Below are 144,179 nucleotides of genomic sequence, written 5' to 3'. Positions count from 1 at the left end.
AGCAAAGTACTTCGAAGAGCAGATGAACGGAACGGACAATGTCTTGAAAGGAGGATATAAGACGAACATCAACAAAAGCAAAACGAGGGTAATGGAATGTAGACGAATTGAATCAAGTGCCGCCGAGAGAATTAGATTTGGAAATGAGACACAGTATTAGATGAGTTTTGCTATTTGGGCAGAGAAGTAAGTGACGATGTTTGAAGTAGAGAGGATATAAAATGGCAAGGAAAGCGTTTCTGAAGAAGAGTAATTTGTTAACATCGAGTGTAGATTTAAGTGTCAGTAAGCCTTTTCTGAAAGTATTTGTATGGAGTATTGCCATATATGGATGTGAAACATAGACGATGAACACTAGACAAGAAGAGAATAGAAGCTTTTGAAACGTGCTGCTACAGAAGAGTGCTGAAGATTAGATGGTTAGGTCACGTAACTAATGAGGAGGTACTGTGGGCAAAATAAAGTTGTGCCACAGCCTGACTAGAAGAAAGGACCACTACTTTAGTACTGGTGAGAAGTGTTGGGGATCCAAATCGTAGACGGAGATTGAGATGGGTGCGAGTTATTCGGGGATGCGGAGGCTTGCACTGGATACATTAGCACGGAGAGCTGCATCAGACGAATCTTCGGATTGAAGACCATAAGAAAAAATATTCATGAAATGGCGTGCAAATTCGCTTACCATGTACTTAAATAATGTTTGTTGTAAGTACATCCGATGTTTGTCATAGAGTGAACAAAAACCTTAACTCACAGTGTCGCCAACTCTCAAATACATAATTTCCCTCCACTGGTTCACGACCAATCTAGACAAATAAATCTTTGAATAATATTCCCATATGTCTTTCGACAAGATAACACACAACTTTTTTTTTTTGGAAGTTTCGTTTCTATTCATCCCATTTCAGTGAGTGTTAGCTGGATTGTTTGATTCTCCATTCAAATGTCAAACAAAAACGTAAAAAAACTTTGTTTTCAACAAGCGCTTTGACTAGGTAACAGCGTATAACACACAGAAGAGTGTGGATTTAAGGTACGTAAATTTGATGAAACAGATTAAAATTTAACGTAGCCGCCGTGCACTAAAAACAAAGCTAGTTGCGAAAATATTATTACGCACAATACTGTAGATGACGAAATTTGTTGGCACTGTCACTTATTTGACCATAAAACAGAGCAGAGTCAATCTCGTTAATGGATGGTGTTTCAAGTGGAAATTGCGAATGTTTAGAGACAGAACGTCAGGCATGTTATTGAGCAAAGATGATGTGTCAATAATGACAGCAGCTGTTACAACGTCCCATTACACCTCATGTCGGCAGTACAGTTACAGCACTCTGTGAATTGGATTTTTTTTTTTTTTTTTTTTTTTACTTTGGTCTTTGGCTGTCACTGTTTGGTACGTAAATGCCGGGTGATTGCCGGTCGGTGTGGCCGTGCGGTTAAAGGCGCTACAGTCTGGAACCGCGTGACCACTACGGTCGCAGGTTCGAATCCTGCCTCGGGCATGGATGTGTGTGATGTCCTTAGGTTAGTTAGGGTTAATTAATTCTAAGTTCTAGGCGACTGATGACCTCAGATGTTAAGTCGCGTAGTGCTCAGAGCCATTTGACCATTTTGAGCCATTAAATTAAAGAAACGCTGTTCGCAGAGGTCCAATGTGGGCTGTGATTATCGTATAGCGCCTAAATTCGTAGATATTGTAAGGCCCTACTGCGAAACCGATTAATGATAGAAAAATAACTAGTTCCAATTTTGACCACCGGGTGAAAATGAGGCGCTGTGAATGCAAGAAAGACATATAGCGGTGTTTTCACATTTAATGAAATTGGAACGGCATGTAGACAGATAACGTCAAACGACAGAGAGGGGCGAGCAAATGAGGAAAGCATAATGTTTTTATTATTATTAACAACCGCTTACACGAATTGTTCGGTATGAGCAACGGAGACGTCGGCGAGATGCTGCATACGTCGAACGACGTGACCAACAGTTGCTCGCAGCAGATCCCGTGGAATCTGAGCAACGTGTTTCTGTATACTAGGCTTCATATCAGGTAGAGATCGAGTATGTCCTTGGAAAACTCATCCTTTAGACATCTCCATAGCCGTAAGTCACAGATTCCGATGAGGTGATCTTGCAGGCCATCCTTCTGGAGATAACACGTCCGTGGAAGGTTGCATTAAGCTGAACTTTCACTGGGAGAACGACATGTGGTGTTGGCCCATCTTACATGAAAACTGTGGTTTCCACACAGTTTCACTCTTCCGATGCAGGAATCACCTTCTCTACAACGAGGTCTCGATAGCGTTCACACATAACAAGCCCTCTGGGTTTTCTCTTCAAAGAAGAATGGATCCAGAGTACACGTGCTTGTGAACCCACAATCACACACGACGAGTGCAATGACTCTTCATGCACAACACGCGGCTTAACAGTACCCCAAATTGGGTAGTTGTGTGGATTCCCTGCTGTCTATAGCAAAAGACGTGCTTCGTCACATCATAGTATATTGCCCAGCCACACGTCGTCAATTTCTATCCGTGCCAGAAACTGAAGCGCAAATTCAGAATGCCTTGGACCATGTTGCTGCACCATCTGGATCTTGTACGCGTTCCAGTGTAAAACAGATCGCAAAACTTCCCGTACAGTTGAGCAGGGGATGGACAATTCTCGTGACACTGCCCGTGCACTAGCCGCGGTATGGGCTGCATAGTCAAACGGCTCTGAGGTCATCAGTCCCCTAGAACTTGGGTGTAAGTAGTTCTAACTAACATAAGGACATCACACACATCCATGCCTGAGGCCGGATTTGAACCTGCGACCGTAGCAGTCGCGCGGATCCGGACTGAAGCGCCTAGAACCGCTCGGCCACCGTTGCCGGCTCCACGCATGGATCTGACGTGCATTTGTGCAACGGTCGTTCAATACGTAACGCAACACATTTTTTTCTGAAAGGTTGTTTTATTCAGGACTCCAATATACCAGATTATTCCCCACTATTTTGGCCAACAAAATCTATTTTTCAACAGTATCTCCGTTCGAAGCGACGGCTTGAATGCCCGAATGGCAGCACCCTACTGGTCGACGCCGGAGCCAACGTCTCGCTGCATCAATAACTTCCCCATCATCCACGTACTGCTTCCAGCGAAGCAAATTTTTCATTGGGACAAAGAGATGGAAGCTGGAAGGTGCGAGATGCAGGCTATAGGGTGGATCAGGATAAACAGTCCAATGAAGTTTTGTGGGCCCCTCTTGGATGCACAGACTTGTGTGAGGCCTTGCGTTATCATGGAGACAGAGAAGTTCGTTTGCATTTCTGTGGCGACGAACACGCTAAAGTCGTTTCCTGAGAGTGGTACAATACACTTCAGAGTTGATCATCGTGCCACGATGGAGGACATCAAACAGAGCAACCCCCTCAGAGTCCCAGAAGACAGTCGCCAGCACTTTACCGGCTGAGATTGCAGCCTGAAGCGTTTACTTCGGAGGAAAGGTGGTGCGACACCTCTACACGGATTGCCGTTTTGTTTCCGGTAGGAATTGATAAGCCGGCCGCTGTGGCCGAGCGGTTCTAGGCGCTTCAGTCCAGAACCGCGCTGCTGCTACGGTCGCAGGTTCGTATCCTGCCTCAGGCATGGATGTGTGTGATGTCCTTAGGTTTAAGTAGTTCTAACCAACCTAAGTCTAGGGGACTGGTGACCTCAGATGTTAGGTCCTATAGTGCTTAGAACCATTTTTTCGGAAGTGTGTTTATTACCTGCGATGTTTTTCGAGAAAAAATTGTCACGATCAGCCTCATATCGCGCAAGCAATTCCGCACAGATGGTCCTCCGTTGCTCTTTATGGTCGTTTGTTCGGTGGTGAGAAACGCAGATGGCACACACCGTTGAGCACCCTATCTGGAGGACGAATGGGTCAGAACTACCAACAGAGACGTCCAATCGAGCAGTGAGGTGGTTCGTTGTGATCCGTCGGTCACCTCGAACGAGACTGTCCGCATGTTCCAACATTGCAGGAATCACAGCCGAGTGCGAGAGGTCGGATAGGTCGTTGCGATGATAACGAACGCCTCGCCCAACGACTCAACGTGCTGTTGTTCACTGCCAGGTGTCCGTAGACATCCTCCAAGCGCCTACGAATACCTGCGATGCTCTGGTTTTGCGCCAAAAGAATCTCAGTGACAGCTCTCTGCTTGCAACGCACCGCCATTACAGATGCAATTTTTAAGGCTACCTGCAGTGCCGCCACCTATCGGAACTTCATGAAACTATAACGTCTGAAGCGGGAATTTTCCACAACAACTTCGCATTTTTTATACGATACTGTCTGAGGAAAGAAGTGTGTTACATTAATTATTGAACGCCCCTTGGACCATCTCCGAATGTCCTTCAATCACCATTTACTTCGTCTTCCACAAAACCTTTTCCTTTGTATTTTCCCTTCATTGATGAGTTGTAATAACTACTATCTCTTGCCTACTTGTAATGTGCCCTAGATATTAAATATTCCTTTGCTTTATAGTGACCAATAGTTCTTTTTGCTCTTTCATCCAATGGAAGACTCCTTCGACTCAAGTTTTCAACAGCCAAGGTAAGGGGCAGTGATACAGATACATTTCAAAAGCATTAAATTTTTTCTCTAGACATTGGCCAAGGGTCCAAGATTCGCATCCATAGAGAGATGTGGAGAACACGTGGCAGCGAATCGTTCTCATTCTCAGTTGTTAACCAAGATCCGACCTTACGAATAGTTTTTTCATACTAACGAACAATCTATCTTGCTCTATTCTAGATCTGATCCCTTTCTTATAGTCACATTGCTCATATATCATAGTGCCCAAATTCTTCTAGGAGGAAACACCGAACAACTAATTTACATTTGTTGACGAGATCGCCTGTATTCTTCTCAGAGAGGACTACCGTATTTTACGGACTATAAGACGCATATTTTTATTCGAAAAACTGCCTCCAAAATTCAGGTGCGTCTTATACTCGAAATGAATATAAAAATGTCCAGTGTTTGATTTAAAATTCCCACCAGTCTTAAAAATGGCCACATATTCGATGCCACGGGAAACCTGGCAACATTAGACAGAACTCCTGTGACATTAGATGTGTCGAGTAACAGAAATTTTGCCATGAAAGGTATTAAAACAAGTGGACATGAAAAAAATTAACTTCATTGTTGTCCATGCGGTACTAAACTTAATCCAATGACCACTTTCAAGCCCAAAACAATGCCAAAACTTTCTCAAATACTGCCAGGTGTTGATGCTGTTCACGTACATGACAATGGTTGGATGGACGAGGCTGGTATGAAATTGTGGACTGACTGAGTGTGTGAGAGAAGAGTGGTCTTCTTGTGCTAGATCAGTTTAGAAGTCATTTGAAAAACTTTGAGACACGGAAACACGGTGTTTGCTGTTCTTGCGGGAGGACTTACTTCACAACTGCAATCTCTTGATGTCTCGACAACTAAACCATTAAAAAGCGGGTAGGAGAGAAGGATAGAACAAATGGATGATGGATGAAACCTAACATGAATTCAGGCCGAAGGTAGCTTTAAAACGGCCTACATTAAATCAAGTATGTCGGTGCATAAAACAGTCGTGGTCTAGAGTGACAGGAGGCATCACTGTTAAATCTTTTAGAAGTGCGGCGTAAGTTATGCTCTCGATGGCAGTTGAAAACGATTTCATATATGGTCAGGACGACAACGACGACGACGACGATGAAGAAGTAAGTTCAGATGACTATTTTCAGGGATTTTAAAGGTCAGTTCGGTTTTATAAACCAAATCTTTTATTTTGTCCAGATTTGCAATCTAATAATAAAAATTGTAAAAATGTTCTTTTCTTAAAATTGCTTAAATATTAAGGTGTGTCTTATAGTCCGCAGGGTACAACTAGAAAGTGTTGTTAAACAGGCCAAACTGGTCCCTGCAGTGGACATTGTCTATTACGTACTTCATTTGTACAGCCATAGTGTTCGTAGTTGCTTTACAATTCTTGAGGGTATTTTTCATCTGTTGTTGCAACTACAGAAATGTGTGATTTTCTTTCAGACGCGTTTCGCTTTGTTAAGGTGAAGCATCATCACTGTTGATGATTTTCGTTTGATTTCTCGCTTACATCTCGAAATGCCATCTGCTAGCAAATTATCGTTTATCTGTGTTAGATAGTTTTGGTCTAATATTTAGTTGTTGTGCAGCACTACGAATTTTTTTATGTTTTCACAACACATTTTTATGCACACCACCCACTGTATTCTGTTTGTTTTTGTACTGTGAAGTACAAAAACAAACTGAATACAATGGTATGCATAAAATTTTGTTGTGAAAACATAAGAAATGCATAGTGCTGCAGAACAACTAAATATTACACCAAACTTATCAGTAACTAACTTAGAATAAGGACGATGTGCTAGTAGACGGCTTGTTGATGCTTTACCTCAATAAAGCGAAACGCGTCGGTTGAAAAAAAATCACGCATTTATGTAGTTCCAATGACGGAACAAAATCACCCCCACGAATTTTCTATTATGTGTTGATGCGGAGGTAGATCATTTGCGACGACAAGCGCCGTCTGCGAACCTAATATTGTTAATTATTTTTTCGTTTATAATTATGTATGACAATGAGAAATGCATGCTTGGACATAAATAAGGATGCCAGCCAAGCATGCCGATTGCGCTGTTGTATTTGCACAGGTGCCGTACGTGGTCGATGTCCCCAATTCGTTGCAAGTGTTAGCCGTGGTCACAACAGTGCATTATGACGTAGCTGACTGAATTCGAACGATGGCAAACTGTTGGTGCGTGCTTTTGTAACCATGCCAACGGAAATGCCTGGCAGAGGGTTCATCGAATTACCTTCACAATAATTCTCTATAATTCCAGTCCTAAACAGCGCGCGGAAGGAACGAACACCCGTATCTGTCCGTGCGAGCTCTGATTTCCCTCATTCTATTATATTGATCGTTTCTCCCTGCGTACGTCGGCGTCAACAAAATATTTTCGCTTTCGGAGGAGAAAGTTGGTGAATGAAATTTCGTGAGAACATCCCGCCGCAACCAGGAACGCCTTTATTGTAATTTTTTGTTTTTTTTTTGTTTTGGTTTTTTAGGGCGCAAAACTGCTATGGTCATTAGCGCCTGGTCTGTGACTTAGGAAGCAGTAAAAAAACGAAAACGGAAACCAGCAGCAATGGGAACGAAAGTCATAAAATTGGAGAAACTAAAAGCAGAAGGAAGGCTTAAAAATTCACTACAGAAGGGGGTTGGTTGTCCCAAAAAAAAAAAAAAACTTCAAATGACTGACGTCATTTCACTGGCACGAATGAACTCTAGAACGCGATCGGCCGATCGCGTGTCATCTGCTAAAATTGACGATATATCAGGCAACAGCTGTAGACGGGCGCGTAACGGAGTAAAATAGGGGCACTCAATTAAAAGGTGTCTTACCGTCCACAACTGAGAGCAGTGGGGACAGAGTGGGGGAGGATCGCCGCTTAAAAGATGTCGATGGCTAAAAAGACAGTGCCCTATCCGGAGTCTAGTTAAAATTACCTCCTCCCGACGACGCGTTCGGGAGGAAGAGGTCCAAGCACAAGGAAGAGTTTTTACGTCCCGCAATTTATTTTGGGGAAGTGTCGACCAGTGCGCATGCCATAAATGAACAACACGACGACATAAAACGCTCCGTAGATCGGCGACGGGAATCGATGGAATAGCTGGCCGAAGAAGAGAGACTGCAGCCTTGGCTGCAATATCGGCCGCCTCATTTCCGCAGATACCAACGTGTCCCGGGAGCCAGAGGAACGCCACCGAGACGCCCCCCAGGTGGAGCAAGCGCAGACAGTCCTGAATCCGGTGGACCAGAGGGTGCACAGGGTAAAGAGCTTGGAGACTGAGGAGAGAGCTGAGAGAATCGGAGCAGATAACGTACTGTATCCGCTGATGGCAGCGGATGTAGTGGACAGCCTGGAGAACAGCGTAAAGCTCCGCAGTATAGACCGAACACTGGTCGGGAAGCCGAAAGTGATTTGGGGTGTCGCCAACAATATAGGCACTCCCTACACCTAACGATGTTTTCGAGCCGTCGGTGTAAATAAATGTGGCGTCCGTCATTTGTGCACATAGAGCAGCAAATGCCCGATGATAAACAAATGAAGGGGTACCATCCTTGGGAAATCGACAAAGGTCACGGAGCAGGCAGATCCGGGGACGGAGCCAAGGCGGTGCTGTACCCCAAGTTGTCAAGAAGGTTTTAAGAAAGCGGAAGGAAAGAGAATGGAGCAGTTGACGGAAGCGGACTCCCGGTGGTAGTAGGGAGGAGGGGCGGCCTGCATACCCTACATCAAAGGAGGCGTCGAAAAATATGTCATGGGCTGGATTAGCAGGCATGGAAGACAGATGGCTGGCATAACGACTCAGAAGGACTGCTCGCCGATTGGACAGCGGAGGTTCAGCAGTCTCAGCATAAAGGCTTTCCACAGGGCTGGTGTAAAAAGCTCCAGACACTAAACGTAATCCACGGTGGTGGATAGAGTCGAGACGCCGAAGAATAGACGGCCGAGCAGAGGAGTAGACTATGCTTCCATAGTCCAATTTCGAGCGCACTAAGGCGCGATAGAGGCGGAGAAGGACCACTCGGTCCGCTCCCCACGAGATACCATTCAGGACACGGAGGGTGTTGAGGGATCGCAGACAGCGAGCCGAAAGATACGAAATGTGGGAGGACCAGCATAGTTTTCCGTCAAACATAAGACCCAAGAATTTAGCGACGTCTGAAAACGGAAGGTTGACAGGTCCTAGATGTAAGGAGGGTGGAAGAAACTCCTTAAGTCGCCAAAAATTAACACAAACTGTCTTACTGGGAGAAAAACGGAAGCCGGTTTCGATGCTCCAAGAGTGGAGGCGATCGAGACATCCTTGAAGACGTCGTTCAAGAAGGCTGGTCCGTTGAGAGCTGTAGTAGATCGCAAAATCGTCCACAAAGAGGGAGCCCGAGACATCAGGAAGGAGACAATCCATAACTGGATTTATGGCAATGGCAAACAGTACAACACTCAGCACGGAGCCCTGGGGTACCCCGTTTTCTTGGGAGAAAGTACGGGAGAGAGTAGTGTTCACCCGCACTCTAAATGTGCGCTCTGCCATAAATTCGCGAAGAAAAGGGGCAGCCGACCTCGAAAGCCCCAGGAGAACAGTGTGTGGAAGATGGCTGTCCTCCAACAGGTATCGTATGCTCTCTCCAGATCAAAAAATATTGCTACTGTTTGGCGTTTCCGGAGAAAATTGTTCATGAAATAAGTGGAGAGAGCAACAAGATGGTCAACTGCAGAACGATGCTTTCGGAATCCGCATTGGGCAGGTGTTAATAGACTGCGGGATCCCAGCCACCACGCTAAACGGTAAATCACCATACGCTCCAAAACCTTACAGACACTACTCGTGAGAGAAATGGGGCGATAGCTAGAGGGGAGATGTTTGTCCTTTCCAGGTTTCGGAATAGGAACGACGACAGCTTCCCGCCATCGTCGGGGAAAAGTACTGTCGGTCCAAATTCGATTATAAAGGCGAAGGAGGTAACGCAGACTATGGGTTGATAAATTCAGCAACATTTGGACGTGGATACCATCCGGTCCTGGGGCGGAGGAGCGAGAAGAAGAGAGTGCATGTTGGAGTTCCCGCATGGAGAAAACAGTATTGTTGCTTTCGCGATTTTGAGAGGAGAAAGCAAGAGGTCGCACTTCCGCTGCATGTTTCTTCGGGAGAAACGCTGGCGGGTAATTGGAAAAGCTCGAAATCTCAGCAAAGTGCTGACCCAATGAGTTAGAAATTGCGACGGGGTCCACTAATGTATCATGCGCGACAGTGAGCCCTGAGACCGGGGAGAAACTAGGTGCGCCTGAGAACCGTCGAAGCCGACTCCAAACTTCCGAGGAGGGAGTGAAGGTGTTAAATGACCTAATAAAAAATTTCCAGCTTGCCTTCTTGCTATTGCGGATGACACGACGGCGTCGCGCTCGAAACTGCTTATAGCGGATACAGTTGGCCAAAGTAGGATGGTGGCGGAAAACGCGGAGAGCACGTCGCCGCTCACGTATTGCGTCGCGGCATGGCTCGTTCCACCAAGGAACTGGGGGGCGCCGGGGCAATTCGGAGGTGTGTGGTATTGAACGTTCCGCAGCTGTAAGAATAACGTCGGTAACGTATGTGACCTCATCGTCAACGCTGGGAAAGTGACGGTCATCGAATGTCGCTAGAGACGAAAAAAGTGTCCAGTCGGCCTGGGCAAACTTCCAGCGTCTCGGACGCATATATGGCAGTTGAGGCTGTAGTCTAAGGACACATGGAAAGTGGTCACTCGAGTGTGTATCATCAAGGGCGAACCATTCGAAGCGCCGAGCCAGCGGAACAGTACCGACCGCAAGGTCCAAATGAGATAAATTTGTCGTGGAGGCAGACAAAAATGTAGGGACCCCAGTGTTGAGGTAAACGAGATCCGCTTGGTGAAAGACGTCTAGCAATAGTGAGCCACGTGGACAAGGATCTGGAGATCCCCAAAGCGGGTGGTGGGCATTGAAGTCCCCAACCAGCAAATAGGGGGGTGGAAGCTGACCAAGAAGATGAAGGAGATCAGCTCGTGCCATTGGTGTGGACGATGGAATGTATACAGTACAAATAGAGAACGTGTATCCAGAAAGGGATAGAGGGCGACAGCTTGGAAGGAAGTGTTTAAGTGGATTGGGTGATAATGGAGAGTATCATGGAGAAGAATCATGAGTCCTCCATGGGCTGGAGTGCCTTCAACAGAGGGGAGATCATATCAGACAGACTGAAAATGAGGGAGAACAAAGCGGTCATGGGGACGCAGCTTTGTTTCCTGAAGACAGAAGATGACCGGCGAGTAGGAGCGTAAGAGGATCGACAATTCATCACGATTGGCTCGAATGCCGCGGATATTCCAGTGGATAATGGACATAGGGTGAACAGAAAATGGAGGAATGTGACCAAGATTGCTGTCAACTCAACGACTGCTCAGAGCTTGCGACAGACAGCATGGAATGGCATTCAGCCGAAGGCAGAAGATCCTGATCCATAGGTTGTTCAGGAGCAGCTCCCGCCACCAGCGATCGGCCGCCAGCAGTGCGCCTCGGCGACACGGAAGATGGCCGAGGGCGATTTCCGCCAGGTGGTGCTGTAGATGGGACACGCCTTGGCGGAGAAGGAGATGAACTGGGTTTCTTTGTAGCCTTCTTGGAAGTATGATGTTTAGATGGAGGAGGAACCGATGGTTGTGAAGTTGGGGTACGTAAAAAATCTTCACGAGTATGCTCTTTTTTTGAAGTCTTGGTGTCTGACTTTTGGGCTCGAGATTTAGTAGAACCCGACGAAGGGTGAGCCAGAGAGTGGGCAGGCGAAAGTGGTGAGGTTGAACGGGCGATCTTTAAGCTGGCCGATCTGACGACCGTGGCACTAAAGGTGAGGTCGCAAGTCTGCGTGGCCACCTCCTTTGTTGGCCGAGGAGAAGCAAGGACAGTGCTGTATTTTCCTGTCGGAGGCACGGTGGGCTGTCGACTGGCGAATAATTTTCGGGCAGCAAAGGTCGACACCTTTTCTTTCACTCTGATTTCCTGGATGAGCTTTTCGTCCTTAAAAACAGGGCAATCTCGAGAGGAAGCAGCGTGGTCACCCATACAGTTGATGCAGCGAGGGGATGGAGGTGGACAAGCACCCTCATGGGCATCCTTGCCACACGTAACACATTTGGCCGGATTGGAACAGGACTGGCTGGTGTGATTGAACCGCTGACACCGATAACAACGCGTAGGGTTTGGGACGTAAGGGCGAACGGAAATTATCTCATAGCCTGCTTTGATTTTCGATGGGAGTTGAACGTTGTCAAATGTCAAGAAGACAGTGCGGGTTGGAATGGTGTTCGTGTCAACCCTTTTCATAACTCTATGAACAGCCGTTACGCCCTGGTCAGACAGGTAGTGCTGAATTTCTTCGTCAGACAATCCATCGAGGGAGCGTGTATAAACGACTCCACGCGAGGAATTTAAAGTGCGGTGCGCTTCAACCCGGACAGGGAAGGTGAAGTACGCAGCAATTTTTGTGCCTGGAGGGCACTGACTGTTTCTAACAACAAGGTGCCATTCCGTAATCTGGAACAAGACTTTACAGGACCTTCAATTGTGTCGACACCTTTCTGAATAATGAAAGGGTTGACCGTGGAGAAGTCGTGACCTTCGTCAGACCGAGAAACAACAAGGAACTGTGGCAACGATGGAAGAACCGTCTGTGGCTGAGACTCAGTATACTTACGCTTGTGAGCAGACATAGTGGAAGGTGAGGAAACCATTGCGGAAGAATCCCCCATGATTACCGGCGTCTCCGATGGCGCGCTCCTTCCTTGTTGGGGCCCTCTCTGAGGGCACTCCCGCCTTAGGTGATTATTCACACCTCAGGTCACACCTCCCGACAAACGGATGGAGGGACCAATCGGCACTTTCGGAAGGTATCAGCTCGGGTAATCACCCCTCCCTGGGCCTGGCCGTTACCAGGGGGTACGTACGTGTCCTACCTGTCTACCCGGGGCGGGGAATTACGCGTTACCCCGTCACCGGCTACACGCAAAAAGGCGTGGGTCGGCCTTCAGACACGCACAGGGAGGAAGAAAGAGAAAGGGAAAGGAAAGAAGAGAGGTCTCAAACGCCGCAGTGGAGAAAAGGGTAAAGAGAAGAGGTAAGGAAAAGAGAAGGACAAAGGAAGGAAGAAGACATACAAGCAAAGAAGGCGAAGAATGCGTCACATTTACCATCGTCCGTCTCCGGACGTAGGCACAAACCGTACTCCCAGATGGGGCGAAAGGGAAGCAAAGAGCCAGAGGTGAGGGGAGGAGGGGCGAAGATGGGGAATGGGGAAGGATGCGGAAAGGGAAGGTATGCAGCCCGGAAACTAAGGAAGGCCACATTAGCTCGGGGTCCCGTGCTCGCTACGCACGTATCCACAAAAGAGTTGTGGACCCCCTGGGGGGGCCATTATTGTAATGACGTCCGCCCTAAGTTCCGTACTCCATTAATCCTGTCCGGTAAGGATTCCAAACCGCGCAGCAGTATTCCAAAAGAGGGCGGACAAGCATACTGTAGGCAGTCTCTCTACTACACCTGTTGCATCTTCTAAGTTTTGTGCCAATAAAACGCAGTCTTTGGTTTGCCTTCCCCACAACATTTTCTATGTGTTCTTTTCAATTTAATTGGTTCGTAATTGTATTTCCTAGGTATTTTGTTGAATTTTAGGCCTTTAGATTTGATTGATTTATCGAGTAACCCAAGTTTAACGGATTCCGTTTGGCACTCATGTGCTTGACCTCACACTTTTCATTATTTGCCAATTTTCGCACCACACAGATAATTTTTCTAAATCGTTTCCCAATTTTTTTGTTTTTCTGAAGATTTTGCTAGGTAATAAATGACAGCATGAGTGCAAACAAGCTAAGACGTCTGCTCAGATTGTCTCCTAAATCGTTTATGTGGAAAAGGTACAGCCGAGGGCCTAGAACACTTACCTTGGGGAACGCCAGAAATCACTTCTGTTTGATCGATGATTTTCCGTCAGTTACTATGAGCTGTGACGTCTCTGACAGTACATCGCGAATCCAGTTGCTTAACAAACGATATTCCATAAACACGCAATTTCACTACAAGCCGCTTGTGACATATGGCGTCAAAAGCCTACTTGGAAATCTAGAACTACGGAATCAGTTTGAAATACCTTACAATAGTGCTCAGCACTTGGTGTGGTTGAAGAGCTGGTTGTGTTTCATAAGAAAAATGTCTAAATCCGTGTTGACAATGTGCCAATCGACCCTTTTCTGGGAGGTAATTCATGTTGTTCAAACACAATACACATTCCAAAATGCTGCTGCATATCGACGTTAATACAAGGACCTGTAATTTAGTGCACTACTCCTACTGCCTTTCTTTAGTATTGATCTGACCTGTGCAACTTTCCAGTCTTTGAGTACAGACATTACATCGAGAGAGTGGTTGTATGTGATCGATAAGTATGGAACTATTATATTAGCATACTCTGAAAGGAACGTGAGTGGAACACAATTTGCTTCGCTCAACCGAGGATATCTGATGTTAAGTTACTTACATAGGCATCTGTTCTCGATTCGAACACTGGAGTATTTACTTCGTCTTATTTGGTGAACGAATTTGGGAAGGCTGTGTTTAGTAACCCTACTTTAACAGCACTGTCACAGATTGTATTTCCATTGATAGTGCGCAGAGAAGGCACTGATTCTGTCTTACAGCTAGCATAGTTTACATACGAGGAGAAACTCTTTGGCTTTTCTGAGAGGTTTCGAGACGAAGTTTCATTATGGGAACTATTGTAAGCATCTCGCATAATGACGATAAATAAGAGGACTATAGCCACGAAATCCACTGCAGAACTGAATGTCGCACTTGCGAACACTATCAGCATCAAAACAACACGAAGGGCGGTCCAGAAACAATGAATAACAGGGCGGGATGGAATTCCAAAACCACTTACCCATGAAGCGCAAAAGGAAATCGTGGCACATAGGTTCAAATGGGTCTGAGCACTATGCGACTTCTGAGGCCATGAGTCGCCTAGAACTTAGAACTAATTAAACCTAACTAACCTAAGGACATCACACACATCCATGCCCGAGGCAGGATTCGAACCTGCGACCGTAGCGGTCGCGCGGTTCCAGACTGTAGCGCCTAGAACCGATGGGACATTCCGACCGGCTAGGCACATAGATCATAAAAGCTGAACTATGAAGTAACGGGGAAAAAGTCCTCGGGTCGAATGAATCTCGTTTACACTGTTCCCAACCTCCGGCCTACTTTACGTCCTAAGAGTGAAACATGGAGGGGTTCAGTGACGATTTGGGGTGCAGTAGGTCGCGTTTCTGCTAAAGCTCATACACACATCAAAAAAACTTTTGCATCACCTCATGTACCAGAACTCCTGAAGATAGACGTCGACTGCGGATATTGTATCAGAGACACAGTCTCTCTGATTGTTCAGAGATGTCACTAAACCCGCCCAAAGATGTAAACAGCCACGCATGAGCAGCGTCTAGTAGAAGGATGGGGTCCGACAGCCGATCAGTTCCAGTCATTCCACCAGGAAGGAGGTACACGGCTAGAGTTGTCTGTAGTTCAACCGTTTCTAGACGGTCAATACTCTGATAGCAAAGCCACCGTGTTCAATAATGCTTTTCATGCAGCCTCAGGACGTCGTGTTACGACTCAAATTGTGCGCAATAGGCTGCACGATGCGCCACTTCACTCCCGACGCCCATCTTTGCAAACACGACATTGTAAGTGTGTACGGGTTGTACGCTGCTGTGCGGTACTTAACACGCGCTCGCCAGCTGACAGTTTGCTCGGTCAGTACACGTGTGTCCAGCTGCAGTGCGACGCAGGAAGTCAGCCTCTGGCCGCAGCGCGCCGAACTAACTAGCGCCAGCTCGGGCGCGAATGTGTCTCTTTCCTTAGATCACAGTGGAGCCTTTCGATACGACCATAATTAGGGTGTCAGACACAGTGATAATGGGTGCGCGTAGCGAGCGTGTTTTATAATCAGCCTTTGTTTAAACTTACTTCTCGTGTTCGCGTATTTGCCGTACCTCGAGGACCCACAGCTTACAAATATTTCGTCTAATTATTATCCGGGGCAACAACACCCTTATAGAAGTGGAGTCAGGAGTGGGATAATTATGGAAAAATCCACAGTCCTGAAGAGGTGCAGCACAACGTGAACTTAGAGCAGCAGCACGAACATTTTCCGACTACGCGGGGACACCCAACGCTGGAATTCAGGTTGCTCTATTACAGTTTGGCTAGAATACCAAAGGCAGTGACGGATTTTTATTTTACATTTGATTGACTCACTGGCGTTAAATTACAAGAAAAGTCACAATCCAGTCAGAGTAGCGTTGTCGATTTACAACCTGTTATTAATGAACTGCAAGAAGAGATTCGGCAGTTAAAAGCAGAAAGAAGCGAGTGTAACATTGCGAAAGACTTGTCAAACGATAGTTCGTGCAGTACAGGTACAACTACAGTAAAGAATTTTTCATTATTGCCGTTAGTACCAGTGTTAGTGGGAAACCCGAAAATGATGTGAAGGTATTTCTTCGTAAACTTGAAGGTGCCGCCCTGTTAGGATCGTGGTCAGATTCCGATAAGCTAGTGGTTGTCAAATTAAGAATTCGAGGAGCAGCACAAGATTTATTTAGCGCGGAGTGTACTTGCGAGAAAACAGAAGATTACAATGAGTTTAGAACGGTTGTTGTTCAGAGATTTAAACGTAAAAACGCGATAAGATTTTACAGAGAGCAGCTTCACAGTTTCCGAATGCGACGAGACGAATCTGTCGAGCAGTTTGCCGACAGAATTCGAAACATCATCGCTCAAACATACGAGTTACTAGATAATGAAAATGAACATCGCATTCAGTTGTTGGAGGCCGGCCAGAGAGCACTCACTCAAGCTAAACAGGTCTCTGCTGCCAAGTCATTACCACTTGTCATCGATGAAGGGTGAAAAACAAAGGAAAGAGTATTCACTTTCTTTTGCCTGATGGCGGATTTAGGGAGTGGGGATGTATGACACAAGCGCATTCTAACGCAACTTTGGTAAAAATAAACGTACGTTTATACCGTAACAGCGTTGCTTACGTTGATTAGGACTCTATAATCATACTGATATACTAAAAAGGACAACCAAATCAGCATCCACTGCAACGTGGATAGTAGCACGAGAAGATTTGTTTCTACTTTTTAGACATTACTGCAGACTCTAGAAAATTCGAAGGTCAGGGGACCGTTACAATCGAGTTTGCACAATTCGAAGTTCAAAGGATCTAAGAAAAAGTTCGAATAATTAATTCTATTTAACTCGACTTTATTCTAGATGAAATCAGCAAAAATCGAAATAAAATTTTGATTTCGTTTTACTATTGCATTACCAGTTTTCTTACATGTTATTTGCTTTTGTATTTGAAACGGAAGGCACACACAAATGTTCGAAAATACATAAATTCAGCTTCATTCATTTTTCAATGCTGAACAAACTGTCACGAATGGCCACATTTTGTGAACTAAATTTCTCATAAACGACCTTATGTCTTTGGAGTTAGCGTGTCACTCCTTATTTGTATCTGAGACTTCGCTTCTACATCTACATCTACGTCCATACTCCGCAAGCCACCCGACGGTGTGTGGCGGAGGGTACCTTCAGTACCTCTATCGGTTCTCCCTTCTATTCCAGTCTCGTATTGTTCGTGGAAAGAAGGACTGTCGGTATGCCTCTGTGTGGGCTCTAATCTCTCTGGTTTTATCCTCATGGTCTCTTCGCGAGATATACGTAGGAGGGAGCAATATACTGCTTGACTCTTCGGTGAAGGTATGTTCTCGAAACTTCAATAAAAGCCCGTACCGAGCTACTGAGCGTCTCTCCTGCAGAGTCTTCCACTGGAGTTTATCTATCATCTCCGTAACGCTTTCGCGATTACTAAATGATCCTGTAACGAAGCGCGCTGCTCTCCGTTGGATCTTCTCTATCTCTTCTATCAACCCTATCTGCTATATAGATCCCACACTGCTGAGCAGTATTCAAGCAGTGGGCGAACAAGCGTACTGTAACCTACTTCCTTTGTTTTCGGATTGCATTTCCTTAGGATTCTTCCAATGAATCTCAGTCTGGCATCTGCTTTACCGACGATCAACATTATATGATCATTCCATTTTAAATCACTCCTAATGCGTACTCCCAGATAATTTATGGTATTAACTGCTTCCAGTTGCTGACCTGCTATTTTGTAGCTAAATGATAAAGGATCTATCTTTCTGTGTATTCGCAGCACTTTACACTTGTCTACATTGAGATTCAATTGCCATTCCTTGCACCATGCGTCAATTCGCTGCAGATCCTCCTGCATTTCAATACAATTTTCCATTGTTACAACCTCTCGGTACACCACAGCATCATCTGCAAAAAGCCTCAGTGAACTTCCGATGTCATCCACCAGGTCATTTATGTATATTGTGAATAGCAACGGTCCTATGACACTCCCCTGCGGCACACCTGAAATCACTCTTACTTCGGAAGACTTCTCTCCATTGAGAATAACATGCTGCGTCCTGTTATCTAGGAACTCCTCAATCCAATCACACAATTGGTCTGATAATCCATATGCTCTTACTTTGTTCATTAAACGACTGTGGGGAACTGTATCGAACGCCTTGCGGAAGTCAAGAAACACGGCATCTACCTGTGAACCCGTGTCTATGGCCCTCTGAGTCTCGTGGACGAATAGCGCGAGCTGGGTTTCACATGACCGTCTTTTTCGAAACCCATGCTGATTCCTACAGAGTAGATTTCTAGTCTCCAGAAAAGTCATTATACTCTAACACAATACGTGTTCCAAAATTCTGCAACTGATCGACGTTAGAGATATAGGTCTATAGTTCTGCACATCTGTTCGACGTCCCTTCTTGAAAACGGGGATGACCTGTGCCCTTTTCCAATCCTTTGGAACGCTACGCTCTTCTAGAGACCTACGGTACACCGCTGCAAGAAGGGGGGCAAGTTCCTTCGCGTACTCTGTGTAAAATTGAACTGGTATGCCATCAGGTCCAGAGGCCTTTCCTCTTTTGAGCGATTTTAATTGTTTCTCTATCCCTCTGTCGTCTATTTCGATATCTACCATTTTGTCATCTGTGCGACAATCTAGAGAAGGAACTACAGTGCAATCTTCCTCTGTGAAACAACTTTGGAAAAAGACATTTAGTATTTCTGCCTTTAGTCTGTCATCCTCTGTTTCAGTACCATTTTGGTCACAGAGTGTCTGGACATTTTGTTTTGATCCACCTACCGCTTTGACATAAGACCAAAATTTCTTAGGATTTTCTGCCAAGTCAGTACATAGAACTTTACTTTCGAATTCATTGAACGCCTCTCGCATAGCCCTCCTCACACTACATTTCGCTTCGTGTAATTTTTGTTTGTCTGCAAGGCTTTGGCTATGTTTATGTTTGCTGTGAAGTTCCCTTTGCTTCCGCAGCAGTTTTCTAACTCGGTTGTTGTACCACGGTGGCTCTTTCCCATCTCTTACGATCTTGCTTGGCACATACTCATCTAACGCATAATGTACGACGGTTTTGAACTTTGTCCACTGATCCTCAACACTATCTGTACTTGAGACAAAACTTTTGTGTTGAGCCAACAGGTACTCTGAAATCTGCTTTTTGTCACTTTTTCTAAACAGAAAAATCTTCCTACCCTTTTTAATATTTGTATTTACGGCTGAAATCATCGATGCTGTAATCGCTTTATGATCGCTGATTCCCTGTTCTGCGTTAACTTTTTGAAATAGTTCGGGTCTGTTTGTCACCAGAAGGTCTAATATGTTATCCCCACGAGTCGGTTCTCTGTTTAACTGCTCAAGGTAGTTTTCAGATAAAGCACTTAAAAAAAAATTTCACAGGATTCTTTGTCCCTGCCACCCGTTATGAACGTTTGAGTCTCCCAGTCTATGTCTGGCAAATTAAAATCTCCACCCAGAACTATAACATGGTGGGGAAATCTACTCGAAATATTTTCCAAATTATCCTTCAGGTGCTCAGCCACAACAGCTGTTGAGCCAGGGGGCCTATAGAGACATCCAATTACCATGTCTGAGCCTTCTTTAACCGTGACCTTCACCCAAATCATTTCACATTTCGGATCTCCGTCAATTTCCCCCTCACAGACTAAGCGTTAATGATTTAGCGTTCCGTTAAGCTATAACCTCCGACAAATACCCTTTGTACCCTGTATTGAGTAAGGCAATTCCATAAGCTTGCAGCAAGAGGCAGGGACTCGCCTCGCCCGCTCTGCTTGCTCCCGCCTTTTGATGCTTATCAGCAACATTATCTTTCCGCTCGATGATCGTTTGCAACATGGATGGTGGAATCCCGAAACAATTCGTTACCTGCTACTTCTCGTTGCATTCCACAGCGTCGAAACTCGTTTCTGTTTTACGAAAGTAGAAAACTTCCTGGAAGTTATTCTGACGTGAAAACGTCTACTTTCTCCTTGGTCGAAGTTTCTTGTGTGACAAAGTGGCATCAGATTTGAGTCACTAATAACTACGAGACCGACAGTGCGCAAACAAAGGTCAAGTCCACGCCGTCTGTACGTGGTTGTCGCTTATTGGCTGTGTTGTCATCCTACCAGTGTAGGCATATGCGCGTCATTGTTACAAACCATCTTTGTGTAAAGTTATAAACTGGTGTAGCTGTAAGCTAGGATACTGATTTGGGTGTCGTTGCGATGAACAGCTTAGGGAGCGCCGGAATAGAAAATAAAAATATTCGCCGGAATATAACCGAAAATCTATATTGAGTTTAAACCTATGGCACAAAGGAGGAGTTCGTCTCACAGGAGTTGTAAATATGCTCTAAATTACAGAAAACGCGAGAAAAGCCCTCCCAGAAGCCCAAAAAGTGCAGCGCTGAGAGAAGGCGACAGCTCCCGTAGAGACGGAAAAAAAAGAAGAAACGGCGCAACGCGATAACGTACTCAAAGGCTATATCGTACACCGGCCACTGGAAGTCCTAAATTGTCAGTAACCGTGTGACCACTGTATTACAGATATTGATAATTAAATTACATATTAATATGAAACACATGTTACGATTTTATCCCGATGTTTTGACGAAAAATCTACGGCGCAGACCTGAACTGCACACACAGGCATTTATTAGCAACTGATTAATACGCTGTGGTATTTCGTGCATTGTTAAAAACAGATGCCTGTCACAAGGTGCTCAATCACGGTATAATTACCTGAACAACTGATGAAACAAATAGAATTATCCGGTGTAATCTAGGCGTTGACTTGTAATTGTAGAATGTCTGCGGGTCGTTCTGCTATGACAGTCGCCTCGATTAGTGAAGAAGTTTCTTCGGTTTTCTCGAGGCATTTGGGAACAGGTTGAAGCAAACGATTAACAAGTGTCGACGGCATACAGTCGCAGAGGCTGATTTCGAATGTCTTTCATAACTGTAAAGCCACTACAGCCACGCAATAAAACTTCAGCTGGGTAAGGGGGACAGCTAGCAGTCGGAGGTAAACACTTCCCCCTCACAGCGATCTGATGTCGCCGGCCAGAGTCCGATGTAAACACAGCCGACAACAGGCAGTGCTGTACTGTGACACGACAACCAGATCGAGTTCAGAGCAGGAAACGGTCGGGGTCCCCGGTGGTCTAGTGGTAACGGCGTCTGGAACGTTCCAGCGCCTCATAGCCCCAGCCGGGCCGGGGTTCTATCCCCGGCCGGCGCTGGAATTTTCAGACTTCCGAGCACTAGCCTCCACCTCTGCCCTGGCATGTGGCGCATGCCGGGCACCCCCGTGGGGTCCGTGCTTCGGATCCCACGTGGAGCTCACTCCCACACTACAAACTAAACCTGATTATGCTGCTGCAAACACTTATTTTAAATTTTAGTACGCACACTTTCTTCACCAGACCAGATCTACATATATTTTCAGGGTACTTTCTACATAATATATCTCACTGTTAAAAGAAACTGCATAGTTTCATGAACTTTGTAGGATTACAACAATGAAATAAAATCCTTACTAAAAAACAAACTAATACGTTTTATTTTCGTTTTTGTGCTAAATGCTGCTAAGATAAATACCAAAACAGCTTCTGTTTTTCTTGTAGTTAACAATCAGTAATTAGAAAAATAAGTTTGACTGTAATACTGATACATATTTACTTAGCACATTCTCAGTGCTGAACCAGGATAAATTATTTCTATGTCAAAAGAAATGGAAAACATTATATCAAGACCATCGCACAATCGGACAGCGGAAAAAAAATCCAGGTGTCTCACTCTGCCTTTTCTTTTTAGTATCCTGATTGATTATATGATAATAAATAAATTCTGTAACAGAAATCGTTTCGTAACAGTTCACACTCAATGCCTTTTATAAATGTATATTGTCACTAATTGTATTTTCAAAACAAACACAGACTTTATTTTCTTCAAATTATTCAAGTGTCAAAGTGAGATTATGATAGGACACAGGTCACTAATGAGATAAACTCTTTCTTTGCATGAAAGAGGATAATTCTCCTGGTTTTATGTGAGCTGAATGCTAAAATAAACCGATGACATTTAACATTTAAAAAATGAATTTCTTGACGATTTTACTGACAGGTCTACACGTTTCATATAATATTTCTGGTGGTAGTTACATGACAACCACTCAGGCTCAGCTTTATATGAAAGTTTCTTGCAGGTCAGAAAAGAAATTATATTACTACCTCTACAGATTCAGTTGGTCTATTATTGTCGTACTATTGTATCATTGACGTTGAATTGCAAGAGAGAGACTGCTACAATGGCTGTTTTCTTTTGCTAATAAATTCCGTGCCATATCTCCATTCCAAATGCTAAAAGGCGTGGATAAAACTTTTAGCAATACTATTTTCCTATTCATCACATCGCTTCTAGGTGTCGCTACTAGTCGCTCACACAGTCAGTCGTCTATAGAGCAGGGCTTCGCTACCAGAGGGCTGTACCGGAACTCGCGGCGACTCACTCTGCCGGGATTTGCTGCTTCACTCCTGAACGTCTACGCCAGCTGAAATAACCGCTAAATCCTCGCACTAAACGAGAGACGTAATAGCACCAAAACCAAACAAGGCAAATCGTGGTCAGTGCGAATACTGCCAAACCACCACTATGATAACTCCTAGCTGAAAATACTGATACAAACTATTTACAGAGGAATGGAGCACCTTACAGAAGCTGACCTAGAGGAAAATCAATTTGGAGGGAACAGATCCCATATTTATAACATCTTTATATACAGAAAAATCTTTTGACAATGTTGACCAGAATATGCAGTTTGAATTTAAGATGCTACCAGGAAAAAAAAATACAGCGAGCGAAACATTGCTTAGAACTCCACCAGAAATGAGACAGCAGCTGTACAAGTTGAAGGAAATAAAAGAAAATAAGTATGTGAGAAGTGAGTGAGACAGCGTTCTAGTCCATTCCCTGATGCTATTCATTCTATATACAGGGTGTTCATAAGTCACGCTCCACACTTCTCGGGGCTGTACAGGGGACTTAACTGATCAAGTTTTACATAGGAATCTACTTCTGAAAACGTCATCTAGCGACGCTAGAGAGCGTCAAAGTTATAGGCACCGGCGCCTACAAAAATAGAGGGATCCCACGAAGATGTTACAAACTTTCTAAGATGATGCAGATGTATAAATGTATAAATTTGAGATTATGTCCTTGTACCGGAAAACTATAACAGAAAACCTTTCTGTTATCTCTGACAGTATGTACCGTTATCGTTGTGGATAAGATGTAGGACAGGAAACTTTCAGAGGCGGTGGTATGGAACGAAAGAAGAAAACAATGTGCAGTACACATAGGCTCTAAAATGCATACATCATGAACCATGAGCACTTGTTCATCTTCGCTAGCGTGAAACCCATCTCCACTATTGAACAAGTGCTTATAGCTCCAGAAGCATGCAGTTTAGAGTCCATGTTTACTGCACATTTTTTCTTGTTTTGGTCTATACTGCCATCACTGAAAGTTGGAGGGGGTGCGTGGAGGTGCTTACGTAGAATGTCCACCACTCTGACATGGCTCGTGCGTCACTCACGTGTCTGTCAGTATTAGAGCAACATTGCGGAGCGCCCTATTGCCGAATACACCGACATGATCCTTCCGAATGGCGAAGCTCGTCGCCTTTATCAATCTCGTTCTCCGCAGCGTCCGACTTCATGGCATACGCTTTTCTGCGCAACGACTTTGAGAAAATGGTGCGTTCACCGTCTGCAGGGGTGACTGTAGTGCTTCAAAGAGACGCAGCGCACCTGACTTGGAGAAGGCCGTATTGTAAAGAACAGTGTTTCTGAAAACTTATTAAGTTTCCTTTTAATGAGTGGAATTGTGGAACTACTGATGTACTCGGTCACACCTAATAACTTACGTGTACAAGTGGTCGCGTTACCAACATGTTTTCAAATGGCTGTGGCGAGGAAACAGTGCGTTACAGGAGATGGGTTCCAATTCAGAATACGAGTATTATGTACTCAGTCCGCCTCTACACTAGAAGTCTGTAACGGGGGTTTAGGAACATCCTGCATGTTTGCGGTATATTGTACAGTTGTTGTCCCGCCATAATTGAAATTTGCGAATACATTTCATAATTTCTGAGAGCTCATCAGGCGCGACTACGGTGTCCGCAGTATAAAACCCAGGGGGCGTCTTGGCTACGGCGGCTCTGACGCCCACGAGAACAACTGTAGGTAGAGAGCGCAACACAGCTACTTTGATGGACAATTTCCTCTAATGCTGCCAGATGTCTCTACTTTTAGAGGTATCTTGACCCGCCCCGCACCAGCCTTAAGCGGAAAGCCTAATGTCCCAACTTCTGGCCACTGCTAACATTCTGAAATACACTGTCCAATCAAAAGTATCCAGACACCTAGTAGTGGACTTCAATATGCGGTATGCCCACCTTTTGTCTTTACGAGGGGTTATACTCTGCTGGGAACGCTTTCAGTGTCGACGATATTTTACGCACCACACATGGTGAGAGTTTCATCTGTGTGTACGTACCAGACAATACACTGGCCAGCTAGATCGCCGCCTCTCTCCCCAATTTTGGAGCAATATGGGCAGCTACTTGCAACCAGGTCGGGATTTTGACGATGTAACGAATCAATTGAACTGAATATGGTACGACATCCGTCAGAAGGACATCCACCAACTTTATCAATCAAGATCAAGCCGAATAGCTGCTTGCTTAAGGGCCAGAGGTGGACGAACGCGTTAAGACTTTCTCCTGAATGAATCACCCAATTTTCATGCAATTGTTATCATTTGTTTGCCTCTACACGTACATCACATCTACCGATTTCCTTCACACTGGGGTAATTTCTTGGTGGTACGGTTTAGAGTGTAAATATACAGGGTGTATCAAAAAGAATCAACCGATTTAAAAAAAAAAAGTAACTATTATGTTATTCGACATATGTGCGTGAATAGCGTACTGCTGGAAAGAGCAAACCCTCGGGCTTTACATGCTTACCGCTTGGCAGCTGAACTGTTCGGCCATTTCAGTCCTAGTAAAAATGGTGTCGCGACGACAGAAAGCGTTTTGTGTTCTTTATTATGCGCAGTGTGGGCAGTAACAAGTGTTCGGCGTGACTTTCGTACAAGGTACGGTGCGGATCCTCCTACAGCACAGAGCATAAGACGATGGCATCAACGATTAAGAGAAACAGAATGTTTGCGGGAAGGCGAATCGCCGGGCCGTCCCCGAGTGCCTGACACAGGCGTCGAACGCAACCGCCACAGTTTCACGAGGAGTCCGCAGATATCCGTTCGCCGTGCAGCTCGACAGCTCAGCACGCACCCGATGTCCGTCTGGCGTCTCTGCGTCGACGTTTATGCATCAAATAATATTAAATTCAGCTACTGCGAGCTTTTCGTGAGGGCGATAACATCGTGTGAAGTTCCATAATTTCACTCTCGGCAAGGTGGAGGATGGCTGTTTTCTCCCACAGTTAGTGTTTAGTGACGAGGCAACATTCCATTTATACGGAAAGGTGAACTGTCATAATGTGACAATATGAGGTACGGGACAACCACACCAAGTTGTACAACATAAAATAGACTCTCCTAAATTTAATGTGTTTTTTGCAGTTTAACGGGAAAAGGGGTATGATTCATTTTTCTTTGCCAGAAACACTGTTATACGAAGCATATATCTCGATATGCTTGAAAACTTTCTTTTCCTACAGTTTGATTCGAACGACTTCATTTACCAATGGGATGGGCCACCGCGACAGTGGCATCTGGAAGTGCGGGAATTTCTAAATCAAACGATTACTGAACGATTGATCGGTCACACTGGACTAATTGACTCGGCCGTAGATTACTGGCCTCCAAGGTCACCGTACCCGACCACATGTGATTACATATGTATGGTTTTGTAAGAGACTCTTTATGTACCTACGTTACCAACAGCAACAAATGAACTGAGACATCGGATAACAGCACCTGTGGAAACTGTAACTCAAGACATGCTTGCTGCAGTGTTGCTACAATCTGAACACCGCATTGACACATTCCGTGCATCTCAGGGATGCATATTGAACACCAATGAAACGAATGAAAAACTTTTTCAGTTTCCGTTCATCAAAAAACAAAATTCACTGTATATGTTTCTTAGTTTCAGAAATACAGACGGCCCAGATCGGGTGATTGTTTCTGATACACACGGTATAGATAATGCACTTCAAAACCTCCCAATAATTAGCCCACTACCAAGATGGGAGATAACAAGTACTCACACATGCGTCTTTGCATGTGTTGGATAAAAAGTAGTAGCACAATGCCGCAACATGAAGGATGTGAGTCATTTGGTACGCACGCATTCTGTTGCTGATAGATGGTGGGCTGAAGTAGTAAAGTCAGCGGCATAGGTCGTGTTTGAGTCAGTTGCGGTGTGTACTAGCTCAAAGTTGGAGAGGCTAGCTCAAGTGCCTTAATAGTATGTTTGGAAAATACGAAAAACGTGCTTGGGTCAAGACTGAAAGGGCAGGCACGTGGTCGGAGCGCGCAACTATCTTTCCTTCCGGCGCTGCATTCCACCAACTTTCACGACAATGCACGACGCCAAACGACGAGTCCTGTGCAGGAGCCCCGCGCATGTGGCAGCGGCACATACTGGAACATCCACCGTATTCATCCGGTAGAGTCCCCCCCAATTACGACCTGATCGCCCAAATGAACGAAGTATTTCGTGGCACGCGTTACAGCAAATGATAAGACAGCCTATGGCGGTCCTAGCGAGACATAATCACAGATGGATGCACTGACAGTGTATGACATTTTTCATGTGGGTGTGGAAAGCGATCGAGACGCGATACGGAAATGTAATAAAGTGAATTTTAGTCAATGAAGTTTGGCATGAATTACAACCGAACTGCCACTACTTTTCATCCACCACATGTATATTACCATACCCGTTTATTTTTAGTCATAAAAATTTATCGGTAGTCTTGTATGAAATGTTTTCACAATTTTGGTTTGTTTTCTAGATGTATAGCAATTCTTTACGAAAGATGGAAGAGTTTGATTTTGACTTAGAGCATTAATGTCCGATTTCCACTTACAGTACTGCCCTGGCTGCACATTATCTGGATTAGAAATTGATGCCCTTAGCATGAATTTACTTTGGCTTGCACCACAGCACATTTACTTGACGTAAAATACGACGAAATACTACGCCAATACCGTTCGATTACCATATCGTAACTGTTGGAGCTGGTGGTCTACCGTCACAGCGCGTGGCTGCAAATCGAGAATCGCGGGATTGAATCCCAATTGAACCAATAAATTTTTCAGTCTGCGTTTAATCCAGCCTTCACCTCTCAATGATATGAGGAGTCGGTAGAAACAACACGTGGTGCGGATTCCACGTTAAACTGCCGATTCCGTTTCCCCGGTTGGACAACTGGTGTACGTTAATGATAAGCAAGTCGCCAAAGTGCCGTCCAATTGAAAGACTTAAAGGAGGGACACTGAAATACGCGAAATTTGTTAGTATTATTACACTGTCGAAACGCAGTAATGTGACCACGTGTTAAAATCCCGAATAAACGCCTTTTGCAGCATGAGATGTACAGGAATAGAGTCAATGAGGTAATGACAGTGATAAGAAGCCATTCCGACTGCAGTACTTGCCCAGCTGCGATAGAATTTTATCGATTGAAGATCCGTGGCACAAACTACTCGATCGAGGTGGCCCCTCAGATTCTCGATTGGGTTTAAAGCCGGGAAATTTGGCTGTCAGGGCAGTACGGCAAATTCATCCTAGAGTTTTCAGAACCACGCACATACACTGCGAGCTATGTTACACGTGCATCTAAAGGTGGATATGGTCCCCAAGGATAGGTACGTACTACGGTTGATCCATTGTGCGTTTCTGAATGACGAGATCACTCAGGGAATGCCGCGAAAACATTGCCCACACCATAACGCTCCCTCAGGGTTGCAGGGCGTTAGCTTTCAGACGTTACACGCCAATGGAAATCTGTCCGATGGAACATAAAATGTGATTAATATGGAGAGGCCACCTGTAGCAATCAGTGGACTGTCAGTTGTGGTACCGGCATGCAAATGCAAGCTTTCAACGCCAATGAAGAGCAGTCAGCATGGGTGCAGGGACCGGGTGCCTACTGCGGAAGCTCAAACGTTGTCGAGGAAACATTGGTGGTAGCCCTTGGTTCGTCTGGGCGGTCAGCTGCACAGAAGTTGCACGTCTATCCGCCAGCACACATATCTGCAACTATCGTTCACCTGTGTCGCCTACTGACCGAAGTGCAACACAGTTGCCTCGGAGCCGGATTAGAATACCGAGATTTTGCCACGCATGGTTTACTTTACATACAGTGGCATGTGAAAAGATTACAGATTTTGCCGTTTCGGAAATACTTCCGCCATTGGGAAGAAAGCCAACGATTATGCCCTGTTGGACGTCACATAAATCGCCCCTTTTACGCATTATGACAACGACTTCACTGTTTGCAGCCTCCCACCACGCCCCCCCCCCCCCCCAATTCATCACCTACTAATGCTATCACCTGGCGTCTATGAGTTATTACACGTTAACCTCAAAAATAGGAGTTGGTCACATTAATGTGACTGGACATATTATTATTATTACTGAAACTTCCTGGCAGATTAGAACTGGGTGCCGGACCGAGACTCGAACTCGGGACCTTTGCTTTTCCCGGGCAAGTGCTCTAAAAAATTAGCTACCCAAGCAGGACTCACGCCCTGTCCTCACAGCTTTGCCAGTACCTCGTCTCCTACCTTCCAAACTTTACAGAAGCTCTCCTGCGAACCTATTATTATTATTATCTTTGACTTTTTTTTCTCAGACTTAAGTCTGGTTAAAAATGGAACGTGACGCGGACCTCGGTCAAGCGTGACTTCCTTGTAACTGTATGGTATATGTTATATTGCATTTAGGAACTTTCGGGTAATTGAACATGTATCAATAATTACAGATTTTTGTAGTTGTATATATATGTTTGGATGTAGCTGTATTGCATTGATGTACTGGTGAATATTGTGAGGTATGACTCCTGTAGTTGATAGTATAATTGGGATAATGTCAACTTTATCCTGATGCCACATGTCCTTGACTTCCTCAGCCAGTTGGATGTATTTTTCAATTTTTTCTCCTGTTTTCTTCTGTATATTTGTTGTGTTGGGTATGGATATTTCAATTACTTTTGTTAATTTCTTCTTTTTATTGGTGAGTATGATGTCAGGTTTGTTATGTGGTGTTGTTTTATCTGTTATAATCGTTCTGTTCCAGTATAATTTGTATTCATCATTCTCCAGTACATTTTGTGGTGTGTACTTGTATGTGGGAACGTGTTGTTTTATTAGTTTATGTTTTATGGCAAGTTGTTGATGTATTATTTTTGCTACATTGTCATGTCTTCTGGGGTATTCTGTATTTGCTAGTATTGTACATCCGCTTGTGATGTGATCTACTGTTTCTATTTGTTGTTTGCAAAGTCTGCATTTATCTGTTGTGGTATTGGGATCTTTAATAATATGCTTGCTGTAATATCTGGTGTTTATTGTTTGATCCTGTATTGCGATCATGAATCCTTCCGTCTCACTGTATATATTGCCGTTTCTTAGCCATGTGTTGGATGTGTCTTGATCTATGTGTGGCTGTGTTAGATGATACGGGTGCTTGCCGTGTAGTGTTTTCTTTTTCCAATTTACTTTCTTTGTATCTGTTGATGTTATGTGATCTAAAGGGTTGTAGAAGTGGTTATGAAATTGCAATGGTGTAGCTGATGTATTTATATGAGTGATTGCTTTGTGTATTTTGCTAGTTTCTGCTCGTTCTAGAAAGAATTTTCTTAAATTGTCTACCTGTCCATAATGTAGGTTTTTTATATCTATAAATCCCCATCCACCTTCCTTTCTGCTTAATGTGAATCTTTCTGTTGCTGAATGTATGTGATGTATTCTATATTTGTGGCATTGTGATCGTGTAAGTGTGTTGAGTGCTTCTAGGTCTGTGTCACTCCATTTCACTACTCCAAATGAGTAGGTCAATACTGGTATAGCATAAGTATTTATAGCTTTTGTCTTGTTTCTTGCTGTCAATTTTGTTTTCAGTATTTTTGTTAGTCTTTGTCTATATTTTTCTTTTAGTTCTTCTTTAATATTTGTATTATCTATTCCTATTTTTTGTCTGTATCCTAGGTATTTATAGGCATCTGTTTTTTCCATCGCTTCTATGCAGTCGCTGTGGTTATCCAATATGTAACCCTTCTTGTTTAGTGTGTTTGCCCTTGACTATGCTATTTTTCTTACATTTGTCTGTTCCAAAAGCCATATTTATATCATTGCTGAATACTTCTGTTATCTTTAGTAATTGGTTGAGTTGTTGATTTGTTGCTGCCAGTAGTTTTAGATCATCCATGTATAGCAAATGTGTGATTTTGTGTGGGTATGTTCCAGTAATATTGTATCCATAATTTGTATTATTTAGCATGTTGGATAGTGGGTTCAGAGCAAGACAGAACCAGAAAGGACTTAATGAGTCTCCTTGGTATATTCCACGCTTAATCTGTATTGGCTGTGATGTGATGTTATCTGAATTTGTTTGGATATTAAGTGTGGTTTTCCAGTTTTTCATTACTGTGTTTAGAAACTGTATCAGTTTAGGATCTACTTTGTATATTTCCAAAATCTGCAGTAACCATGAGTGGGGTACACTATCAAAGGCTTTTTGGTAATCAATGTATGCGTAGTGTAGGGACCTTTGTTTAGTTTTAGCTTGATATGTCACCTCTGTATCTATTATCAGTTGCTCTTTACATCCTCGTGCTCCTTTGCAGCAGCCTTTTTGTTCTTCATTTATAATTTTGTTCTGTGTTGTATGTGTCATTAATTTCTGTGTGATGACTGAAGTTAATATTTTGTATATTGTTGGTAGGCATGTTATGGGGCGATATTTAGCTGGGTTTGCTGTGTCTGCTTGATCTTTAGGTTTCAGATAGGTTATTCCATGTGCAAGTGTATCAGGGAATGTGTATGGGTCTGCAATGTAACTGTTAAATAATTTAGTTAGATGTGAATGTGTTGAGGTGAACTTTTTTAGCCAGTACTTTGCTATTTTATCATTTCCAGGGGCTTTCCAATTGTGTGTAGAATTAATTGCTCGGGTGACTTCATGTTGCAAAATTATCACTGCAGGCATCTGTGGAATCATCTTGTAAGTGTCTGTTTCTGCTTGTATCCACCGTGCATGCCTGTTATGTTGTATCGGGTTTGACCATATGCTGCTCCAGAAGTGTTCCATGTCTGTTATGTTTGGTGGATTGTCTATTTTAATGTGTGTGTTATCCATTGTTTGGTAAAATCTCTTTTGGTTTGTGTTGAATGTTTGGTTTTGTTTCCTTCTATTTTCACTTTTTTTGTATCTTCTAAGTCGTTTGGCCAATGCTTGCAATTTCTGCTTTTATTCATCTAATTGCTCTATTGCTTCTTGTTGTGAGATTTTACCTAACCTTTTTCGTTTTTTGTCTGATATTTCATTTCTTATAAATTGTGTTAGCTGTCCGATGTCTTTTCTCAGTTTTTCTATTCTGATCTGTAACCTGTGTTGCCATGCTGGTTTCGTGCGTTTCTTCTGTGTGTTGGTTTGTTCTGATCTCTGCCTTGTGTGTATATTTAGTGTAGTGAGTGCTCCTATATAAACCAGTAGTTGTAACTCTTCCATAGTTGTGTTTTCATTTACACTCCTGGAAATTGAAATAAGAACACCGTGAATTCATTGTCCCAGGAAGGGGAAACTTTATTGACACATTCCTGGGGTCAGATACATCACATGATCACACTGACAGAACCACAGGCACATAGACACAGGCAACAGAGCATGCACAATGTCGGCACTAGTACAGTGTATATCCACCTTTCGCAGCAATGCAGGCTGCTATTCTCCCATGGAGACGATCGTAGAGACGCTGGATGTAGTCCTGTGGAATGGCTTGCCATGCCATTTCCACCTGGCGCCTCAGTTGGACCAGCGTTCGTGCTGGACGTGCAGACCGCGTGAGACGACGCTTCATCCAGTCCCAAACATGCTCAATGGGGGACAGATCCGGAGATCTTGCTGGCCAGGGTAGTTGACTTACACCTTCTAGAGCACGTTGGGTGCCACGGGATACATGCGGACGTGCATTGTCCTGTTGGAACAGCAAGTTCCCTTGCCGGTCTAGGAATGGTAGAACGATGGGTTCGATGACGGTTTGGATGTACCGTGCACTATTCAGTGTCCCCTCGACGATCACCAGTGGTGTACGGCCAGTGTAGGAGATCGCTCCCCACACCATGATGCCGGGTGTTGGCCCTGTGTGCCTCGGTCGTATGCAGTCCTGATTGTGGCGCTCACCTGCACGGCGCCAAACACGCATACGACCATCATTGGCACCAAGGCAGAAGCGACTCTCATCGCTGAAGACGACACGTCTCCATTCGTCCCTCCAATCACGCCTGTCGCGACACCACTGGAGGCGGGCTGCACGATGTTGGGGCGTGAGCGGAAGACGGCCTAACGGTGTGCGGGACCGTAGCCCAGCTTCATGGAGACGGTTGCGAATGGTCCTCGCCGATACCCCAGGAGCAACAGTGTCCCTAATTTGCTGGGAAGCGGCGGTGCGGTCCCCTACGGCACTGCGTAGGATCCTACGGTCTTGGCGTGCATCCGTGCATCGCTGCGGTCCGGTCCCAGGTCGACGGGCACGTGCACCTTCCGCCGACCACTGTCGACAACATCGATGTACTGTGGAGACCTCACGCCCCACGTGTTGAGTAATTCGGCGGTACGTCCACCCGGCCTCCCGCATGCCCACTATACGCCCTCGCTCAAAGTCCGTCAACTGCACATACGGTTCACGTCCACGCTGTCGCGGCATGCTACCAGTGTTAAAGACTGCGATGGAGCTCCGTATGCCATGGCAAACTGGCTGACAATGACGGCGGCGGTGCACAAATGCTGCGCAGCTACCGCCATTCGACGGCCAACACCGCGGTTCCTGGTGTGTCCGCTGTGCCGTGCGTGTGATCATTGCTTGTACAGCCCTCTCGCAGTGTCCGGAGCAAGTATGGTGGGTCTGACACACCGGTGTCAATGTGTTCTTTTTTCCATTTCCAGGAGTGTATTATGTTGTGTATGATTGTGTTGATAGTTTTTATTGTTGTTTCGACTTGTGGGTTATTTGGCGGTCTATGCAAGAATGGTCTAATGTCTGTATTTGTGTCTTTGTATTCTATATATGTCAGCTGAAATTTCTCTTCTATATCTAACACGTGTCTCTGTTCGTGTTCTATTTGTGCTTGTTCTGGTGGCTGTCTTAAGATTTCGTTTTCCTCTGATTGTTTAATTGATGTGTGTTGTTCTTTGATTGTTTGCTCTGGGATGTTTGAGTCCATTACTGTGTTTTCTTCCTCTTCTGATTGCACATTATTTTGTTCCAGTATTTGTTGTACTTGTTGTTTGATGTTTTCTAATTCTGACTGGGGTATCCTGTTATTTTTTATTACTACACGGATCTGATCAGCTAGTCGTTGTTCTGTTAAAAATTTTAATTCCGAGTATCTGGTAATAAATGTTGTGTATACTTGTGATCTGTATCCAGTTGTGTTGGTTCCTAGGTTTGTTGCTTGGTAATAACAGAACATGAGGTGTCGATTAACTTCATCTGACCATCTCATCCTCTGTCTTTGTTTTCCTTCTAGGGTGGTTGCAGGAAGCATATCCTGCAAAACACCTCTATTCGGATTTGAATCCTTTTCCAGTTGGCTAGCAGTGTCGTTACCATTGTGGGCGGGCATAGGGTTCAAGCGTCGTCCCCGACCATGACTGCACTTGTCCGAGGCTTCTTTAGTTCTGTCCTGAACCAGGTAATCACACTAAAAGGGGGGTTAGCCCTATTAGTGGTTTGTTCTTTTCGTCGCCTTTTACGACTAGCAGAACATACCGGAGGCCTATTCTTATTCTTATTATTATTATTATTATTTCTTTGTTGTTCTGTTGGCTAAAAGTGTGTGTAGCGTTGCCAAGTTACTTGCTACAGTAAAATTTTCTTTGCCGTTGCTAGAGTCGTCTTTCAAGTTTGCAGGGGCCACCGCTATTTGGCGCTATTGGACTGCGACATTACTGTTCTTTCAAAATGTGCCGTTTGTTACTCTTAAAACTAACAAGGAGAGCTCCCCAGCGGTGGGATCGACTTTTTGAAACCAAATAAGCGGTAGTGTAACTCAAGATTCCCCGTATCAGACCCTGCATCCAGGTGGGCCTCCGTTTGCAAGTAACTGACGGAAAAGATTTCGGAATTTGGCGTGATGCTACATAGCGTTAAGGAAGTCGTATTCCATAGTCTGGTTACGTGTCATAATGGTTAGGATAGAAGCTTAACCATGCCTGGTCAGGTGCAATAATTTCTTTTATTGTTAAATCTTTATCGAAATGACTTCGATGCCTATTTTTACTCAATTTATTGGTTTAAATGAAATTTCTTTCGTTCTATTCCTTTGTCACATCGTTTTAAGCACCGTATGAACTTTTCCATTTGTTCAATTTTTCTTTGTATCATTCTTCTTCCAATCGGAATTTTTGTGAATGTGTATTTTATTATACCTATCTGTTTGACTATTCAATTATTTCAAAACTCCGATGTATTAATTAGAAAACAAAAGACGAAATAATCTACTTACAGGGAAAAAAATGACCGGTATATTTGAAACGTCAATAAAAACTAAACGACCAGCGATAGAAATACACCTTTTGTTGCAATATGCTTGGGACAACAGTACATTTTCAGGCAGACAAACTTTCGAAATTACAGTAGTTACAATTTTCAACAACAGATGGCGCTGCGGTCTGGGAAACTCTATAGTACGATATTTTCCACATATCCACCATGCATAGCAATAATATGGCGTAGTCTCTGAATGAAATTACCCGAAACCTTTGACAACGTGTCTGGCGGAATGGCTTCACATGCAGATGAGATGTACCGCTTCAGCTGTTCAATTGTTTCTGGATTCTGGCGGTACACCTGGTCTTTCAAGTGTCCCCACAGAAAGAAGTCACAGGGGTTCATGTCTGGCGAATAGGGAGGCCAATCCACGCCGCCTCCTGTGTGTTTCGGATAGCCCAAAGCAATCATACGACCATCGAAATATTCATTCAGGAAATTAAGACGTCAGCCGTGCGATGTGGCAGGGCACCATCTTGCATAAACCACGAGGTGTTCGCAGTGTCGTCTAAGGCAGTTGGTACCGCCACAAATTCACGAAGAATGTCCAGATAGCGTGATGCAGTAATCGTTTCGGATCTGAAAAATGGGCCAATGATTCCTTTGGAAGAAATGGCGGCCCAGACCAGTACTTTTTGAGGATGCAGGGACGATGGGACTGCAACATGGGGCTTTTCGGTTCCCCATATGCGCCAGTTCTGTTTATTGACGAAGCCGTCCAGGTAAAAATAAGCTTCGTCAGTAAACCAAATGCTGCCCACATGCATATCGCCGTCATCAATCCTGTGCACTATATCGTTAGAGAATGTCTCTCGTGCAGCAATGGTAGCGGCGCTGAGGGGTTGCCGCGTTTGAATTTTGTATGGATAGAGGTGTAAACTCTGGCGCATGAGACGATACGTGGACGTTGGCGTCATTTGGACCGCAGTTGCAACACGGCGAACGGAAACCCGAGGCCGCTGTTGGATCACCTGCTGCACTAGCTGCGCGTTGCCCTCTGTGGTTGCCGTACGGGGTCGCCCTACCTTTCCAGCACGTTCATCCGTCACATTCCCAGTCCGTTGAAATTTTTCAAACAGATCCTTTATTGTATCGCTTTTCGGTCCTTTGGTTACATTAAACCTCCGTTGAAAACTTCGTCTTGTTGCAACAACACTGTGTTCTAGGCGGTGGAATTCCAACACCAGAAAAATCCTCTGTTCTAAGGAATAAACCATGTTGTCTACAGCACACTTACACGTTGTGAACAGCACACGCTTGCAGCAGAAAGACGACATACAGAATGGCGCACCCACAGACTGCGTTGTCTTCTATATCTTTCACATCACTTGCAGCGCCATCTGTTGCTGAAAATTGTAACTACTGTAATTTCGAAAGTTTGTCCGCCTGAAAATGTACTGTTGTCCAAAGCATATTGCAACAAACTGTGTATTTCTATCGCTGCTCGTTTAGATTTTGTTGCCGTTTCAAATATACCGGTCATTTTTTAAACACCTTGTATATTGACTGTGCATTAGTGTGTTAAAAATGTATTTTTCATTACATGACGTGCCTTTTTTTGCATGGTAATCGACATACAAATATTTAAAACAGAACCTAAATTCTTGCTGCACTATGGAAATAATAGTGTAGATGAATTTAAATGAGAGAAGGTTTTATAAGTAAAATAAAATTCAAGCAAAGTGAGAAGTCGATATAACGAACACAATAACGTAGACCAAAATACAGGGTCATAAAAACAGGAGAAATTAAATCGGAATTGATACATGAAGATAATTAAAAGTTCACGAACAAATATTTCCAGTGGAGAAGGGATGATAAGAAGAAAAATTAGACCAAATGAAGAAGTTCATATCACTATTGAATCACGTGACCGAGAAGTGGAAATAAAAAATAATAATATTTACATCAATTGAATGAAAATGATTATCAATGTCACTTCGCTAAAGACCTAAAATAGATTTCTTTCTCTGGAGAGATTCATGCATGTGAAGCCAGTATCCTTTCCATTACCCTCACAACCAACTTATGTCATTCGGCTTTCTTCATGCTATAGAGTCTCACACAAAATTCCGAATTAATTTTCTGGTCAGTTCCTTGCAAACGTCGACCCACCAGGATGAATGGCTGCAGTGTGTGATACTTGGGTGCTTAACTTACATAACCGTATAGATGGTTTCAAAAAGTCGATCCTACCGCTGGAGAAATCTCCTTGTAAGACATAACGAAAGATGGCCGCCGTTTCATTATATCTACTGATGTGGTGGTGGACACACATTTAATAGTGTAGCCATAGTAACATAAACGGTCTGAAACCTGCACGATCTAAGCAACGAAGAACGACCTCGTACTTAGTCCAAAGGAAAATCTCGAGAATTACTAGAAAACTTATAGCCAATGCAGTCATTTAGTCCGCGGTGACTGCTGAGAACCAACAGACCAGTCATCAGGATTCGCACTCGACTACTTTGACGTGACACGTTCGGTGTCCTACTCTATGGAGATGAGTCATGGACTGTATTAGGCATTTGAAATGCGATCGTATCGAAAAATATTAAGGATACTATCGACAGATATGGTCAAAAATACGGCGTTACGAAGACGCAGAAATTCTCAACAGCATCCAGAGAGCAAAACTCGATTGTTCTGGTAGCGCAATTCCGCAACAATAAATAAAACCTGTTGAAAATAATAATTCAAGGAAACATTAATGGCCGGCCCGTGTGGACGAGCGGTTCTAGGCGCTTCAGTTTGGAACCGCGCGACCGCTACGGTCGCAGGTTCGAATCCTGCCTCGGGCATGGATGTGTGTGATGTCCTTAGGTTAGTTAGGTTTAAGTAGTTCTAAGTTCTAGGGGACTGATGACGTCAGATTTTAAGTCCCATTGTGCTCAGAGCCATTTGAAATATTTTTTTGAAAGATTAATGGCATACGTGATCCACGACGCACAGGATTATCCTGGCTAAATAACTCAAACCAGCAGTTTGGGTTCAGCACTGAATCTATGTTCTGAAAGACCATGGACGGACAACAGGTCATGCTACCGATCAGCAGTGTTATTGGAGGACCAGGCACTTAGAGAGGAAGAATGACAATACAGACAATGCTTAAAAATTACATTAATGCTCACCATTAAATCTAATACTCCTCCACTCATATAATCGCGCTAGCTACAAATAAAATTAATCTGCAACTGCGATATAGTTAAAATTTTTTTAACCTAGTGCTGTTAACAGCATTCATGTCAACACTTATTTTGATCAATGTACGTATTTTCTCAGACTTCCACTGTACGAGGACGTACTGAAAAGTAATGTCGACAGATGTTTTATGTGAAAACTCTCAACGCTTTTTAAATAAAACAAACTTCATTAACATTCTACATCTGTATTCTTAACGTCTATAAATTTATTTCTCAACACACTCACTCTGGAAACCAGCACAATTTCCCCAACTAGATACTATTTTGTTGATACCGTCACAGTATATTGTTTGACTGTGTTAACAGAGCCACAACCTTACCTCTGCTAGCACCGCTTGAAACAATTGAAGTGCTCGAAGGTTTTCTTAGTTTTGCACAAAGACGAAAATCGAGACTGTGTGTAGGATGATCGACGGCAGTGAACCAAGGACGTCGGATTGCTGCAGATGCCGCAGCGCTCGTGTGTAGTTTGGCACTGCCGTGCTTAAGGAGATTGTGCTCCACATGCGGACGAAGTCTTCGAATCGTGCTTTTAGTTTTGTGAGCTCTTTCTCACCCACAAACATAGTCACGTCACACACCGCTATGTTACGCAAAATCGGAGCCCTCTAGCAGCAGAGGGCAGCAGATATCCATAGTAAAGATGTAGAATGTTACTGACTTTATCAAATAAAACAGACCGAGTCATTATCTTCTCAGCACGCCGTCGTGTTATGCGCACAAAAATAAAAAGAAATTGTTTCCGAGCAAAGTATGCTATATTTTTAAGTGAAGATCTTTGTAATGTACATCTGTAGTAAACGTTATGCTGTTGATTTATGGTGACAATTCGTATTTATATTTACAATGAAAAGAGATTGACCAGTGGGCAACAGACAACTAAAACGCAAGTTGCCAGATGGATATTAACTGCAATACCGCCCACGCTGCCACGGTAAGTAGGAGGTTTTGTTTCCGATACATGTCGCCGTGTAACTGCCGCTCGTGGCGATACATTAAAGAGTTCTCTTTCTTCTTGTCAGAGAGCCAGTACCCAGATTCACTCTAAAGAAAAAAAGACGCGAATTCTGTGCGCCACATTTGAAGATGATCCTGAAACGGCTCCAAAACTAGTTAACTCGAATTTAAAAAATTCAAAAAGTGAGTTGCTGCAGTTTTCCACATTTATGTTCAGTACACATTCACAGGCACTTTAACAGTGGTTCCCATCCTTTCTTAGACCATTGCTCCTGAGTGCAATCAGACATTTGCCAGTACCCCCTGCCCTACCCCCCTTGCTGCCGTCTGTGGCCTTCCCTCCCCCGCCCCCACATTATCATAAACTTTGGCACATAAATAAACTGTAGAGTGAACAATTTTTCTAGGAGCACTTTTATTTTTTAAATCATGAGAGGTGGAGGGTATATAGTTAGTTTGTTTGTGTGTGTGTGTGTGTGTGTGTGTGTGTGTCTGCGCGTGCGATGGGAGTGAGAGAGGGGGGTGGGGGGGGGCGATATTAGACTGAATGACGAAGGAATTCGTAATGCATTTCAAGTGCTACCCGCAACTACTTCTCAGATAAGAAATCTAACTATCCAAAATATGGATAAACACTTGTTAAAGAACGCTCCTCTTGCTCAACCTCTCTACAGTACGGCACTTGCTTGACCTGCACATTGCAACCCCAATTAAAATCAACCGAGCAAAAATGTGTGCACCTACTGTTCATAAATCACTTGATTGTTGCGCTCCTTACTTCTGAATTAGAAGACTTCAGGCTTTTAAATCTTGGTATCCGAACACAACATGTGAAGCTATTATCATTTACATTACACCTCACAACCAAATAATGCCACTCAGCTTTCTTAATGCTACCGAGTGTCACACAAAATTCAGAATTTCTTTTCTCGTCAGTTACTCGCGAACGTGGACCCACCATTATGAGTGGCTGCAGTGTCTTAACCTACATAACCGTACAGATGGTTTCAGACGAAGTGTTACTTGCAGAGGAGTAGGACAACGAGGTATCGGCCTGGCAACTGAGTTGGAGTTTGGCCGAAGCAACTTCAGGCACGAAGGAGATAATGATGTGTCCCTCAGAGAATAATTTTGCCTGGGCTGTAAGCGGTGCACAGAGCGTTACAGCGTTACAGCTCAGCGTTTACAGAGTTGCCAATAACATCTCACAGCGGGAATATTATTATTAAGCCCAGTTTCCACAGCAGCGAATGGAAGCGAACGCAACCGTACGAACATTTGCAGACCACTTTCCAGTATTCACTACCTTTCGTCTACGAGGTCTGTTCAAAAAATTCTGGAACTTCTCTACGCTAACCTCCACTTACTTGTATATGATCTCCCCCACGACTGATACACCGCTCCCAACACCGTTTCCACTTCCGGGAGCAGAATTGGTTGGCCTTTCGCTGGACCGCGCGTCTATCGTTACAAATCTTCGTCCTCTCAACTTGGTTTTCAACTTTGGAAATAAAAAAAAATGTCTGCAAGGGCCAGCTGACCTGACAAGCTTTTTTATTTTTTGATCGTTGAGAATATGTCCCTACCCATTGTGAAGTCTGAACCTTGTTCTCAACATCATAAGTGCAGACCCACGTCCCATCACCAGTTGTAATTTTCTTAAGGAACATCTCGTTCTTACTTGGGTGATCCTAAAGCTCTTCTCAGATTGCGAGGCGGAGGTCTTTCTGCTCTTGACTCATGAGCCGTGACACGAACTTGGCGGCAACAAGATACGTTCCAAGATGCTGTATTAGGATTTTACGATCCAACTGCAATGTTACATTCTTCTGCAATCTCTCGGACAGTCAGTCTTCGTTCAGCACGCACAGTTTCGTTGACGTTCCTGACACAAGCGTTGCTGGCAGAAGTCGAAGGACGTCCTGCACGTGGATCGTCTTCCGTCCGGCCGTTTTTAAAACGTGTGAACCATCCGTAACACCGAGTGCAGCTTAAGCACTCATCACCATAGGCTTCCTGCATCATTTGGTGTGTGTCTGTAAAGGTGTTCTTGAGTTTAGCTTTTAAGTTCCTATGGGGTCAAACTGCTGAGGTCATCAGTCCCTAGGCTTGCACCACTTACACACACCCATGCCCGAGGGAGGACTCTAACCTCGGACGGGGGCAGCCGCACGAACCGTGGCAAGGCCCCGCAGACTGCGCGGCTACCCCGAGCGGCAGTTTTCTTGAGTTTCACGCAAAATTTAGTGCATGCGCATTGTTTCTCTATCCCCTCTCGAAGTTCGCCAACTGCGCAACACAGCGTTCTACTCAATACAGCACTGAACAATAAGCTAACAGACATACAACAATGAAACTTCCCGCAGTTACACATTAAGCACACGCGTGTGCAGGGATGTCAACTGCATTTCGCTCCAACACGCCTTTGGCGCGAAATTACGAAAGTTCTGAAACTTTTTTGAACACACCTCGCATATTCAAAATTTAGGGTATGTTCTAGAAATTTTGCAAGTAGACTTTCTCGGGATAGCTTACGTGTATCTTCAGGCATCTGCCAATTTGTTCAGCATCTCTGTTACATTCTCCTGTGGGCCAAACAAACCTGTAACCATTCGTGCTGACTTTCTTATGAACAGTTCAATATCCCCTGCTAGTCGTATATGGGACAGGTACCACACACTGGAGCAATATTAGAGTATGGGTCACACCAATAGTTCGAAGAAGATCATCTTTGTGCACTGATTATATTTCCCTTTAATTTTAACAATGAATTACAGTCCGTCACCATCTTTACCTTTGACTGAGACAATGTGATGGTTCCATTTCTTACTTCGTTATCACCAATGTTAAGGATCTCGCTGCTCCTGTTTATGCTTCATTTCATCACTTTTGTCTTTGATTTACTCTCACCCCAAATTCTACACTCATTATATTGTATATTTCATTCATCAGATCCTGTAGTAATTCACTTTCACTGAGGACGATAATATTATCAGTAAACCATGTCACTGATATCCTTTCATCCCGTATTTCAGTCTGAATCTTGAACCTCTGTCTTATTTTCTTCATTGCTTCTTTGATGCACTCACTGAACAGTAGAGGCGAATGACTATATCAAAGTCTTACTCCCTTTTTAATCCTTGCACTACGTTCTTGGTCTTCCACTCTTATTTCCTCTTGGGCCTTGTGCGAATATATTACCCGTCTCTCCCTAGAGCTATTTTCTTCAGAACTTCGATCTTGCACCATTTTACATTGTCGAATGTTTTTTCAGGTCTACAAATCCTATGAACGCGTCTTGAGTTTTATTCAGTCCTGCTTCCATTTCGTATCCTTACAATGTGTTACACTGAAGTATTTGTGTGACTTGACCGATTGAAAATGAGAGTTATTGATGTTGTAGTCATAGGATACTATGTTTTTTCGTTTTGTGAACTGCACAGTTTTAGGTTTTCGAACATCTAAAGCAAGCTGCAAAAACATCTGAAATTCTGTATGAGTCTACGTACAAAAATGCATTGTTAGAAAAACAAACTAAACCAAGAAGGGGCAAAATATCAGTAACGAACAACGTAGAATCTCTACGGCTAATCTGGATTAAACTGCGCTATATCTTCAGCAACAACCAGGGCACAATTCAAGGAGGGATCTACACCCACATGGATATTCTGCAAATCATATCTGAGTGCCTGGCATAGGGTTTATCGAATCACCTTCACAATTGTCTATTAATCCAACTTCATGTTTTGAACTGCCCAAGGTGTGATGAAGACTAAAAGGAGTCTGTCACGGAAGACTGTATTAAGTGTGATATCTGCTCCCAACAATGGCACAGTTTATGAAGGTCATGGTGCATTTCCTTGTTATTGGTGTTAGTGCGTACTCTTACCAGATTATGCGGGTACGAGTACGAACGAGCAGTGTCATATATATAATGACATTTAAGGTTTGGGTTAAAAGTTACTCAGCTGTATCTGATAAATGTTGTTCGTAAATAAATGAGCAATGTTTTGCTATTTGTTTGTTTTAACTTTCTCATCAACTTGAAATGACAGATTAAATACTAAGTTCATACTCCTTCCTGACTTTCCCCTGCAAAGGCAAATTGATGAAGTCGCGTAGTTTGTAGGAAGAATTTTTGTAGTTTCATGACTTTAGGTTGGCGTGACTCAGATGAGCTGAGAGCGGCTGTTATTTATAACCTTAATGTTGCAATTCACAATGACGTGTCCGGTTAAAGTTTCCAAATTAACTGAGCAACGTTCAGCGATGCGTTTTCCCTTTCAGAAGGTGGAAAACGGCCAAAATATTTTCTCTAACGATTTTTCAGTATGGTCGAAGCTGTGCGAACGACGGAAATTTTCGATAAATACGTAGGACAGTTCAAAAACAATCGAACTTGAGTGACGAATGAAAAACGCCGTGGCCGGCCAATTGAAGTGTCTCCTCCTTCGGTTAAAGCCGGCCCTGACGACATTACTCCTGATGGCAGATGTGTTGCATTAGAACTGAATAGCAAAATAGCTGCAATAGGTAGTGGCACAGTTCGTAACGTTGTCAGTGACATCTACATCTACATTTATACTCCGCAAGCCACCTAACGGTGTGTGGCGGAGGGCGCATTATGTGCCACTGTCATTACCTCCCTTTCCTGTTCCAGTCGCGTATGGTTCGCGGGAAGAAAATACAAAGTACAGTCTCCAACAAATTTTACATGTTCACATACTCCTTTACCTTTAACTCAAATGAACACAGATTCATTAACAGATATTTTTCTCTTATTACGAGTATACAAAGACAATGCAGAAGTAAACATATACGCAGATTTACCAAAGTCTTTATTTGCAAGTTCTGCCATGTGGTAGGTGCGATAGGCAATAATGTCCGCAATAGTGTCCGCTACGCTACAGATCAAATTATTTATGAAAATACAAAGTACAGTCAGCAACAAATTTTATATATATTCGATACCTCATCCAGAAACGCACCCTCTCGAAACCTGGCGAGCAAGCTACACCGCGATGCAGAGCGCCTCTCTTGTAGAGTCTGCCACTCGAGTTTGCTTAACACCTCCGTAACGCTATCACGGTTACCAAGTAACCCTGTGACGAAACGCGCCGCTCTTCTTTGGATCTTCTCTATCTCCTCTGTCAACCCGATCTGGTACGGATCCCACACTGATGAGCAATACTCAAGTATAGGTCGAACGAGTGTTTTGTAAGCCACCTCCTTTGTTGGTGGACTACATTTTCTAAGGACTCTCCCAATGAATCTGAACCTGGTACCCGCCTTACCAACAATTAATTTTATATGATCATTCCACTTCAAATCGTTCCGCACGCATACTCCCAGATATTTTACAGAAGTAACTGCTACCAGTGTTTGTTCCGCTATCATATAATCATACAATAAAGGATCCTTCTTTACTGTACTTGACATGCTCAAGTACAGCAAAACAAATCCAACTTAGGTCCCGAAAGAATTCACGCAACAACACCAGGAAACAAAGAGTGCTGCGAATGTGAAATTGAACCTTTTCTGATCGAGATTTTAACGTGTGATGAAACTTTCGTTCAAAATGGTGAACCCGACTCGAAAAGACAAGGCGTGAAATGGAAGCACACCAGCTCACCTGTCCGAAAGAAATTCAAAACTCGAGCATCAGCGAGGAAAGTGAAGCTGGCCATCATCTAGAGGCCACAGTTGTATTTTGGTGATTACTTGGAAGATCAGCGTACAGAATGCAGCGCTGACCACTCACACATACTGATGAGCAAAGTAAAGCCAGCGATGAGAGGAAAGGGTCGCCAATGTCAAAGAAAAGACGTGATAATATTACACAACAATGCTCGCCCACACACAGCGCAGCTGATCCAAGAAACCACTGGAAGGAAAAAGAAATCATAATGAGCTGGGAGACTCTACGTCATCGTCCCTACAGTCCAGATTTGACTTCCGTGAATTTTCATTTTCATATTGCTGATATTATGCAGAATGGAAGCTGTCTGCAGTGTAATTAACTCATAAGAAAAACTTCAAAAGTCAACCACATTTGTAGAGCATTTATTGCTACCTGTTTGATCCGCTCAAGGACGCATCGCGTGGAAAGGATTCAGCGACAGCGAGTAGGTTAAAACAATTTCGGTTTTACTTACTTCATTCACATTTATCGCCTATCTCTTGCCCAGCAGTATTTCGCAAACGACTTGGAAAAGCTCAAGTGGCACCCGTATACAACGAGATCAATATACATTTGTCTTCTGAATATTACACCAGTAATGGGTCCAACCTAAGGCAGTTTAAAAAATCGCAGGTGACACTCGTGTACAAGAAGAGTAAAAGAAAGGATGTGCAAAATTACAGACCAGTGTCCTTGACATCGATTTTCTGCAGAATTTTAGAACGTATTCTGAATCTGATTAAATAAATTTCCTAGACACCGAAAAGCCTATGTCCATAAATCAGCACGGTTTTAGAAAGCTCGTGTGAAACCCAGCTTGACCTTTTCGCACATTATATACTGCGAACCACGGATGAAGCGTGCCAGGCAGATTGCACTCTCCTAGATTTGAGAAAAGCCTTTGACACGGTGCTCCACTGCACACTGTTAACGAAGGGCCTCGTATGAGCATACGGAGTAGGTTCCCAGATATGTGAGTGGCTCAAAGACTATAATAGATACCAGTACGTTCTCGATGGCGAGAGTTGATCAGAGGCAAGGGTATCGTCAGGAATGTCCCAGGGAGTGTAACAGACAGCCGTTGTTCTCTACAGACATAAATGATGTGACAGGCAGAGTGAACAGCAATCTGCGGCTGTTGATGATGCTGTCGTGAACGGGAGAGTGTCGTCAGCGAGTCACTGTAGGAGGATACAATTAACGCGAAGCGCGGACAACTGAGAAACGTGCAGGAGGCAGTGAGGTACTGAGCCATGCCGACGCCGGTGCCTCAGTCAGCTGCGCTACGTTTGTCGGTTGAGGACCCAGGACACGAACAGCCTGAGCCAGGTGGTCCCACATATTCTCGATTCCGTTAAGCCCGGGAAGCCTGGTGGTCGGTGGAGTACAGCAAACTCATCGTGGTGCTTTTCAGACCACGCACGTACACTGCAAGCTGTGCCAGAGATTCAGTTGTTCTGCTGGTAGGTTCCGAGGGAAAACAAACTCCATGTAGGTGTGGCAATGGTTCCGACGGATATCTCTGCTCATCCACTGTGCCCCTCCAGAACGACGAGGTCACGGCGGGAGTATCACGATAACGTTTCTGAGACCAAAACGATCCTTCCTCCGGTCTTCACCCTGCCGTCGACTGTTGCAGGGTATTCACTTTCAGGTGAATCACGCCCTACACGCCAACGACTATCTGTCACTTGAAAAGCCCGCTTGTCACCGTGCAGTGGAAGCCCAGTCGCAGAACTGGCGTGGAAATTCCAGCCTTCGTCCCCGATAAACAGCAGTCAGCATAGGTGTGTGAACCAGGCGTCTGCTGTGGAGACCCACACGCAGCATTTTTCGCCGAGTGGTCTTTGAGGAGACACTGTCGGTAGCCCCTCGGTTCACGTGCGTGGTCAGTTGCTCAACAGTTGCACGTTATTCACCTGCAGCCTTCTTTAACTCCTGTCATGTGTGGCCCGTGGGGCACTACAACGGCCTCAACGTCGGTTCTGGATAGCGCCATGCACGGAGTGCTTTAAATATGGCAACACGCTAACATTTTACGAACTTTCCCGTTTCGAAAATGCGTCCACCCGTGGCCCGAAAGGCAATCATCACGTGCTTTTGGATGTCACATAAGTGGTTGAGTTTCCGCATTACGCATACCCTACACTGCTAGTGCTGCCACCCGCTGTCTGTGAGTGGTTACTGCACATTGACGTCGGACACAGGCGGTGATCACGTTAATGTGACTGGACCGTGTAGTAAGAAGAAGGAAAGGAAAAGGAAAGGACGCTAATCGGTACCAGGAGCACCGAAAATGTATACCAATTGCCTGTGCATGAACTCCGAGCGAAATAGGAGCAGCGGCAGTTTAAAAATTGTAAATGGTAGAATCATGGCTGAACAGTAAGTTTCTCGCCCAACCTGACGAAACAGATGTGGAGATTGAGAAACGAATGCGTAAATGCAGGCAAAGAATCTGCGGAGAGGAGACAGTGACTGTTTTCTGAAGGTTTAAAGAGCAATTTCAAGATTTGCGAGATACACGTTTAGATTACGTCGCAAGTATGACGAATTATGAGAAAGACTGCACTGTGTAAGGGAAGCTACTGGGATGTCCCATAACCATGGCATTAGTTCAGGGATTCAGCTGCGCGAAGAGACTTTGAAAGTGACTGAAGTTTTTTTGAAAATTAACAAATGAATCCGGGTGATCAGTTACGAAGAAAGGGAGAAAATGTGTGAAAATAAAGCTCTTCTTATGGACGGACATTTCGGACAACTGTACACCATTGCATGTTGATACCTGAAGCACGGAAGACTAGCTTTTTTACCGGAGGAAAGTCAAAATAATTGTGAAATATTTTTTTTCTGAATCGAGAATTGTCATATCTGGGTTGTCATTTAATACTGCAATGCTAGACTTGGAAATGGCTGCAAATTAAGCTATGGAAACAGTGTTCTCCGAGACATCTATTTCCAGTTGTAATTTTCATTTCAAGCAATGCTTCCACTGGGATTAGTGGAGAGATACAGGGATGAAGAAGTAGTTCGACTGTCTTGCCGCATGTATGCTGTAGAGCACATCTTCCGCCGGACTGCCTTGATGATGCATGGATGGTAACAGCGTAGCAAATGCCCAGTGGCGAAAAGATCATGAATACGTAGACTATGTAGTCAGTCAATAGGTGGAAAATCCTAGTACACCATCTGAAATGTGGAATTGGTGAAGACAAACAGTCGACCGAAATTATTTCGAAATAAATTCACTCCTAACTTGGCTTCAGTTGCGTTAGGTAATACCTCGATACCTAACACAACAGTATCAAAGTTATCTGCGTTCAGAGAATTTATTTCGAAGTGATTTTGGTCAGCTTTCTGCCGTCATCAATTCGATGCACAGGACCATGAATGCTGTCGAAGTTTGGCATAGCAAACGATGCTCAATAAGCCAAAGGTATGTGAACCTACAATTTCTGATCAATACGCTAAAGGAGAATGCAATAAAATCAATACCTGAAATTAAAAAAAAAATAATAATCCGTTGGTCAGCCTCTTCAGTGAAAGAGGTAAAAGATACATATGTGTCAGGGTGCGAATTGTGCTTTTACCAGTGTGGGGGATGTCTTAGGGGGTTAGTAGAATTATATATGTTATTAGCATTGACCGTGGCGTTACGCATGGTTAAACAGCTATTTATAAATAGATGTTAATGCCGAAACTCACTATTGACGCGTATGCACTGTCAGAAAAGCCATCCCTTGTTATATCTTTAAAAGTACATTATAGGTAAAGCTTATTTACAAAATCATCTACATACAGGTAAAGTTATACGAGGGGAATTCCAAAAGTAGAGGCACATCTGGGAAAAGTTGTACTTATTCTGATGATAGAAAACTGAAACGTATTAATAGTAAGACTTATTAAAAACTTTCAGTGTTCGGCTCCACAAATATAAATTATGTGTAAAGTTTTACTCCAGTGCGTGGGAAATGAACATCCCAGGTTGCGATGCATAAACTAAAATCAGAGGAGGGGATGGTCTGATGCAGAGGGGGGGAAATCCCCCCCTGCAGATCGCACACTGAATTATGTGTTGAAAAAGAGTTAAAAGATATTTTCAGAACACATAATCACACGGTGGATTGAAGACGTTAAAATTTACGACATTCCTACGAAAAGTTCGTAATATAAGACAGGAAGTAATGTTGTAGAAAGAAATGGTAAAAAAATAACTATTTTTTAAAACACGGCTATGCACTATGTGCATAGACAGTTTTAAGCCTAGATAAAATGTGGAGGGGAGTTCTTATTACAAAACGACAGGCAGAGCCTCCCCATTGTCGCGGCTTCCTTCGAAGGTCGGAGGACCCGCAGCTAAAATGTATGTGGTCAGAAACACCGCGTTGACTCACGGGTCGCCAAGTCCACGGCCGCAGAATCCCATGACACCCTTCAAGAGGCGGCGAGGCATCTCGTACAGTAGTTATTTGAGAGTGAATTTATTCCTCCCTCCTCATGACACGTCATCAAACTGATCTACCTGCTTCTGGAGTGTCTACAGCGACTATGAGGGAATCCCGAAACGTTACATCTTATTTTTGTTCTGCTCTCCGTTCCACATCTTCAAGGACCCACTTCTTTTCTGTGGTAGTCGAACACCTGCACTTCTTCGATGTCATTTTCGCGACGGATTTATGTACTGTGCTTATGCTTTATTGAGAAAATACGGGAATTTTTCGAAGTGTATAGCGGTGAAACGATTATCTTAATAACCGATAAAACAATTCCAGATATCGATTATTACGTACCGGCTGACACTTCATTGCAAAATGTTTACGGGGCTGTCTGTTATGACGGTCGCTTCCGTTTTTCCAATGTACAGAACACATGAGGTTTCTTCGATAAATAGAAGTTGACAACACGATCGAATTACAAAGGTTCAAATAGTGAGACTCGACTGCGTGTAACTGCATAGGCAGATTTTCGGACCCTGCAAATAATTGTAACGCAACTAAGGACATTATAGCGACACGAACGTCAGCCGCGTAAATAAGTCGTACACCAAGTGGACATTACGCGGACGCAGGTAAACACTTCCTGTTATACCTGCCTCGGTGTAAATACGGAGGACAGCAGGAAGTGCCCTACGACCACTAGCTGGACTCCAGAGCAGGAAACAGCCGGGGTCCTCGGTGGTCTAGTGGTAAGGGGTCTGGAACATTCCAGCGCCTCGGCTGGGGCTATTCGCCCCAGCCGGGCCGGGGTTCTATCCCCGGCCGGCGCTGGAATTTTCAGATTTCCGAACACTAGCCTCCACCTCTGCCCTGGCATGTGGCGCATGCCGGGTACCCCCGTGGGGTCCGTGCTTCGGATCCCACGTGGAGCTTACTGCCACACTACAAACTAAACCTGATTATGCTGCTGCAAACATTTTAAATTTTAATTCACACGCTTGCTTAACCAGACTTCATCTACATATATTTTAAGGTACTTAATATACCTCACTATCAAAAGAAACTGCATGGTATCATTAATATTTGTAGGATTACAACTGCGAAATAAAAACCTTGCAAAAAAAAAAAAAATATATCTTGTTTTCCTTCGTGTGCTGAATACTACTGAGGTAAATACCCAAACATCTGCCATTTTCTTGTAGTTAACAGTCAATATTCGAAAAAAGAAATTATCATACTGATTCATATATTACATACTGTATTTCACACATTCTCAGTGCTGAAAAAGCAGTAATTATTTCAGTCATAAGAAAATGCAAAATATTATATCAATAGCAAAACACAAGCCAACAATGTGTTCTTTTTAGTATCATGATTGACTATGTGATAAATAAATTCTGTATAAGAAATCGTTTCGTAACAGTTGACAATACCTTTTGAAAATACAGTACATTGTTTTCACTAATTGCATTTTCAGAAACGAACAGAGGCCTATTTTTCTCAAATTATTCTAGTGTCAAAATGAGATGTTTGATTTGACACAGGTCGCTAATGAGATAAACTCTTTTTTTTATGAAAAACGATATTTCTCGTGGTTTTATGTGAGCTGAATGCTGAATCAAAGAGATAACACTTAACATTAATAAGAGGAATTTCTTGGCGATTTACCAACACGTCCATATATTTCATATAATATTTCGATTAATAGTTATATGACAACCTCTCTGCCTCTACGTTTTGTAAAAGTATCTTGTGGATCAGAAAAGAAATTATAATACTACCTCTACAGGTTAAGTCTAGTTGAATGAAAGAGATTGTAAAGGCCGTAGCCGAAGATGTAGAATGTTACATTCTCTGCAAGGCGTTTGCCATCAGTAATGAGCGAAACTGTAAAATAAGAAAAAGGGATGACAAACGTCTATTATTGTTGTACTATTATATCACTAACGTTGCATTGCAAGAAACTTACTTACAGTTCCCCTTGCTGTTCAAAATTCTTTAACCCCCAATACCGTGCGATTATTTTGGTACCATTTAATGTAACAGTAGCCCCGACACCTCACTGCGCAGAGGAAATTGAACCTACATTTCGTATTTTTGTTAATTAGAGAGACTGTCTGCCAGTATGACTGTTTCTTTTACTATTAAATTCCGAGCCACATATCCATTTTTAATGCTTAAAAGTGCGGACAAAACTTTTAGTAATACTAAATTACAAAGAGGGAATGATGAATGCAACATGCTGCATACATAAATGTCACTGGAGATGTAGTTTGCATTTTATGTTACGAGAACAGAACTATTTTGTAACGCGTGAAATACACAATGATACGGTAACAGACAAACCGAGCAGTGATGCCATAGTCTGTTTTGTAATAATAGTGTAAAGGAAGAAGTAAACAGCAACTAGACATTTAAGTCACTCAATTTTCGCGGCCATTATGCGGTTCATCACTTTGCTGCTAGGTGTCACTACCAGTCCCTCACACACTCAGTTATCACTTCGCTGCTAGGTGTCGCTACTAGTCCTTCACACAGTCAGTTATCACTTCGCTGCTAGGTGTCGCTATTAGTCCCCCACACAGTCAGTTATCACTTTGCTGCTAGGTGTCGCTAATACTCCCTCACACAGTCAGTTATCACTTCGCTGCTAGGTGTCGCTACTAGTCCCTCAGTTGTCTATAGTGCAGGGCTTCTCAAACCAGAGGGCTCTATCAGCACTGGCGAAGACTCGCTCTGTCGGCAATTGCTGCTTCACTCCTCAACATCTATGCTAGCTGACGTGACTGCTAAATCTTCAGACTATACGATAAAATAACACCAATACCAAATAAGGCAAATGGTAATAAGTGCGAATACTACCGAACCATCACTTTCATACGTCCTGGCTGAAAATACTGATCCAAAATATTTACAGAGGAATGGAACACATTAGAGAAGACGAGCTAGAGGAAAATCGATTTTGTGAGAACACACTAGCCGCTAGAGATCGGTTGAAGAAATTCAACCCCTATTTATAACATCCATAGACGTAGAAAATAACTTCTGACAGTTTTGACCAGAACATACAGTTTGAATTTAAGATGCAACCACCGATAAAATACAGTGAGCGGCATGTTATCTAGAACTCGGCCAGAAATCAGACAGCAGTTGTAAGACTTAACAGGAAGCTAGTAGTTGATAGTTGAGAAGTGAGTGAGAGAGAGAGAGAGAGAGAGAGAGAGAGAGAGAGAGAGGGGGGGGGGGGGGGGGTTCTAGCCCCAGCTTCCATGTTATTCACTTTGCATACAGAATGTTTCACACGTCATGCCACACACTTATCGAGTCTGTAGAGGGGACCTAGCTGATGAAGTTTTACATAGGAATCGATGTGTGGAAACGTCATCCAGCGACGCTACAGAGTATGTAAGTTACAGGCGCTGCAGTCTGTAAAATATGTGTATACAGGGAGATCCAATTTTCTATAACGATGGAGATGGATAAATGTATCAATTTGAGGTTACGTCCATATAACGGAAAATTAGAAGAGAATACATCCCTGTTACGTGTAACAGTATGTTCCGGTAGTGTTGTAGCTAAAATGTAGGGCAGGAAACTTTCAGAGGTGGTAGTATGGACTGAAAGAAGAAAGCAATGTGCAGTACACATGGGCTGTAAAATGCATACCTTAAGAGCTTTGAGGACTTGTTCATCTTCGCTAGCATAAAACATGTGTCCACTATTGAACAAGTGCTCATAGCTCCTCAGGTACGCATTTTATGGCCCACGTTTACCGGACATTTTTTCTTACTTTGATCCACACTACCACCTTTGAAAGTTAGCAACAACAGTATCAGTACTTGTATTCCACCGTCAGAGGTATGACAACGATTTTCCCTTTTAACTTTCGACTCATTCGTTTCCGGTACTGGGGCCCTTACCTCAAATAGATACATAATAACGGCATCACACACTATTTACAAATATTTGCCGGAGCTGGCACCTGTATTTTGGTGCTCCGTAGCCTCGTTAGATGACGTTTGCAGGCCTGAGTTACTATGTAAAATTGCCAGCTCTAGAAATGTATAAAGAAAGCAACATACGAAACGGACGAGAAATTCGGGAAATTAATCGAAGATAAAGAAGAAATAGAAGTTGTTTCCAAATCAAACTATCATTTTGCTGCTGCTGATTTCAAATTTCGTGGCATTTATTCGCTCTGAAGAGGATTGTTCAAACGATGGTCGAAATGTCGTTATTTTGGTTGTTTCACTGTTTTATAGTGACATTGCCTAGTACCCAAAATGATTTTCTTCAAGTTGTTTGTAGGAATTCTATCGCTTCTCTCCGATATTTTCAGTATGATATTAGTATTTTTTCCTACACCTAGCAACTTTAGTAGTGCTTGAAATGACGGAAAGGTGCTTCGTTTTAATGATAACGATATACAGGATAATTCAGCCATGTTTCTGCGAAGTTGCACAACGCCGAAATCCTGAAACACATCCGTATATTTCGAATGAGGTTCAACAGCTGTAGGTAGGAGACGAGGTACTGGCAGAAGTAAAGCTGTGTGGGCGAGGCGTGAGTCTTGCTTGGGTAGCTCAGATGGTAGAGCACTTGCCCGCGAAAGGCAAAGCTCCCGAGTCCGAGTCACGGTCCAGCACACAGTTTTAATCTGCCAGGAAGTTTCATATCGGCGCACACTCCTCTGCAGAGTGAACTAATTCTGGAAACAGCTGTACAGGTACTGGAGAGATACAGGACGTTCCAAAATTCCCGTTAAAAACTTCTAAGGAACTGAGTGACGATATTTAGAAATGGAATCCATGTATGGAAACGTATATCCGTGCTACAGCCGTATAAATACATCTTTGCTAATGTAGTAGTAATTCCAGCAGGACAATGCGACACCCCACAAAACCACAATTGCTACAGAGTGGCTGCAGGAACACTCTTCCGAGGTTAAACACTTCCGCTGGCCACGAAGCTCCCCAAACATCCTGTACGTTTCCTGTAAACTGTATAGCATTATCGAGCATATCTGCGATGCCTTGCAACGTGTTGATCAGAGGAGATCGCTACTCCCTCGTATTCTTACGGATTTATGGGCAGCTCTGCAGGATTCATGATGTCAGTTCCCTCCTGCGCGACTTCAGCCATTAGTCGATTCCATGCCACGGCGTGTTGAGGCACTTCTGCGTGCTCGCGGGGGCCCTACACGGTGTTTCTTTGGCTCTTCAGTGTAACAAATTACTTGTCAAGGTGATAGCGTTACCAACATGTTTTGAAGTGGTTGTAGCACACGGTACGTTGCCGGAGATGGGTTACAATTTAAAATACGAGTATTATGTACTCAGTCCCCTCTACAAGTTCTAGCAGTTAGTGATGGGAATTACGGAATATCCTGTACGTTTCCAGTAATTTGTGTGGCCGTTGTCGTATTATATCTGATATCTGCGAATACATTTCATAATTCGTGACAGATCGTCAGGCGCGACTGCAGACGTCCGCAGCGTTTACCCAGGGGGCGTCTTGGCTACGGCAGCTCTGACGCCCACGAGAATAACCGGAGGTAGAGAGCGCAGCACGGCTAGTTTGAAGGACATTTTCAACTAACTAGTGCTGCCAGAGGTGTCTCTTTTTAGAGATACGACGACTCGCCGCACGTAAGTTTTAAGGGGAAAGCCAAATGCTAACATTTCGAAATACACTGTCCTATCAGTAAGTGTACAGGCACCTATTAGTGGACGTTAATATGCAGTGTGTCCACCCTTTGTCTCTATGGCGGCTTGAACTCTGCGCGGGACACTTAGTGAGGTGCCTGCCGACAATTTACGCACCACACACGGAGATAGTATCTACGTGTTTGTCTTTGTACATGCCAGGCAATACATTGCTCAGCAAGTTTGCCACGTCTCTCACAAATTTTGAACGTTTGGAGCACAATGGGCGGGTTCTTTAAAGCAGGTCGCGATTTTGACGATGTAACGAACCAACTGAACTGAATTTGGTACGATATCCGTCAGGAGGGCATCCACTAACTTTATCAATGTCAAGCCGAATAACTGCCCGTGTAAAGGCCAGAGGTAGACCAACACGTTATGGACTTATCAATTTGTGAAGCTCTTTCTCTTGAATTAATCATCCACTTTTTCTGCAACTGTAATCATTCATTTGCCCCTACACGTACATCACGTGTATCGATTTCCATCGCACTGGGGTATTTCCTCCGGGATACGTTTATTTTCCTTAGTGTGTAAATATATTTGGAGCATCTCATTCAAAAACGTTTGAAACGAAATAGAGGGGAGCGGGTTGTTGTTAGGAGAAGAGAATGTATTAGACCCGTGGATCATGTGGTGTTATTGGCAGAGAGCGACGAAGTATGACTGAAATGTTAAAAGAATTAAACAAGAGACGTCAGTAAATTGGAATCAGAAATAATAAGAAAAATGCAAAATGTCCAGTGGTAAGTGCACGAAAAGTAAGAACAACTGTAATGCTAGGCAGGAAGATACAGAACAATTTAGTGTTTTTAGATAACTGCGACGCGCTATTATGGACGACATTAGAAGTAATAAGGAGGTGAAAGCACGTATAGCAATTGCCAACGAGACGTTTCATAACACGAGGCTTTTATGTGGGTGCGTTGATAGGGGATAAAATAGGCAGTAAGAAATGAGGTGTTGTTAAGTGGAAGAACAGAGAGAAATTTTAAAGGTAGCAGGATGAGGAAACACAATTGGCGTGGACACTGAATGAGAAGAGATTGTTTATTGATGGTATGGAGGAAATAGTGAATGAAAGAAGAAGAAGGAAAAGAAGAAGAAGAAGACGATGCAGAACATACCAGGTGGTGGACAGCGTAAGAACAGAAAATAGTTGTGAGAAAACAAGAGGGTAACAAATGATGGGACTGCATGGAGAGGTACATGTGAAGACCTGCCCTAGGGCATAACACTCATGATGGCGGCGATTGTGGTGGTGGTGGTGGTGGTGGTGGTGGTGGTGGTGGTGACGACGACGATGACGATGAAGATGAGACTTATTTAGGACGTTTTCCAAGACGCCCATTTTCTCGTAATCGAAATTTAAACAAAAAAATAGGCAGCATATAATCTGTACTCTACAAACGACTGTGAACTGCATGGCAGATGGAACTTGCCATTATACCAGTTACTAGGACTTATTCCCACTCCACAGACGCATGGAGCGTGCGAATTGTGATTGCTTAAAAGCCTCTGTGCGTGCTGTGCTTAGTCTAATCTGGTCTTCACGCTTCCTACAGTTACGATACGTAGGCGGTTTCAGTATATTCCTACATTCATCATGTAACGTCGGTTCTAGAAACTTTCTAAGTAGGCCTCCTCGCGATACTTTGCTCTTCCACGGGATAGTCTGTGTCTATCATCAACTGTCTGTTAGTTCAGTTCTTTGAACACCTTCCTGACATTCTCCTATGTGTCAAACAAACCTGTGAGCATTTTTTGCTGCCCTTCTCTGTATAAGTTCAATATCCCCTGTTCGTCCTATCTGGTACTGATTGCAATTCCCCAGTATTGTACCAATGAACCGCACGCGCTTTACCTACAAATATGTTTATATGATCATTCCATTTCATACCCCTACAAATTTATACACTCAAATTTTTACACGAGTTAACAAATTCCAGCTGCAGCGCACTGAAGCTGTAGTCATCGGACTGCGTAGTCTCATTTTGTGAAATGTTGATTTTGTTGATACCGTCACTGTAGAATATTTGACTATGCTAACAGAGCCTCAACCTCACCTCTGCTTGCACGGCTTCGAACTATAAACGTCCTCGAATGTGTTCCGTAAGTTTTGGAGACAGATGAAAATCGGATGGGACCAAGTCGGAGCTGTGTGGAGGTCAATCAATGGCAGTGAACGAACTGCATCGGAGTGCTGCAGACGTCGCAGCGCTAGGCTGTAGTTTGGCGTTGTAATGATGACCAACTCTTCGAATTCGTGCATTTCAGTTTTCTGAGCTGTTTCTCACGCACCGATATAGTTACATCACACACCGCTATGTTACACGGTACAAATCGGAACCCTCTAGCAGCAGAGGGCTGCAGATATGTAGAATAAAGATGTAGAATGTTACTAACGTTTTTTAACGGGAAAGCTTAAGAGTTTTCAAATAAAACATTTGGAGTAATTACTTCTCAGCACGCCCTTGTGTTATATGCACAAAACCAAGAAACTGTTTCCGAGCAAAGTATGCTATCCATTTAATTGAACATCTTTATAACGTACATCAGTAGTAAACCTTATGGTGATGGTGAAATTTCGGATTTATATTTACGTTGAAAAACGATTAATCTGTGCCCATACAAAATTAAAATGGCAGTAGCCAGGTGGATATTAATTGCAATACCGCCCACATTGCCGCGGTAAGTGGAAGAATTTGTTTTCCGACACATGTCGCCATGTAACAGTCGCTCATGGCGATACATTAAAGAGTTCTCTGTCTCCCTGTCAGAGAGCCAGTACCCGGCATCACTCTAACGAAATAAAGACGCAATTTCTGTGTGCCGCATTTGAAGATGAGTCTGTAAAGGCTACAAAACTAGTTAATGGAATTAAAAATATTTCAAAGAGTGAGTTGTTGCAATTTTCCATTTTTATATTCAATACACTAGTCACAGGCTCTAGATCCTCAGTGGATATGCTTAATCGGTTGTGATACTATTTGAATTGTTGAGCGCGTGATGTGTCCCTCCGAGATAAATTTTGCCTGGGCTTTAAGCGACTCACCGGTCAGCATTTACAGAGCTGAGGATATTAAGGGAACGTGTACAACGGGCCGCCAAATAAGAGACATGCGGAGACCAACACAGTTTCCTGTCCCACGTGAGCCCTAGAAACTTAGTTGTTTCCACGAATGGGAGAACAACGGGACCGAGATGTAAGGATGGCGGAAGGAACGCTTTATATCGCCAAAAGTTGATACAAACCGTCTTCTCTTCAAAGAACTGGAAGCCATTTGCCACGCTCCATGACTATAGGCTGTCTAGACAACGCTGAAGGCAGCGCTCCAGGAGGCATGTTCTCTGGGCACTGCAGTAGATCGTGAAGTCATCGACAAAGAGAGAGCCTGAGACATTGGGTGGAATGCAATCCATAATTGAAATGATCGCGATGGCTAAAAGGGCTACGCTCAAGACGGAGCCCTGAGGTACTCCGTTCTCTTGGAGGAAGACGTCGGACAATACGGAACCCACACGTACCCTAAACTTTCGATCCGTTAAAAAGGAATCAATAAAAAGGGGCAGACGACCGCGTAGGCCCCACCTGTGCATAGTGCGGAGGATACCTCCTCTCCGACAGGTATCATAAGCCTTCTCCAAATCGAAGAACACGGCTACCGTTTGGCGCCTTCGCAAAAAGTTGTTCATGATGAATGTCGACAAGGTCACAAGGTGGTCAACAGCGGAGCGGCGGCGACGAAAGCCGCATTGGACATTGGTAAGTAGCCGTCGAGATTGAAGAATCCAAACTAACCGAGCATGAACCATGCGCTCCATCACCTTACAGACACAGCTTGTAAGAGAAATGGGGCGGTAACTAGAAGGAAGATGTCTATCCTTCCCGGGTTTGGGTATAGGAACAACGACAGCGTCACACCAACGCATGGGGACCTGACCTTCGGTCCAGACGCGATTGTAGGTACGAAGAAGGAAGCTTTTGCCCGCTGGAGAAAGGTGTGCCAGCATCTAAACGTGAATGGCATCTGGCCCCGGAGCAGAGGACCGGGACAGTGCAAGCGCACGTTCGAGTTCCCGCATAGTAAAGGGGGCATTATATGTTTCCAGATTCAGCGAGTGGAAGGAAGGTCGCCGAGCCTCTTCTGCCTCTTTCCTGGGAAGGAAGGCAGAGTGGTAATGGGCGGAGCTTGAAACCTCCGCGAAAAACCGGCCGAAGGCGTTGGAGACAGCCACAGGATCAACGAGGACCTCATTACCTGAGGTCATGCCACGTACCGAGGCGTGGGCCTTAATGCCCGACAGCCGGCGCAGGCCACCCCAGACGACAGAAGAGGGAGTAAAACTGTTAAAGGAGCTGGTGAAAGAGGCCCAACAAGCTATTTTGCTGTCTTTGATGACTCTACGACATTGCGCTCGGAGTCGTTTGTATCCAATACATTCGCCAACGTAGGATGGCGGCGAAAGGTGCGTAAAGCACGTCGTCGAGCACGGATAGCGTTTCTACAAGCCTCGTTCCACCAGGGGACGGAAACGCGACGGGAAGAAGAGGTAGTACGATGAATGGAACGTTCGGCAGCATTGATGATAACAGCCGTGAGGTATTCGACCTGACTGTCACAACTGAGAAACTCGTGGTGCGGAAAGGTCGCCAGGGAGGAGTAAAGTCCCCAGTCAGCTTTCGGTATGTTCCAGCTCGAAGGACGTGGGGATGGGGTGTGGTGTAGGAGACGAACGACACAGGGGAAATGGTCGTTCGAATAGGTGTCAGAAAGGACATACCACTCGAACCGACGGGCATGAGTGGTAGAACAGATCGAGAGGTCCGAGTGGGAGTAGGTATGAGTAGAGTCCAAGAGGAAAGTCGGGGCGCCATTATTGAGGTAGACAAGATTGCGATGGTTGAAGACATCCGCCAAGAGTGAGCCTCTTTGACAGGATGCAGGAGAGCCCCAAAGGGGATGGTGGGCATTGAAGTCGCCAAACAATAAAAACGGCGGGGGAAGCTGAACGATCAGGTGCATCATGTCAGCCCGACTAACAGCAGATGACGATGGAGTGTAGATGGTACAAACTGAAAAAGTAAAAGCAGAAAGAGTAATACGGACAGCTATTGCTTGGAGTGGGGTAGTCAATGGGATGGGATGGTAATAGACATCCTCCCAAACGAGCAACATGACCCCACCATGAGCTGGGATACCGTCCACAGGGGTGAGGTCATACCGCTCCGAGGTATAGTGGGTAAAGGCAATACGGTCAGTTGGGCGCAACTTGGTTTCCTGGAGACCAAGGACGAGCGGACAGTGCAGGCGGAGGAGCAGTTGTAATTCCTCCCGATTAGATCGAATACCTCTTATGTTCCAATGTAACAAGGCCATCGCTAGTCAAAAAAGAGGGGGAACGAGACGGGGGAAGAGCTGGTCACCTCGACGGCCGCGGAGGGCCAGGTTTCGAGGGAACAACGCTACAACCGGCGGGAGGCGGATCCTGTTCCATCGAGTCGTCGCCAGCTGCGGCCGCTGTCCCCGGATGTGTAGGAGGGGCAGCATCATTGGCCGACGAGAGGCCAGCTGAGCGCCTGGCAGCAGAGCATCCCGGCGAAACTGAGGACGGCCGGGAGCAGCGACTCACGGATGGAGCGTCAGACGAAACGCGCCGGGGTGGAGAGGGCGATAGAGACTTCTTCTTGGAGGCCTTCTTGGAGGCCTTCTTGGAAGTCCGAGGAGGCACAGGGATGGTGGGCTGGACCCAAAGGAGGTCCTCACGCGCGGGGTCCGTTTTGGAACGCTGGACCTCGGAAAATGGGGTCCGGAACGTTTCCCCAATGGACGCCTGAGAAGAGGATCGCTTCTCAGGCGGAGGGGGGGGGGAGGAGGAGGAGGAGGAGGAGGAAGGGTGGCCCCTGGGGCAGAGGGGGCGGGGGCCACGGAGGAGGAGGATTTTGAAGGGAGGGATTTGGGAGTCGGAGGCAGAGACCCCGGATGGGGGGAGGAGGCAGAGGGGGGAAGGGATTGGGGTGAGGATACTGCGGAAGGAGTGGACGCAACTGAGGCAAACGAAGTGGTCAACGGCACGGGATGGAGGCGGTCATACTTCTTCCTGGCCTCAGAATAAGAGAGCCGATCCAAAGTTTTGAGTTCTTGTATCTTCTTCTCCTTCTGAAATGCAGGGCAGTCTGAGGATCTAGGCGAGTGGATGCCGGGACAATTAATGCACCGAGGTGGTGGGGTGCATGTATGTTCCTCACAAAGAGGACGTCCACAATCCACACAAAGGGGCTCAGCCTCACACCGTGACGACATGTGCCCAAAGCGCAAACACCGAAAACAGCGCATAGGAGGCGAGACGTAAGGTCGCACGTCGCACCGGTAGCACATCACCTTTACCTTCTCTGGGAGATTTTTTTTTTTTTTTTGTGGTTTTAGGGCGCACAACTTCAATGGTCATTAGCTCCCTGACTACTCTAAGAATGCACCGCGAGGCACAAGTTGACAACAACAACTAAAAGGGAAAACACGATAAAACACTGACAGGCATAGGATTAAAAAACAGCATCATCAAATGTCCTTAAAGAGGTTTGTCAAATTGATAAAACGAAGAACACGAGCAACTGCTCGTGGGTCATCCGCTAAAATGGCATCGAAAGTACTTGGCAGGTTAAGATCTAGACGCAGTGTGTTAAAATCTGGACAGGACATTAAAATGTGTCGAACCGTCAGCAAGTGCCCACATGGGCAGAACGGCGCCGGCGCAGCCATCAGCAGATGGCGATGGCTGAACTGGCAGTGTCCAATTCTTAACCGGGCCAAAACTACCTCCTCCCGCCGAGAAGGGCGTGAGGAGGACGTCCAAGCCACGGGAAGAGGTTTTAAGGCCCGAAGCTTGTTGTCTGTAAGTGCAGCCCAATCGGCATGCCACAGCGATAAAATGCGCCGACAAATAACCCTGCTAAAATCGGATGAAGGGACACAACAAGAAGCTGTCCGAGGCTGGAGGATCGCAGCCTTGGCCGCGGCATCTGCAGCTTCGTTCCCAGGGATACCGACATGGCCAGGAACCCACATAAAGCTAACCGGAGAACCGACGTCCACCAGCTGCTGAAGAGAGTGTTGGATCCGGTGTACAAAAGGGTGAACCGGGTATGGATCACTGAGGCTCTGGATGGCGCTCAGGGAGTCGGAGCAGATGACATAAGCAGAATGTCGGTGGCGGCAGATGTAAAGAACAGCCTGGTAGAGGGCAAAGAGCTCAGCTGTGAAGACCGAACAATGGCCATGGAGCCGGTATTTGAAACTTTGTGCCCCGACAATAAAGGAACACCCGACCCCGTCATTGGTCTTAGAGCCATCTGTATAAATGAAAGTCATGTTGATGAACTTCGAACGAAGTTCCAAAAAACGGGAGTGGTAGACCGAACCGGGGGTAACCTCTTTTGGGAGCGAGCTGAGGTCAAGGTGAACGCGGACCTGAGCCTGGAGCCAAGGTGGCGTGTGGCTCTCGCCCACTCGAAAGGTTGCAGGGAGTGAAAAATTAAGGTGTTGAAGGAGGCGACGAAAGCGAACTCCAGGGGGTAGCAGGGCAGAGACATACAACCCGTATTGACGGTCGAGAGAGTCGTCAAAAAAGGAACGATAAGACGGATGGTCGGGCATTGACAGTAGCCGACAGGCATACCGACAAAGCAGTATATCGCGCCGGTAGGTGAGTGGCAATTCGCCAGCGTCAGCATGAAGACTCTCTACGGGACTAGTATAAAATGCTCCGATCGCAAGTCGTAATCCCCGATGTTGTATGGAGTTGAGGCGGCGTAAGATGGATGGCCGTGCAGAGGAGTATACGAAGCTCCCATAATCGAGCTTGGAGCGGACGATCGACCGATATAGACGAAGTAGGACGGTTCGATCCGCTCCCCACGACATACCACTAAGAACACGGAGGACATTTAAAGAACGGGTACAACGGGCGGCCAAATATGACACATGTGGAGACCAGCTAAGTTTCCTGTCAAATGTAGTTCCTAAAAATTTGGTTGTCTCCACGATTGGGAGAGCAACGGGACCGAGTCGTAAGGACGGTGGGAGAAACTCTTTGTAGCGCCAGAAGTTAATACAGACCGTCTTCTCGGCAGAAAAACGGAAGCCATTGGCGACACTCCAGGAGGAAAGACGGTCAAGAGAACGCTGAAGACAGCGCTCCAGGACACGTGTACACTGCGCGCTGCAATAGATGGTAAAATCGTCCACGAAAAGGGAGCCTGATACATCAGCTGGGAGGCAATCCATTATTGGATTGATTGCGATGGCGAAGAGAGCGACGCTCAAAACTGAGCCCCGTGGCATCCCATTCTCCTGGCGATAGGTGTCAGACAGGACAAAACCCACACGTACCCTGAACTGTCGATCCATTAAAAAGGAACGAATAAAAAGAGGTAGGCGACCGCGAAGGCCCCATGTATGCATGGTGCGGAGAATGCCCGCCCTCCAACAGGTGTCGTAAGCCTTCTCCAAATCAAAGAACACAGCCACGGTCGGGCCCTTCCGCAAGAAGTTATTCATAATGAAGGTCGACAAGGTAACCAGATGGTCAACAGCAGAGCGGCACCTTCGAAATCCACATTGTACATTGGTAAGTAGGCGTCGAGACTCGAGCAGCCAAACCAATCGAGAGTTAACCATTCGCTCCATCACTTTACAGACACAGCTGGTAAGCGAGATAGGTCGATAACTGGAAGGCAAGTGCTTGTCCTTCCCCGGCTTAGGAATCGGGGCAACAATAGACTCGCGCCAGCATGCGGGAACATGTCCCTCAATCCAGATGCGATTGTATGTACGAAGAAGAAAACCTTTACCCGCAGGAGAAAGGTTCTTCAGCATCTGAATATTAATAGAATCAGGCCCTGGAGCGGAGGACCGTGATCGGCCAAGTGCGTTTTCGAGTTCCCCCATGGTGAATGGGGCATTATAAGTTTCACAATTCGAGGAGCGGAAGTTAGATGGCCTAGCCCCCTCTGCCTGTTTGCGGGGGAGGAAGGCAGGGTGGTAATGAGCGGAGCTCGAAACCTCTGCGAAAAAGCGGCCGAAGGCATTGGAGACAGCCTCAGGGGCCACAAGGACGTCAGTCGCGACCTTCAAGCCAGAAACTGGGGAGTGGACCTTAGTGCCAGATAGCCGGCGCAGGCTACCCCAGACAACAGAAGGAGGAGTAAAACTGTTGAAGGTGCTTGTGAAAGCAGCCCAGCTGGCCTTCTTGCTTTCTTTAATAATACGACGACACTGAGATCGTAATCGTTTATAATTGATACAATTCGCCACTGTAAGGTGGCGTTTAAATGTGCGTAAAGCACGTCGACGAGCACGTAAAGCGTCTCTACATGCTGCGGTCCACCAGGGGACCGGTACGCGACGTGGAGAAGAAGTAGGGTGAGGGATGGAATATTCAGCAGCAGCGAGAATGACTTCCGTGAGGTGTGCGACCTGACGATCGCAGCTTGTGAAGGTTTGATCCTGAAAGGTCGCCCTGGAAGAAAAGAGCCCCCAGTCTGCCTTGGAGATGGTCCAACTAGAGGAGCACGGAGAGGGAGTATGCTGCAGGAGATGGATAACACACGGGAAGTGGTCGCTCGAATATGTATCAGAAAGTGCATACCACTCAAACCGGCGTGCAAGTTGGGGAGTACATATAGAGAGGTCTAAATGGGAATAGGTGTGAGATGTGTCCGAAAGAAAAGTAGGGGCGCCAATATTGAGGCAGACAAGATTGAGCTGGTTGAAAAGGTCTGCTAACAAGGAGCCCCTCGGGCAGGATGCTGGAGAGCCCCAAAGGGGATGATGGGCATTGAAGTCTCCAGTTAACAAAAATGGTGCAGGTAGCTGAGCAGTAAGTTGCATCATGTCTGCCCTGGTAACGGCAGATGACGATGGAGTGTAAATGGTACAAAAGGAAAACGTAAAAGTGGGGAGAGTAATGCGGATGGCAACTGCCTGCAGGCCGGTGTGTAATGTGATGGGATCGTAGTAAATATCATCCCGGACCAGCAACATAACCCCTCCATGAGCTGGAATACCTACCACAGGGGGTAGGTCAAAACGCACAGAGGTGTAGTGTGCCAAGGCAATGTGATCGCATGGGCGTAGCTTCGTTTCCTGGAGGGCTACGACGAGCGGACGGTGCAAGCGGAGCAGCAACTTCAAGTCCTCTCGGTTGGAGCGAATGCTGCGAATATTCCAGTGAATAAGTGCCATCGTAAGATAAGGAAGATGAAAGAAGGGGTCACCCCGAAGGCCGCTGAGGGCCTGGCTTCGAGTGAGCACTGCCGCCGCTATCAGTAGGCGGACAGTCATCGTCCATTGGGTCTATAGGTTCATCGGCCATCTCGGGAGGATGGCCGGGAGGGGGAGCTTCCTCCGCCGGTGAACGGCCAGATGTACGGCTACCAGCGGTGCGGCCAGGAGAAACGGATGACTGCCTGGGGCGGCAACCGCTGGGTGGCGCAGGAGAAGAAATGCGCCGTGGCGGAGAAGGAGAACTGTGCTTCCTATGAGCCTTTTTGGAAGGACGTTTGGTGGAAGTACCAGTCGAAGGCTGGGAGGTCGAGGTACGTAGGAAATCTGCACGGGATGGTTCCTTCTTGAAGGCCCGTGCATCTGACTTCGGGGTCTTCGTCTTAGCAGAAGCTGATGAAGGGGCTGGTGTCTGTGGGGTGATGGGAGGAAGAGGAGACGTCGACCGCGCGATCTTAGCACTGGCCGAACGGACGACCGTGGTGCTGAAGGTCAGGTCGCATGTCTGGGTTGCTACCTCCCTGGTAGTCCGAGGAGAGGCGAGGACAGTACTGTATTTCCCCGCTGGGAGCAGCGCGGGCTTCCTACTAGCCAATAGCTTGCGAGCAGCCGAGGTGGACACTTTCTCTTTGACCCGAATTTCTTAGATACAGCGTTCTTCCTTATAGACAGGACAGTCGCGGGAGGATGCGGCATGGTCACCCTGACAGTTCACACAACGAGGAGACAGAGGTGGACAGTCACCCTCATGGGCATCCCTGCCACAAGTGACACATTTAGCCGCATTGGAACAAGACTGTCGAGTGTGATTGAAACGCTGACACTGGTAGCAGCGCGTAGGTGTCGGGACATAGGGGCGAACAGAAATAACCTCGTAGCCCGCCTTGATGCGCGATGGCAGCTTAACACTATCGAAGGTCAAGAAAAGTGTCCGGGTCGGTACAAGGTCATTGTTGACCTTTTTCATGACCCTATGGACAGCCGTCACGCCCTGCTCAGCGAGGAAAGATTGAATCTCCTCGTCAGTCAATCCGTCGAGGGAGCTAGTATAGACTACACCACGAGACGAATTCAAAGTTCGGTGGGCCTCCACCCGGACAGGGAACGTGTACAGGAGTGTGGCCTGAAGCAGTTTTTGTGCCTGAAAGGCACTCTCAGTTTCTAGTAATAAGGTACCATTACGCAACCTGTTACAAGATTTGACAGATCCGGCTATGGCATCTACGCCCTTCTGGATAACGAAAGGGTTGACAGAGGAAAAATCCTTTCCGTCCTCAGATCGAGAAACGTCGAGGAACTGTGGGGCAGGCGGTAGTACTTTTGTCACTGGTGGCTGGTCACGTTTCCGTTTTTGGGCAGAAGTCGAGAGAGATGGAGTAGAATCCATTGCGGAGGAATCCCCCATGATTGCCAGCGTCTCCGATGGCGCGCTCCTTCCTTGTGGGGACCCTCTCAGAGGGCACTCCCTCCTTAGGTGAATGTTTACACCTCAGGTCACACCTCCCGAGAAACAGACAGAGGGACCAATCGGCATGGTCAGAAGGTATCAGCTCAGGCAATCACCCCTCCCCGGGCCTGGCCTTTACCAGGGGGTACGCGCGTGCCTTACATGTCTACCCACGGCGGGGAATTACGCGTTACCCCGTCACCGGCTACGCGTGCGACCGCATGGGTCGGCCTTCAGGCACGCACAGGGAGGAAGGAAGAAGAGGAAAAAGAAGAGAGAGAGGGAGAAAGAGGACAGACTGTCTCAAACGCCGAGGCGGAGACCAGAGAAGGCAAGGAGAAGAAGGCAATGAGAAGGCAAGGAGAAGAAGGCAATGTGAAGGCAAGGAGAAGAAGGCAAGGAGACAGAAGGCAATGAAAAGGCAAGGAGAAGTCAAAGGAAAGAGTAAGGAAGACAGTGAGGTGGAGAAGAGCAAAGAAAGGAACCAACAAAAGGAAGGAAGAAACGAGAAGTGAAAAACCAAAAAGACCACAATTATAGGTTGTGGAACCGTCCGTCTCCGGACGCAGGCGCTAACTACCCCCGTGAGGGGGATGGACTCCTTTTAGTCGCCTCTTACGACAAGCAGGAATACCTCGGGCCTATTCTAATCCCCGGACCCGCAGGGGGACTTCTCCGGGAGAACGTCCCCCTCGAAGGCGAGGATAAAGGCCCCGGTGTCGATGCGACGGTCTTTGGGGCCGCGCTGGACTCGCCGGACGAAATGCACGCCTCGGCGCTCCAGGTTGGCCCTGAGCTCATCAGATTGCAGCAGGAGGTCCAGATGAAAAATAACCCCCTGCGTCCTATTTAGTGCCAGATGCGGGATAATGGACACTGGGATGTTCCCTAGGCGGTCGCACGCCTGGAGCGCCGCCGACTGTGTGGCGGAGGTGGTCTTTATAAGAACGGACCCCAAACGCATTTTACTAAGAGCCTCGATTTCCCTGAAGATGTCTTCAATGTGCTGAACAAAGAACATGGGCTTGGAGGTGGCGAACGTCCCCCCATCAGTTCGAGAACAGACCAAATAGCGGGGGGAAGTACTTCGCCCCAAGCCGGCGGGCCTGTCCCTCCTCCCAGGGAGTGGCCAAGGGGGAAAGGGCAGGAGAACCAGAACTAGAAACAGTACCTTTCTTTTTGAAAGACTCGGCCGCAGAGCGACCTGATATGTGTTGACCTTTCATCTGCGAAACGTCCGCCCCGATACCACCCATTCCAACCAGGGGCTCTCCCCACGGGCGCCACCCAGCCTCAGCAAGGGCCACCTGGCAGGATGACCGTTGCCGGGAGTCCTGATGCCCCAAGGAGACGGGCATCTACTCCTTGGCCGACGTGGGGAGGGTGCAGCTCAGGTATCGGCAGTACGATCCCTGTGTTGTCAGGGGGCTACAACCTAGAGGGTACATGACGACCCCACCACAACGGGCTGGCTACCGTGCTTGATTTCGGGTGCCATGGAAAGTCCATTATGATCGTAGGTGCAGATGGGGACGCACTATGGGCGTAACTTGTACAACCCATCAGGCGTTTAGGCCCAATTTGAGGAATAGTGGGTATGGTTACAACGTCAGTACAACGCTGAGTGCCAAGGTCTTAGTGCACTGAGGACCAGTGGTACACCACGTAAGGCGTCCTTCCCCAAAAGGCTCGTACTTCTGTAGAATTTTGAAAAATGGAGGTCAAACCACAAGGGGGACCATCACATGGAAGGCTGAAACGGTTGAAACTCCTTTTAGTCGCCTCTTACGACAGGCAGGAATACCTCGGGCCTATTCTTACCTCGGACCCGCAGGGGGTTGAACCAAGTTGTCATGCTTTGCACTACAGTGATACCAGAGCGTGGCTTCTTTCAGATAGTAATTCATTACAGACAACTGCATAATTTGCGGAAAGTGTGAAGTTTCAAATAGACCGCGTAACCACCACCCCCTTCTCCCCTCCAAATTGCTATCTGAAGACTGGAAGTACCATATGTAAACCACCTTCAGAAGTTCGTTCACTTTCCGTATCAGTTAATGTGTTAAATACTTGACCTGAAGAAGCATAGCCCTTTGCAGTTGAAGACGCTCTGTTTTAAGAGAAGCTAGTTTTTCGAAAACATCTGAACGTTTATGAGCTAGGTGTTGTACAATGCTATAATATTTCAGGTATATTCAGCGATATGTATGGATACTGTCAGACAAATGCGTTGCGAATAGAGTGAGTAGTAAAGAAGTAATAAATTCAAAATTCATGCCTAATGCCGACGCCTTACTGCACGAACAGCTAAAATGTAGGAGCGATAAAAGTCTTTTTTCCTTTCATCATTCTGTCAGGGATATCAGCGGGAAAAAAAAGTTTCGGAAATTTTCGAAATTGTGTGAAGTTTGTTGGAAGTCGCCAAGTACTGCCATTCACAAATGCACGGTTAATATAATCTGGATAATTTTCGCGCCATGAAATTATGCTGTCTTAAGCGTGTACGCAGTTTCTAACTTTTAACGCCCGACTTATTGAGTTAAACCTATGCCTTTAAATGAGGGACGGAAGGAGGATTGTATTTAATGTGCCATCGATGTTGAGGTCATCAGAGACGCAGCAGGAAATGGCGCTGCGTCAAGGAAGGGTAAAAGAAGTCCGCCGTGTCCTTTTAAAGGAATCATCCCGACATTTACTTGGAGTGATTTAGGAAAATTACGGAAAACATAAATCAGGGTGGCCGGACGCGGATTTAAACCGTCGTCCTCCCCAATGGGAGTCTCGTAGCTAGCGTTTCTGCTCTGGAACATGGGATTCCGGGTTCGATTCCCGGCCGGGTTGAGGACTTTCTTCGCCCGGGGACTAGGTGTGTGTATTGTCCTTATTTCATCATCATTCGTGAAGGTGACGAGATTGGACTGTGTAAAGATTAGGGCTTTGAACAGGCGCTGATAACCGCGCAGTTGAGCGCCCAACAAACCAATCTTCATCTTCATCATCATCATTCATCATCATCATCATACAGTGCACTAACCACTGCGCCAGCTCGCTCGGTATACATTTAAATGAGTAAATTATGTCAGCATTTTTAGTATTTACATTGACTTCATTCTTCATAAATGAAAGCATGAAATACGAGCAGACAAAGGAATTGGGATAACGAATGAGAAACACCTGATTGAGCTTCTGTTTGTAAATGACATGATTCAAGTGAATGAAATGACCTCCAAAGATCTGCATACTACCTGAATTAAATATGCAACGAATGCAACTTTAAAATTTCTAGTAATAAAACGAAAATAAGTGCACTTCGAGGAAAATATTCAGTCAGATTAAAACTAGTTTCGGATAATCCTGCTTTATAACTGGTCTCTTAAACCTTCATTTAGGGTATGCTGTAAGATCTGATTGTTACTCTGATACTGAAAATAAATTACACAAATTCTAAGCTGTCTGTGGCACCATTATCAGAACATTGGGCAATAAAGTACAAAAAGAGATTGTCCCGTAATTCTATAAAGTGGTCGCGGTTCCTGTGTTACGCTATGAAAGCGAAAACATGGTTAAAACAAAAAAAAATTCAGACGGCAGTGATGAGGTTCCTAAGAAATTCGAAGGGCTGCAGAGCAAGAAATATTAGGAATGAAGATACTAGAGAAAAATGAGAAAAATTAAGTATTTTCAACAGAAACTAAAAAATTCAAAAATATCGTGAAGACTGGTGAGAATGCTAAGTCCCAGACTTCCCCAAAATATTCTGAACTACAAGCGGAATGGGAGACGTGATATTGAAAGGCCTCGGACGTGGGAGCAATTTCGTTTGAGAGACTATCCCGCGCGGCGACTACTGAAGTACTTATATATTACACAATTCTTAAGTTACACATCAAAATAAGTAAGTTTTAATGTAGTTTACGTTCACTGATGTAAAAAAAAACATTTCTTGCTTTCTAAAGTGGGCTATGTTCATTCTCAGGGTTCAAACTGTCTCCATGCCAAATTTGAACAATATCTGTTAAGCGGTTTAGTCTCGAAAACGAAACAGACTGTCACAAGAAGAAAAACAACTGAGAGAAAGAAGCGGCGTCACTTTCTGCAGGACGCGCCCATCATTTTGCAGGACAATATTCGGCACGCTTGGTGCAAGTCGTGATGATTTGTTCGCTATGTGGGGCTGGAAAGAGCCGCACCACTCACCACACACCCCGGACTTATGCCCTCGCGATCTCAGCTTGATTCCTAACGTGAAGGACGAACTGTGGGGTATTCGGTTCGGAGCTGTTATGGAGATTCGTCGGACAATAGACCGCTCCATTCGAACTACCTATACAACTGGCGTAGCTACGGGTATCTTGCTCTTTCGACATCACTGGCGACGGCCTATATACGAGAGCTGCTCAAAAAATATCCGATCTCTAGTAATTGTTGAAATCAACAATGGTATCAGGGCGTGCGTGCGCTCATGTTTTCAGGCATACATAGCACACATACCTCATTTTCTCCACTACTTCGGAACACTTGCAAGTGGTACACGTCGGATTTAGTAATGTCAGCAAAATGACGTCATTGCATGACATTTGGCTTCAAGCTCAGCGATTCTCAAGTTGAAACCATCATGTGATTGAGGACGAAATAATGGGTAATACACGGCTAAAGGAGTGGTACAACCGTTTCGAAGGCGGCCACTAATCAATGAAGACAGAAGCCTGTTAATGTACGCCCTCAATATCCGCATTTCAGGTCGTCACTGACCCCAAAAGATCCCTAATGAAGCAGAATAGACGAATCACAACCAGAGAAGTTGCAGTCTAATCTAAAAGCCGTAAATTCAACTAAATACCTAGGTATTACAATCACGAACAAGTTAAACTGGAAGGAACACATCGAAAATGTTGTGGAGAAGGCTAACCAAAGACTGCGTTTTATTGGCAAGACACTTAGAAAACGTAACAGACCTACAAAGGAGACTGCCTACACTACGCTTGTCCGTCCTCTTTTAGAATAGTGCTGGGAGATGTGGGATCCTTACCAGATAGGACTGACGGAGTACATCGAAAAAGTTCAAAGAAAGGCACCACGTTTTCTATTATCGCGAAATATGGGAGAGAGTGTCACAGAAATGATACAGGATTTGGGCTGGACATCATTAAAAGAAAAGCGTTTTTCGTTGCGACGGAAACTTCTCACGAAATTCCAATCACCAACTTTTTCCTCCGAATGCGAAAATATTTTGTTCACGCAGATCTACGTAGGATGGAACGATCACTACGATAAAATAAGGGAAGTCAGAGCTTACGGTAAGATACAGGTGATCATTCTTTCCGGGTGCTATACGAGATTGGAATAAGAGAGACTTGTGAAGGTGGTTCGATGAACCCTCTGCCAGGCACTTTAATGTGATTTGCAGAGTATCCACGTAGATGTAAGTATAGGTGTTCACATTATTTTTCCTATCCTCTGTATGTGCATATCGCTTCCCAAGAACTTTGTTACCTCAATGTCGATATCTGCACCATTTTCGAAATATGTAAGCTTACTTATATTATCTGTAATGTTAATATACAACATGAAAGGTAAGGCTCCCAACACACTTCCCTGTGGCACACGTGGCTACTTTTACACGTACAGATGAACCTCCATTCAAGATGAGATGCTGTGTCCTCCCTACAAAAATATTTTACTGGCTGTTCTTTATACGATACAGGCAAACCGTCATCTACAATTGCTGTTAACTGTGCGGTAACTTCTAGCGTATCAGAAGCGGTTTAGGAAAATTGTTTCAAATGAGTATACGCACTCGTATTTCGGCAGGTGCACAGTTTTGCCTTTCAATTTTTGCACGTTTCCCAGATACTTTTTCGAAAATGTCCAGCAAAACAAATCGAAATGTTTATTACATCATGAAACAATGAAGAAGCAAATGCGGGTTTGTTCGCAAACCCGAAGCAACATCTGGTGCAAGAGTCATGGGTTTTAATAAAGTAGCTGTCGATAGTTTTTCTTTTCGTTGCTAACAAATGTAACTGGCAAACACATACTAATGACTTCTCAAATATCTAATTGTGATGGAATAGGCATTTCGGTTAATTCTAAAAACCAATCGAAGATCGCAGCTTGCAAGGGGAAACGTCAAGTAGGATCGTTAACATCTGCAGAAAAGGGGGAATCAGTAACCAGCCTCATTATTACGTCAGCAAGCGGAGCTTACATGCCTCTAACTTATTTTTCCACGAAAGAAGAAGCAGAAAAAAATTTAGTTAGGACTGGCAGCAGGAGGTTGCACTGAGGTCCACAGCACCGCATGGATGGCCACAAAATCATTCTTTGTATGGTTTCGAAAATTTGTGGAATTTTCTAAGGCATAAAAGGACTTTCCAGTTCTCCTTATATTAGATGGCCACTCAGCACATACGACATACATTGACGTTATGAACTGCACGAGGGAGAGTTGCGTTTCGTTGCTATCTTTACCACCATATTGCTCTCACAGACTTCAGCCGCTTGATGTTTCTTTTATGAAGCCTTTAAGCTTTCGTTATAGTGATGAGCTTCGAAAATGGCTACGAAGTCATGCAGGGAAAGTCGTAACTATCTTTCAAATTTCAACGCTTTTTGGTTCAGCTTTCGTCTAAAATGCAACAATGAAAACCGCTATTAAATGTTTCGAAGCTAATGGAATACGGCCCACGGACCCATCTATATTCACCGATGCAGACTTCCCTCCTTCAGACACATTTGACATCAGACAAAATAGGTCGTCAGATAAAGAGGTTATCATATCTGAACAATTGGAATTGCCTCCACCTAGCACACCAGCTAAAAAAGACGACGCCAACGGGCTAGATAATCAAGCGGGCGAGGTTTCAGCGAATTGTAACAATGAACTGCCGCCTAAGAATGACAAAGTTATTGAGGCCAATTGTTCTAATCCTTGATGCTCTTGAATGACAACTGACAACACCTCCTCATTTCATATTTCACTACAAATTCTGATGCCCTTGCCAAAAGTTAACGAAAGCAAGAAAAGAGCGAAATGGAAGAGGGGGAAGACTGTTGTTTTAACTGATTCGCCGTACAAAAAAAGAGTTAGAAGCCATTATTAAGAAAAAATAGAAAAAGAACTTTGCCAAAGAAGAAAGTGCAAAGAAAAAACTATTTGCAAAAGAGAATAAAATTAAGGAAAAAAAAAGAAAGAAAGGGCCTGAAGATAAATGGAAAAAAGGACAGAATACAATACTAAGGAGAGTGATTATGAGAAAAGTTCCGCCTGTGAATGTTTATATTGTGGTGGGTTTTATTCAAAATCAGTTGAAGGTTGGGTCGCTTGTTCCACGTGCAAAAATTGGACACACGATTCTCGTGCAGGAATAGATAGCGAAGATGATGAGTATTTCCTCATGTGTGAATTTTGTAAACAGCCTTAAGAAAAGGATACAATACATGAAAACTGTAGTTTGACATTAATATTCACTTTAAACTAAATAAATACCGAGCAAGCCAATATTTCCTGCATTTCCGATAATTTTATACGGTTTTGTAATCACTTGTACTTACCACCCCATTCTGCCACGTGCACGGGGCAGAATGGGGCAAATGACATACATTTCTGTTTTTGAGTGAGAAATATTGTTGATTTATTTTATGGCAATGTTCTTGTATTTTTGTGATTAATACACATCATAAGGTGTTCATATAAAAATTGGTAACTCTCTTATTTATCAATTTTGTACATTTAATCAAAGTTTTCAACTTTGTACCCCATTCGACCCCAGGTTCCCGTATGTGTCGGATAAGAAAGATAAAAATACAATCGCTACTCGTTTCTTTAATGACAATTTAAGCTGTGCTCTCGGGTTCCTCCCATCGTTCGTCACGATATATTACGAAAAAAAATCATAGTTAACGATCATTATAAATTGCTCTAGAAACGAAGGCAATCACAGTTAACATTTAATAAGGCGACTGGTATCCTTCGAAACGCTAACTAATGACCGTCATGCTAAACGTCATGGGTCAAAGTGGACGGGTGGAATCGAAATACGCCCTTTGCCCACGATCGCTACTTTCTGTCAAGTTGTGCCATTAATTTCTCTGCTCCCTAATCTGTTTTCGAACTCCCCATCAGCTATTCGATATAAACTTTTTTAGCATTCTTCTACACCACCACATTTCGAAAGTTTCTATCCGTCTCCTGTTTGGAGAACGAGGCATATTAACTACTGATTCGCAATATATTTATTCCGAAGGGCAGAAGGTACCTCGAAAACAATGAAAATAATTTTTTTATTGGTGATTGTACCAATTTGATTTACACTTAGTGCGAATATAAAAGCATTTTAGTCCAAATCCTTATTTGAAGGTCCTAAATGTCGGTTTAAATGGCAGCTTGCTATGTAAGGCATGCCCACTTGTTTCTTTGTGACAGCTCTTCGTTGAGATGATAAGCGTAGGGACATTTTTTCCCTTTGCTTTGAGCTATCACCTATTGAATACATTTTTTCTTGTCTCGTAGTCAGTTGTTTGCTACAGTAATAACGTATCATGGGTGTTTCTCGTTTCTGAACAAAACAAATGCCAAGATCTACCCACAAAGTGTTCGAGAGAAGTTCTAGAAGACTTGCAAGAAATAAAAGAGTAAATGTCATTAAACAAATGTTATGTTTTTGTACAGCATGCGTACTATTGGAAAGGAACGAAAGACTTTACGAGAGATGTAAAAAATTAAAAAATTACTTTACAGTGCGCTGCTTGCAATAAACAGGAGAGAAATCTATGATACATGCAGTGAAAGAAACTATGAATTTAAATGAGTGCATGTACGTTGCTAAGTGCAATACAACTTTAAATTTTCCGTAACTTTTCTAACTAAATGTACCTTTCCTCTCAAACCATTTATCCTAGAACCATGGAATTCTAACGGTCAGTTGTCTTACTGGAGGGCATGAAGAGTCGAGGGGCATGAAAGGGAAGCAGTGGTGGGGAAGGGAGTGAGACAGGGTTGTAGTCTATCCCCGATGTTATTCAATCTGTTTATTGAGCAAGCAGTAAAGGAAACAAAAGAAAAATTCGGAGTAGGAATTAAAATCCATGGAGAAGCTTTATTATAAAGAACACTGTTGCCTTTTTATTTTTGAAATTTGCCCATAAAACCTGTCTTTCTAAATTTTTCCCAAAATTTCACTATTAATATATTATTCATGAAAAATAGTCAGCTTGTTGGAAAATAGTGGAAATGCATGTAAGAAATGTTTTATGTTTTACCGTTAATATAACACAGCTTGAGATAAGGGACGTGGAAATAGATCAATTTGACATGGTGGAGATAGAAGATACCTTCTCCCCTTGAAATCTGTCTTTAAAAACAAATGAATATTTTCAAATCAACAGCTCATTTCAAGCAGTCATTACTAGAAACATCTATAATCTCCACAAAATTTTGGAAGTTAATTACTTTGGTGCAAGAAAGTCTCCATCATTCAGGAAAACGAATTTTCAATAACTTGGCAGCAGCCATAAAAAGCTTTACTGCTGACAAATTTCAGTTTAAGAGGAGCCTAAAGGATTTATTAACCCATCTCCTCCGACACTATTAATGAAATGAATTTTTTTAGTAGAACTAGGGCGCGCGCGATTGTGAGTGAGTGAGTGAGAGAGAGAGAGAGAGAGAGAGAGAGAGAGAGAGAGAGAGAGAGAGGCGGGGGGGGGGTGTCAAGTAATGCGAGTACAATCACAAGTATGTCTAAATTTTCATTCCTCATTCCATGTCCATGATCAGTCTACTTGCGATCTGTGGAAGGTAAATTAGCATATTAGTTTCCCACTGAGTATCTCCTCATTATGGATCAACTGCAACGGAAAGTACATATAATCTAATCTGACCCTCTTGTCTGTCCCATTTCTGTTGAAGGTTACACATGAGACAGGTGCCTTCATATTTTTGTTGTTGTAGTCTTCAGTCCAGAGACTGGTTTGATGCAGCTCTCCATGCTACTGTATCAAGTGCAAGCTTCATCTCCAAATGCCTACTGCAACCTACATCCTTCTGAATCTGCTTAGTGTATTCATCTCCTTCCTCGATTTTTATCCTCCACATTGCCCTCCAATATTAAACTGATGCCTCATAACGTGTCCTACCAACCGACCCCTTCTTCTAGTCAAACTCCTCTTCTCCCCAATACTATTCCATACCTCGTCATTAGTTATGTGATCTATCCATCTGATCATCAGCATTCTTCTGTAGCACCATATTTCTAAAGCCTCTATTCTCTTCTTTATCGTCCATGATTCACTTCCATACATGGCTACAGTCCATACAAATACTCGGATAAAAGACTTCCTGATACCTAAAGCTATACTTGATGTTAAATTTTTCTTCTTCAGAAACACTTTCCTTGCCATTGCCAGCCTACAATTTATATCCTCTCTACTTCGACCATCATCAGTTATTTTGCTCCCCAAATAGCAAAACTCATTCACTACTTCAAGTGTCTCATTTCCCAATCTAATTCCCGCAGCACCACCCGACTTAATTCGACTACATTCCATTATCCTCGTTTTGCTTTTGTTGATGTTCATCTTATATCCTCCTTTCAAGATACTATCCACTGCGTTCAACTGTTTTTCCAAGTCCTTTGCTGTCTCTGACAGAATTACAATGTCATCGGCAAACCTCAAAGTTTTTATATCTTCTCCAAGGATTTTAATACCTATTCCGAATTTTTCTTTTGTTTCTTTCACTGCTTGATCAATATACAGATTGAATAACATCGGGGAGAGGCTGCAACCCTGTCTCACTCCCTTCCCAACCACTGCTTCCCTTTCATGTCCCTCGACTGAGAGGCTGCAACCCTGTCTCACTCCCTTCCCAACCACTGCTTCCCTTTCATGCCCCTCGACTCTTATAACTGCCATCTGGTTTCTTTACAAATAGTAAACAGCATTTCGCTCTCTGTATTTTACCCCTGCCACCTTCAGAATTTGAAAGAGTATTCCAGTCAACATTGTCAAAAGATTTCTCTAAGTCTACAAATGCTAGAAACGTAGGTGTACGTTTCCCTAATCTAGCTTCTAAGATAAGTCGTAGGGTCAGTATTGCCTCATGTGTTCCAGTATTTCTACGGTATCCAAACTGGTGTTTCCCAAGGTCGGCTTCTACCAGATTCTCCATTCGTCTGTAAAGAATTGGCGTTATTATTTTGCACCTGTGACTTACTAAACAAATAGTTCTGTAATTTTCACATCTGTCAACACCTGCTTTCTTTGAGATTGGAATTATTATATCCTTCTTGAAGTCTGACGGCATTTCGCCTGTCTCATACACCTTGCTCATCAGATGGTAGAGTTTTGTCAGGGCTGGCTCTCCCACGGGTGTCAGTAGTTATAATGGAATGTTGTCTACTCCCGGGGCCTTGTTTCGGCTTAGGTCTTTCAGTGCTCTGTCAAACTCTTCACGCAGTATATCATCTCTCATTTCATCTTCATCTACATCCGCTTCCATTTCCATTATACTGTCCTCAAGTACACTGCCCTTGTATAGATCCTCTATATACTCCTTCCACCTTTCTGCTTTACCTTCTTTGCTTATAGCAGGGTTTCCATCTGAGCTCTTGATATGCATACAAGTGGATCTCTTTTCTCCAAAGGTTTTTTATTTATTTATTGTTCCGTGGGACCAACTTAAGGAGAAATCTCCATGGTCATGGAACGAGTCAATATATGAAATTATAACACGATAGTAGAAACAGATAAAATGAAATATAAAAACATAATCAGGTGACAAGTCGTAAGTATAAATAAAGAAAATCAACAATGTAACACTGGAATTAGCTTAATTTTTTAGCTCTTCCAGGAGCTCCTCGACAGAATAGAAGGAGTGAGCCATGAGGAAACTCTTCAGTTTAGACTTAAAAGATTTTGGGCTCCTGCTAAGATTTTAGAATTCTTGTGGTAGCTTATTGAAAATAGATGCAGCAGAATACTGCACTCCTTTCTGCACAAGAGTCAAGGAAGTGCATTCCACATACAGATTTGATTTCTGCCTAGTATTAACTGAGTGAAAGCTGCTAACTGTTGGGAATCGGCTAATATTGCTAATTACAAACGACATTAAAGAAAATATATGCTGTGAGGGCAATGTCAGAAATCCCAGACTATTGAATAGGAGCCGACAAGAGGTTCTCGAACAACATATAGCTCGAACAGCCCGTTTTGGAGCCAAAAATACCCTTTTTGAATCAGAAGAATTACCCCAAAAAATAATACCATACGACATACGCGTATGAAAATATACAAAGTAGACTATTTTTCGTGTTGAACTGTCACTTATTTCAGATACTGTTCTAATGGTAAATAAAGCAGCATTTAGTTTCTCAACGAGATCCTGGACATGGGCTTTCCACAACAGATTACTATCTATCCGAACGCCTAGGAACTTGGACTGTTCCGTCTCGCTTATATTATGCCCATTCTGTCTGATCAGAATATCGGTCCTTGTTGAATTGTGAGTTAGAAACTGTAAAAGCTGAGTCTTACTGTGATTTAGCATCAAATTGTTTTCCACAAGCCACGAACTTATTTCATGAACTACATTATTTGATACTGTTTCAATATTACACACAAGATCCTTCACTGCCAAACTGGTGTCATCAGCAAACAGAAATATTTTTGTATCACCTGTAATACTAGAAGGCATATCATTTATATAAATAAGAAACAGCAGTGGCCCTAGCACCGACCCTTGGGGAACACCCTACTTAACAGTGCCCCATTGCGACTGAACATCACTACCACTCTCAATATTGTGGAGAATTACCTTCTGCTTTCTGTTCTTAAAGTAAGAGGAAAACCAATTATATGCTACTCCCCTTACTCCATAACGGTCCAACTTCTGCAGTAATATTTTGTGGTCAACACAGTCAAAAGCTTTCGTTAAATCAAAGAAAACACCTAGCGTTCGCAACCTTTTATTTAATCCGTCTAAAACCTCACAGAGAAAAGAGAATATAGCGTTTTCAGTTGTTAAATCATTTCTTAAACCAAACTGTACATTTGACAGCAAATTATGTGAATTTAAATGCTCCAGTAACCTTGTATATACAACCTTCTCGATAACTTTAGCAAACACAGATGGCATGGAAATAGCTCTAAAGTTGTCAACATTATCCCTGTCTCCCTTTTTATAAAGTGGCTTCACTAAGGAGTACTTTAATCGGTCAGGAAACCGACCACTACTAAAGGAAAAGTTACAGATATGGCTAAGTATTGGGCTAACATACACAGAACAATACTTCAGTATTCTGCTAGATACCCCGTCATATCCATGAGAGTTCTTGGTCTTTAGTGATTTACTTATTAAGTCAATCTCCCTCTTGTCAGTATCATGGAGGAGCATTTCAGGTAACAGTCTCGGCACACTTTTTTCTAAGACCGCTGTATGATTCCCTGTTGGGGCTAGGTTTCTCTTTAGTTCACCTGCTATATTCAGAAAGTGATTATTAAATACTGTACATATATGCGACTTATCAGTAACACGAACATTCACACTACGCACTGATTCTATATCCTCGTCCTGTCTCTGCAGACCAGCCACTTCCTTTATGACTGACCATATGGTTTTAATTTTATCCTGACACTTAGCTATTCTATCTGCATACCACTTTTTGTCTTCCTAATAACATTTTTAAGCACCTTACATTACTGTTTGTAATGGGCTGCTGCATTTAGATTTTGACTGTTTCTAACGTTTTGATATAATTGCCACTTTGTTCTATAAGATATTCTTATCCCTATAGACAGCAACCTAGGCTGCCTGTTTGTGCTAGTACCCTGTTTTGAACGTTCTAACGGAAAGCAACTTTCAAAGAGAACGAGAAAAGCACTATATTTATCGTCTACTGTCTCAGCGCTATAAACATCTTGCCACTCTTGTTCCTTGATAAGGTTTACAAAGGTCTCTACAGCAACTGGATCAGCTTTCCTACACAGTTGATAACTATATTTAACATGTGTTGCAGCACAAAAATCTTTTAGAGTTATAATTTGTGCATCATGATCTGAAAGGCCATTCACCTTTTTGCTAACAGAATGCACTTCTAGTAATGAGGGATGAACAAAATTGTTGTCTATGGTTGTTCTACTGTTCCCTTGCACTCTCGTTGGAAAGAACAAGGTTTGCATAAGATTATATGAATTAAGGAGGTCTACCGGCATCCGTTTCCTTGCAGAATCACTTACACAATTAATATTGAAGTCACCACATATAACTAACTTTTTGTATTTCCTATAAAGTGAACCTCCTCTAACTTTAGCAAAATGTTGTGAAATCGGCGTCTGGGGATCTATAAATAACAACAATTAGAAATTTAGCTCCATTAAATTCAACCACACCTACACAACATTCAAACACCTTTTCAGTGAAGTACTTTGAAACATCAATTGACTCTAATGGGATGCCGTTTTCCACATACATCGCTACTGCCCCACACCGCAAACAGCTCCTAGAAAAGCTGCCAGCCAACCTGTATCCTGGTAATGGAAGACTCTGAATTACCTCCTTAATCAAGAAGTGTTCAGATATACCAATAATTTCTGAGTCAACATCTATAAGCAGTTCACTAACTTTATCTCTAATCCTTGTACATTTTGATGAAATATACTAATCCCTCATTACTCGGATGCCTAAGCTTTGTCAGAAGTGGTTCTTTTGTTAGAGAGAAATCCCTTAAGCAGGAATACCAATCAGCTGACTTCAATCTAAAAAAGGTGCAGCTCTAACACCCACTATTGCAGGAATTTTCCCATGAGTGCTCCCACCACCCCCACCTATGCTGTCACTTTAATTTTCCTGTAGGCAGTATCTATCTTACCCCTAGTGATATGCGCCTCTACATCCTTACATTTGTCCTCTAGCCATCCATGATTAGCCATTTGCACTTCCTGTCGATCTCATTTTTGAGACGTTTGTATTTCTTTTTGCCTGCTTCATTTACTGCATTTTTGTAATTTCTCCTTTCATCAATTAAATTCAATATATCTTCTGTTACCCAAGGATTTCTACTAGCGCTCGTCTTTTTACCTACTTGATCCTCTGCTGCCTTCACTATTTCATGCCCCAAAGCTACCCATTCTTCTTCTACTGTATTACTTTCCCCCATTCCTGTCAATCGTTCCCTAATGCTCTTCCTGAAACACTCTACAACTTCTGATTTTGTCAGTTCAACCAGGTCCCATCTCCTTAAATTCCCACCTTTTTCAAGTTTCTTCAGTTTTAATCTACAGTTCATAACCAATAGATTGTGGTCAGAGTCCACATTTTCCCCTGGAAATGTCTTACAATTTAATACCTGGTTCCTAAATCTCTGTCTTACCATTACATAATCCCTCTAAAATCTTGCAGTATCTCCAGGTCTCTACCACGTTTACAACCTTCTTTCATGATTCTTGGACCAAGTGTTAGCTATGATAAAGTTATGCTCTGGACAAAAACCTACCAGGCGGCTTCCTCTCATTTCTTACCCCCATTCCATATTCACCTACTACGCTAACTTTTCTTCCTTTTTCTACTATCGAATTCCAGTCACCCATTACTATTAAATTTTCATCTCCCTCCACTATCTGAATAATTTCTTTTATCACACATTTCATCAATTTCTTCGTCATTTGCGGACTACTTGTACTACTGTGGTGGGCTTGGGCTTCGTGTCTATCTTGGCCACAACAACGCATTCACTATGCTGCTTGTAGTAGCTAACCCACAATCCTATTTTTCTTATTCATCAGTAGGCATACTCATGCGTTAGCTTCATATTAGACTTCCTAATAATTATATATATACTCGATGCTAACAATGACGCCGGTGGATAGACTACCATGAAATAACTGACCGTCGAGAAAGTCACGAATATAACCGACAAGCTAATGGGCCCTTCGCAGGAAAAGGTTTTTCGCCGCAAAAAGCGGAAAGCTGGAATCCAGCAAATGAGTAAAAAATATATATTCACTGACAATAAATTAGTATACGTACACCACAGTAGTCTGGGATTTCTCTATTACGTAATAGTTTTGGTCTTTGTATCTTGCAGCTTTAGTTATTTTTAATTAAAAGGGATTTTAAAAGGACCGAAAGAACATTTTGGACTACGCTACAGATCGTTATGTTAGCACAGTCTTGACTTCGTAATCACTTTCTTTGACTTCGGCAACTCTCAACCAAAATCTCCAACCTAACCGAGACAATGCGCTACGATACAGCCGAGATCATGACAAGAGAATGGGCTACATTACACTTGAAGTAATTTTATATAGATACGGATCTCCATGACCTGTGTACGTCTAATATAAAAGATCTCCGAAACACTCTCCTCAAATAGATCGCAATCTTCACTTGACCTTTAACTGTTACTATTTCAGAATTAAAAACCGAATTCAAAGAAAACTTGGCTACCAGTCACAAAACTAGAAAAATAAAAATAATAAAAGTGAGAACGTGAAACAGGTTAGCAATAACCATAAACAGGAGATTCTACAGGAAATGAAAGTGAGAAAGGAAATTATTAATATTATCGACCGTTTAGGAACTGTAGGCTACGAAAGGGATGAAATCATTTATCGAATAATTGGTGGAAGAGTTAGTGTGTTTTAAGATTAAATCCAAACAAGAATTAGAGAAAAATATATCGAAGCTAGGCCGATATTACGAAAAATTGCTAAATCTCGAGACAAATTGTGTCATGTATTAGATGAAGAGTTTGTGGCCGTAGTACGGATAAAACAGTATCTGCAAAATCAGCAGAAACTTCGGACATGTGTTTCATATTTCATCCAAGCCTGCAGGCTATAAGTACTTTAAAAAAATACCACTATAGGGAAATTACCTACGAAGAAGTTCTTGGTAAAGAAACACAGGACACAAATACGCGTGTAGGCTTAATATGCACTACAACTGTGTTTAAAAATCGCTATACTAGCTTTGGACTAACGACGAGTGAATATCAATATAACCTGTACAGCCTGTACGCTTTCCAAAGCTGTTATCCATGAAAAAGCTAAACGGCGTATCGTGAACAAAATACAATTGGACACCGAAACAATGAAATTAGCTGACAATGGCCACTGACTTTAGTCAATGGGCACTGTTGAAAATTTGTGCCAGACCAGGATTAGCACCCGAGTCCCCTGGTTACTAGGGAGAGGCAATGATCACTGTGTCCGAATTACGCAGTGGGCAACCTAATTGCACCAACTGCCCGAGCATGCCGTTCATCAGATCCAAATTCTCAATTTCTCCATAGACTGCTAATGCAGTGCTCCTTGAACATTATCCTCCTCGCCTTAATTATACAGTATATGGCAAAAAAAATAAAAAAAAAACAGACACCGAATATATACAAACTTGGCCTTACGAACATTGCAGACACACGTCGCACTTCAAAGAATTGACCGTTGCATTGTTTACTATAGACCACGAATCAAGTAACGTAAAAAAAAGCTCTGTGTCTATTGACATGTTTCAGAGTTAAAAAAACTCTAATAAGTCGCCTACATATTACAGTTGCTGCCGAAAGAGGAGAACCACTATTTTCCCACAAACGGAAATATAGTTAAAATTACGCTTCTATTTCGGCTAGTTTCGGCGCTTACTAAAAATTGTACTGAAAGTTACATAGTGGACTCTCCCCTCCCCCCACTAGAAACGTAGTTTTCGTGACTGTTGTGCGACTTTAGTATACAGCTAGAGAAAATGTGTTAAATATGGCGCGGACGGAAACACTAGGCTACGCTACAGGGCAATCTGCTCGCACAACGTTTACTCGGCATACATAATCGTTGGCATAAACAACTCTCAATCAAATTACCTCCCTACAACCTAACTTAGATCTCGGGCTACACTACCCATCGGCCTGTCATCACAACCAAAATTTCATTCAGGAGGGGGGATTTCCTGTGTCTCTCTCTAGGCAAATCTGTCAGTTATTGTAGATTGATTGTCAGTCTCAACTACAAGATTTACTAATGATAAACGCTTTCGAGACGGCTCATAATTTTGGAATAGTTCTGTTCGTCTTACTTGGCATAAATTGTTCGCTGGCGTCCCTACAGCTAGCTCCCTCAGTGTCTGCTTCTGCCATCGCACCACACCAGTCTGTTGTTGTCTTAGCAGACCGAACGCACCGCACATCCGACACCTTCGGAACCACTCAATGGCCAGTTAGTTACTGAGCCGAGCACTGTTTACATCGTGAAAGGAAAACTATGCAAAGATGTACACTCAAATGGCACGACTGAGTAGCACACACCAAAGACCTTGTAAAAAATAACTAGACTCACTGATGACGCTGCAGTCGCGGGACAATTTGATCCTTCGGCTGGACGCCATTATAGTGGTTGTAGTCTGATGTGTTGTATAGTATTATTGTTTATGAAGACCCTGATTCAACGTTGTATATTTGCTGGGGCGTACATACAGCATTTGTTACTCGTAATTCTACTGTCTGTACGTTCCAATCAAAAGAAGTACAATGGTGACGAGTTGTGCAGCGATTAATTGTACAAATAAATTCGAGAAAGGAACGAATATTACATTTCACAGATATGTGATTTTTTTAAGTTGTTTTGTATGTCAGTGCACTTGCTTAATAAGTGTTTTGTAACACAGTATTAGCATAATGTCTGTGCATCTATTTGCAGGTATCCTTTCTCAAAACCACAGCTGTTACAAAAATGGTTACACGCTGTCAGGAGGCAAGATTTCCGACCGACAGAATACCATTTTATATGTTCTGATCATTTTGAAGAAAGTTGGCTGATCGGTAGTGTTTTCATGGTCTAGATTAGGTTGAAACTTGATAATTTGGTCGTGAGTTGCCAAAGCACTACGCCATATATAACGCACTTCTCGTCATAAAATCTAAAGCAAGGTAGAGTCAGAAAATATCTATTAACATAGTGGGCAAATCTTCGAGTATTTTGATGCATTTTGCGTGCATCTATCGTAAATGAACTACGAAAACTGCTAGGGGTCCAGTACATAACTTTTAGCTACGGCAGGTTCCACGTAGTACGTAAGATAAATTCATAAACAGTGACTAGTTGCTGTTTGTTCATAAATTAAGAAGTATATTGTAGTAACGTATTTAAATGGGGCATTATGTTTGTGACCTAACTCAAGGGAAGGCATTTTATAACCAAACGCGACGTATAAACATTCGAACTCCGCGCGTCAGTTTACCACTCTAATGGCCGCCGGCCAGCTATTCAATTTGTCCGCTCTTCACAGTCGACCACTCGTGCGGTTGTGGGGGCCTGGCACACACACACACAGTAATAATTGTGGAATGTCCATCGACACGCGTGGAACGAAATTCTTCTCGCGAACGTACAACGTCTCCGAAAAATATCTCGTGACTATATTCCGCCATTACGGCCAGGTTCTCATTGAAATGAGCAAAAAATGGTACATTTGGAAATTTTTTTGAGACAATGAAAATACATTCGAAGGATATGTTTGGGAATTACGAGTGATCATACTATGAGCTTTATTTTAGATTTTCAGTAAAAAAAAATGGCGCCCGTAATTATAATTTGATCAAGGGCCTGCGAGTCTGAAGTACGCAGAGTGCGTGCAGTGTGGCCCCTCAGATGTTACCTGAAATCAAAAATGAATAACATCAGTTGATACTACATTATTTCTCTGAAATTAAAAATGGATAACATCAGTCGATATTACATAAAATTTATGGGAGCGCATACCGAACCGCAATGAAACAACCTTAAATTTAACGATACAGTGCTAATTCGAACTTTGAGTTCGATTTTTGGGGCTTTGTTTCACTCCTTATGCCCACACAAAAATTAGTTAATATTAACAAATGTCACATTATAGCTATAAGCTCCTAAGAAAAATGTTTACTTTTCGGGGTCCGAGGTAGAAGTTAAGAGGTTGAATCACTTTTAGTTTATGCTGCATGCCGTTCTGAGAAATAAACGTTTCTCGAAAAAAAAGTGTTCAAAGTTTAGGGAAAACTTTTAGTTATATTATTACTTCGATTTGCATGAACTGAGTGTTACATATATATTTTTAATGTTACTGAACAGGAGGCTGAAGTCAGATTTTCAATATTCAAAACGGCTAATCTAATACGGAGGGCACAGGATTACGTTTTGACCAATTTTTACCAAAAATGCATTTTCGTTGTTTACGTTTAGTCTGCAATTCAAGGAGTGCTTATGAGCCCTACCTCTAGCTCGAATTGTTCCTACATAGCAATTCCCTGTTCTTCTTGGCAGGAAAGGCCGATCTGTGTAACTTGGATATGCAGCTCTCGTTATTCGTCAGTATTTTCGGCGAGTATGTTTGCATGCATTCTGTAGTATGAATCGTTTTGAGCACGTGCGACACGGGACGAGTTTTCATCTACATCTACATGGATACTCTGCAAATCACATTTAAGTGCCTGGCAGAAGGTTCATTGAATTACCTTCAGAACTGATAATTAATTGAAACCCTCAGATGCCGATAGGTGTTGTTGATACAACCTCGATGGGGACTGCTGAAAATATGTGCCCCGACCGGGACTCGAACCCGGGATCTCCTGCTTACATGGCAGACGCTCTATCCATCTGAGCCACCGAGGACACAGATCAATAGCGCGACTGGAGGGACTTAACCCTTGCACGCTTCCCGTGAGACCCACATTCCCAACTGTCCACAATCAACATACGTAATGTACGTAATAGGTATTTGCCCATCCACTCATTACTCGGGCACACTAAGGTGACGATTCCCGTATAAGAGTTCGGGCAATCTTTGGGCATTCGCACAGACGAAGGTTAATGGCTGGGTAGCCTTTAACTACATATATGAAGATAGTAACTGTTCTCGAAGGAACAGATACCACTGATTACCGTGCAGCTTCTCTAGAATAAATGATAATTAATTGAAACCCTCAGCTGCCGACAGGTGTTGATATACCTCGATGGGGACAGCTGAAAATGTGTACCCCGAGGTACATCAACACCTGTCGGCAGCTGAGCGTTTCAATTAATTATCATTTATTCTAGAGAAGCTGCACGGTCATCAGTCGTACCTGTTCTTTCGAGAACAGTTACTATCTTCATATACCTTCACAATTCTCTATTACTCCAATCTCGTATAGCGCGCGGAAAGAACGAACACCTATATCTTTCCGTACGAGTTCTGATTTCCATTATTTTATCGAGGTGATCGTTTCTCCCTATGTAGGTCGGTGTCAACAAAATATTTTCGCATTCGGAGGAGAAAGTTGGTGATTGGAATTTCGTCGCAACGAAAAACGCCTTTGTTTTAATGATACCCATCCCAATTCCTCTATCATTTCAGTGACACTCTCTCCCATATTTCGCGATATAACGTGCTGCCCTTCTTTGAACTCCGACAGTCCTATCTGGTAAGGATCCCACACCGCGCAACAATATTCTAAAAGCGGACAGACAAGCGTAGTGTAGGCCTTCTTCCTGAGCAAGCGTTTCCGACTCAAGAGTGTCCCATGGCAACCGTCCATCTGTGGTAAGCTCCTGTGGGACCAAACTGCTGAGGTCATCAGTCCCTAGCCGGCCGGTGTGACCGTGCGGTTCTAGGCGCTTCAGTCTGGAACCGTGTGACCGCTACGATCGCAGGTTCGAATGCTGCCTCAGGTATGGATGTGTGTGGTGTCCTTAGGTTAGTTAGGTTTAAGTAGTTCTAAGTTCTAGGGGACTGATGACCTCAGAAGTTAAGTCCCATAATGCTCAGAGCCATCTGAACCATCAGTCTCTAAACATTCTGCGTGGTGTCTGCTTGTTCTATATCGTGTCTCCCTACCACTTTCGTGCAACGACGCTCTGAGCGTGTTTTCTAGGGAATTGACTAGTTTGAACCTGGGACCTGTTGCTGGTAAGGAGACGCCAGACCACACATGACATGTAGAATTCAGAAGAGTTCAGTGAGACTAGCGATGATATAACCAAATACTTAATGATTTCAGCGTCAGCTCCACTGCACTCCCTGTAAAAGAATCTTAATACTAACTAAATTTAGTGGAAGGGGTTCAAGGCTTTCCTATTTTTAGTTAGCTGGTAAAATAACGTCGAAAAAGCAGTTAAGTTTACCATTGGAAATTTTATTCTAATCACAAAACATTGTTTATAAATTGCACTATTGATAAAAGGATATGTTTTAATACAGTATGGTGAAAACCAACAAAAATGTGAACGAATATTCCCTGAATGGGTTTCCAAGTTCTACAATGGATCGAAGGATGACCTATGCCATATCACATCTATAATGTAGGTTTAAATTAAGTTTCACAAGAGAGAAAACTATCAAAATGGTCTACAGTGACCCTCAATTATATTTAATTACTTATCTAACATGTCGTAAATTACAGTGGCTGATGTGGCTTCTCAATAACTATATAACAGAAAAATCATCGCGTTTCAGATTTTTACTTCAAGTGGCAAATGTGAACACCATGTGCTTTAATTGACGATCGACAATAGTATTACGCAAAAAAGGGATGTAACGGATGAGACTTCTGCAGTTCTGAGAGAAGCTTTATGCGCTGTTATGCGGCATCGCGTGCGTTCATTACCTTGTCGGTGTTCGTCAGGGGGCGGCGGACAGCACAGCTCTGCTCACCTCGCCGTCTCGGAAGTAACTCTCCCTAACTTCTCCTTACTACAATTTACCGAAGTTGGTTTAAAAAAAAACTATCTGGCTGTGTTTTCATCTCACCAATCAGGGTCTCAATGTTAACCTTAAGTTCCGCCTACAAAAATTCTGTCTATCCAATGAGAAACATTATACTTTTCGTGGTGGGGCAATGTTTTTAAAGTTTGCAACGTAACAGACGCGAAAAAGTCTCACGCTAAAACTTGCAGCTGGTGTGGTCCTTTTAGCGTTATCGTAAGATCTATACTGTCCTTCTGGAGGGCTCTATCTTTTAACATGGGCTGGGGGTAGTCCTAACGTAACAGAGACGTGAAAAAGTCTCACGCTAAAACGTGCGGGTGGTGTGATCCTAGCAGTTAGCTGGCGACGTGGATGTCCGTCCGTCCCTTATCGTAGGGCCTTCCAGCTTAACACGGTTCTGCTCTCGGCTTCTGTTCTCGTTTCTCCCCTCGGAACTGCGTCTGTCTCATGGTGGGAAGGTATGACATGCATTTAGGCATTCTTGTGTTAGTCTGTGATATTCCATTTGCTCACTCGTTACTCGTATTACTTTGGTTAATTTAATGTCACGATTTATTCGGAGCTATGTGACATACTACTGGATTTGCTTATCATGTCAGGGTTTTCATGAAAGGTGTTGGATTTGCCTGACACCTCACAAGTCCCTATGCTTACACACTAATTACAGTAACGTATGCTAAGGACAACACACACACACACACACACACACACACACACACACACACACAAAACCATGCCCGAAGGAGGACTCGAACCTCCAACGAGGGGAGCTGCGTGAACCGTGACAAGGCGTTTGAGACAGCGCGGTTACCCCGGGCGGCTCATGGCAGCCGTGACACTCCTTCAAACAATGGGCTGTAGAAACTTTTGTAACGCAAGGATTAAAAAAAACCTTTCCGTTCCAAGAGTCTAGACAAGTACACCCTTAAAAAAATGCAATTACAAAGAAATTGAATTTTCGAACGTTTTCAATCAGAACCTGTCCCTAAGGAACACCGTTGTCACAGGGATTATGTACTCAGGTTTCACATGTGGGTTAACAGTTTCTAATCAACATACAGAAAGAGCAGGGCTTAAAACTTTGAAGCGTTAAATTTCAAGGGCCGTTCTCTTGTTTGCAAATTGTTTCACAGTGGAAATTTCTCTCGTTTTCTTTTTTTTTTTTTTTTTTTTTTGCTATTGGAAAAGGAAGATAGCAATGGGAGGAGGGGGGGGGGGGGAGGAATCTTGCGTCTCCCACCTTGGAATCTTCAATACATAATTTTTATTCATTACGAGATTCTCAGCCACTTGTAGAAGTGATTTCCCTTGATTCTGCAAAACTTTCCCTTTAGCCAATCGTAGCAACTATAGGATTTGGTTCCTGCTGCATGACATGTCTCGGAACTTAAACTGACCAACTCATTTGCATAAAGAGCTAGCTTATCATCCGCTTCTTTACTTGCGTAGACTGTATGGTCTGCAAAGAATTTTTTTTCTTTAATCGTTTTTTATGTCTTTTGCAAATTACAACACTTTCTTAGCTTTTCACGCAAATTAACGCCATTGAAGCATGGTCTTTTACTGAATGTTCTTATGACCAAACAGTAATGCCGATAGCTGGAGTCCAAGGCTTTTGTTAATCAAGCCGTTTGTAGTCTTGTGGTGATATCTCCGTAGAATCTTTCATTCCCTAACGCATATTTATATCTAATTGAGAAGTGAAATACCGGTTTTCATAGATGCAGACTTAAAATATTTTAATATAACGCAATAAATATTTCATTAAAATTTTTCATCCCCTTAGGATTGAAGTTCCAAAACCAGTGCAACATTGAAAAATTCTAACAGAGGAGCCAAATACGAATTCTGAGATATATTTAGTAATGCTTTCACAACGAAACATTTTCAGTAACATCTCACACCTTTTAGGGGTTGAATTTTCAAAAACAATTAAACATGTATTCTTCTATTTAGAACTGAGGAGCCAAATTCAAATCTTCATCGATTTAGTTCTAAAAATGCTTTCATAGTGAAATATTTCATAAAACTTTTCGTCCCCTATTTCACTCTGTTGGTGAGTTAAATTTCCAAAAACAACGAAACACTTTTTTTTACATCCAACCAAGAATTCAAATCCAATTTTCATAGATGCAGCTTTAAAAATGCTTTAGTAGTTCCTTAATAATGATTTATTTTCAAAAAAACTTCAGTAATTATTTTATTCCCCTGATGGAAGAATTTCGGAAAATGCTTAAAACCTGTTTTTTTTTGTTTCTGACAAAGAAACCAAATGCCAGTTTTCGTAGTTTTGTAGTTCTAGCTTCAATAGGGACATATTTTAAAAAACCCTTTCAACCCATATTTCACCCCCTTAGGAGTGGAATTTCGAACAATCTCTTCTTAAATGATGCTTACATCGTAAGATTTACACCTTTATCAAATTTCAAGTTCGTATACTTTGCAGGTTTGGCTGGAAGGCGATGAGTCAGTGAATATGTGTGCCCTTATTGCACCTCATGGGAGGTTGTAGTTCCAAAAACAGTTGAACACGTATTTTTCAATAACACAATTTTCATAGATTTAGCTTTAAAAATTCTTTCACACTGAATTATTTTCATAAAACATTTCATCCTATATTCCACCCCTTTTATGGGTTGAATGTATCAAAAACAAAGAGACATGTTTTTTTTTTTTTTTTACTTCAACCGAGAAGCAAAATTCAGGTTTCAATATATTTAGCTTTAAAAATGCATTCATAATTAAATATTTCATGAAACATTTCATCCTCTATGAAATGAGTTATGGTAGTGACACACCAAAATCACAATATTAATCTGTTGTAGTTGCTACATATTTTATTACAATCGAAAGCATTATAAAATCACAATCACAATAATGCAGGAGACTGCCTTATAAGGCCAGATCAGTTGGAAAAATAATAAATAAATTTCTTTACATGGAACAAGACCCGTAAAACTTGAAATTTGGATATGACTAGGCAAATATACTTAGTTAGCTTTACTTAAATAGTACAAATGTCCATAGAATTTCCAGCAGAACTCTCATTGCTTCCAATCAGCTGAGAAACAGATTAAGTGTAAGAACACAGATTTTCTAACGTTTGGCTAGCCAACATTCCTAAACAAAACTATATACAAATGACTAAAACAATTAAGGAGGTGCTTTAATTTTGACCAAACCGATCTTCAAACTTGCTTACTCAGTTGATTAATCAACAATATTCTTAGAATGATTACAACTAGAACATGATCATATGACAATACCAGTAAAATGAGGTTGCTTCAAAATTTCGTGTGAATTGTCGATAGACATGAGCAGACAAAGGATTCAGATCAATACTAGAGATCCACGAGACAGGGAATGACATAGAGATATACTCAACTTTAATGCAACTGAATTTCGGATGCTATAATCCTCCACCAGAAAGATGGAATCACACAAAAGTGACAACATAACCCAAGATGTAAAGGAGAGGACATGGCCTTAAATATCTCTCTGCCCCTGTGGTGCTCTGCTCCCAGTATGCATGCGTCGACCGCTGCCAATTATCTCTAACACAACAGACATCAGCGGCAGACAATATTCTGAGATATAAACTACACAACTTTATCTGGAGAACAGGTGAGCAATACAACTGAACTGAAACAAATGAGCCTCCGCGAGTTATTTGGCCAGTGCCAGAACTTAATCTTTGATTAATAAGTTCGCTAAAAATCATGCCGAAGTTAAGATGACTTTATCTCCGGGTTCGGCATATTAGGGGCAGTGACAATGAAGTGGCCAACGCTCTCAGCCGTATGTTCGCGGGAGAGTCTGGGGAAGGCAAGGACCACGTGGAGACGGATCTTGGGGTGAATTTCCTTCTCTCCGAGACACCCGGTTTCTTCTGCGACTTACCTGACAAACAGGATGAGGACCCTAGGTGGGGACCGATTCGGAAGCAGTTGGCGGATGGCGAGGTCGTTACTGGCTATTGCCTTCGTGGGGGCCTCTTGTGTAAAGGGGGAGACAGCCATGGTGAAGTCAAGGTCTGTATTCCACAGGAACTAGTTAGCATGGTACTCATGATTTGGCGGTTGGGGATCATTTGGGGTTCTACAAGACCTACACCCGGAAGAGGAAGTCGTCCTACCCCGGTGGAAGTTAGTGACAAGGTCGCCGTTGCTGCACTGACTACGCAGCATGTGCCCCGGGTAGAGCTCGTGCAGTGAGACGATAATCATCCATCCCATGGTCAACACCACTGATATTCTGCGATTTACTATACTCTGATACCCGTACAACATCCAGACAGTGCAGCAACTGAAACCTCACTATGTGCAGCAACATTATGAATTCGCTCTTAGGTTTCTGGCGCGGATCGAAGTTGGTGACTTTTAGCTGGGTAATATTCTGTACAGTGAAGCGGCTGATTTTACACTACAGGGTGCAGTGAATAGACAGACCTGCCGAATTTGGGGTACTGTTAAATCGCGTGTTGTGCATGAAGAGCCGTTGCACTGACCCTATATGATGGTGTGATGTGGATTCACAAGCATCTTTATTCTCCATCCGTTCTTCTTTGAAGACAATTCACCATAAAGACCTGTCAGGTGTACTGTGACGTCTGCACGTTATCGAGACCTCTCTGTACAGCATGTGAGTCCCCTTTGGACTTTCTGTTATGTACACGACCAGTAACGCTCTTGTCCTTGTGCCTCCTTTGGACTTAGATTTCTGAAGATGGAAGTAACTCCAAAGCGCGTCATGCATACTTTGCATTTGATCCGGTGACCTCACTGTTTGGTCCTCTCTTCCCAAATCAACCAATCATACTTTGCAACAACCAATAAAGTCATTCTTCACCTGCTGTGTGGGATTTTATGCTATCTGATCAGCAGACCTAAGCATATTAATAGAACTAGTATCGCCTGTGGTCAAAATTCGACCAATTGCGTCAATGAATCTCATATGCGATGGATAATGTCATGTATCTTAAAGTGAAATTTTAGCCGCAGAACTGATCCCTGGCTAATGCTGCGTTGTAGCTACGTGTGTCTATGAAACAGTTCTTTAATTTCTCTTTAATTATTCAAGCATTTAAAGGGAGTCTTTGATACACTACGTTGACAAATTAATTTTACCATTATGACAACACAATGTGAATGCCATTGTATCGTATAAGGTCATCTCAGACGCGAAATGATTTGCATTACAATATCTGCGTTGTAAATTCATCAATGCGCAATTACAGCTCTCAAAATTATTTGTAATTATGTTCCATGCACATTTAATTGTATCTTTTAGAACGACTATAGAATTATCGTTACTGACATCTCACAAAAACTGTGTGTCTCTAGATCTTCGTCTTTCAGCCCGACTCGTTAATGTTCTTTTTCGAGGCGTAGCCTAAAACAAGTACAGTTTCGTTACAATACAGGACGTCGTAGCTACTCAAAATGCAGATACTGAAAATTAGGAACACACTACATTTGGTGGTGACGGCGGAAAATGAACACAGAGTTAGTTGCGTTTTCTCTTTGACCAAAGTAAGTGAAAAAACGACGTTAATAAAGAACGTTTGCTGTACCCGACGACTTCGTTACTACGTTTCGTTTTCCACTGTTGACAACTTCAACGACATAGCAGCTTCGGTCCTGGAAGTTGGTAGCAGTGTCAGAGACAAAGGAAAAGTTTTCACAAGTGTGTGCTTCTATTTACCTATCCTAATGGTTATGGACACACATGATGGTTTCCTTTTGTTCACATGTACGGCGAAGTTCCTTACCCGTTATGCAAGTTTGATTTGTCATATTGTATAATTAATTTTAAGAATCAGTACTTCAGTTTTCGATACACAGATGCGTTATCATTATGAATGTTCACATTGCTATTACTTTCGCGACGCAAAAACTGTGTCTGCCTAGCTCTGCGTCTTTCACTCTGACCCGTTAGCATTCTCCTTCTAGGCATACACTAAAACAAATATGGTTTCCGCATACTAAGGGAAATCGGAAGTCTTACATATTCAAAGTGAAGAAATTAAAAATCCGGAACTTAATTCAAAGTTTCTGATAATGGCAGCAAACGATCACGTAATTACTTTTACACAAAACTAAGCGAAATAACGACGCCAATATACAATGCTATTTACAGACATCATCACTGACTTAGCAGTTGCCGCATTTTACATGCCAGATATGCATGTTGTACTGAAAATCCATGTAAGCACGAAAGCCCCTAAAATACGTTCTCACGAAATGTTGTCACTTTCATTTGTCAATTCTACTGTAGCACTTGATCTGTGCGCTAGGCAGAGGTTGGCAGCTCTACAGTTTTCAATTTTCAGGCATTGGAGATTTTAATGCGTGATAGAGAATGAAAGATTAGTGTTACGAATGTGAAAGCTTCTATTTCCTTTTACGACTCTTAATGGCTAAATACAGAGATTATTTTTTCTTAGCGCACATCTATGGCAAAGTATCTTTCGAATCACATAAGGATCATTGTCCTCGTTGTACGATTAATATACAAAATCTGTATTTCAATTTTCTTGTTCGCGTATTAAAATTATGACTTGACTTTTGTTACATCTTTGTTACTGACCGTTCTCCCTCGATAACACTGTACATAGCTTACTGCGGGCTGGAACGTGGATGGTCAACTCTTGTCCCTATTGTCGTATCTGCAAGCTACCAGATCATCTTCCACGGATTAATGTGGAGATTACAAAGTCGCACTCGGAACGTAATCTGCATCCAGCTATATTTTTAACGCTTCAGGGCCGTTTACCCGAGCTAAAAGTCAGGCGATATTTGTATCTAATCCCTGAAGGAACATGACGTTTCTTGTTTATTTATAGATTTATAATCTGAGACGTAATCAACTGCAAGCAAGCCCCACTGACTGACGCAAATGCCCCTTTCCAGACAAGATACCAAGATGAAATCTGTAAGTCTTAGTTTTGTTTGCCGATATGAAACTTACTGACTGACGTAATTCTACATTGTAGTAGAAAACAGCCGTCTGAAAGAAAGAATTCTGTGGGAGATGAAAACAAAAAGAGAAACACATTAAGGCGCATTGAAACGAAAGCGAGACAGTTGGGAAAAAGTAAGGAAATTATTATTATTATTATTTCAAAAATAATCACCATAATTGTTATTACGTTTATACAAGTATGCGACAAGACGGTAATGCCTCCATGGAAAAAATGTTTGCGGTGCCTACAGAACCATTACGATACCTAAGTGTGCGCCTCCTCGTCCGAAACAAATTGACGGCAACGAATGTCTTTCCGCTCTAAAAATATGGACGTCGCACGTGGGAGATTGCGACCGTATGCAGGATCTGTAAGCGCTCTTCCCAGCGAAACTTATGCAGCATAGTACTGTAAGTAGGCTGTTTCTGTTTTCTTATTGGCAACGCCACGCAGCGCTCTGTATGAAAATCACTGGCTGTGCTGTGTGCAGTCTGTGGCTAGTTTGCATTGTTGTCTGCCATTGTAGTGTTGGGCAGCTGGATGTTAACAGCGCGTAGCGTGGCGCAGTTGGAGGTAGGCCGCCAGCAGTAGTGGATGTGGGGAGAGAAATAGCGGAGTTTTGAAATCTGTAAGACTGGATGTCATGAGCTGCTATATATATTATGAGTATTAAGGTAAATACATTGTTTGTTCTCTATTAAAATCTTTCATTTGCTAACTATGCCTATCAGTAGTTAGTGCCTTCCGTAGTTTGAATCTTTTATTTAGCTGGCATTAGTGGCGCTCGCTGTATTGCAGTAGTTCGAGTAACGAAGATTTTTGTGAGGTAAGTGATTTGTGAAACGTATAGGTTAATGTTAGTCAGGGCCATTCTTTTGTACGGGTTTTTGAAAGTCAGATTGCGTTGCGCTAAAAAAAATATTGTGTGTCAGTTTAAGGACAGTCATGTATAATGTTTCTAAGGGGACGTATCATATGACGCGCCTGCCAGGATACCTCACTGGAATCTTCAGACTTTTTTTTTTTTTTGTAGCTTGTGTAATTAGTGTAGCTATTGTTTATTGCTAGCGCATAATTGTAGAGAGAATTCCTTTGTAGTTGCAGTCTTTCATTGTTGTTGTGGCATGCATGTAGATTTGCACCAAGTATTTCGCAGCTGCGCTTGCAATTAACTAGATATTATTTTCAGTGCTATGTTGATGTGTTTTCTTATTTTGCTCTTCAAATTGTGCCATTCTGTGTTGTCGTGTGAAATATTGTGACAATAATGGCGTGTGAAAAACGTAATACTAGGCTGCAAAGTAAACTGAGAAATGACAGTGAAGACGAAAGCAGTGTGTTAGCGCCACCGTGTAATGAATTAACTAATGTTCAAACTAGTGATTTGGTAATTGTGCATAAGGAAATGGAGCGGGCGGCAAATAATGGCATAGACAGTGAAACAATTAGTGAACAAGGAAGCATTAACGATCGATCGGTCGGCAATAGCTCGCCTCAGGAATCCGAAATGACAGGACACAATCTCCAAAATACTGTAGATTCAGGTTTTGGGTCCTCACCGTTTTCTCAAATAAGTCAAGACACATTTTCTGCTTGTCAAAATGTGGATGTTGCCGGTGCAAATTCACTGCCGAAAAGCACTGAGGAACATGTTTCAGATACCAGTGCATTGTTATTACAATTAATACAACAAATGGGACAAACACAGCAAAAGCTTCGAAAGTTAGACACAATGGAATAAATTCTTCAAAAGTTAGACACAATGGAACAACACCAGAGACAAACACAGCCACAGTTAGACACAATGGAACAAAATCTTCCGAAGTTAGACACCACACTTGAATAAACACGTGATTATTTAACTACTGAGTTACATAACATTGAATCGAAATGTCAAAAAGTCTGTGATGACGTAAAAACACAAATATGTGAGCATTTCCAACCGATTTTTTCGCGGCAAGAAAATGTATTATAGAATCACAAAGCAGCCATAAAAGAACTGCAAACTATTGTTCATGAAAATCACGACACATTGCAAGCTAAAATTGACTCAGTTGCATCTACCGATTCGATACCCGATATAAATCGATACCTCGAGATAAATCGATACCTCGAAATACAGCAGTATCTCTATATAAATCAGTATATCGAAATAATCGAAATCCGAAATCGGTATCCGAATAAAGTCCTTATATAGAAATAAATCGATACCTCTAAATCAATCGATATCTTGAAACAACCTGATATCTCGGAATACCTCGATATCTCGAAATAAATCTGTATCTCGAAGAAATCAATAACACCAAATAAACTGGTATCCAAATAAATCGAGGTTTCGAAATAAATCGATATCACGAAAGAAATCGAAGTCACCAAATAAGTCGATGTATCCAAATAAATCGATGTCTCCAAATATATCGAAGACTCCCAATAAATCGATGACTCCAAACAAATCAATCTCAAAATAAACTAATATCTCGAAATATATCGATATCTCGAAATACAGCGATATCTAATATATAGCGGTATCTCGAAATATATCGATATCTTGAAATATATCTATATCTCGAACATATCTATATCCCGAACTCCATCGATATCTTGAAATGAACCGACATTTCGAAATGAATCGATATCTCGAAATACATCAATATATCGATATTTCGAAATGCAACGAAACATGAAATGTATAGTTTTCACGAAATATATCGATACCTCGAAATATATAGTTTCCCCGAAATAAATAGATATCTCGAAATAAATCGATGACTCAAAGTAAATCGATATTGCGATATAAATTGCTATCTCTAAATATGTCGATGTCACGAATAACATCGATATCTCCAAATATATCGATCACTCGAAATAGATAGACCTCACGAAAGAAATCGGTACCACGAAATAAATCGATAGCTGGAAATAATTCATATATCGATATAAATCGACATCTCGTTATACACAGATATCTCGAGATATACCAATATCTCGTAATATACCGTTATATCGAAATAAATCGACGTATCGAAATAAATCGATAACTAGAAACTTATAGAAGTCTCGAGATATTACGATATCTCGATATGAATCGATATCTTGCAAGGAATAGTTATCTCGAAATGTATTATATATCGAAATGAATCGATATCACTAAATATATCGGTACCTCGTAACGATTCAATATCTAGAAATATATCGATATCTACAAATATATTGAAATCTGGTAATATATCGATACCTACAAATATATCGATATCCCGATATATTCCGATATATCGAAATACGCAGATGTATCGAAATATGCCGATATCTCAAAACAAACAGATATCTCGAAACCTACCGATTGCTCGAAATATACCGATATCTCGAAATATACAGTCTTCTCGGAATAGCACGATATCTCGAAATGAATCGATATCTCGAAATGAATCGTTATCTCTGAATGATTCCATTCATCGAAATATCAATAACTCAATGTAAAGCGATATATCGAAGTAAATCGATGTTAACAAATAATTCGATATCTTAAAGTAAATCGATATCTCCAAAATAAACGGTATCTCCAAATATATCGATATCTACAGATAAATCGACATCTTCCAATAAATCGATATCTCCAAGTAATCGACATATATAAATAAACCGGTAGCACGATATAAATCGATATCTCAGTAAAAATCGGTATGTCGAAATAAATAGGTATCTCGAAATAGATGAGTACTTCGACATAATCGATATCCGAAATAACCGGGTCCAAAATAAACCAGTATCCGAAATAAACCAGTATCTTGAAACAAATAGATATCTTGAAATTAATCGAAATCTCGAAATAAATCGATGCGTCGAAAAAATACAGTACCTAGAAATAAATCGATACCTCGATATAAATCGATATCAGCAAATAAATCTATATCTCGAAATAAACATATATCGGAAATAAATCGAAATCTCGATTCAAATCGATATCTCGAAAAAATCTATACCTAGAAAAAATAGATACCTCGGTATATTTCGATACCACGTATTAAATCGACATCTCGAAATAAACCGATGTCTCGACACAAGCCGATATCTCGTCAAATATCGATAATTCTAAATACCTCGACATCTCGATATACATCGACATCTCGAAATATATCGTTACCTCGAAATATACCGACCGCGAAATATAACGCTTTCTCGCAATATACTGACACCGCGAAATAAGTCGATATCTCGAATAATTTTCATATATCGAAATAAATCGATACCTCGAACTAATTCAACATCTCGATACTTATATATATATCGAAGTATGTCGATATCTCGAAGTAAATCGATGTCCGAAATAAATCGATATCTCGAAATAAATGATATCTCGACTAAATAGATACAGATATTTTGCGCCCTCCCCCCAAGAGACAGTTACTTTGCCCCCACAAGAGACAGATACTTTGCGCCCCCCCCCCCCCCAAGAGACAGATACTTTCCCCAACCCCAAGAGAAAAATACTTGCCACCCCCCCCCCCCAAGAGACAGTTACTTGCCGCCCCCCACCCCAAGGGACAGACACTTGCCGCCCCCCCCAAAGAGACAGATATTTGCCGTACCCCGAAAGACAGACACTTGCCCCCCGCAGAGACAGATACTTTGTAAATGCCCCCCCCCCCCCCCCCCCCGAGAGGAATAAACCATGTTGTCTACAGCACACTTGCACGTTGTGAACAGCACACGCTTACAGCAGAAAGACGACGTACAGATTGGCGCACCCACAGACTGCGTTGTCTTCTATATCTTTCACATCACTTGCAGCGCGATCTGTTGATGAAAATTGTAACTACTGTAATTTCGAAAGTTGGTCCGCCTGAAAATGTACTGTTGTTCCAAGCATATTGCAAGAAACCGTGTATTTCTATCGCTGCTCGTTTAGTTTTTATTGCCGTTTCAAATATAACGGTCATTTTTGAAGCACCCTGTATTACGTACAGAGTGGTGCGACCGCAAAGCTCATCACGCGACAATAATTGCAGGAAGATAAATGTAAACATTCCCGAGAGTAATGCGTCCATTGTGACGATTTGCAGTTACGTCATTTCGAAAATAAAATGTATTAAACGTAAGATTTTCTGCGGTTTTTTCTACACATTACATCTTCTCGCTTTTTCTCGTGTAATGGGGCTGCCAGAGCTCGGTTCGTGCCAAATCTTAAGGTCCTAGGTCAACTACAAGGCAGCAAAAGCGGCCAAAATATGAGTTTTCAAAAACTAAAACTTGACTTGCTGTGCTCCTTACTTGTCGACTGCAACAACTTAGATGCTTATATTACGTACAGAGTGGTGCGACCGCAAGGCTCAACTCGCGACAATAATTGCCAGAAGATAAATGTAAACGCTCCCGAGAGAAATGCATCCAATGTGACGATTTGCAGTTACGTCATTTTGAAAACAAATCTATTAAACGTAAGATTTTGTGCGGTTTTTTCTACACATTACCACTTCTCGCTTTTTCTCGTGTAATGTGGCTGCCAGAGCTCAATTCGTGCCAAATCTGAAGGTCCTAGGTCAACTACAAGGCAGCAAAAGCCGCCAAAAATTGAGTTTTCAAAAACTAAAACTTGACTTGCTGTGCTCCTTACTTGTCAACTGCAAAAACTTAGATGCTTCTATTACGTACAGAGTAGTGCGACTGCATACCTCAACACGCGACAATAACTGCCAGAAGATAAATGTAAACGTTTCCGAGAGAAATGCGTACATTGTGACGATTTGCTGTTACGTCATTTCGAAAACAAATGTATTAAACGTAAGATTTTGAGCGGTTTTTTCTACACATTCTCACTTCTCGCTTTTTCTTGTGTAACGTGGCTGCCAGAGCTCGGTCCGTGCAAAATCTTAATGTCCTAGGTAAACTACAAGGCAGCGAAACCACCCAAAAATTGAGTTTCCCAAAACTAAAACTTGACTTGCTGTGCTCCTTACTTGTCGACTGCAACAACGTAGATGCTTATATTACGTACAGAGTGCTGCGTCCGCAAGAAACATCACGCGACAATAACTGGCAGAAGATAAATGTAAACGTTTCCGAGAGAAATGAATCCATTGTGACGATTTGCAGTTACTTCATTTCGAAAACAAATGTATTAAACGTAAGATTTTCTCCGGTTCTTTCGAAAAGATTTTCTGCGGTTTTTTCTACACATTATCACTTCCCGCTTTTTCTTGTGTAACGTGGCTGCCAGAGCTCGCTCTGTGCCAAATCTTAAATGTCCTAGGTAAACTACAAGGCAGCAAAAGCGGCCAAAAATTGAGTTTTCAAAAACTAAAACTTGACTTGCTGTGCTCCTTACTTGTCGACTGCAACAACTTAGATGCTTATATTACGTACAGAGTGGTGCAACTGCATACCTCATCACGCGACAATAACTGAGAGAAAATAAATGTAAACGTTTCCGAGAAAATTGCGTCCATTGTGACGATTTGCAGTTATGTCATTTCGAAAACAAATGTATTAAACGTAAGATTTTCTGCGGTTTTTTCTACACATTACCGCTTGTAAGTAGGCTGTTTATGTTTTCTTTATGTAAGTTTGCTGTTTATGTTTTTTATTGGCAACGTTACATAGCACTCTGTATGTGCTGTGTGCAGTATGTTGCTAGTTTGCATTGTTGTCTGCCATTGTTGTCATGAACTGCTATAGCTGGATGCGAACAGCGCGTAGCGCTGGGCAGTTGGAGGTGAGCCGCCAGCATTGGTGGATGTGGGGAGAGAGATGGCGGAGTTTTGAAAAATGTCATGAACTGCTGTATATATTATGAATCTTGAGGTAAATACATTGTTTGTTCTCTATTAGAATCTTTCATTTGCTAAGACTATCAGTAGTTAGTGCCTTCCGTAGTTTGTATCTTTTATTTAGCTGGCAGTAGTGGCACTCGCTGTATTGCAGTAGTTCGAGCAACGAAGATTTTTGTGAGGTAAGTGATTTGTGAAAGGTATAGTTTAATGTTTGTCTGGGCCATTCGTTTGTAGGGATTTTTGATAGTCAGATTGCGTTGCGCTAAAATTATTGTGTGTCAGGTTAAGCACAGTCATGTATAAATTGTTCTAAGTGGACATTTCATATGTACAATTGTTCTAAGGGGACGTTTCATATGTCGACCCTTAGCCTAGGATACCTCACTGGAATCTTCTGATTTTTTCTTGTAGTCTGTGTATTTAGTGTAGCTTTTGTTTATTGCTAGCGCGTAATTGTAGAGAGAATCTCCTTTGTAGTTGCAGTCTTTCATTGTTGTAATGTAAAACAGTTGTGGCATGCATGTAGATTTGCAACAAGTATTTCGCAGCTGCGCTTGTAATTAACTACATATTATTTTCAGTGCTATGTTAATGTGTTCTCTTATTTTTGCTATTCAAATTGTGCTTTTCTGTGTTATCGTGTGAAATATTGTCACAATAATGGCGTGTGAAAAAGGTAACACTCGGCTCCAAAGTAAACTGAGAAACGACAGTGAAGACGAAAGCAATGTGTTAGCGCCACTGTGTAATGAGTTAACTAATGTTCAAAGTAGTAATTTGGTAACTGTGCATAGGGAAATGGAGCGGGCGTCAAACAATGGCGTAGACAGTCAAACAGGTAGTGAACAGGGAAGCATTATCGATCGATCGGTCGGCAACAGCTCGCCTCAGGAATCCGAAATGATAGGACACAATTTTGCAAATACTGTAGATTCAGGTTTTGCGTCCTCACCGTTTTCTCAAATGAGTCAAGACACATTTTCTGCTTGTCAAAATGTGAACGCGGCCGGCGAAAACGCACTGTCAAAAAGCATAGAGAAACAGATTCCAGACACTAATACATTATTATTGCAATTAATGCAACAAATGGAACAAAATCAGAGACAGATGGGACAAAATCTTCAAAAGTTAGACACAATGGAACAAAATCTTAAAAAGTTAGACACAGTGGAGCAAAATCTTCAAAAGTTAGACACAATGGAACAACACCAGAGACAAACACAGCAAAAGTTAGACACAATGGAACAAAATCTTCGGAAGTTAGACACCACACTTGAACAAACACGTGAAGATTTAACTACTGAATTACATAACATTGAATCGAAATGTCAAAACGTCTGTAATGACGTAAAAACACAAATTTGTGAGCATTTTCAGCCTATTTTTTCGCGGCATGAAAATGCATTACAGAATCACGAAGCAGCCATAAAAGAGCTGCAAACCATTGTTCATGAAAATCATGAGACCTTGTGGGCTAAAATTGACTCAGTTGCATCTACCGATTCGGTTACGCAACTGGCAAAAACTCAGGACAACTTAAAGAACACAGTAGATTCGATTTCAACACAAATGGACACTCTGAAACTTGGTTCAGAAAAACACACTGAGGAAATGTGTTCACTATCGGAGAAAGTAGCTGAACTTTCGGATCAGGTCACTAACTTATCTACAAAGGTAGATGATGATCTGAATGACACAAGACCCGTAGCCTTCACTGACACAGAAGAGTATGAACAAATAAGAAAATTCAAACAAAATCAGAATCAAATTAATACGCAATACAGAAGAGAAATGCGGGAAGTACAAGATCAGCTGACACAGGTAATACAAGAATTACGTATTTCAGAGGACACTCGCGCCCCAATAAGGGAAGAGGGACATAGAAATACGGAACAGCCACAAAATAATAACACAGGGCATTTCGGTAATTATGAAAGAAATTGGCAAGGTACACCGAATTTTGAGATGGAACCGCCGGCACGACGTAACAATGACCGACATGCGACTCGCCGACATGATGATTTTGATTATGAGCTGTTCATTACTACACGTAAATTCAATACATTCAAGAATTCTGCCAACGACATTCATCCACAAGCGTGGCTCCATCAATTCTCTCATTGTTTTCCTCCCAACTGGTCATTGGAGCACAGATTAGAATTTATGTGTGGCTACTTGGAGAATGAACCAGCTGTAAGAATGCGATCGGTCATTCACGATTGCCACAGTGAAGGAGAATTTTACCATGCCTTCCTCTCAGCATATTGGTCTCAAGCTACACAAGACCGTGTAAAACATAACATCATAATGATGAAACGTTTCGAACAATCTGAATTTTCCAGTCTTGTGAAATATTTTGAAGACATGTTGCACAAGAATCAATACCTGTCAAACCCATACAGCCCCTCAGAACTCATCCGCATTTGCTTAATCAAACTGCCCGAACATTTGAGACATATTATTTTGGCAGGACGTTGCAAAGACGACATTGAAGCTTTTCAGGGACTGTTACAAGAACTGGAAATTGACACAGACAGTCGCGGGATGCGAAAACAGGAAAACAATCATTACAGGTCACATCCGTCACAATTCCGTGACGACAGAAACAATAAATGGCCACGACAAACCTATTCTTACAACGTAAATCGTGACCAAAACAGACACCACCCATATGACAACCACTGGCAGAGTAATAGTTACAGGGAAAGATCACCTTTCCGCGGTAATGACTATCACAGAGACAATCAGAGAAACAGACAATATGGGAACCAAAATAACTATTATCAAGGGAGACAGAATAACTTTAGACACAACGGTCCAGCGCGTAGTTACGATTCAAGGAGAAATTCTCCACCACGTGACCGACAAGAAAGAAACTATCGAACCTACCGACATGACGACAGACGATATGATCGTAATGACAGACCTGAATTGCATCAGAACTGGCGAGTTTTAAACAGAGCTGGGCCCTCTCGGCAAGGCGAATTTGTGGAAGTTAGGTCTCCAAATCCCAATAACGACGCGCGCCAACAAAGAAACAGACAATGACTCACACCGCAGGCAGCCGCGTGCGCCCGCTGGCTCAGAGAAAAATGACATTGACGCTAACCTTGAGCAAAATTCCCGTATTCTTTACGGACGAATACCGCATGATAATTGCATTCAAGTTGAAACTCTGCGTACTGAGAAGAGCAAAAGGTTTACACCACATTTCTCATGTAAAACCATTTATTGACAGATAATCTGCTTTTTAACTTAGTCTTTGCAATTTTCACTTCACGCTACTTGTACAATTTGTCACACTGAGAAACTGTTAACATGCAACATTTTGGTTTGCCTACGAGTGGATTCTGGATTTGAGGTGCTTTATGTGAAATGCCAGATGACACAGTGGTTAGTTTATGTGACAGCTACACGATTATATCACGATGTTACTAATGAGTGACAATTTACAATGTTGCTTTTGCGGTGTATCTGTTTTATATCTGCACAGTTTTTTCTGAATTCTTCTATAAAGTGAGACATGTTTTAGTGGTGACTTTTGTGCTATTGCTACAAGGAGACAGCCTTTTCCGTAGGACAACAATACGTTACAGCACAGTACTTTCCTCATCACGGCAATAAGCGTAATAACTAAGTTATCTATACGCAAATCATTTCACTTTGTTTATCATGAGGTAAGTACATTGACTTCTGCAGAACTTAGCTTTCGGAGGACAATAACTACGACACTTCCCAGAGATTATCTTACAGCAAGACGCACATTTAGCGCTACAGGACACGTATTTGAGTGATTAATTTTGTACTTAAAACATTTATTTTTAAAGATTTTTGAATTACAAAGAAAGTTTTTCGTGATACATTTCATTCCATTGCTGTAAGCTATAATACCTGAGGGTACAATTACAATAATCCTCAGGGGGGTACACGCCTACTTTGTGTATCATGTGTCTGGCAAGCACAAGGAGCCCTAGCTAATATGGTATTTGCTTATACAACTTTACACATCGGTACCATATTTCTCTAACACATAAATTACACAGCTATCTGATCATTTAACTGAGAGAGACAAACTTTTTTATTACGTCAGTGACACATGTTTACGCAATTACAGAGTTGGATTATTTCACACTTAAGAAATTGTATTTTGTCTGTACTGTGTGAACTCTTCATATTTTTTCGGAACCATTGTGATACTGTTGAGAGCTTTGAATGATGTACTGGGTATGAGATCATGATTTTTAAAGTACGTTTGAGGTAGATGACACTATTGACATGAGCAGAGAATTTTCTTTAGATTTTGAAACAATTGCAGAAAGCTACGGCGTTTTTGAGATTTGACTGAGGTGTTATGATGTAATTTTTACGACGACGATGTGTATTATGCTGTTGAGGTATGTTTATGTCAATAAGATGATGCTACCATATATGAGGAATGTGATTACGTGTTTATATGTATATGAATAATGAATAGTGGTTAGGGACTCTGGTTTGTGAAAAAGGTTGTTGGAAACCAAGAATCGTACTTTAAGAGTTATGAAATGTATGTAAATGCGTGAATGTATTACAATGCCGACGAAAATTTTTTGGACTCTGTTATGTCAATTGAATTTTGTCTCTACAGATTTGTAACGCAAATTCTTGACCTGTGAGATATTTTTATATGAGACTGTCACTGTAGCGGAAACTGCTGTCGTAAATATTTCCGTAAGAAAGTTAAGTGACCACCTGCACATAATGCGTCGTGGGCACCCAGGTGTGTCAGACACCTGGAGCACAAGCCATTAGGGTGTGCCAGAGGCACAGGTGGAAGAGAAGGACAAAGAGAGGCCTATACCTCTGTTAATGACATTCCTTTGTAGAGGGCATCGCTAATGCGACACGCTCGTTACTTGAAAACATATGATTTTTGTAATGCGTTGTGGGCACACAGCTGTGTCAAACACCTGGAGAATAAGCCATTAGGATGTGCCTTTCATTGGTAATGCGACACCCTCGTTACTTAAAAACATATGATTACTCGCACTTTGTGCTAATTACTGAAATGCTTATGAATTGATGGGAAATATTCGTACATCTGCACACCTGATTATGACACGTGTCTTTTTACGAGAGTTGAGAGCAATTAACTTATGGAACGAAATGCCACATGACTATTGCATGATATTTTTATGCTTTGCTTTTCGTAGTTGCTTATTTCATTTGATATCTGGTTTCCAGCGGTGTTACAGCATTGCTTTGATAAAATAAAATGCATTTGATAATGTGAACTCTTTCTGTCAACAGATCTATTAAATAATTATTTTATGATCCACATTCTTTAAAAAAGGAGCACCTGGAAAGGAAAGAACAATAAGAAGGAACTAGTAACTGGACACATAGTTTTCTTTTCAAGTACATGGTAGTATTTTTTTTACAATAAGTTGTTATGGTGCACCACTTCAATTACATAGACATTAAGATGTGAATATGCTTTTCCCTTGTCTGCATTGTTGTTTTTACTGTAATATTTTTTCTGCTTGAGCTATGTCATGTTTAGGTATAAGTTGCTGCTGCTTGCCAGGCATAGTGTTACTGAATTGGACTTTGTGTTACTCTTCTAAGCTAGTTTTTCTTGTTTCCTGCACAGTGCCTTATATTAGTTGTCATATTGCACTTGCTTTGCTAATTTATGCTGCTAGCTTTGCCAATTTGCATTTTTTTGTCATTTCTGTTTGTGTTGATTTGTTGTCATGCTGCATTGCCTCGTCCCTTGGTATATATATCTGAGCTCAGTAGATTTAAGTTAGCTTAAGAGGGGGTAGACTATATAAGAAACTGACTATGGAGAATAGGTAAAGAATGCATTGCGAAGAAAGATTTGGGCCCAAATGAGTATGGTACAATCAGAAATAATTATTTTGAAAGAAATATGAATAGAATACAGGAACGAGGTATAGGTAGGATTTTCTTGGAAATAAATCATGAGGTAAGCAATGTGTGAACATATAAATACAGAAAGCATGCTTAGATAGGATTTTTTTGGTGGAAACAAAGGATGAAATAAGATGAAAGATGTACGGAATGAAGTTGTGGGGTGGACTGCAGTACCAAATGTTACACTGAAAACAAACCCTGTCCTTTCCTTTTGTGTTATCCCACTATGTGTTTGTGTACCCTTGTGTATTTGTTTTCTTCCTGTCTCTGTGTAGTTTCATAGAATTTTTTTCTTTTAATATTAAGCTACATTCACTATGATGAGGCATACTGTTATCCTCAAATATAATTGGCATTAATAATATGGTATTTTCTTTGTAAAGATGTTAGACATTATTTATTCTGTTTTGTTTTAATGCTCATGTGTGAAGTTGATGTTTCGCAAGTTATTCTGATCTTTTATTTTTGTACTCATGTCATAATTCCTGTAACACTGATGTATATGTTTATTTCTATTCTTTTGTCAAGCCCCTATTACTACAAATATTATCTGTATTGTTATGTTTTTAATGAAGTATTTTGTATCTTTGTAATTGTATTCTTATGTTATATAATTGTAATTGACGCCAGTTAATCAAATTAAGTAACTTGTAAGCATTCATTTCACTGCACACATTCTGTTGGTCATAGTATATGGACAATATGTGAGAAGTAGGGACTGATAGTGTTTGCACGTGTGTTAATAATTCAGCAAGGGACTGGATAACAGCATTGCTGGTTCTAAGGACAATTCCACAAACTTTGTGAGTGCACAAGTGGGGGTATATGGACTTGCTATCTTCTCTGCAAGACTCTTCGATGGTGATTGTGCACCTGCACAGTCGCAGCAGATGGCTGCTGGCCGTCTCTACAAGGACTACAGTGGGTCTGCATCTCTGGTGGCCCACCAATACCACAATCTCTACCAGGACTACAGTGGGCCTGTCCACACTCTCTACAAGGACTACAGTGGGTCTGCACCTCTGGTGGCCCACCAATACAATACTCTCTACCAGGACTACAGTGGGTCTGCTCTGTGATGACCTACCTACCAATCTTCTTCAAAACGTCGAATGACGCTGCTGTGGGTTTGCTCCGTTGTGGCCCATTACCTGTCAGCATTTCAAGAGTCAGCACTGTCTTTCTGTTGGAAGGACAACACTACTTCTTCAAGACTGCATGGACATCCACTACTTCCATGTGCATTGTCTTTATTGCTCAGACTTTGATAAAAGAAACGGCAGTTTTACTGTGGTGAATGATCAGGACTGTCTTTATTGACTGTGAGAAAATTTTAGCTTTTGACCAACATTGTATTAATCAGTGTGTGCATTTGATATCTTTGTGATTGTAATTATGAAAAATTTTTTCAAATCTGTATTGGCCAGTGCCCAACACCATTTGTAAAATTTTTTGTGGGGAGCATGGGGGCTATGTAAGTAGGCTGTTTATGTTTTTTATTGGCAACGTTACATATCACTCTGTATGTGCTGTGTGCAGTATGTGGCTAGTTTGCATTGTTGTCTGCCATTGTTGTCATGAACTGCTATAGCTGGATGCGAACAGCGTGTAGCGCTGGGCAGTTGGAGGTGAACCGCCAGCAGTGGTGGATGTGGGGAGAGAGATGGCGGAGTTTTGAAAAATGTCATGAACTGCTGTATATATTATGAATCTTGAGGTAAATACATTGTTTGTTCTCTATTAGAATCTTTCATTTGCTAAGACTATCAGTAGTTAGTGCCTTCCGTAGTTTGTATCTTTTATTTAGCTGGCAGTAGTGGTACTCGCTGTATTGCAGTAGTTCGAGCAACGAAGATTTTTGTGAGGTAAGTGATTTGTGAAAGGTATAGTTTAATGTTTGTCTGGGCCATTCTTTTGTAGGGATTTTTGATAGTCAGATTGCGTTGCGCTAAAATTATTGTGTGTCAGGTTAAGCACAGTCATGTATAAATTGTTCTAAGTGGACATTTCATATGTACAATTGTTCTAATTGGACGTTTCACGCTTCTCGCTTATTCTCATGTAATGTGGCTGCCAGAGCTCGGTTCGTGCCATATCTTAATGTCCTCGGTCAACTACAAGGCAGCAAAAGCGGCCAAAAATAAAGTTTCCAAAATCTAAAACATGACTTGCTGTGCTCCTTACTTGTCGACTGCACAACATACACTCCTGGAAATGGAAAAAAGAACACATTGACACCGGTGTGTCAGACCCACCATACTTGCTCCGGACACTGCGAGAGGGCTGTACAAGCAATGATCACAAGCACGGCACAGCGGACACACCAGGAACCGCGGTGTTGGCCGTCGAATGGCGCTAGCTGCGCAGCATTTGTGCACCGCCGCCGTCAGTGTCAGCCAGTTTGCCGTTGCATACGGAGCTCCATCGCAGTCTTTAACACTGGTAGCATGCCGCGACAGCGTGGACGTGAACCGTATGTGCAGTTGACGGACTTTGAGCGAGGGCGTATAGTGGGCATGCGGGAGGCCGGGTGGACGTACCGCCGAATTGCTCAACACGTGGGGCGTGAGGTCTCCACAGTACATCGATGTTGTCGCCAGTGGTCGGCGGAAGGTGCACGTGCCCGTCGACCTGGGACCGGACCGCAGCGACGCACGGATGCACGCCAACACCGTAGGATCCTACGCAGTGCCGTAGGGGACCGCACCGCCACTTCCCAGCAAATTAGGGACACTGTTGCTCCTGGGGTATCGGCGAGAACCATTCGCAACCGTCTCCATGAAGCTGGGCTACGGTCCCGCACACCGTTAGGCCGTCTTCCGCTCACGCCCCAACATCGTGCAGCCCGCCTCCAGTGGTGTCGCGACAGGCGTGAATGGAGGGACGAATGGAGGCGTGTCGTCTTCAGCGATGAGAGTCGCTTCTGCCTTGGTGCCAATGATGGTCGTATGCGTGTTTGGCGCCGTGCAGGTGAGCGCCACAATCAGGACTGCATACGACCGAGGCACACAGGGCCAACACCCGGCATCATGGTGTGGGGAGCGATCTCCTACACTGGCCGTACACCACTGGTGATCGTCGAGGGGACACTGAATAGTGCACGGTACATCCAAACCGTCATCGAACCCATCGTTCTACCATTCCTAGACCGGCAAGGGAACTTGCTGTTCCAACAGGACAATGCACGTCCGCATGTATCCCGTGCCACCCAACGTGCTCTAGAAGGTCTAAGTCAACTACCCTGGCCAGCAAGATCTCCGGATCTGTCCCCCATTGAGCATGTTTGGGACTGGATGAAGTGTCGTCTCACGCGGTCTGCACGTCCAGCACGAACGCTGGTCCAACTGAGGCGCCAGGTGGAAATGGCATGGCAAGCCGTTCCACAGGACTACATCCAGCATCTGTACGATCGTCTCCATGGGAGAATAGCAGCCTGCATTGCTGCGAAAGGTGGATATACACTGTACTAGTGCCGACATTGTGCATGCTCTGTTGCCTGTGTCTATGTGCCTGTGGTTCTGTCAGTGTGATCATGTGATGTATGTGACCCCAGGAATGTGTCAATAAAGTTTCCCCTTCCTGGGACAATGAATTCACGGTGTTCTTATTTCAATTTCCAGGAGTGTAGATGGTTATTTTACGTACAGAGTGGTGCGACCGCAAAGCTCATCAAGCGGCAATAATAACCAGGAGATAAATGTAAACGTTTCCGTGAGAAATGCGTCCATTGTGCAGATTTGCAGTTACATCATTTCGAAAACAAATGTATTTAGCGTAAGATTTTATGCGGCTTTTACTACACATTACCACTTCTCGCATATTCTCGTATAGTGTGACTGCGAGAGCTCGGTTCGTGCCAAATCTTAAGGTCCGAGGTCAACTACAAGGCAGCAAAAGCGGCCAAAAATTGTGTTTTCAAAAACTAAAACTTGACTTGCTGTGATCCTTACTTGTGGACTGCAACAACTTAGATGCTTTTATTATGTACAGAGTGGTGCGACTGCAAGGCTCATCATGCGAGAATAATTGCCAGAAGATAAATGTAAACGTTTCCGAGAGAAATGCGTCCATTGGGACGATTTGCAGTTACGTCATTTCGAAAACAAATGTATTAAACGTAAGAATTTCTGCCGTTTTTTTTTCACATTACCACGTCTCGTGTTTCTCGTGTAATGTGGCTGCCAGAGCTCGGTTCGTGCCAAATGTTAAGGTCCTAGGTCAATTACAAGGCAGCAAAAGCGGCCAAAAATTGAGTTTTCTAAAACTAAAACTTGACTTGCTGTTCTCCTTACTTGTTGTCTGCAACAACTTAGATGCTTATATTACGTACAGAGTGGTGCGACCGCAAAGCTCACCACGCGGCAATAATTGCCAGAAGTTAAAGGTAAACGTTTCCGAGAGAAATGCGTCCATTGAGACGATTTGCAGTTACGTCATTTCGTAAACAAATGTATTAAACGTAAGACTTTCTGCGGTTTTTTCTACACATTACCACTTCTTACTTTTTCTCGTGTAATGTGGCTGCCAGAGCTCGGTTCGTGCGAAATCGTATGTTCCTAGGTCAACTACAAGGCAGCCAAAGCGGCCAAAACTTGAGTTTTCAAAAACTAAAACTGGACTTGCTGTGCTCCTTACTTGTCGTCTCCAACAACTTAGATGCTTATATTACGTACAGAGTGGTGCGACCTCAAAGCTCATCACGCGGCAATAATTGCCAGAAGTTAAAGGTAAACGTTTCCGAGAGAAATGCGTCCATTGTGACGATTTGCAGTTACGTCATTTCGAAAACAAATGTATTAAACGTAAGACTTTCCGCGGTTTTTTCTACCCATTACCACTTCTCGCTTTTTCTCGTGTAATGTGGCTGCCAGAGCTCGGTTCGTGCGAAATCTTATGGACCTAGGTCAACTACAAGGCAGCCAAAGCGGCCAAAAATTGAGTTTTCAAAAACTAAAACTTGACTTGCTGTGCTCCTTACTTGTCGTCTGCAAAACTTAGATGCTTATATTACGTACAGAGTGGTGCGACCTCAAAGCTCATCACGCGGCAATAATTGCCAGAAGTTAAAGGTAAACGTTTCCGAGAGAAATGCGTCCATTGTGACGATTTACAGTTACGTCATTTCGAAAAAAAATGTATTAAAGCTAAGATTTGCTGCGGTTTTTTCAACACATTACCACTTCTCCATTTTTCTCGTGTAGTGTGGCAGCTCGGTTCGTGCCAAACCTTAAGGTCCCAGGTCAACAACAAGGCAGCAAAATCAGCCAAACATTGAGTTTTCAAAAACTAAAACTTGATCTGCTGTGCTCCGTACTAGTCGACTGCAACAACTTAGATGCTTATATTACGTACATAGTGGTGCGACCGCAAGGCTGAACACGCGGCAATAACTGCCAGAAGGTATATGTAAACTATTCCGACAGAAATGCGACCATTGTGACGATTTGCAGTTACGTCATTTCGAAAACAAATGTATTAAACGTAAGTCTTTCTGCGGTTTTTTCTACACATTACCACTTCTCGCCTTTTTTTGTGTGATGTTGCTGCCAGAGCTCGGTTCGTGCCAAATCATAACGTCCTAGGTCAACTACAAGGCAGCAACAGCGGCCAAAAATTGAGTTTTCAAAAATAAAATCTTTACTTGCTGTGCTACTTACTTGTCGACTGCAACAACTTAGATGCTTATATTACGTACAGAGTGGTGCGACCGCAAAGCTCACCACATGGCAATAATTGCCAGAAGATAAATGTAAACGTTTCCGAGAGAAATGCGTCCATTGTGACGATTTGCAGTTACGTCATTTCGTAAACAAATGTATTAAACGTAAGACTCCGAGAGAAATGCGTCCATTGTGACGATTTGCAGTTACGTCATTTCGTAAGCAAATGTATTAAACGTAAGACTTTCTGCGGTTTTTTCTACACATTACCACTTCTCGCTTTTTCTCGTGTAATGTGGCTGCCAGAGCTCGGTTCGTGCGAAATCGTATGGCCCTAGGTCAACTACAAGGATGCCAAAGCGGCCAAAAATTGAGTTTTCAAAAACTAAAACTGGACTTGCTGTGCTCCTTACTTGTCGTCTCCAACAACTTAGATGCTTATATTAAGTACAGAGTGGTGCGACCGCAAGGCCCATCACGCGACAATAACTGCCAGAAGGTAAATGTAAACGTTTCCGAGAGAAATGCGTCCATTGCGACGGTTTGCTTTTACGTCATTTCGAAAACAAACGTATTAAACGTTTGATTTTCTGTGGTTTTTTCTACACATTACCACTTCTCGCTTTTTCTCGTGTAATGCAGCTGCCATAGATCGGTTCGTGCCAAATCTTAAGGGCCTAGGTGAATTACAAGGCAGCAAAAGCGGCCAAACATTGAGTTTCCAAAAACTAAAACTTGACTTGCTGTGTTCCTTACTTGTCGTCTGCAAAACTTAGACGCTTATATTACGTACAGAGTGGTGCGACCTCAAGGCTCATCACGCGGCAATAACTGCCAGAAGGTAAATGTAAACGTTTCGGAGAGAAATGCGACCATTGCGACGATTTGCAGTTACGTCATTTCGAAATCAAATGTATTAAACGCAAGACTTTCTGCGGTTTTTTCTACACATTACCACTTTTCGCCTTTTTTCCTGTAATGTTGCAGCCAGAGCTCGGTTCGTGCAAAATCTTAATGTCCTAGGTGAACTACAAGGCAGCAACAGCGGCCAAAAATTGAATTTTCAAATATAAAAACTTTACTTGCTATGTCCATACTTGTCGACTGCAACAACTTAGATGCTTATATTACGTACATAGTGGTGCGACCGCAAAGCCCATCACGCGACAATAACTGCCAGAAGGTAAATGTAAACGTTTCCGAGAGAAATGCGTCCATTGTGACAATTTGCAGTTACGTCAATTCGTAAACAAATCTATTAAACGTAAGATTTTCTAAGGCTTTTTCTACACATTACTACTTCTCGCTTTTTCTCGTGTAATGTGGCTACCAGAGCTAGGTTCGTGCCAAATCTTAAGGTCCTAGGTCAAGTTCAAAGCAGCAAAAGCGGCCAAAAATTAAGTTTCCAAAAACTAAAACTTGACTTGCTGTGCTCCTTACTTGTCGTCTGCAACAACTTAGATGCTTATATTACGTACAGAGTGGTGCGACCTCAAGGCTCATCACGCGGCAATAACGTTTCGGAGAGAAATGCGACCATTGTGACGATTTGCAGTTACGTCATTTCGAAATCAAATGTATTAAACGTAAGACTTTCTGCGGTTTTTTCTACACATTACCACTTCTCGCCTTTTTTCGTGTAATGTTGCTGCCAGAGCTCGGTTCCTGCAAAATATTAAGGTCCTAGGTGAACTACAAGGCAGCAACAGCGGCCAAAAATTGAAATTTCAAGAATAAAAACTTTTCTTGCTGTGCTCCTTACTTGTCGACTGCAACAACTTAAATGCTTATATTAAGTACAGAGTGGTGCGACCGCAAAGCTCATCATGCGGCAATAATACTTGTTTAAAAAACTTGAATGACAAATTTGTTTGACAAACTTGTTTGACAAACTTGATTGACAAACTTGGCGTTTGTCAAACTCGTATGACAAACTCGTTTGTCAAACAAGTTTGTCAAACAAGTTTGTCAAACAAGTTTGTCAATCAAGTTTGTCAAACAAGTTTGTCATTCAAGTTTTTTAAACGTCAAAGAAGTTTGTCAAAACAGTTTGTCAAACAACTAAGATGCCTTGCTACAGGAGAGGGATAGGTTATGTTAGCTTAGGTTAGGTCTACAATCTTCTTAATCTATTTTTGTATTCAGGGTGCCTCACGTTGTAAAGCGCCTCATCAGCGTCATACATCTCTATCAATTTTGTAGTTGTCGACAGACACCAATTGTTTTTACTGGCAATGTCGTACAACTACAGACGACAGAACGCCGCAGTGATGATGTTAGTGCTACATGTGGTAACATGTCACATTGCAGTGAGCAGAAGACAAGCAACTTCTTTGTTCAAAACTATAGCGATGCCCTAGATTTGATCAAATATGGGACGACATTTGACAAAGTTCCCTATTGTACCATCAAAGGGTTTTGACAAAGGGTTTTGACGTACTGTTTTGACAAACTGTTTCGACAAACTGTTTCGACAAACTGTTTCGACAAACTTGACAAACTGTTTTGACGAACTGTTTTGCCAAACTGTTTTGCCAAACTGTTTTGCCAAACTGTTTTGCCAAACTGTTTTGCCAAACTGTTTTGCCAAACTGTTTTGCCAAACTGTTTTGCCAAACTGTTTCGACAAACTGTTTCGACAAACTGTTTCGCCAAACTGTTTTGACAAACTGTTTTGACAAACTGTTTTGACAAACTGTTTTGACAAACTGTTTTCACAAACTCGTTTTCACAAACTCGTTTTCACAAACTCGTTTCGACGAACTCGTTTCGACGAACTCGTTTCGACAAACTCGTTTCGACAAACTCGTTTCGACGAACTCGTTTCGACGAACTCGTTTCGACGAACTCGTTTCGACGAACTCGTTTCGACGAACTCGTTTCGACGATCTCGTTTCGACGATCTCGTTTCGACGATCTCGTTTGACGAACTCGTTTGACGAACTCGTTTGACGAACTCGTTTGACAAACTCGTATGACAAACTCGTATGACAAACTTGTTTGACAAACTTGCTTGACATCTTGTTTGACAAACTCGTTTGTCAAACAAGTTTGTCAAACAAGTTTGTCAAACAAGTTGTCAAGCAAGTTTGTCAAACAAGTTTGTCAAACAAGTTTGTAAAACAAGTTTGTAAAACAAGTTTGTAAAACAAGTTTGTCAAACAAGTTTGTCAAATAAGTTTGTCAAATAAGTTTGTCAAACAAATTTGTCGAACAAATTTGTCATTCAAGTTTTTTAAACAAGTATGTTACAGAAGTTTGTCAAAACATTTTGTCAAATGACTAAGATTCCTTGCTACAGGAGAGGGTTAGGTTATGTTAGCTTAGGTTAGGTCTACAATCTTCTTAATCTATTTTTGTATTCAGGGCTCCTCACGTTGCAAAGCGCCTCATCAGCGTCATACATCTCTATCAATTTTGTAGTTGTCTACAGACACCAATTGTTTTTACTGGCAATGTCGTACAACTACAGACGACAGAACGCTGCAGTGATGACGTTAGCACTCCATGTGGTAACATGTCACATTGCAGTGTGCAGAAGACAAGCGACTTCTTTGTTCAAAACTATAGCGAGGCCCTAGATTTGATCAAATATGGGACGACATTTGACAAAGTTCCCTATTGTACCATCAAAGGGTTTTGACAAATGGTTTTGACGTACTGTTTTGACAAACTGTTTCGACACACTGTTTCGACAAACTGTTTTCACGAATCGTTTCGACGAACTCGTTTCGACGATCTCGTTTCGACGATCTCGTTTCGACGAACTCGTTTCGACGAACTCGTTTGACAAACTCGTTTGACAAACTCGTTTGACAAACTCGTTTGACAAACTCGTTTGACAAACTCGTTTGACAAACTCGTTTGACAAACCTGTTTGACAAACCTGTTTGACAAACCTGTTTGACAAACCTGTTTGACAAACGACAAACGAGTTTGACAAACGAGTTTGACAAACGAGTTTGTCAAACGAGTTTGTCAAACGAGTTTGTCAAACGAGTTGGACAAACGAGTTGGTCAAACGAGTTCGTCGAAACGAGTTCGTCGAAACGAGTTCGTCGAAACGAGTTCGTCGAAACGAGTTCGTCGAAACGAGTTCGTCGAAACGAGTTCGCCGAAACGAGTTCGCCGAAACGAGTTCGTCGAAACGAATACGTCGAAACGAGTTTGTCGAAACAGTTTGCGAAAACAGTTTGTCAAAACAGTTTGTCAAAACAGTTTGTCAAAACAGTTTGTCAAAACAGTTTGTCAAAACAGTTTGCCAAAACAATTTGTCAAAGCAGTTTGTCAAACTAGTTTGTCAAAACAGTTTGTCAAAAGAGTTTGTCAAAACAGTTTGTAAAACAGTTTATCAAAACAGTTTGTCAAAACAGTTTGTCAAAGCAGTTTGTCAAAGCAGTTTGTCAAAACAGTTTGTCAAAACAGTTTGTCAAAACAGTGCGTCAAAACAGTTTGTCAAAACACTTTGTCAAAACAGTTTGTCAAAACAGTTTGTCAAAACAGTTTGTCAAAACAGTTTGTCAAAACAGTTTGTCAAAACAGTTTGCCAAAACAGTTTGTCAAAACAGTTTGCCAAAACAGTTTGTCAAAACAGTTTGTTAAAACAGTTTGTCAAAACCCTTTGTCAAAACCCTTTGATGGTATAATAGGAACTTTGTCAAATGTCGTCCCATATTTTATCAAATCTAGGGCCTCGCTATAGTTTTGAACAAAGAAGTCGCTTGTCTTCTGCTCACTGCAATGTGACATGTTACCACATCGAGTGCTAACATCATCACTACAGCGTTCTGTCGTCTGTAGTTGTACGACATTGCCAGTAAAAACAATTGGTGTCTGTCGACAACTACAAAATTGATAGAGATGTATGACGCTGATGAGGCGCTTTACAACGTGAGGCACCCTGAATACTAAAATAGATTAAAGAAGATTGTAGACCTAACCTTAGCTAACATAACCTAACCCTCTCCTGTAGCAAGGAATCTTAGTTGTTTGACAAACTTGTTTGACAAACTTGTTTGACAAACTTGTTTGGCTTCTGTTTTGCCAAACTGTTTCGACAAACTGTTTCGACAAACTGCTTTGGCGAACTGCTTTCGCAAACTGCTTTGGCAAACTGCTTTGGCAAACTGCTTTGGCAAACTGCTTTGGCAAACTGCTATGGCAAACTGCTTTGGCAAACTGCTTTGGCAAACTGCTTTGGCAAACTGCTTTGGCAAACTGCTTTGGCAAACTGCTTTGGCAAACTGCTTTGACAAACTGCTTTGACAAACTGCTTCGACAAACTGCTTCGACAAACTGCTTCGACAAACTGCTTCGACAAACTGCTTCGACAAACTGTTTCGACAAACTGTTTCGACAAACTGTTTTGACAAACTGTTGTGACAAACTGTTGTGACAAACTGTTGTGACAAACTGTTTTCACAAACTGTTTTCACAAACTGTTTTCACAAACTGTTTTCACAAACTGTTTCGACAAACTGGTTTCGACAAACTGGTTTCGACAAACTCGTTTCGACAAACTCCATTCGACAAACTCGTTTCGACGAACTCGTTTCGACGAACTCGTTTCGACGAACTCGTCTCGACGAACTCGTCTCGACGAACTCGTCTCGACGAACTCGTTTCGACGAACTCGTTTCGACAAACTCGTTTCGACAAACTCGTTTCGACGAACTCGTTTCGACGAACTCGTTTGACGAACTCGTTTCACGAACTCGTTTGTCAAACTCGTTTGTCAAACTCGTTTGTCAACTCGTTTGTCAAACAAGTTTGTCAAACAAGTTTGTCAAACAAGTTTGTGGAACAAGTTTGTCAAACAAGTTTGTCAAACTCGTTTGTCAAACTCGTTTGTCAAACAAGTTTGTCGAACAAGTTTGTCGAACAAGTTTGTCAAACAAGTTTGTCAAACAAGTTTGTCAAACAAGTTTGTAAATAAGTTTGTCAAACAAGTTTGTCAAACAAATTTGTCGAACAAATTTGTCATTCAAGTTTTTTAAACAAGTATGTCAAAGAAGTTTGTCAAAACAGTTTGTCAAATGACTAAGATTCCTTGCTACAGGAGAGGGTTAGGTTATGTTAGCTTAGGTTAGGTCTACAATCTTCTTAATCTATTTTTGTATTCAGGGCTCCTCACGTTGTAAAGCGCCTCATCAGCATCATACATCGCTATCAATTTTGTAGTTGTCGACAGACACCAATTGTTTTTACTGGCAATGTCGTACAACTACAGACGACAGAACGCTGCAGTGATGATGTTAGCGCTCCATGTGGTAACATGTCACATTGCAGTGAGCAGAAGACAAGCGACTTCTTTGTTTAAAAGTATAGCAAGGCCCTAAATTTGATCAAATATGGGACGACATTTGACAAAGTTCCCTATTGTACCATCAAAGGGTTTTGACAAAGGGTTTTGACGTACTGTTTTGACAAACTGTTTTGACAAACTGTTTCGACAAACTGTTTCGACAAACTGTTTCGACAAACCTGACAAACTGTTTTGACAAACTGTTTTGACAAACTGTTTTGACAAACTGTTTTGACAAACAGTTTCCCCAACTGTTTTAACAAACTGTTTCGACAAACTCGTTTCGACAAACTCGTTTCGACAAACTCGTTTCGACAAACTCGTTTCGACGAACTCGTTTGACCAACTCGTTTGACCAACTCGTTTGACCAACTCGTTTGACCAACTCGTTTGACCAACTCGTTTGTCAAATTCGTTTGACAAACTCGTTTGACAAACTCGCTTGACAAACTCGCTTGACAAACTGTTTTGACAAACTTGCTTGACAAACTTGCTTGACAAACTGTTTTGACAAACTGTTTTGACAAACTGTTTTGACAAACTGTTTTGACAAACTGTTTTGACAAACTGTTTTGACAAACTGTTTTGACAAACTGTTGTGACAAACTGTTGTGACAAACTGTTGTGACAAACTGTTGTGACAAACTGTTGTGACAAACTGTTGTGACAAACTGTTTTCACAAACTGTTTTGACAAACTGTTTTGACAAACTGTCTTGACAAACTGTTTTGACAAACTATTTTGACAAACTGTTTTGACAAACTGTTTTGACCAACTGTTTTGACAAACTGTTTGGACAAACTGTTTCGACAAACTGTTTCGACAATCTGTTTCGACAAACTGTTTCGACAAACTCGTTTCGACGAACTCGTTTCGACGAACTCGTTTCTACGAAATCGTTTCGACGAACTCGTTTCGACGAACTCGTTTCGACGAACTCGTTTCGACGAACTCGTTTGACAAACTCGGACAAACGAGTTTGTCAAACGAGTTTGTCAAACGAGTTTGTCAAACGAGTTTGTCAAACGAATTTGTCAAACGAGTTTGTCAAACGAATTTGTCAAACGAGTTTGTCAAACGAGTTCGTCAAACGAGTTCGTCAAACGAGTACGTCGAAACGAGTTCGTCGAAACGAGTTCGTCGAAACGAGTTCGTCGAAACGAGTTCGTCGAAACGAGTTCGTGGAAACTAGTTCGTCGAAACGAGTTTGTCGAAACGAGTTTATCGAAACGAGTTTGTCGAAACAGTTTGTGAAAACAGTTTGTGAAAACAGTTTGTAAAAACAGTTTGTCAAAACAGTTTGTGAAAACAGTTTGTGAAAACAGTTTGTCAAAACAGTTTGTCAAAACAGTTTGCCAAAACAGTTTGTCAAAGCAGTTCGTCAAAACAGTTGGTCAAAACAGTTCGTCAAAACCCTTTGTCAAAACCCTTTGATGGGAATTACGTCAAATGTCGTCCCATATTTGATCAAATCTAGGGCCTCGCTATAGTTTTGAACAAAGAAGTCGCTTGTCTTCTGCTCACTGCAATGTGACATGTTACCACATGGAGCGCTAACATCATCACTGCAGCGTTCTGTCGTCTGTAGTTGTACGACATTGCCAGTAAAAACGATTGGTAACTGTCGACAACTACAAAATTGATAGAGATGTGTGACGCTGATGAGGCATTTTACAACGTGAAGCACCCTGAATAAAAAAATAGATTAAGAAGATTGTAGACCTAACCTAAGCTAACATAACCTAACCCTCTCCTGTAGCAAGGAAACTTAATTGTTTGACAAACTGTTTTGACAAACTTCTTTGACATACTTGTTTAATAAACTTGAATGACAAATTTGTTTGACAAACTTGTTTGACAAACCTGTTTGACAAACCTGTTTGACAAACCTGTTTGACAAACTTGTTTGACAAACTTGTTTGTCAAAACAGTTTGTCAAAACAGTTTGTCAAAGAAGTTTGTCAAACAAGTGTGTCAAACAAGTTAGTCAAACAAGTTAGTCAAACAAGTTAGTCAAACAAGTTAGTCAAACAAGTTTGTCAAACAAGTTTGTCAAACAAGTTTGTCCAACAAGTTTGTCAAACAAGTTAGCAAACAAGTTTGTCAAACAAGTTTGTCAAACGAGTTTGTCAAACGAGTTTCTTCAAACGAGTTTGTCAAACGAGTTTGTCAAACGAGTTCGTCAAATGAGTTCGTCAAACGAGTTCGTGAAACGAGTTCGTCGAAACGAGTTCGTCCAAACGAGTTCGTCGAAACGAGTTCGTCGAAACGAGTTCGTCGAAACGAGTTCGTCGAAACGAGTTTGTCGAAACGAGTTTTTCGAAACGAGTCTGTCGAAACGAGTTTGCCGAAACAGTTTGTGAAAACAGTTGGGGAAACAGTTTGTCAAAACAGTTTGTCAAAACAGTTGTAAGTAGGCTGTTTATGTTTTCTTTATGTAAGTTTGCTGTTTATGTTTTTTTATTGGCAACGTTACATAGCACTCTGTATGAAAATCACTGGCTGTGCTGTGTGCAGTATGTGGCTAGTTTGCATTGTTGTCTGCCATTGTTGTCATGAACTGCTATAGCTGGATGCGAACAGCGCGTAGCGCTGGGCAGTTGGAGGCGAGCCGCCAGCAGTGGTGGATGTGGGGAGAGAGATGGCGGAGTTTTGAAAAATGTCATGAACTGCTGTATATATTATGAATCTTGAGGTAAATACATTGTTTGTTCTCTATTAAAATCTTTCATTTGCTAACTATGCCTATCAGTAGTTAGTGCCTTCAGTAGTTTGAATCTTTTATTTAGCTGGCAGTAGTGGCGCTCGCCGTATTGCAGTAGTTCGAGTAACGGAGATTTTTGCGAGGTAAGTGATTTGTGAAAAGTATAGTTTAATGTTTGTCTGGGCCATTCTTTTGTAGGGATTTTTGATAGTCAGATTGCGTTGCGCTAAAATTATTGTGTGTCAGGTTAAGCACAGTCATGTATAAATTTTTCTAAGTGGACATTTCATATGTACAATTGTTCTAAGGGGACGTTTCATATGTCGACCCTTAGCCTAGGATACCTCACTGGAATCTTCTGATTTTTTCTTGTAGTTTGTGTATTTAGTGTAGCTTTTGTTTATTGCTAGCGCGTAATTGTAGAGAGAATCTCCTTTGTAGTTGCAGTCTTTCATTGTTGTAATGTAAAACAGTTGTGGCATGCATGTAGAAATGCAACAAGTATTTCGCAGCTGCGCTTGTAATTAACTACATATTATTTTCAGTGCTATGTTAATGTGTTCTCTTATTTTTGCTATTCAAATTGTGCTTTTCTGTGTTATCGTGTGAAATATAGTCACAATAATGGCGTGTGAAAAACGTAACACTCGGCTCCAAAGTAAACTGAGAAACGACAGTGAAGACGAAAGCAATGTGTTAGCGCCACTGTGTAATGAGTTAACTAATGTTCAAAGTAGTAATTTGGTAACTGTGCATAGGGAAATGGAGCGGGCGTCAAACAATGGCGTAGACAGTCAAACAGGTAGTGAACAGGGAAGCATTATCGATCGATCGGTCGGCAACAGCTCGCCTCAGGAATCCGAAATGATAGGACACAATTTTGCAAATACTGTAGATTCAGGTTTTGCGTCCTCACCGTTTCCTCAAATGAGTCAAGACACATTTTCTGCTTGTCAAAATGTGAATGTTGCTGGTGCAAATGCACTGCCGAAAAGCGTAGAGGAACAGATTCCAGACACTAATGCATTGTTATTACAATTAATGCAACAAATGGGACAAAATCTCCTAAAGTTAGACACAGTGGAACAAAATCTTCAAAAGTTAGACACAATGGAACAACGCCAGAGACAAACACAGCAAAAGTTAGACACAATGGAACAAAATCTTCGGAAGTTAGACACCACACTTGAACAAACACGTGAAGATTTAACTACTGAATTACATAACATTGAATCGAAATGTCAAAAAGTCTGTAATGACGTAAAAACACAAATTAGTGAGCATTTCCAACCTATTTCTTCGCGTCATGAAAATGCATTACAGAATCATGAAGCAGCCATAAAAGAACTGCAAACTATTGTTCATGAAAATCACGACACCTTGCATAGCACTCTGTATGAAAATCACTGGCTGTGCTGTGTGCAGTATGTGGCTAGTTTGCATTGTTGTCTGCCATTGTTGTCATGAACTGCTATAGCTGGATGCGAACAGCGCGTAGCGCTGGGCAGTTGGAGGCGAGCCGCCAGCAGTGGTGGATGTGGGGAGAGAGATGGCGGAGTTTTGAAAAATGTCATGAACTGCTGTATATATTATGAATCTTGAGGTAAATACATTGTTTGTTCTCTATTAAAATCTTTCATTTGCTAACTATGCCTATCAGTAGTTAGTGCCTTCAGTAGTTTGAATCTTTTATTTAGCTAGCAGTAGTGGCGCTCGCCGTATTGCAGTAGTTCGAGTAACGGAGATTTTTGTGAGGTAAGTGATTTGTGAAAAGTATAGTTTAATGTTTGTCTGGGCCATTCTTTTGTAGGGATTTTTGATAGTCAGATTGCATTGCGCTAAAATTATTGTGTGTCAGGTTAAGCACAGTCATGTATAAATTGTTCTAAGTGGACATTTCATATGTACAAATTATTCTAAGGGGACGTTTCACAGTTTGTCAAAACAGTTTGTCAAAACAGTTTGACAAAACAGTTTGTCAAAACAGTTTGTCAAAACAGTTTGTCAAAAAAGTTTGTCAAAACAGTTTGTCAAAACAGTTTGTCAAAACAGTTCGTCAATACATTTGGTCAAAACAGTTCGTCAAAACCCTTTGTCAAAACCCTTTGATGGTATAGTAGGGAACTTTGTCAAATGTCGTCCCATATTTGATCAAATCTAGGGCCTCGCTATAGTTTTGAACAAAGAAGTCGCTTGTCTTCTGCTCACTGCAATGTGACATGTTACCACATGGAGCGCTAACATCATCACTGCAGCGTTCTGTCGTCTGTAGTTGTACGACATTGCCAGTAAAAACAATTGGTGTTTGTCGACAACTACAAAATTGATGGAGATGTATGACGCTGATGAGGCGCTTTACAACGTGAGGCACCCTGAATACAAAAATAGATTAAGAAGATTGTAGACCTAACCTAAGCTAACATAACCTAACCCTCTCCTGTAGCAAGGAATCTTAGTTGTTTGACAAACTGTTTTGACAAACTTCTTTGACATACTTGTTTAAAAAACTTGAATGACAAATTTGTTTGACAAACTTGTTTGGCAAACTTGTTTGACAAACTCGTTTGACAAACTCGTTTGAAAAACTTGTTTGAAAAACTTGTTTGACAAACTTGTTTGACAAACTTGTTTGGCTACTGTTTTGACAAACTGTTTTGCCAAACTATTTCGACAAACTGTTTTGCCAAACTATTTCGGCAAACTGTTTCGACAAACTGTTTCGGCAAACTGTTTCGGCATACTGTTTCGACAAACTGTTTCCACAAACTGTTTCGACAAACTGTTTCGACAAACTGTTTCGACAAACTGTTTCGACAAACTGTTTCGACAAACCGTTTCGACAAACTGTTTCGACAAACTGTTGTGACAAACTGTTGTGACAAACTGTTTTCACAAACTGTTTCGACAAACTCGTTTCGACAAACTCGTTTCGACAAACTCCATTCGACAAACTCCATTCGACGAACTCGTTTCGACGAACTCGTTTCGACGAACTCGTTTCGACGAACTCGTCTCGACGAACTCGTTTCGACGAACTCGTCTCGACGAACTCGTCTCGACGAACTCGTCTCGACGAACTCGTCTCGACGAACTCGTCTCGACGAACTCGTCTCGACGAACTCGTCTCGACGAACTCGTCTCGACGAACTCGTCTCGACGAACTCGTTTGACGAACTCGTTTGACGAACTCGTTTGACGAACTCGTTTGACGAACTCGTTTGACAAACTCGTTTGACAAACTCGTTTGTCAAACTCGTTTGTCAAACTCGTTTGTCAAACTCGTTTGTCAAACAAGTTTGTCAAACAAGTTTGTCGAACAAGTTTGTCGAACAAGAATGTCGAACAAGTTTGTCAAACTCGTTTGTCAAACTCGTTTGTCAAACTCGTTTGTCAAACTCGTTTGTCAAAATCGTTTGTCAAACTCGTTTGTCAAAATCGTTTGTCAAACAAGTTTGTCAAACAAGTTTGTCAAACAAGTTTGTCAAACAAGTTTGTCAAACAAGTTTGTCAAACAAGTTTGTCAAACAAATTTGTCGAACAAATTTGTCATTCAAGTTTTTTAAACAAGTATGTCAAAGAAGTTTGTCAAAACAGTTTGTCAAATGACTAAGATTCCTTGCTACAGGAGAGGGTTAGGTTATGTTAGCTTAGGTTAGGTCTACAATCTTCTTAATCTATTTTTGTATTCAGGGCTCCTCACGTTGTAAAGCGCCTCATCAGCGTCATACATCTCTATCAATTTTGTAGTTGTCGACAGACACCAATTGTTTTTACTTCCAATGTCGTACAACTACAGACGACAGAACGCTGCAGTGATGATGTTAGCACTCCATGTGGTAACATGTCACATTGCAGTGAGCAGAAGACAAGCGACTTCTTTGTTTAAAACTATAGCAAGGCCCTAAATTTGATCAAATATGGGACGACATTTGACAAAGTTCCCTATTGTACCATCAAAGGGTTTTGACAAAGGGTTTTGACGTACTGTTTTGACAAACTGTTTTCACAAACTGTTTCGACAAACTGTTTCGACAAACTGTTTTGACAAACTGTTTTGACAAACTGTTTTGACAAACTGTTTTGACAAACTGTTTCGACAAACTGTTTTGACAAACTGTTTCAACAAACTGTTTCGACAAACTCGTTTCGACAAACTCGTTTCGACAAACTCGTTTCGACGAACTCGTTTGACAAACTCGTTTGACAAACTCGTTTGACAAACTCGTTTCACAAACTCGTTTGACAAACTCGTTTGACAAACTGTTTTGACGAACTGTTTTGACGAACTTGCTTGACAAACTGTTTTGACAAACTGTTTTGACAAACTGTTTTGACAAACTGTTTTCACAAACTGTTTTGACAAACTGTTTTGACAAACTGTCTTGACAAACTGTCTTGACAAACTGTCTTGACAAACTGTCTTGACAAACTGTCTTGACAAACTATTTTGACAAACTGTTTCGACAAACTGTTTCGACAAACTGTTTCGACAAACTGTTTCGACAAACTGTTTCGACAAACTGTTTCGACAAACTGTTTCGACAAACTGTTTCGACAAACTGTTTCGACAAACTGTTTCGACAAACTGTTTCGACAAACTGTTTCGACAAACTGTTTCGACAAACTGTTTCGACAAACTCGTTTCGACGAACTCGTTTCTACGAAATCGTTTCGACAAACTCGTTACGACGAACTCGTTTCGACGAACTCGTTTGACAAACGAGTTTGTCAAACGAGTTTGTCAAACGAGTTTGTCAAACGAGTTTGTCAAACGAGTTAGGCAAACAAGTTAGGCAAACAAGTTAGGCAAACAAGTTTGTCAAACAAGTTTGTCAAACAAGTTTGTCAAACAAGTTTGTCAAACAAGTTTGTCAAACAAGTTTGTCAAACAAGTTTGTCAAACAAGTTTGTCAAACGAGTTTGTCAAACGAGTTTGTCAAACGAGTTTGTCAAACGAGTTTGTCAAACGAGTTTGTCAAACGAGTTTGTCAAACGAGTTTGTCAAACGAGTTTGTCAAACGAGTCCGTCAAACGAGTTCGTCAAACGAGTTCGTCAAACGAGTTCGTGAAACGAGTTCGTCCAAACGAGTTCGTCCAAACGAGTTCGTCGAAACGAGTTCGTCGAAACGAGTTCGTCGAAACGAGTTCGTCGAAACGAGTTCGTCGAAACGAGTTCGTCGAAACGAGTTTGTCGAAACGAGTTTTTCGAAACGAGTTTGCCGAAACAGTTTGTGATAACAGTTGGGGAAACAGTTTGTCAAAACAGTTTGTCAAAACAGTTGTAAGTAGGCTGTTTATGTTTTCTTTATGTAAGTTTGCTGTTTTGACAAACTGTTTTGACAAACTGTTTCGACAAACTGTTTCGACAATCTGTTTCGACAAACTGTTTCGACAAACTCGTTTCGACGAACTCGTTTCTACGAAATCGTTTCGACGAACTCGTTTCGACGAACTCGTTTCGACGAACTCGTTTCGACGAACTCGTTTGACAAACGAGTTTGTCATACATCTCTATCAATTTTGTAGTTGTCGACAGATACCAATTGTTTTTACTGGCAATGTCGTACAACCACAGACGACAGAACGCTGCAGTGATGATGTTAGCGCTCCATGTGGTAACATGTCACATTGCAGTGAGCAGAAGACAAGCGACTTCTTTGTTCAAAACTATAGCGTGGCCCTAGATTTGATCAAATATGGGACGACATTTGACAAAGTTCCCTATTATACAAGCAAAGGGTTTTGACAAAGGGTTTTGACGTACTGTTTTGACTGTTTTGACAAACTGTTTCGACAAACTGTTTCGACAAACTGTTTCGACAAACTGTTTCGACAAACTGTTTCGACAAACTGTTTTCACAAACTGTTTCGACAAACTTGTTTCGACAAACTCGTTTCGACAAACTCGTTTCGACGAACTCGTTTTGACGAACTCGTTTTGACGAACTCGTTTTGACGAACTCGTTTTGACGAACTCGTTTTGACGAACTCGTTTTGACGAACTCGTTATGACGAACTCGTTATGACGAACTGTTTTGACAAACTTGTTTTGACAAACTTGTTTTGACAAACTTGTATTGACAAACTTGTTTTGACAAACTTGTTTTGACAAACTGTTTTGACAAACTGTTTTGACAAACAGTTTTTGACAAACAGTTTTTGTCAAAACAGTTTGTCAAAACAGTTTGTCAAAACAGTTTGTCAAAACAGTTTGTCAAAACAGTTTGTCAAAACAGTTTGTCAAAACAGTTTGTCAAGACAGTTTGTCAAAACAGTTTGTCAAAACAGTTGGTCAAAACAGTTCATCAAAACCCTTTGTCAAAACCCTTTGATTGTATAATAGGGAACTTTGTCAAATGTCGCCCCATATTTGATCATATCTAGGGCCTCCCTATAGTTTTGTACAAAGAAGTCGCTCGTCTTCTGCTCACTGCAATGTGACATGTTACCACATGGAGCGCTAACATCATCACTGCAGCGTTCTGTCGTCTGTAGCTGTACGACATTGCCAGTAAAAACAATTGGTGTCTGTCGACAACTACAAAATTGATAGAGATGTATGACGCTGATGAGGCGCTTTACAACGTGAGGCACCCTGAATACAAAAATAGATTAAGAAGATTGTAGACCTAACCTAAGGTAACATAACCTAACCCTCTCCTGTAGCAAAGAATCTTAGTTGTTTGACAAACTGTTTTGACAAATTTCTTTGACATACTTGTTTAAAAAACTTGAATGACAAATTTGTTTGACAAACTTGTTTGACAAACTTGAATGACAAATTTGTTTGACTAACTTGTTTGACAAACTTCTTTGACAAACTTGTTTGACAAACTTGTTTGTCAAAACAGTTTGTCAAAATAGTTTGTCAAATCAGTTTGTCAAAACAGTTTGTCAAAACAGTTTGTCAAATCAGTTTGTCAAAACAGTTTGTCAAAACAGTTCGTCAAAACAGTTGGTCAAAACAGTTCATCAAAACCCTTTGTCAAATCCATTTGATGGTACAATATGGAACTTTGTCAAATGTCGTCCCATATTTGATCTAATCTAGGGCCTCGCTATAGTTTTGAACAAAGAAGTCGCCTGTCTTCTGATCACTGCAATGTGACATGTTACCACATGGAGCGCTAACATCATCACTGAAGCGTTCTGTCGTCTGTAGTTGTACGACACTGCCAGTAAAAACAATTGGTGTCTGTCGACAACTACAAAATTGATAGAGATGTATGACGCTGATGAGGTGCTTCACAACGTGAGGCACCCTGAATACAAAAATAGATTAAGAAGATTGTAGACCTAACCTAAGCTAACATAACCTAACCCTCTCCTGTAGCAAGGAATCTTAGTTGTTTGACAAACTGTTTTGACAAACTTCTTTGACTTACTTGTTTAAGAAACTTGAATGACAAACTTGTTTGACAAACATGTTTGACAACTTGTTTGACAAACTTGTTTGACAAACTTGTTTGACAGACTTGTTTGACAAACTTGTTTGACAAGCTTGTTTGACAAACTTAGTTGACAATCTTGTTTGACAAACGAGTTTGACAAACTTGTTTGTTCAAAACTATAGCGAGGCCCTAGATTTGATCAAATATGGGACGACATTTGACAAAGTTCCCTATTATACCAACAAAGGGGTATTGACAAAGGGTTTTGACGAACTGTTTTGACCAACTGTTTTGACGAACTGTGCATGGGGGCTTAATAAAATGTAATGCAATTACTTTTAGTAGCTGTAAGTCCGATTACGCAAGTCTCGTAAACGGCTGGCCCTGACTAGTATTATTACGCAATCTGACTGCTTAGAATGACAACAAAGAATGTAAGAAAATTTTCCTTAACACAGTTGATTAATGAAGTCCCCAGCAACTATAAAATCTACAAATCCAACAAAGCACAAGTGTAGCTGTTCTGTATGTGGTAGTATGACTCAACGCACATCTGGAACGGTTCTTCTTCAACAAGACAAGAATTTTTAAATACCGATTATACTGACGTGATAAAAGAAAATTACAAATACTATAATTGTGCAAGGAAACCAAAATTACACTCTAATACGAGAACACACGCCAGATGCTTTGTTGACTGAACCTGTAATGAAGCATTATTCAGGACACACAATAATAAGAAAATAAAGAACAGTAGTTAGTTACCTTAATTTATATTGACGAAAAGCACTCAGATCATTACAATATCTGCATTGGAACAACATCTGCTATATCTCCCATCAATAACTGCATAAAACATGGAACAACACTCTGCACTACCACATCTCATCCCACTTCAGCTACAAGCTGTGTCCACCACAACTGCTCGGCAAGAACTCTTGGCAACAACTGCTTGCCACTACCTCTCAATGAGCACTGCCTGCCGCTACCTCTCAACATGCACTGCCAGTGGAGGCGGCGGAACAATACCCTCTCTGGCGCGATTTTTGGCGCTGTGGCTCAGTGTAGCCACCTTTCAACTGTTTTGACAAACTGTTTTGACAAACTGGTGTGACAAACTGTTTTGACGAATACTGTCTGTCAAAACGAGTTTGTCAAAACGAGTTTGTCGAAACGAGTTTGTCGAAACGAGTTCGTCGAATCGAGTTCGTCGAAACGAGTTCGTCGAATCGAGTTCGTCGAAAGGAGTTCGTCGAAACAGTTTGTGAAAACAGTTTGTGAAAACAGTTTGTGAAAACAGTTTGTGAAAACAGTTTGTGAAAACAGTTTGTGAAAACAGTTTGTCAAAACAGTTTGTCAAAACAGTTTGTCAAAACAGTTTGTCAAAACAGTTTGTCAAAACAGTTTGTCAAAACAGTTTGTCAAAGCAGTTTGTCAAAACAGTTTGTCAAAACAGTTTGTCAAAACAGTTTGTCAAAACAGTTTGTCAAAACAGTTTGTCAAAACAGTTTGTCAAAACAGTTTGTCAAAACAGTTTGTCAAAACAGTTCGTCAAAACAGTTCGTCAAAACCCTTTGTCAAAACCCTTTGATTGTATAATAGGGAACTTTGTCAAATGTCGTCCCATATTTGATCAAATCTAGGGCCTCGCTATAGTTTTGAACAAAGAAGTCGCTTGTCTTCTGCTCACTGCAATGTGACATGTTACCACATGGAGCGCAAACATCATCACTGCAGCGTTGTCGTCTGTAGTTGTACGACATTGCCAGTAAAAACAATTGGTGTCTGTCGACAACTACAAAATTGATAGAGATGTATGACGCTGATGAGCCGCTTTACAACGTGAGGCACCCTGAATACAAAAATAGATTAAGAAGATTGTAGACCTAACCTAAGCTAACATAACCTAACCCTCTCCTGTAGCAAGGAATCTTAGTTGTTTGACAAACTGTTTTGACAAACTTCTTTGACATACTTGTTTAAAAAACTTGATTGACAAATTTGTTTGATAAATTTGTTTGATAAACTTGTTTGACACACTTGTTTGACACACTTGTTTGACACACTTGTTTGACACACTTGTTTGACACACTTGTTTGACACACTTGTTTGACACACTCATTTGTCAAACGAGTTTGTCAAACGAGTTTGTCAAACGAGTCTGTCAAACAAGTTTGTGAAACAAGTTTGTCAAACAAGTTTGTCAAACAAGTTTGTCAAACAAGTTTGTCAAACAAGTTTGACATTCAAGTTTTTTAAACAAGTCAAAGAAGTTTGTTTAAACAGTTTGTCAAACAACTAAGATTCCTTGCTACAGGAGAGGGTTAGGTTATGTTAGCTTAGGTTAGGTCTACAATCTTCTTAAGCGATTTTTGTATTCAGGGTGCCTCACGTTGTAAAGCACCTCATCAACGTCATTTATCTCTATCAATTTTGTAGTTGTTGACAGATACCAATTGTTTTTACTGGCAATGTCGTACAACTACAGACGACAGAACGCTGCAGTGATGATGTTAGCGCTCCATGTGGTAACATGCCACATTGCAGTGAGCAGAAGACAAGCGACTTCTTTGTTCAAAACTATAGCGAGGCCCTAGATTTGATCAAATATGGGACGACATTTGACAAAGTTCCCTATTATACCATCAAAGGGATTTGACAAAGTGTTTTGACGAACTGTTTTGACCAACTGTTTTGACAAACTGTTTTGACCAACTGTTTTGACAAACTGTTTTGACAAACTGTTTTGACAAACTGTTTTGACAAACTGTTTTGACAAACTGTTTTGACAAACAAGTTTGTCAAACAAGTTTGTCAAACAAGTTTGTCAAACAAGTTTGTCAAACAAGTTTGTCAAACATGTTTGTCAAACAAATTTGTCATTCAAGTTTGTCAAAAACAAGTTTGTCAAACAACTTTGTCAAACAAAATTGTCATTCAAGTTTTTTAAACAAGTATGTCAAAGAAGTTTTGTCAAAACAGTTTGTCAAACAACTAAGGTTCCTTGCTACAGGAGAGGGTTAGCTTATGTTAGCTTAGGGTAGGTCTACAATCTTCTTAATCTATTTTTGTATTCAGGGTGCCTCACGTTGTAAAGCGCCTCATCAGCGTCATACATCTCTATCAATTTTGTAGTTGTCGACAGACACCAATTGTTTTTACTGGCAATGTCGTACAACTACAGACGACAGAACGCTGCAGTGATCATGTCAGCGCTCCATGTGGTAACATGTCACATTGCAGTGAGCAGAAGGCAAGCGACTTCTTTGTTCAAAACTATAGCGAGGCCCTAGATTTGATAAATATGGGGCGACATTTGACAAAGTTCCCTATTATACAATCATAGCGTTTTGCCAAATGGTTTTGACGAACTGTTTTGACGAACTGTTTTGACGAACTGTTTTGACAAACTGTTTTGACAAACTGTTTTGACAAACTTTTTTGACAAACTGTATCAATATATTCGATACATTTCGAGATTTTGATATATTTCGATACATTTCGAGATATCAATAATTTTCGATAATTTTTGAGATATCGATATATTCGATACGTTTCGAGATATCGATTTATTTCGAAAAATTTTTCGATATCGATATATTTCGAAACACTTCGAGATATCGACATATTTCCATATCTCGCGATATCGTTTTATTCCGATGCATTTCGTGATAACTATATATTTCAATTCATTTCGAGGTATCGTATTTTTGATACATTTCGATATATCGATATATTTCGATGCATTTCGAGATATTTATTGCATTCCGACAAATCGATGTATTTCGATACATTTCGGGATATCGATAAATTTCGATACGTTTCGTGATGTCGATATATTTCGATACATATCATAATTTCGATATATCTCGAGACATCGATGTGTTTCGATACATTTCTAGATATCGATATATTTACATATCTAGAGGTATCAATATATTCCGATGCATTTCGAGATATCGATATATTTCAATACATTTCGAGGTATGCGGTGAAACTACAACCTGCACAGTAGAAGACAGTAGAGGCTTCTAAGTTGATGCATCGACAAGTAAGAAGAGCGACATTTCAAGTAGTAGTTATCAATTATTGAATTATTGCCCGGTTTGGTGCCACGGACCTGACCGAGGCCCTTATGATTTAGCATGAACCGAGGACTGGCAGCCACGTAACACGAGAAAATGTGAAAAGTGTTAATATGTAGTGAAAACCTATGAAAATCTCCCGTTTCCGTCTTTTACTATCGAATCGACGTAATGCCAGAACGTCACATTGGTCGCTTTTCTCTCTTAAACGGTTACATTTATCGTCTGTAAGCCCTTGTCTCGTGCTGCGGTATGCGGTGAAACTACGACCTGCACAGTAGAAGACAGTAGAGGATTCTAAGTTGATGCATCGGCCTGTAAGAAGAGCGACATTTCAATTATTGAATTATTGCCCGGTTTGGTGCCACGGACCTGACCGAGGCCCTTATGATTTAGCATGAACCGAGGACTGGCAGCCACGTAACACGAGAAAATGTGAAGAGTGTTAATATGTAGTGAAAACCTAAGAAAATCTCCCGTTTCCGTCTTTTACTATCGAATCGACGTAATGCCAGATCGTCACATTGGTCGCTTTTCTCTCTCAAACGGTTACATTTATCGTCTGTAAGCAATTGTCTCGTGCTGCGGTATGCAGTGAAACTACAACCTGCACAGTAGAACACAGTAGAGGCTTCTAAGTTGATGCATCGACCAGTTAGAAGAGCGACATTTCAAGTTGTAGTTATCAATTATTGAATTATTACCCAGTTTGGTGCCACGGACCTGACCGAGGCCCTTATGATTTTGCATGAACCGAGGACTGGCAGCCACGTAACACGAGAAAATGTGAAAAGTGTTAATATGTAGTGAAAACCTAAGAAACTCTTCCGTTTCCGTCTTTTACTATCGAATCGACGTAATGCCAGATCGTCACGTTGGTCGCTTTTCTCTCTCAAACGGTTACATTTATAGTCTGCAAGCCTTTGTCTCGTGCTGCGGTATGCTGTGACACTACAACCTGCACAGTAGAAGACAGTAGAGGCTTCTATGTTGATGCATCGACCAGTAAGGAGAGCGACATTTCAAGTTGTAGTTATCAATTGTTGAATTATTGACCAGTTTGGTGCCACGGACCTAACCGAGGCCCTTACGATTTAGCATGAACCGAGGACTGGCAGCCACATAACACGAGAAAATGGGAAAAGTGTTAATATGTAGTGAAAACCTAAGAAAATCTCCCGTTTCCCTCTTTTACTATCGAATCGACATAATTCCAGATCGTCACATTGGTCGCTTTTCTCTCTCAAATGGTTACATTTATCGTCTGCAAACCCTTGTCTCGTGCTGCGGTGTGCGGTGATACTACAACCTGCACAGTAGAAGACAGTAGAGGCTTCTAAGTTGATGCATCGACCAGTAAGAAGAGCGACATTTCAAGTTGTAGTTATCAGTTATTGAATTATTGCCCGGTTTGGCGCCACGGACCTGACCGAGGCCCTTATGATATAGCATGAACCGAGGACTGGCGGCCAAGTAACACGAGAAAATGTGAAAAGTGTTAATATGTAGTGAAAACCTAAGAAAATCTCCCGTTTCCGTCTTTTACTATCGAATCGACGTAATGCCAGATCGTCACATTTGTCGCGTTTCTCTCTCAAACGGTTACATTTATCGTCTGCAAGCCCTTGTCTCGTGCTGCGGTATGCGGTGACACAATTTTGTAGTTGTCACAGACACCAATTGTTTTTACTGGCAATGTCGTACAACTACAGACGACAGAACGCTGCAGTGATGATGTTAGCGCTCCATGTGGTAACATGTCACATTGGAGTGAGCAGAAGACAAGCGACTTCTTTGATCAAAACTATAGCGAGGCCCTAGATTTGATCAAATATGGGACGACATTTGACAAAGTTCCCTATTATACAAGCAAAGGGTTTTGACAAAGGGATTTGACGAACTGTTTTGACCAACTGTTTTGAGGAACTGTTTTGACAAACTGTTTCGACAAACTGTTTCGACAAACTGTTTCGACAAACTGTTTCGACAAACTGTTTCGACAAACTGTTTCGACAAACTGTTTCGACAAACTGTTTCGACAAACTGTTTCGACAAACTGTTTCGACAAACTGTTTCGACAAACTGCTTTGACAAACTGTTTTGACAAACTGATTTGACAAACTGTTTTCACAAACTGTTTTCACAAACTGTTTTGACAAACTGTTTTGACAAACTGTTTTGACAAACTGTTTTCACAAACTTGTTTCGACAAACTTGCTTCGACAAACTTGCTTCGACAAACTTGTTTCGACAAACTCCTTTTGACGAACTCGTTTTGACGAACTCGTTTTGACGAACTCGTTTTGACGAACTCGTTTTGACGAACTGTTTTGACGAACTGTTTTGACAAACTTGTTTTGACAAACTTGTTTTGACAAACTGTTTTTGACAAACAGTTTTTGTCAAAACAGTTTGTCAAAACAGTTTGTCAAAATAGTTTGTCACAACAGTTTGTCAAAACAGTTTGTCAAAACAGTTGGTCAAAACAGTTCATCAAAACCCTTTGATTGTATAATAGGGAACTTTGTCAAATGTCGCCCCATATTTGATCAAATCTAGGGCCTCGCTATAGTTTTGTACAAAGAAGTCGCTCGTCTTCTGCTCACTGCAATGTGACATGTTACCACATGGAGCGCTAACATCATCACTGCAGCGTTCTGTTGTCTGTAGTTGTACGACATTGCCAGTAAAAACAATTGGTGTCTGTCGACAACTACAAAATTGATAGAGATGTATGACGCTGATGAGGCGCTTTACAACGTGAGGCACCCTGAATACAAAAATAGATTAAGAAGATTGTAGACCTAACCTAAGCTAACATAACCTAACCCTCTCCTGTAGCAAGGAATCTTAGTTAGACAAACTGTTTTGACAAACTTCTTTGACTTGTTTAAAAAACTTGAATGACAAACTTGCCTGACAAACTTGAATGACAAACTTGCCTGACAAACTTGCCTGACAAACTTGCCTGACAAACTTGCCTGACAAACTTGCCTGACAAACTTGCCTGACAAACTTGCCTGACAAACTTGCCTGACAAACTTGCCTGACAAACTTGCCTGACAAACTTGCCTGACAAACTTGCCTGACAAACTTGCCTGACAAACTTGCCTGACAAACTTGCCTGACAAACTTGCCTGACAAACTTGCCTGACAAACTTGCCTGACAAACTTGCCTGACAAACTTGCCTGACAAACTTGCCTGACAAACTTGCCTGACAAACTTGCCTGACAAACTTGCCTGACAAACTTGCCTGACAAACTTGCCTGACAAACTTGCCTGACAAACTTGCCTGACAAACTTGCCTGACAAACTTGCCTGACAAACTTGCCTGACAAACTTGCCTGACAAACTTGCCTGACAAACTTGCCTGACAAACTTGCCTGACAAACTTGCCTGACAAACTTGCCTGACAAACTTGCCTGACAAACTTGCCTGACAAACTTGCCTGACAAACTTGCCTGACAAACTTGCCTGACAAACTTGCCTGACAAACTTGCCTGACAAACTTGCCTGACAAACTTGCCTGACAAACTTGCCTGACAAACTTGCCTGACAAACTTGCCTGACAAACTTGCCTGACAAACTTGCCTGACAAACTTGCCTGACAAACTTGCCTGACAAACTTGCCTGACAAACTTGCCTGACAAACTTGCCTGACAAACTTGCCTGACAAACTTGCCTGACAAACTTGCCTGACAAACTTGCCTGACAAACCTTGCCTGACAAACTTGCCTGACAACCTTGCCTGACAAACTTGCCTGACAAACTTGCCTGACAAACTTGCCTGACAAACTTGCCTGACAAACTTGCCTGACAACCTTGCCTGACAACCTTGCCTGACAACCTTGCCTGACAAACTTGCCTGACAAACTTGCCTGACAAACTTGCCTGACAAACTTGCCTGACAACCTTGCCTGACAACCTTGCCTGACAACCTTGCCTGACAACCTTGCCTGACAACCTTGCCTGACAAACTTGCCTGACAAACTTGCCTGACAAACTTGCCTGACAACCTTGCCTGACAACCTTGCCTGACAACCTTGCCTGACAACCTTGCCTGACAAACTTGCCTGACAAACTTGCCTGACAAACTTGCCTGACAAATTTGCCTGACAAATTTGCCTGACAAACTTGCCTGACAAACCTGTTTGACAAACCTGTTTGACAAACCTGTTTGACAAACCTGTTAGACAAACCTGTTAGACAAACCTGTTAGACAAACCTGTTTGACAAACCTGTTTGACAAACCTGTTTGACAAACCTGTTTGACAAACCTGTTTGACAAACCTGTTTGACAAACCTGTTTAACAAACTTGTTTAACAAACTTGTTTAACAAACTTGTTTAACAAACTTGTTTGACAATTTTGTTTATAGTTTGTTTGACAAACTTGTTTGATAACTTGTCTGACAACCTTTTTGTCAATCTCGTTTGAGAAACTCGTTTGTCAAACAAGATTGTCGAACAAGATTGTCGAACAAGATTGTCGAACAAGATTGTCGAACAAGATTGTCGAACAAGATTGTCGAGCAAGATTGTCGAGCAAGATTGTCGAGCAAGATTGTCGAGCAAGATTGTCGAGCAAGATTGTCGAGCAAGATTGTCGAGCAAGATTGTCGAGCAAGATTGTCGAGCAAGATTGTCGAGCAAGATTGTCGAGCAAGATTGTCGAGCAAGATTGTCGAGCAAGATTGTCGAGCAAGATTGTCGAGCAAGATTGTCGAGCAAGATTGTCGAGCAAGATTGTCGAGCAAGATTGTCGAGCAAGATTATCGAGCAAGATTGTCGAGCAAGATTGTCGAGCAAGATTGTCGAGCAAGATTGTCGAGCAAGATTGTCGAGCAAGATTGTCGAGCAAGATTGTCGAGCAAGATTGTCGAGCAAGATTGTCGAGCAAGATTGTCGAGCAAGATTGTCGAGCAAGATTGTCGAGCAAGATTGTCGAGCAAGATTGTCGAGCAAGATTGTCGAGCAAGATTGTCGAGCAAGATTGTCGAGCAAGATTGTCGAGCAAGATTGTCGATCAAGATTGTCGATCAAGATTGTCGAGCAAGATTGTCGAGCAAGATTGTCGAGCAAGATTGTCGAGCAAGATTGTCGAGCAAGATTGTCGAGCAAGATTGTCGAGCAAGATTGTCGAGCAAGATTGTCGAGCAAGATTGTCGAGCAAGATTGTCGAGCAAGATTGTCGAACAAGATTGTCGAACAAGATTGTCGAACAAGTTTGTCGAACAAGTTTGTCGAACAAGTTTGTCGAACAAGTTTGTCGAACAAGTTTGTCGAACAAGTTTGTCGAACAAGTTTGTCGAACAAGTTTGTCGAACAAGTTTGTCGAACAAGTTTGTCGAACAAGTTTGTCGAACAAGTTTGTCGAACAAGTTTGCCAAAACAGTTTGCCAAAACAGTTTGCCATAACAGTTTGCCATAACAGTTTGCCATAACAGTTTGCCAAAACAGTTTGCCAAAACAGTTTGCCAAAACAGTTTGCCAAAACAGTTTGCCAAAACAGTTTGCCAAAACAGTTTGCCAAAACAGTTTGCCAAAACAGTTTGCCAAAACAGTTTGCCAAAACAGTTTGCCAAAACAGTTTGCCAAAACAGTTTGCCAAAACAGTTTGCCAAAACAGTTTGCCAAAACAGTTTGCCAAAACAGTTTGCCAAAACAGTTTGCCAAAACAGTTGGTCAAAACAGTTGGTCAAAACAGTTCGTCAAAACCCTTTGTCAAATCCCTTTGATGGTATAATAGGGAACTTTGTCAAATGTTGTCCCATATTTGATCAAATCTAGGGCCTCGCTATAGTTTTGAACAAAGAAGTCGCTTGTCTTCTGCTCACTGCAATGTGACATGTTACCACATGGAGCCCTAACATCATCACTGCAGCGTTCTGTCGTCTGTAGTTGTACGACATTGTCAGTAAAAAAATTGGTGTCTGTCGACAACTACAAAATTGATAGAGATGTATGAGGCTGATGAGGTGCTTCACAACGTGAGGCACCCTGAATACAAAAATAGATTAAGAAGATTGTAGACCTAACCTAAGCTAACATAACCTAACCCTCTCCTGTAGCAAGGAATCTTAGTTGTTTGACAAACTGTTTTGACAAACTTCTTTGACTTACTTGTTTAAAAAACTTGAATGACAAACTTGAATGACAAACTTGAACGACAAACTTGAATGACAAACTTGTTTGACAAGCTTGTTTGAGAAACTTGTTTGACAAGCTTGTTTGACAAGCTAGTTTGACAAGCTTGTTTGACAAGCTAGTTTGACAAGCTAGTTTGACAAGCTAGTTTGACAAGCTTGTTTGACATGTCACATCGCAGTGAGCAGAAGACAAGCGACTTCTTTGTTCAAAACTATAGCGAGGCCCTAGATTTGATCAAATATGGGACGACATTTGACAAAGTTCCCTATTATACCAACAAAGGGTTTTGACAAAGGGTTTTGACGAACTGTTTTGACGAACTGTTTCGACGAACTCGTTTCGACGAACTCGTTTCGACGAACTCGTTTCGACGAACTCGTTTCGACGAACTCGTTTCGACGAACTCGTTTCGACGAACTCGTTTCGACGAACTCGTTTCGACGAACTCGTTTCGACGAACTCGTTTCGACGAACTCGTTTCGACGAACTCGTTTCGACGAACTCGTTTCGACGAACTCGTTTGACAAACTCGTTTGACAAACTCGTTTGACAAACTCGTTTGACAAACTCGTTTGACAAACTCGTTTGACAAACTCGTTTGACAAACTCGTTTGTCAGACAAGTTTGTCAGACAAGTTTGTCAGACAAGTTTGTCAGACAAGTTTGTCAAACAAGTTTGTCAAACAAGTTTGTCAAACAAGTTTGTCAAACTAGTTTGTCAAACAAGTTTGTCAAACAAGTTTGTCATTCAAGTTTTTTAAACAAGTAAGTCAAAGAAGTTTGTCAAAACAGTTTGTCAAACAACTAAGATTCCTTGCTACAGGAGAGGGTTAGGTTATGATAGCTTAGGTTAGGTCTACAATCTTCTTTATCTATTTTTGTATTCAGTGTATCTCACGTTGTAAAGCGCCTCATCAGCGTCATACATCTCTATCAATTTTGTAGTTGTCGACAGACACCAATTGTTTTTACTGACTATGTCGTACAACTACAGACGACAGAACGCTGCAGTGATGATGTTAGCGCTCCATGTGGTAACATGTCACATTGCAGTGAGGAGAAGACAAGCGACTTCTTTGTTCAAAACTATAACGAGGCCCTAGATTTGATCAAATATGGGACGACATTTGACAAAGTTCCCTATTATACCATCAAAGGGATTTGACAAAGGGTTTTGACGAACTGTTTTGACCAACTGTTTTGACGAACTGTGCATGGGGGCTTAATAAAATGTAATGCAATTACTTTTAGTAGCTGTAAGTCCGATTACGCAAGTCTCGTAAACGGCTGGCTCTGACTAGTATTATTACGCAATCTGACTGCTTAGAATGACAACAAAGAATGTAAGAAAATTTTCCTTAACACAGTTGATTAATGAAGTCCCCAGCAACTATAAAATCTACAAATCCAACAAAGCACAAGTGTAGCTGTTCTGTATGTGGTAGTATGACTCAACGCACATCTGGAACGGTTCTTCTTCAACAAGACAAGAATTTTTAAATACCGATTATACTGACGTGATAAAAGAAAATTACAAATACTATAATTGTGCAAGGAAACCAAAATTACACTCTAATACGAGAACACACGCCAGATGCTTTGTTGACTGAACCTGTAATGAAGCATTATTCAGGACACACAATAATAAGAAAATAAAGAACAGTAGTTAGTTACCTTAATTTATATTGACGAAAAGCACTCAGATCATTACAATATCTGCATTGGAACAACATCTGCTATCTCTCCCATCAATAACTGCATAAAACATGGAACAACACTCTGCACTACCACATCTCATCCCACTTCAGCTACAAGCTGTGTCCACCACAACTGCTCGGCAAGAACTCTCGGCAAGAACTGCTTGCCACTACCTCTCAATGAGCACTGCCTGCCGCTACCTCTCAACATGCACTGCCAGTGGAGGCGGCGGAACAATACCCTCTCTGGCGTGATTTTTGGCGCTGTGGCTCAGTGTAGCCACCTTTCATATGCCCTTCCTCCACGGGCTAGAATTTGATGGTATTTTTGCCAGCATTGGTGGTGAAAATACCACCAAATTCGTCAAAAAAAATACAGACAAACATAAAAGATAATATTAATACGTAAGTTTCATATAACTAGATAAAATTTTTGGCTTTGCACTGACCTTTCAATAGCCTAATATATAAAGTACACTAAGCAATACAAATTCTTTCATACATGTGACTTTACATAGTAGTTTACAGAAATATCATGTGGTTAAACAATTCAATCGATAACGTCAGCAATGACGAATATGAGCAGGTAAGAGTCTTATAACAGTAATACACAAAAAATCAGTTAATACAAATATTCACAACAAGTAATTCAGAGTTCCAGCAGTAGCACCCAGCACTGTTGAATAGGTGCTGACAGCAACAAGTGACATCATCTCAGTAGAAGCAGTTCATCAGTGGCACCCAGCATTGTGGAACAGGTGCAAACAGCAACAGGTGACATCATCTCAGTAGAATCAGTCCATCAGTGGCACCCAGCATTGTGGAACAGGTGCTGACTGCAACAACTGACATCATCTCAGTAGAAGCAGTTCATCAGTGGCCCCCAGCATTGTGGAACAGGTGCAAACAGCAACAGGTGACATCATCTCAGTAGAATCAGTTCATCAGTGGCACCCAGCATTGTGGAACAGGTGCAGACTCCAACAGGTGACATCATGTCAGTAGAAGCAGTTCCATCAGTGGCACCCAGCATTGTGGAACAGGTGCAGACTCCAACAGGTGACATCATTTCAGTAGAAGCAGTTCATCAGTGGTACCCAGCATTGTGGAGTAGGTTCAGACTCCAACAGGTGACACCATTTCAGTAGAAGCAGTCCATCAGTGGCACCCAGC

The 144,179-nt window shown here is 42.3% G+C and overlaps 1 non-coding gene across 1 annotated transcript; it reads right to left on the bottom strand.

Annotated features, from left to right (window-relative positions):
* Positions 1 to 87,220: 87,220 nt before the first annotated feature.
* Trnat-ugu lies at positions 87,221 to 87,294 on the bottom strand. Its single transcript has one exon. It is a non-coding gene; the product is annotated as a tRNA-Thr (tRNA).
* Between the last annotated feature and the right edge of the window lie 56,885 nt (positions 87,295 to 144,179).

Source organism: Schistocerca piceifrons, chromosome 9 (genome assembly GCF_021461385.2).
Source record: "Schistocerca piceifrons isolate TAMUIC-IGC-003096 chromosome 9, iqSchPice1.1, whole genome shotgun sequence".
Classification (NCBI taxonomy): Eukaryota; Metazoa; Arthropoda; class Insecta; order Orthoptera; family Acrididae; genus Schistocerca; species Schistocerca piceifrons.
This window is presented reverse-complemented; position numbering and strand designations above follow the sequence as displayed.